Source organism: Genypterus blacodes, unplaced genomic scaffold, assembly GCF_046128005.1.
Source record: "Genypterus blacodes isolate CSIRO-AG114 ecotype Tasmania unplaced genomic scaffold, CSIRO-AGI_Gbla_v1 ptg000438l_1, whole genome shotgun sequence".
NCBI classification, from domain to species: Eukaryota; Metazoa; Chordata; class Actinopteri; order Ophidiiformes; family Ophidiidae; genus Genypterus; species Genypterus blacodes.
In genome coordinates, this window is record NW_027467208.1 from 4,165,083 (window position 1) to 4,271,170 (window position 106,088).

General features: G+C 47.1%; 2 protein-coding genes and 1 long non-coding RNA gene across 4 annotated transcripts in view; 1 reads left to right on the top strand and 2 right to left on the bottom strand.

Moving 5' to 3' along the window:
- Window positions 1–20,613, bottom strand: part of ext1b (exostosin glycosyltransferase 1b) — a 79,401-nt gene extending 58,788 nt beyond the window's left edge. Inside the window, exon 1 of the mRNA XM_076139545.1 lies at window positions 19,670–20,613. Coding sequence (XP_075995660.1) covers window positions 19,670–20,613 — 944 coding nt within the window. The remainder of the gene's footprint in view (window positions 1–19,669) is intronic.
- Window positions 20,188–21,130, top strand: LOC142989841 (uncharacterized). Its single transcript, XR_012960714.1, has 2 exons — window positions 20,188–20,274; window positions 20,401–21,130. It is a non-coding gene; the product is annotated as an uncharacterized LOC142989841 (long non-coding RNA).
- A 22,539-nt stretch (window positions 21,131–43,669) lies between these two features.
- On the bottom strand, window positions 43,670–104,836 carry samd12 (sterile alpha motif domain containing 12). 2 transcript variants are annotated; one of them, XM_076139604.1, is made up of 5 exons: window positions 104,678–104,836; window positions 93,973–94,184; window positions 88,575–88,704; window positions 78,573–78,713; window positions 43,670–46,475 (listed from the first exon to the last, which is right to left on the bottom strand). In XM_076139604.1, exons 1-5 carry the CDS (start codon window positions 104,688–104,690, stop codon window positions 46,444–46,446), a joined length of 528 nt encoding a protein of 175 aa, XP_075995719.1. In that variant the 5' UTR covers window positions 104,691–104,836; the 3' UTR covers window positions 43,670–46,443. The 2 variants fall into 2 exon arrangements, with proteins under 2 accessions (XP_075995719.1, XP_075995718.1); XM_076139603.1 differs by lacking the exon at window positions 104,678–104,836 and adding an exon at window positions 104,021–104,405.
- Between the last annotated feature and the right edge of the window lie 1,252 nt (window positions 104,837–106,088).

A 106,088-nucleotide genomic window follows, 5' to 3' on the forward strand; every position in this document is an offset into this window, starting at 1 on the left:
TAACACAGCACAGCAGCACACACACACACAGCACAGCAGTGCGCACACACACTGGTCCTCTCAACTGCCCCTACATACACAAATTGAACAGAGAAGTGAACCATTTACCCTAACATTGGTAAGTGCCATAGTTCTGATCCCCTCTACAGAGCAGAGCCTGTAAATATAGCATCCACGCATTTGTGTGTGTGTGTGTGTGTGTGTACGTGTGTGTGTTCAACAAACCACGCTGGCCCCTCGGAATATTTCCAGCACTAATCAAACCCCAAAGCGAGTGTGTGTGTGTGTGTGTGTGTGTGTGTGTGTGTGTGTGTGTGTGTGTGTGTGTGTCAAGGCACAGGGAGCTCCCACAAGGCTACACCATCTTCAAAACACCATCATTACACCACACCTCTACTCTCTCTCTCTCTCCTGCGTTTGATCCCCCCACCCCCCCCACACACACTGTCTGTCGCTTACAAGATACCAGGCGGTCTAGCGACTGCGCTCAGGCAATGGGGAATATCCTGCTGAACAAGCCCTTAAATCACAGTTTGCAGGAAGAAAAGGTGTGTTTACATATAGGTGGGGGATGAAAGGACGGAGAGGGAAGATGCAACCAGAGGGTAAGTGGGATATGTCATGGAGGAAAGAGGGCAGAATGATTGAAATCCTCAAAAACACCACAAAAATCTCTCAATATTTAAATCAGAGACAGGGTACTGGTCAGCAGAATCTTCAAGTTTTCCGGAGAGATAAACTGTGACTGTGCACTGACCAAGACCCAAAGGTGACGTTCAGCCATCTTGCCTCCATTACCCTCTTCCCCCTCGGCCATGAAAACCCAAACAGTTACTAGGCGAGAGAAAGAGGAAGCGATAGCCGGCGCTCGTTATTCGATTATCCCCAAAGATCCATTTCCTATTGTTTCTCTCCTTCCACTGCCAGATACCTTTACTTCCCCTTTTATCACTCCTCCGCTACCACCTGCCTCCATCGCCTCTTCCATCCTCCTCCTCCTCCTCCTCAACCTTCTCTCTGCCAGAGTCCCTAATGAGGCTCGGTGGGAATGCTCTCCCGTTCCCTCCCTGAAGGTACGACCTGCTCCTTTTCTGTTGTTTGCGCGGAACTGCTGGTACAGATCGTATGCCGCTCTCACCATATGGCCCCGGATCTTCATGCAACACACACTCACACAGACAGACAAGACAAGGTGCGCAATCACACACACACAAGCATGTACACTATGACATGTGTTCACACAGCCAGGTTGCCAATTTGTGAGCTTCATCTTTTGCCCCTTTATTATGGAGTGAAATCAAAACATCCAACCTGGCAACACTTGGGGGAAAATAAGGTACAAAATTCCCAAAGCGGAAACATTTGTAAATAGTCGGAAAACCGGAACCGGAAAACAGGGACAGATTGCAGAGAATTTGAGCTAAAACACGGAAGCCAGTTATGTATTTTGGAAGTAAATCTACAATGAGCAGATTGATCCCAAAACTGGAAGCAAAGAGAGGATATCACATTAATAAAATAGCAAATATAACTTAACAAGCAGCTGATACACACACTCGTCTATCACACACAGACATACACAGCCGTAAAGAAGCGGACCAACATTCTGGTGCGGGGCAGCGTCCATAACAATATCTGGCACGGGAACCCGGCACATTCCCACAACGGAGCGTCTCTCTGCTGGCACGGGCCGTAATGAGGAAACATTGGCTGGAGTGTTTCTGAATTGAATGGCAAATGTTTCGCCGCTCTCTCTCTCCCTTGAACAATATGTGGCTAATGGGATAATAAACTTTACCTTGGTGGTGGGAGGAGAGCATATTGTGGTCTTTCCCTTTTCTTTTTCCTTTTTTACAGCAGGAAAGGTCTGAGTCTGATGGGCATGAGAGGCAAAGGTGGAGGATACTGAGTGCATCATGATCGGTCAAATTGGTTCCGTTTCGCTTGACCTTCTCCGTCTAACTCGTCCGGCTTCTCACTCTCTCACGTTTTCTCTCACTCCATCCACCCTCCGCCTCTCCATATCTTTCTCTCTGAGTCACGCAGTGAGAGAGAGAGAGAGAGAGAGAGAGAGAGAGAGAGAGAGTATGTTTAGTGGGCGGCTATTTCTGGATGTCATGCTGCCGGAGAGAAAAATAAGATTAAAAACGAAGATATTTCCCTACGGTTTAAGGATCTGCGAAACTAAAACCTCAGCAAAAAAGACGTAGGGGGACACTGTCACCGTGGCTGGTTAAAAACACACACTCACATGCACATGCACACACACACACACATACATTAAAAGAAGCTTAAACACACTAATAACAAAACATTCCTCATATCCCTTCACTCGGCGGCAGGAAGTCACTGACTGCATTATAGTGAGCCTGCAGCTGCTTGCAGTTCAATCAATAACTGAACCTGATAACCATTTAACAAATTGATTTTTTGAAATGGAGCCTTAAATGGATAAAGACCGCAGACACAAGCAGATATGTATTAGAAAATGAAACCCTGCGAGCGTTTGTTTGTTTCATACTCACTGCAATCTAACCGAGCCCAGCCTCTTTCCTCTCTCTCATACTTCTATAGCGGCGCCTCCATCCCATAACGATCGCTTTGATTTATTATACATCACAGGCATCACGTATTGGAAGTTTGTAGAAAGTTTTCAGGACTTTCTCGCGGACTTTTCCCCGTTTCTGTTCTCGTTTCACTTTCTGACATTTGCAAGTTTGTTGAAACTCGCCGGCAAATGAATGGAAACTTGATGAGTCATGGCGGGAAAAAAGGACACGTCGAGGGTCTTTGCTGTTCTAGAATTGATTGATTGAGTTTTCTTTAGACGTACAATACATGCTTGTTTACAATGCTCAGGTGAGAAAAGAAGCGTGTGAACTCTATTGGTTTGTCTTTTAGAGCACAAAAACGGACATTTTTTGCTTAAGGTTTGTATTCTCTGCAGTTATTACATTGGGAAAGCAGATGTTGTGTTTTAGAACAGCGATTCTTTCACTTTAAACGTGAACTCGGTGTTCCCTCGTCGCACTTTTTGTTCCCGTTCCTTTTCTCCAGCTTTAGTAACCCAACCCCAGCTGCGTTCCCTTTGATGAATGTCATCTTCTTTGGACTTTGCAGAGGCTATGGAACCAGAAAAAAGGAGTCATCGCTTCCCTCCTGGATCATAACAAATGCTCAGTGTTATTCATTTCTCCCATTATATCACTCCTGACCAAGATATTCCACTGTCTTCTTTCTGTTCAGTCTTTTTTTCTTCCTACAGGCCACTAAATTTCCCCTTCGTCGCTGCCAAAAAAGGCCAAGGTAAGTTCAGTTCATCCCCCCTCCTTCCTCATCTACATTCACACGAACCTACCACGACAATGTCTGTGTGTGTGTGTGTGTGTGTGTGTGTGTGTGCGTGAATCATGATCTACATCCTACCAAGGGAACAGAGGAAGACGAGAGCAAAATATGAGCCGGGTTTTCTTCGGGACAAACTGCTACAGCAGCACTTTTCAGCTGCAAGCCCCAGTGGATCAACCGAAAAAAGCCCAAGACTGTGACTTCTCATACAGTACGTCTGCTGGGGTGTGCGGTGGGAGGGATGGGAGGGGAGCTTTGAGCTTTGATCCCTGACTGAAGAAGAAAGTCGGATTTTCCAGCACAGTGAGTGATGGGCCCTTCAATGGGCCGGGACTGGGAAAAGCTGGGCCGTCTCCAAGCCCGAAGGGATTGTGAGTGGGAGGGAGAACAAGAGCTGGGGGTTTAAAGAAAAAGTGCTATACAATCTAAATTTTCAACTCCAATCCCTCATTCCACCCTCCGCCCTCCCAGCCCCCCAAATTCGTTTCTTTCTTGGCAACGGCAGCCTTTCTCAATGAGAGACAGAGGGGATGTGAAGGGCCAAGACTCGTCTGTTAGTCTCTTGGGTCGCGCAGGAAGCACTGTACCACAGACGGGAGGAGATAGATTCCAGGACAAACACGCAACAATGGCAGTGACAAGGCATAACTAATCAATATGAGAGCGCTCCAAAATGGGGACGGGGGTCAGACGAGCTCTGTATCTGGCAGGCTGCTCCTTTTCTTACTCTCTTGCTCATGCCATTCCTCCACACCCTTCATTTCCTCTCTCAGCGGACATCCTTTGAAATGCTAAACAATCGGGGCAGAGTCCACACCTCGGCTTTTACTCGCGGGGCGCAAACTCTTTTTTTTTTCTCTCCCTGGCATCGCTCCGAACTCCCAGTCCATCTGTTCTCCCCCTCCCAGGAAGTCTGTGTGGATCGGCGATGGAGGGGAAAGGCGCAAGCAGCAGATTCAGACGGCTAGAAATGGAATTGTGGACTTGTTTTCATTATTATTAATTGGAGAAAACCAATCAGTGTGCCATCCCTTCATTTATCATCAGTATCACACTTTACAGTACCATACATATTCAACACTTCTTTACATATAGCTCACTCCGAACATATGGCAGAGAATTCCCTTGTTGATAACCGACCTTGCTTTGAAACGTCAAATTGCAGGACAAAGATACAAAACTGCTGCTGTTGCTTATAATCAAAACTCCTGCTGTCTATAATCAATTCCAGTCTGGAGCTCAACCTCTTCACGTTTCCCACAGGGAATAACACGGACGCATCTCCTCATTACAGATGCCCCTCGGAAATGTAAGAGTAGAAGGGAAATATGAAGCAAATTGAGGCCAGGATGTATGGGAGACCTTTTAAGATGATACAGATGGATTAATATAGCAACAATTACAGCCAGCAACACTTGATAATGGTGCTTGTGTTCCTTATAGCCTGTGTGGTTACCCACAAACCTCTACTCCTGCTGAAGGCACCGCTGCTGTTCTTCATTATCTCAAAACGGTGCTCGTATATCACGGCTCGTACACAAACAGGGGCTCATCTGAGAAATCCTTAATTAATACAAGCAGAGCAGTTAGAAAAAAACAAAGCAAACACCCCAGAGAGAGGAAGAAACGCTGGTAAATGAGGCCTGAACATGGCAGAGGTTTAGCGCTGACCACACTGGAGAGAAACAGCTGTTTGCGCTGTTATGTTGTGGTTTTAAACCAACACGGTCACACACCCATACATATACATACACACACACACGCACAACCTCTGTGTCTTGGTCAGGCTGAGACCAAAAGTCTCTGTGGTCTGGGTCGGGCTTCCGTAACACACATGCTCTGTGTTTATGTTGTTTGCAGGCCTCCTGTGGTCTGCCTCACGCTGTGACCTGACACATGCATCCTCTCTCTCTCACACACACACATATAACCCTTTCCTGACCACACGACAGACCAACTCAATGTATTTTCAACCCTTTGGATCCATTCAAACAACGCTCATCAGCTGGTTTACAAGATCACCATACTTCTATTTGTGTGTGTACTGCAATTAAAGCAAAACTGCAACGCAAGACGTATACGCAAATGTAATTAATAGTTTGCTGAATGTACATTATTCATTGCTAGATTGACTAATGAGAGGAGGAAAGCCAGGTGAGGAAATTGCACACGCGGAATGCTTACGCTGATAAATCGACTAACAATCGCAAAAGCTAAGTCTGTTACTCTGAGTAAGATGTCGATTTCAATCTGATCGTCTCATTAACAAAAAAGGTTTGATGGCGTCCAGGATGAGCCTAATGGCAGCTACGGTAGGCTAGGTATTTGTGCTAAATATGGTGGTGTTCATGGACATTAAGAGAGTTGTGTTCAGCCCAGGCCTGGAAAATGTATGTCAGTTTAAATTGACCCTCAACAGGAGTTTGCTTATGTCCAGATGATTGGTTCATGTCGCTGTGTATTTCTGTGTGTGTGTGTGTGCGTGTGTGTGTACGTGCGGTCCGCGGTGAGACTACACTCACTTTCTCACCCCGTTAATCTCTCCTGCCACAATCTCTTCGCTCTCCGTCTGCCTCCAACTCTGTCCGCTGCGTCTCATTTTGCAGTCTATTGTTGGAAGCCAGTGGGTTTAGGGGGAGCCGGTCAGCCTGAAAACACAAGCGGGGTCGGCATGGTCGCAGCCAAGCGTGACGGATACAATAACCCCTGCAGCGGAAGCACCCATGTGCTAAATTACTGCCACAAATTCTCTTCCATCAGGCCATGGCAAGACCATCAGAGCCATTCAGCTCTTACAAGCCCTGATGCGTTTTTCCTTTTCCGTTGCATAATTGCATCCTGACCAAGTCGCTCCACCAAGTCCAGGAAGGTGGGATGAGGTGAAGTACTCACGACGGGTAAAAGAAATGGAATACGGCTCCGCAATCAAATATTACGACACTGACTTTAACTACAGTTCTGTTTAATGACACCCAGACACAGTTCAGGAGTTTGAATATTGGACAAATATGGCATACAATTAAAAAATAAAAAGGGATATAATGATTGAACTGAAACAGTTCTTAGTGTATAGCAGTGGTGTGTATTGAATTACAATTGCAGACGTGCGGTGGGTCAGAGATGAACCCCTGATGGTTTTACCACATGTTAATGGTCGCGTGACAAACACCGGATTCTCTCTGTCTCTTCATTGTCATTCTGGGATGTGACGCCTTCACCTTCCTGCCTGCCAAGCTATTGTTTGCGTCAACAGGCATTTTCATACCTCTTATTCACTCCAATGCAAACGCAGGCTTTTAGCGGAGTGGAGGAAACAGAACCGCACTCAAAACACCCGGTGGCTGGACAAAAAACACGACAGCCTGAGAGCTCCACACGGATTTAGTATGACAGTTTTCTCCAGCTTGATACTGACATTGCAAGACTTTATCAGGCTGGCGTGAATATTCATGGTAAGAATCAAAATATCTTGCATCATGTGAAATTAAAACTTTCTACTGCAGATAACAACAAGGAGGGATATTACATACATGAGGAGTTTCAACAAAGCAATTAGTACAAACTCTGACTGGCTGAACGTGAAATACCAGGTGTTACACCTTGTAAGAAGACCTGATGCTAGAGTTCAAAGTAACTAAGCACCTTTATATAAGTACTAGATTGTACATTTTTGTCGTACAATACTAGGAGGTACTTGTGACAGTCTCTCAGAAGTCTCTCCACCTGAAGAAACAAGGCTGTTCATGTTGTGTGTAAGTGCATTAAGATGTAAAAGGCACCAGTTAATGCACCTATGATTGAAACCTTTGCAATTCCACTTATGGAGACAAATATAAACCTGAAAAGTAGAGTGGAATTTTTCTTAACAGGAAGGCTGACATATACAAACTGAATATTGGTCTTGTGTGCTTTTACATTGAGTATTGATTGGAGGCATTCACTTATTGCTTTATTGATCGCAATGGTTGATGTGCTACTGTCTTCAGGATTTGTCTACAGTGACGTCTGAAAACAATTCTAGACTTGAAAAGACTAACAGACCGACAGAAAGAAAGACAGAAAGCTCCATGATGCTTTAACATATTCAGATGGCTCAGTGGGTGAGTGCACACACAGACACACACAGACATACATACACACACACACCACACTCTGACACTGCGTTTTGTCATTAAAGACCTGCAGATCATCACAGCAGTAAATAAGACAGTGAATTACCATGGAGTAATGAGAAAGTCAACTGCTACTGAGACAATGAGGTCCCTGCGTCTTCGAAAGAGAATAAGGAGAAGAGAAGAGAAGAGAAGAGAAGAGAAGAGAAGAGAAGAGAAGAGGCTTGTACTTGTAGTCATGTTTTCTTTTCCCTATGTATGCACATGTGCATCCATCCATGTGGTAATGCGGTGATAAGGAGTGACAGCCCGTCACACATGGCCTTGGTGAGGTCACGCTGGGTAATGTAATCTGACAATCAGTAACTAGTTGGCCTGGTAGTTACTACATCGCTCTGACCTTTAGAGTGTCAGGATGTGATGAAAGAATCAGCAACAAAAGAGAAAGAAGACACTTTACACTGTGGAATAAATACATAAATACAAATCTGTATCTTCATACTCACACAGTGGATATTGCCTCTAACTTGGCATATTTCAGTTTTGAAGGGGAGACACTGCAGAGATCTAAGTTATGTATGTGCTGTTACAAAATGCACAGTCTGCAACAATGCAACATGACACTACAAAAATATATGATAGAGTGTAATGAAGGGGGAATGCAGCTACATAAACTATGACCGGAATATCTGCCAGCAACACAAGATGAGTGGTGATGTAAAGAGACACACAATGAGACAGGACGGGCAGGACAGAAGAGACCAATTGACAGCAAAACCAACTGATCTATGAATAATGCACGTTTTTAATGATAGTTACCAGCATTAAAAATACATTTCCTTTCCTATTACCTGTGACTTTGAATTCAGAATTAAATAGGAATAGGAATACCGTAAAAATAGCCGACTCATAGGTTAGCTAGCTGTTGTCGATCCAAAGCTAGCTAGCGAATGTCGAATGTAAAGCTAGCAAACATCTACATAAGGTCTACATAAAGTTAGCTAAAGTCTGTCTATCAAAAGCTAGCTAACAAATGAATTGAATTAACATGTATGTATGCTAATTGTTTATGTAGGTTGACTCTGGCTGTGTTTAATGAATACAGAGTAAAAATGTGACATAGGACAAATCTTTGCCACCATTATCAAGAATGGAAATGGGACTTTGATCCACTTACAGGAAATGTAAAGACATACAGTTTTAGACTACATGTGATTATGACAAAGGGAGATTTCTGGGGATTTTTCTGTCCCTGGAGATTTTCTCGTTTATTTTGGGGCACTTTAAAAGAAGAAATGCAGCACAGAACTGGCGCCGGCGATAAAGCGACAGCAAACTCAGCAACGACAGAGCTCTTAGATCTATTTGCATCAGCTGTCCCAATAGCTACAGCAACTTTTTAGAAGATGAAGTCCATATGTTCCTTTTCCCAAAAACCTCCCCTGTGTCATCCCCTAAAAAGCTTATCAGCATCCAGAGACGCCGCCGGCATTGAGGCTCATTTGGTCTCGCTTCATACCCGTACATTAAACGCAATTTATTGAATAATGAATCTCCTCTGCTCGACAGACTGTGTAAACTCAGGAAATTCATTCAACGTTCAACCAAAAAACAGCCCTGTAAGGTCAATCTCTGATCCCAGGTGACATTCAAATGAAATGTTTCCCCACCACAGAGAAAGAGACGACAAGAAGTGAGATGGCTCCATTCTGCTCAGTGAGGATACTGCAAATCCTGAAGCTGCCTGAGAGATGCCTTAGTGAGGAAGACGGGCGAGCTGCTGCATTGTACGTTTTGCATGTACGTGTGTGTGTATGTGTATGGACATGCTACTTAGGCCGAATAGCGAAAAAACATGAATAAAATCTCCTCTCGCTGATGCATTATTCATGTTTTGTAGCTTCTGGGGGTTCCACATGAGAGGACGCAGTTAGAGTTAGCACTAGGGTTCAGCCAAACAAGATGCTGCTGAGTATACGAACGGGAGATGGTGTGTGTGTGTGGCGAGAGAGAGAGAGAGAGAGAGAGAGAGAAAGAGGAAGGTGTTTTGAGGTGGATAGCCAAAATGAAAATTCACTGAGGGAAGCAGGAAAGGTAGAGGATGGGAGGACACACTCCTGATTCAGCACTACTCGACTTACTCGAAATACATGCAGGCACAGGAGCAAGCACAGCTATGCACATATGCATAAGCGAGGACACACACCATCAAACAGACACACACACACACACAGCTCAGACAGCAGTGCAAACGTAACACATACTGGTCTGAATTTCACACAGTCTACTCACTGGCCACTGTGCAAATACTCAGACAGTGGAGCAATCCTCCACTGTCTAGGCCAGAGGCAGAACACACACTCTGTAGAACCAAACGACGTGTGTTAGACAAACACAGAGGATTTATTAAGACATTAGAGATTGTGTATTAGCTCATGCCTTCCTTATGCTCCAGAAAAGTCAGCAATCCCTCCGGAATATACGTTTATGTTCATAGATAGCAAGATATGTAGCCGTGAGCAAATACTCCCAGTCACCAGATACTCTGGAATGGGCCCATCGGCAAACAGAAGCACTTCCTTTTACACACACACACACACACACACACACACACACACACACACACACACACACACACACACACACACACACACACACACACACACACACACACACACACACACACACACACACACACACACACACACACACACACACACACACACACACACACACACACACACACACACACACACACACACACACACACACACTCTGAGGAGCCTTGACTGGATTTGACCTATCACCTCAATATAGAAGCAATAGCATTAAACAAAAAAAGGCACAGATCACAGAGACAGCAGCTCTAAAGCACGTTCTGCCTCTAAACTAAATGTGCACCACTCAAGAGAGAATCACAGCACAGGGATTTGAAAAGCACACACAGGATGAAGAAAAAGGGGTAAAATATTGGACTTCAAAGGTCTTCTTTGTCTCAAATGAAGCCATCCTGCCGGGTTTCTATTAGCATTTAGAAAGGGCCGAAATTGTCAGGAAAGCAGTGGGTTAGAAAAAGTTTCTTCTTCAGACTTCAAAAACCAAGCAGTGGCCACAGAAACAAAGATAATTGGATAAGTTTACGTGGGTGAAGTTGAAATATGGTATTTTTTCATGCACTCTATAACGCAATCATTGTCTGTACTGCAATTACAGCACAAAATGTATTAGTAGGAGGTTACGTCAATGAAATCAATAGGCTTGTGTTGTTCGCAGAATATACAGTAGACAGCTTGTTGCCTAATCGGCTTATAGGGGAAAGCACTCCGTGTGAGATTTCATATGCCTATGCTTATGTGACATGTCTTACAGACTTAGAATCACACAATCTAGATATTTGTATAATCTGTTGGCATGAGCGATTTAGGCAGATTCCGATCTGATTATGCCGTAAAAACTAAATCCGTGTTCCTGGCCAAAAGATAGGTGGCAACAACTAGTGCCTTGGTACAAAGCGTTAACTGGCAAGAGTCAAACTGAGAATGCAGGCAAGGCTGACATCAAGATTTCAACAAAGATGCCAATCAAAGGCCCAGAGGCTCAACATTTGTACCATTGATATGAGTTTAGTGACTGACAGAAGCAGACATTCCTAAAAACATCTCTGCTCGCATATCCTTTACTATAGGATGTGTGAATTGCATAAACAGAAGCATCTAAACACTCTGCTCCCTCCGCTCACCTCAGAAAAAGAGAGAGACCTTTGTGTCTAGCGAGCGAGCTGCATACACTCTTTTGAAAACAAAGTGCTGTCGTGTCACAACTTTCTGGGGAAATAAACACTTCAATTCACCCCGACAAAGAACACACACCCTGTCGAGCTGCTAAACAAAGCAAGACGCTCCCTTGCTCTTTCTGCTACACGACTTCTGTCTTCTTCTTTCTCCGTCTGTCTACTTTCCTCTTTTGCCTTCACCGCCATTCCTCAGATTCTGCGCAGGATCACTGCCTCTTTCCCTGCTCGAGCTGTCCTTTCCCTTTCCCCTTCGCCCTCTTGGCTTGCTCCGATGCCTGGGATGTGGTCGCACAGACAACCAGCAGTCAGGATGCCTTGGGTTATAAATAAAGTCGCAGAAAAAGCAACACTTCCTACGGCTCAGTGACGGACGACAGAGCCGCAGAGACGACACAAGTGGGAAACATAACAGCACAGCAGGATATCTGCTTACAAGAATATGGATCTGCAGACCGCCGTCGGCTAACAAGTGGAAAAATGCCACAAAATCACAGAATTTCCCTGGAAACAGCTCAAATGAGAGGAAAAGTCCTCATTCCTATAATGTTTCCATCTATGATGTAAAAGCCCCTGTAATCTGCAAAGAAGGCCCTGGGAATAGAATCCAGGCAGCAGCAGCATCACACAAAGTATAGAGAAAAAGAGTACATCAGTGATACACAAAATGTATTATTTTTTGCTCCTCTGAGGCCAGTTTATACACCCACGCAATGAGCGTACAGAGTCTCTCCCTGGTGAGACCAGATGCCATATTCCCGTGTAACCTTCGCCTCCTCTGTTTTCTCTCTTCCTCCTCCTCTCCCCCCATTTGTCTTGGCTTAGCCATTGAACCGTGAAGTGCCGTGGAATGTGCCAAACGGCGGCCTCGCTGTCGATTGCCGAAGCTGTGTAAGCAGCTATTGTCACCATTCCACGTTCAAGCTTCAGAACTAAAGAGGAAGATGCCAGAGAAGAGGTGAGATGAAGAGTGGTACAAGATGAGGAGGGGCCTGGGGGAGTGGAGGAAAGGAGATCATATTGTGTGTGAAAGGGGGGTGATGTCAACAAGGCACAAGCGTTTCCTCTGGAAAGAGAGCAAACTTAGGCACAATAGATCCCTTTTGGAGCCCCTGGGGGCAACCCGGACTTTTAGACCCAGAGAGTGGAAGTCAGATTGAGCCACGAAGTATGATGAAGCACAGGGAGGAAAGAGTGTGCCAGCCTGCCAGATCTGCTCAACAAAACCCCCTTTCTCTGCTCAAAGCCTTGGCCCCTTAAACATTAGACCATGCACACATTCTTCAGTGACATAATGCTTTTTTAAGCTATTGCCCTCTTTAACCCCTCCTCCCCTACCAACCCCCACCTCCTCTCAGCCCAAACCCACATTTCCCCCTATTGCCAATTACTATTTGAATATGAATACCAGCGGAGGGGTTAAGTGTTTGTTTTTGCTCTCGTGGTGGTGAGAAGTGAAGGAGGGGAGGGAGGTCAGCGCGCGAGCTGACGTCAACGATCTGCTGTCCCATTGATGTGCCGCCTGTAGGTGTTTGCTGAATGGCTTCTTGGGGCTGTAAAAGCTGCCGTTTTGTGAGGCCATAAAAAAATGGCTACCTCCCTACTTCCTTCTCCCTGTGGTGCTACTGCCAAACCCCAAGGGACGCCTGGCGCTCACAAAGGGACAAGAGAAGGAGCGCTGCTGGAAAGACTCCGCTCCAAATGTTCATTCCTATACTGTGATTTCTGTATGTGGATGTGTGTAATGCGTGCGTCACTGTACAGATCTAGGCCACGGTTTCTGCCCAGTAGCCCTCGTTGACGAAATGGCTCTGGTCAGGTGCTCCAGAGCCTTTCAGGAAGAGGGTCAAATCCCTGGGACCACCAAACTCCAACACCAAGACCACTCAGATGAACATGAACGTACACACATCCTGAACTCCAAGCTGCTGCAATAACAAGATAAGATGTGTAGCTGCTCACGCCAACTAGCCGAGTCAAAGCCAAACATCAACATGGATGAATGAGAGCGACAACACATCATTAAATTAGAAGTTAGGGCCTCGTCTGAATATCGTTTATGACATTAGCGAGCCCACAGTTTCCCCCTCAGGGTTTCTTTCATTGTGCTGGGACTGTTAGGACTTGACTCAGCCTAATTCCAACACAAATGCATTCACCAGTCACCACATGAGGCGGGAAACAAACACTGGCTCTCGTATAGAAGCTGCTCCTGTGCTATAGGTGGTTCGGAAAAAAAAGAGCTCATGGCAAAACATTGGAAGGCTGGAATGATGGAGACGGGAATGTGTGCTGGGAGCAGAGTTGCCCCCTGTACCAGCACGCCCTTTGCCACACTGAGAGAGACGAGACAGACACGGAGAAGACACGGGGGGATTTTTTTTTTAATACTCTCAGCGAAAAAAGAAGACGTATGTCAGAAGTCATTGTGCTCTCCAAACCTGTAGACAGCAGCCATATCTTCCTTTCATTCCCCCTCAGCTGTGTATTTAATGAGGAGCCAATCATGTGCCTGTCGTGATCATCGCCGCCCTCCTCAGCCAGTTGCGCACCTGTCTACTTTAATTGAGTTCACAAGCACCCAATCGGCTCGCGTTTCTCTCTCTGTTCTGCACCGCCGGTACCCCACAAAGCTGCGCAACCGCTTGCTCGCCTGTCAAGACGGCAAACTTTTACATCAGTGAATCAGCGCGACTTACGGATGAGAGCTTCAAGCGTGGCAGACAGAAAAAGAGCGGAAAAGTAAGAGAGAGATTTTACGAGTTTTACTACTGCGGCACTGTCTCTTATTCCTCTCCGGCGCTCCCTGACAGTCCCAGGAAGGCAGGCATCCCATTTTGAAGCCTTGTTATTCCTTGTGCTTTCAATTACCGTTACAAAGAGCACCTTGAAAGTACGCATTGGCTTCTCTCGTCTAGTGAGCAGCTTTTAGAGCAGGAAATGATTACCGGAGTTGGACCAATGTCCATTTTAAGAGAGAGGGAGGGAGGGAGCCTCTCATCTGAACAAACAAGCAGACCAGCAGCTGGTCAGGGAGGGGACAAGAGACGGGAAAAGGGATCACTTGGGCTGAACTTTGCCTGTCTGTCCGGTCACTCTGATCCTGTGTCTGTGTGTTTGAGAGAGACTAGTTCATGTGCAGACCCCCATTCTTTTCCCATCTTGCCCCCACCGCTGTCTCTGAGGTCAGGGCCAGCTTGGCGGTGGTAGTAATCCCTCAATGAATGCAGGTCAGCGAGCGAGGCTTTGCCTTCGTCACTCAGTGAGGGCCACAGACAGCGGGGTCACGACCTCCGGGCAACCTACGTTCACATGCGGGCACACACAAATGCGAGGACAAAGGGCGGGGCACGGGGAAACGCACACACACAGACGCGGACTGACATGAATAGAAGAGCGAACTCGCATCGGCAAATTCACAAAGACAAGAAGAAGAAGAACACAAATATTGACAAAATCCCGAGGTCACACAAACAGGAAACATTTCAAGTGTAATAACAGAAGCTTCTACCCCCATTATCTACCAGCACTACACAGCACAATCCAGAGGTTAGCGACATTCTAAAAATCGAGTATTTGAGCAGTTTAGTCGGAATCCCAACACAATACTCTGTTGTTAGGCTAAGTGCTTCTTTCATTTCCTGAAAAAATTGAAACATCAACCATTTTGCCTTGTCACAGTTCAGATTTTGTAGAAAAAAACCCACTTAGTCCCTCGGATTCCTGCTTCATAAAAAGGCAACAGAGCGTTTTCAGGGGTATATTTTTCTTCACAGATATTGCAATGTGCCACAGATTGCCTGAAATACATTGTAATATAACGATAGCTGGGGATTGTGAGTTTTCCAGTGATTTGCATACTGAAAAACCAAAAGGGAATTCACTTCAAATGATGATTTTGATCTCGTCTGGATGCGGTTCAACACTAGTTGATCACTAAAGGGCTACAAGTAGACACCCAAGAAAAATAACTAAATGAAATCAAAGTTTCACACGACATGCTGAGATGAAAGTGCCACACAGGAGCCATGACAGAAACGCGGCGATGACACCACGCTGGCTTCCCCTCATGTAACAGTCACACAGCTCGGGATCATGTAAAAGGATGTCGACTCACAAAGGAGGCGATTACAATGAGAGACAAAGACGCCGATAGACAAAGTCAAAAAGGATATGAGATGGATCGACGGCACGATTAGATAAAACAACAAACAGAAGCTTTATGTTAGTTTTAGAGCTTAATTCTCTCCGTTACACACATGCACACGGCTAAATATCAAAGAGTTCTAATTAGGCCGCAGTGCATTCAAGCTAATTATCCCTCACATCATTAACATTCTCCATCACGAGCTGGTACTTTATCTAAGAGAGAGCAGGCGATCATGAAATATTCATGATTTATTAATCTGACTACAGAAAAACAAACAACAGCAACCCAGGGAGTGTGACACCCGCTCCTGCCAAACAGCAGGGTAGCAAATAAACACCGCGCCGCCGCTACTTGTTCAGCACTCCAGTCCTGCGACGGGGAGTCCAGTATCAGGCTGTGACTTTCAGGAGAGCGGTTCCTATTCCCCCCCTCCCCTCCCCACCCCCATAATAGTGTTCCACAGAGATAAGCTAGAGGGGAAGCTGGAGTGCCGCTGGGTTTCGTGGCACGGATCAGCTGCCGGCTCGGACGTCTGTGGCGCCGCGTCTAGGAAACGTCAGCCGTCGCGTCGTTGTGAAAAAATGATAGAAATTAAGGAAATGGAAACGTGGCGTCGAGCCATGTCGAGCCAAATTCCATCAGTGTTTCCATATTGCTCAGATAAAGAGGAGGGAGGGAAAGTATGACTGCAGGAAGGAGAGGAGAGAGGGAAGGAGAGGAAAGGAGAGAGGGGAAGGAGAGGAGAGAAAGCAGCAGTCTCTCTCTCATCCTTTTAACGCTTTTGAGAGGATTTTCTCAAGTGGGAAAATTCCTGCTGATGACGCAGTTGCGAAAATGAAAATGTTGCAGCGCTTGGCTGATGTTACCATCATTGGCTTCTAATGGGGAGAGCACAGAAGAAGAAGAAAAAAATCACACTTTGCCATTTCTGGACCTTCTTTCTTTCATCCTAACTCACACTCACACACACATACGCACACACAAACACACACACACACTCCCGGATCCTGCGGCCTATTATCACTCAATCTCACGCCCACTCGCTCTCCGTCTCACTTTTTCCCCCACATTCTCCGGCATGCAAAAACACAGACAGACGGACGTTGTTTTTCCTCTCCTGGCTTTCCCGTTCTCTAATCGTCTCCCTCTACCTCTCTTCCTCTCTCTCCCTCTCTCTCTCTATCTCTCAGCGTCCCCTGACCTTGAGAGGCAGCTGCCAGGGAAGTAGCTAAAGTACAAAGTCAATATGAGCCAACAAAGCTGGTTAAGTATTAAATGGGGAAGATGATGACGGTGCTGTAAGGGAGGGAGAGGCTTAACAAAGAGGAAATAAAAGCAATACGTGCCGTCCGACCGTAATGGAACACTCAGCGGTAATAACGATGTACTTTAAACGACGGGGCTTTTTGCTTCTGCGTGATAATCTCTCCTGGCCAAAGTGAACTGTACACACCTACAGTACGAGCAGATCGCCAAGCTTCACACTCCATCCCAGACACAATACCACCAAAGGGGCCGGCGACCAGATGCAATACTGATGACACAAGCGATGGAAAGCAGTGGACAACAGAGGAAGTGGGGCCGGTTAGCCATTAACTGGATACGCAATCAGAGAAACATCCTTCCGGTTATGTGCCAGCTAATGAAGATACTTGATTTCCACCAAAACTTATACCGGGAGTCTCCGAGAGCTAATGTGAAACCTCTCTATTGTCGAGCCTGTAATAGCTTTTCACTCCTCCTCTCCCAGGATCATTGTCAGCAGCCCTGAAATCTCATTGGATAATGTATCGGTGAATGGGCCCTTTCATCAGCGCTCGGCCATGGAAGTGGACTGAGTGACTCCAATTGAAAGCTATTGCAGTTAAGGAAATCAATTGGATAAATGTACAGAGCGCGGTGCATTTGAGAGTGTGTGTGTGTGTGTGTGTGTGTATGTGTGGTGTGGGGGCGGGGGGTGGAGGGGGCGCGTAGGCATTTGAGGAGAGACAGAGAGTGCGTGCGAGTGCGTGTTTGTGTGTGTGATCCTTGCGCAGAGAGATCGAGACCGGCTTCCAATCTCCCCCTCCTGCCGCATTCCTCTGGATGCAGCATTCCTTTGGAAGGCTTAAGGGTCAAAGGTCGGGAATCAAAGGAGAGCGGATGCTGCAGCAGAGATACGACTGTAGTGCTGCGCTCATGACTATATGTCAAGCGGCCTTCAAGCGGCATCCAGGTTTGTATGTATACGCAGAGCCAGAGAGTGCTGGCCTCCGTTGGCAGCGTTCCCTCCTCAACCCTTAACAGCTGCTCCAACACGTGTGTGCATTCCTGAGCCTATACCACAGCGTCCCCGCAAGGCATCGCCTCTACGCCCTCAGTGGAAAGTGAGCACCAACACCGGCAGCGTCTGGCTGGCTGTAGATCCACTTACCTGAGACAGCCATGTCAGCACCGCCCGCTCCCAAAGGGCTTTAAATTAGATTAAAACAAACGCATCAATCTAATTCAATTCAGACAGAATCTTTACGTTGCACTGCCGTATCGATGGCGAAAGCCAGATGACGAACGGAGAGGAATGTTGATGGAGTAAATCAACCGTGAAGCACATTACAGTGGAAAGAGCGGGGTGGAGAAAGGGGCGAGGATTCCTGAGCCGCCGTTGATCAGCTGTGTCAATCAGCCGATTGCGGAGCCGAGACGTTCCTGAGACGAAGATACCGCTGGGGAAAACAAGGCCGTATCCTTTGGGAAACAGACCCTGAGTGGAGCGGAACAAAGGTGGGCTGTCCAGAGACGACTGGAATGTCAGATAATGGATAACACATCTCTCCAGGTGACACCAGGCCCAAGGCATCCAGAGAGACGACGGAGGGAGTGAGAGAGAGAGGGAGAGTGAGAATGTGCATCTGTGTTAGAGAGAGGGGGGGGGGATGACGAATGGAAAGACAAGTGCATGCTTGTGGAGTTTTGTTAGTGCCGTTTCTTGCATTATCACTTGGGCTGAAGAGTTGAGAGGGTTGAGAGTTCATCTCAAGTTCAACGTGGGTCAGCTCTTCTGTGGACGACGTGCAGAAGAATTCCCTCTTATCTTCCCCCGGCTGCTCCCACTCCCTTTTCCCTGTCTGCCTGATCGATTCCATGGAGATACATTCAGGTTAACCTTACACGCATTCCACCCATCTGCCCTTTTCTTAAACCTTGTCACCATGTGAGCGCAGGTACACACACCTTCTAAGAAAACGGCAACGAACACTGTTTCCACATGCCTGGGTTTACTCAAGATTTAGACAGGCAAAGAATCCACAAGCTGATTATTGCGGGATCAAAACCAACGCCACTCACAGCGAGAGAGGAAACTTTGACAGCACACACTCCTGCACATCACCTGGAGACGTCGACCTCACAAACAACACCGCCGAGCAATCAAGAGCAGCTTTTTCATCCCGGAGAGAAAGAGAGAGTTAATTTCCACTTTGACAAAACAGAGCCCTCTCCGAAATTAGAGGTAGACGACTCTTCCCCCAGGGCCAAGTGGCAAAGAAAGCAATAACTCCTGGGAATTAAGGTGATAATTAACTCATCACAACTGATTTATTTGCACTAAATACCTCCATAAGTCAACCAAAATTGTTAGACATCACAGCCCTACATAAACCAGTTTCCCCCGGCGAGCTCCTTTAAGTGGGAAGCGGCGGTTTTGTCATGACAATGTCTTTTGAGTGCACAGTGATTACTGGACCGACCTCACACAGCTGACTTTCACTTCATTTGCACTAAGTATGGGGTGCTAATCAGAACGGGTCTGTGCAGAGCCTGTGGTGCTCACATGGAGTGTGTGTGAGAGATGTGTGTGTGTGTGTAGGTGGGGGCAGGGGGGGGTTCTGATCTTCTTATATTGCTTCATGCATCTGGGAGGAAGGGGGGGGGGGTTGTGTCTCTCAGGACTGTATGGGTGCACACACTTGACAGGATTCAACAGCAATTCTATTTTCAGTTTTTGATGGATTTCATTGTTGTTTCTCTCTCCATTGTCCCCCACCGCTTCAACACACACACACACACACACACACACACACACACACACACACACACACACACACACACACACACACACACACACACACACACACACACACACACACACACACACACACACACACACAGATGCAAATCCGCTACATAGATGCGGATATCGTGGTTGCTACTTCATTTCCACTCTGATTTAGTGCCTCACAACTTTCAATCCGCCTCTTAAATGTTCCCCAAACCCCACACACTCCCACTCACTTGTCATACTCGGCGTTGTCCTTGTCACAGCGCGCGTCTTTGTGCTTCTGCCAGTCTTTGCCGTGCTTGCAGGTGGTGAGCAGCACCACGTCCTCGGCGTTGTGGACGTGGTATAAGGCATTCCTGGTGTCCGAGCCGATCCCGGTCAGGTAGCGCTTCCCTTTGAACACCAGCATGTATTTCCTAAAAGGTGGGATGGAGTTGTACTTGAGGAAGCCCCGCTCCCCGCCAGTCCTCGGGTGCTCCTTGGAGAACAGCGGGATGGACACGTCGAAGTTGGGCCTGAAGTTCTCGGTGCTGATGCTGGCTTTGGCCAACATGGCCTGGCTGATGTCGAAGCCCAAGTCTTCCGTATAGTCCGGCCACGTCCCCGAGTACAAGTTAAATATAAGGTGGTTCCTGCCGTCGTTCCACAGAGGCAGATTCTGGACCTTGGTCTTCAGGTTGTGGACGTACTGCGGAGACAGCTGGTCCCGGTCCAGGGTGTCCAGACTCAGAACGAACAGACACGCCTGCCCGGGGTCCGAGGTGTAGAACCTGGACCCCTCGATGGTTGATAAAATATTCTGATAACTCTCTGAGATCTTCTCCCCCTTCTGCTGCGGGTAAACATAAACTTTGAATCCGTTTCTTTTACACAGAGAGAAATCAAAGCAGGAATCCATGCGGCACCTTTTGCCTTTGTAAACCCCCGTGTTGACGTCCCTCTTCTGCCTCGGTGATATGTGCAGGTTGTACTCCTCGGTGTCCGTCTGATCCCAGGGGAGGAAAAGGTGTAACGGGTCCGAAAAGTGAGGCCAGGGCTGGTCGGGCCGGTACCCATGGCGGCTGCGGTCATGCCGGCTCCTGCTCGCCGCTGGAAGTTGGACTCCACCGAGGTAGAAGAGAAGCACTAGACATGCACCGGCGGAGAGCAGGATCAGGTAGCGTTTTTTGGCCTGCATGTGTCCTGGGAACAGGGGCGAGTTGTTCAGGAATATGAAATGTAAAGTGGCCCGAAGTTAGGCGATCACCAACCCCGGCTACACCGCTCCATCCTCCGGCAGCCACCAAGGATCCCCAACCCCCCTTCTGCGTATTCGGTTCCCAAATCCAGCAAATGATCCAGTGCATGTGGGCGATTTTAAAAGTATTGTCCCTCTCTCCCTCTTCTGTAGAGTTTCACCATCGCACGGAGCCTTCGACGACTAAAAAGAAGAGCAGCGGTGCCCGGAGCGTTGTCGGACACACTCATATGCGGCTCCCCGTCCCTGCGCTCATCCACACCGGCTTTAACGGAGCGATCAAACCGGGCGAACTGTCCAAACTCTCTCTCTCTCTCTAACCCCCCGGATAAACAGCGGCGGGGGTCCCTGAGGCTCTCCCAGGCGGAAAGGTAAACCCCGGTGTGGATGTTTGGAGTCAGTCACACATTGACCGGGGAGTAGAGAAGCCGGAGTCGGTGTAGCCTCCGCGCTCAGACACCCCTCTTAAAAAAATGCCTCGGTGTTGAATTCGTCTTATTCCTCTTCTTTTCTTACTCCATGGTCCCGCGTGAGGAGAAGCGGTAGCGGGCGGAGAGCGTCGTAGCGCAGTGGAGAGTCAAGCTCAGCGGTACAACTGTAACCTGACGAATCCCTGCATTTCTCTTCTTATGTCTCACACACAACCTCCACACATCCCCTCATACGCGTCAATGAAATGGTAGAGGAGTCTAAGTTCTCCTTCGAGACGGGGGAGAAGAAACGGGGAGGCGCGGAGTGGCTGAATCGTGGAGAAAAGGTTTCAAAAAGACAGGATTCCTTGATCCTAGTGTCCAATTACCGAGTGCTCAGTTGTTCCGAGTGTTGGTCGGTAACATTCCAATCCCGACACGACGGCAGCTGACGTGACGTCCCGTTCCACGCGCAGCGGCGGCTCTCATTGGTCCGTGAGTGGGACCGGAAAGGGCGGGACTTAGGGGAATGCACCCATTCATAACCGGAGCGCGCCGCGTGAGAGGAGCAGTCAGTGCAGGGTGAATATCAGAGCGAGCAGCGTGACTGTTTCTTTACTGACTGATTTAAAAGCGTGTTGGAATTAAATTAGTATTATTATTGAATCGATGTTACGCCTTCACAACAAAATCGCTTGATTAGTTAATTTAAGAGAGCATTTAAACACCACAGTGTATCCTTAATCCCTTTATTGCAAATTGTAGTAGAATGTAGACAGAAGATCTGAACAGCTTTTCTGATCGATACACATTATTCCTCATGTTTTTCATTGTAACAATGGGCATTTTTTAACAACTTATATAATGAAAAATAAAGATTTAATTGTGTTTCTTCAGTGAGAAAATCGTTTTAGTATGGAACAATCCACAATGGCCAGACCACTTAAAGTTGAAGCTCCATATTATTGCCTGATTACATTGAATTGGACCAAATTCAATCTTTTCATAGATATTATTTATTGTGCAATGTCTCTAGATTTTACTTTTCTCAATGTGTATGTTAAGTTTAGCTGTGATTCCAACCAATGACTGAAAACCTCAACACTGAATAGTTTCTCTTTATTTTTCCTTTTATTTTATATCCCATGCAGGCAATGCTGGCCAGGACAGGGTGGAAGGAATGTTGGGTTGTGTGACTGCGGGGTGGGGTTGGGTCTTTGCGTGGGATTTCCTCTCTCAATTTTTGTTTTTTGTTTTTCTCTTTACCACAACCTATAATGTGATTAGTAGTAGCCTACATTGCTGGTTGACATCATCCTGTAAAAATTGTATCTACCCTATGAGATCCTCGCATCAACATCACTGATGCCATCCTGGACTGTGCGGTCACACACTACTGTGCCAATGATCTCCAAAATGTCCCATAACTGTATGCACACTGTCATGTAAAATGTTTGCTTCAATAAAATCAAATCGTAAAGAAAAGTTAAGAGTTAAGCTGTGATTCTATTTTTTGTGTGATTAGTTTTCCCTTGTTTGACTGCACTCTGCACAACACGGGACACAATAGTATTTCACTGTGCAATCCTTGTATTGTATCATAACAATAAAGTTGACCTTGAATAATACACACTGGAGAAACTATTCTGAGGCTCTGTTGTGTTAAATTCCGCCTCGCCTCCACTACATCTAAGAGTGAAATATTGACATTCGCACCACTATATATAGCATAGTTGATGGCTGTATTCTCATTTTACATTCATCTTAATCCCATAAAATATTGCTGTTGTCGGGTAAAGCTTGTATATCAGCCTTGTTTTAGCTGTACGGCGCAGAGCAACAACAATATCTCAAGAGGTTTAGAAAGGAAAGGAGGCCATAATTTATAGTGTACTGAGCATGTAATCCTTCAGCTGACCCAAAAGCATGAAAATGGAGATACAAACTCAAGGTTTTGTCATCCACGAGGCACATTCCTCTTTCTTTCTTTCCCTTTCTCATCTTGTGCTGACAGTAGGCCCTTCGTATTGGATTCCACGGGAACAGCATCACTATAACTCAACGATCCCCACAGTGCAAACAGACAAATATGACCAATAAAGTCAGATATGTCATCGCAATTAGCCAGACACATTGTAACACTGCCTGCATAATTGGACATCTGTTGGACATCAATGTTATGAATGATGGGAGTCGACCCCAGACAGAAGTTTTGTCCGCTAACAAAGCAAAGTGACACCACAGAGGCAACATGCATGACAAAGAAATTAATGGCAGAGGAGTGTCTCTCGCTGAGTGTCACCATGCCTCATAAGCCCACATAATCCTCCCACTGCCATTTGGTGGCACAACACTCAGCCTGGGTGAAGAGGCCATCCTCATTTTTTATCGGCCAATTAGCTTAGAAGAGGGGGCCTAATTAGCGGGGCTGACTGGGAGACAGGCCAGGATCCTGCGGTTAGCCAGCGCTCATCATAGGAATATGCCTGGAATGAAGAGGCCTGGGTGCCTTTCCAGAGGACTGCGCCACTCTTCACGGCTGTCTCGCTTAATACAACATTTAATTGTCCGTACGAGTGCTTTCTTCACTGACGATCATGAGGCGTGAGTGCTCCATTGTCACTTTCCTCATTATGCTGGACAATCAGATCCGGTTCAGCTTACACAGAGAGGTTGCCACATCACCAGAACACTCCTTTCTTGCAGTGGAGAAACACACTTTTGTTTATGCCTGGGGGATTTGCTCTTAAAAGCTTGCACCTCTAATGGGAACGATGCCCGGCACCTAAATTACACTGAAAACCAGGGTTGTGTTCAACAGAGGTGATCGTGTAATCTAAATAGTGTTCCCTTGCAGAATGCTGGTGTCTTTTAGTGGACTGTGGAGACTCCACAGTAGCTGGACTCTGATCTGAGAAGACACGTTGGTCTGGCCAGATGATGAAACCCTTAAAAACACCAGCGAGCAAGATTTTATGTAAAATACACCCTTTAATCTGTCAAAGATCATCCCCATGCCCACTATTTGAGATACTGCAGATTCACTCCTTTTCTCCTTACATCCAAATGAGATTCCCGGTGTCACTGTGGTGACGAGCACGGAATCCTGACGAAGCCTCAACTACAAAGGGAATGAAGCAAATTTAAATGTGACACTGATAAGAATCTTCTGTGATTGATGTTACATGAATGCTACATAAGGGGGAAGTATTGAAGTTCCATGTTTTTAGTTATGACACAAGTGATTTTGCCTATATAAGAGAAGAATAAAGGAAGAGTGCACCAAACATCAATGTTGATAGGTGTTACTAGGATACACATTCTGCTTAGACGTAACCATTGTAGATGAAACCATTATCGTCACTGACACAAGGATATGTAACTTAGGTTTCCAACAAAGAGAAAATCATGTTTCTGACCCACATAAACAATAATAATAGCAAACATTTTCAATCAGATGCTGTGTCCTATTTTTACAGAGGGACCTCACATAATCTGCTATTTGTTATTGATTACTTGCCTCCTGCAGAAAGAGTCACAAATAGGGGCCAGAAAATAAATACCTCTACCAAATATGACTATGTGGCAGCACTGACCTCAGTCTGAACACCATGAAAGACTGAATTAGTTATAAATGTGCTTTGTCCACCTGTTACCCTGCATGCTATGGCTGAGGAAGACACTTTTCAGCCTTTAGATAACGCATCAGTAATATCATCATAAAATGCAGTCATGGTGGTTTTATGCACTGACTAATTCAATAAACAAGCTGTAAATAGTTGATGGAGCAAAGCCATGGATTACCTGAAGACTTACACTCCCAGGGCTCCTGCAGCACAGATAAGGTGAGTGTAAAGCACTTCCTCCCAGTGACGGCAGGTAGCCACGATAAAGACTTGCAAATTCAGGCCGAGGTAAACAAATACCCACGACTGAAAGGTAATCTGTAGGTTCAGTGAGTTTCAGGCAAAGGGAAGACAAAACAGCCTTTGAGAGTTCTCCGGGCTGCTGCTGATCAGCGGGTGATAAACTCCCCGCTGGATGATGTAACAAGCTGGGCTTCTGGAACGGCTGAGCTCACAAAGGACATGTGTGTGTGTGTCTGTGTGTGTGTGTGTCTGCACCCCAGTAAGCCATGTAAGAATTATCACAGCGGTGCAGTAATGTGTTTGGGTCTGTCCACCTGTTTTGTGGTTTCATATGAATAAAGGCATTGGTGCGTGTCTGTACGTGCAGACGGGGGTGGGAATAAAGAGTTGCAAATCCAATAGAGTTTACTTTTTAAAGACTTTAAAAGAGAGCCTCATAAAGCCTGAGAAGTGAGTTGATGTACTGTGTAATCTTGCCTTCATGCTCTCTCAGGGAGTTCGCACCTCCATTCCAACAACACCGCCGTTATTTCTATGATTTGGAAAATAATACAAAGTTTCATATCCAGTCTTTACTGCTGTCGCCTGTGTTGTTATTTCCCAATATTTGTTCCTGCAAACTTTGAGACTGTCAAAAGTGGAGAGAGAGAGAGAGTCTAAGTATTTACATATTGTAATGCATGCTGATCTAAATCCTGGCCTGTCACCTCAACCTGAGGCGGCATATTAAGTCTATAAAATTTCTCAGCTCCGACTACAGCAAGCGGTGCGATGACAAACAGGCCAGGAGTTGCACACAAAAAAGAGAGCACTGTGACTGATGCAGCCGTGGCAGGAGAGTGGGAGTCAATCTGGACTTGGACGTTCTGTTTTCAGACTGCCCGTCTTATGGATGGCTCCGGGGCGTCTATGCTAAACGGTGTAGCCTTGGCTGTCCTTTCAAAGTGCTACTCGCTTCCATGTGTGGGATGTCTAGTGATCTCTCCATTTTTATATTTATTTAAAGTGACCTTTCAACTCGGGAGCCGCGATTGCTCTGGGCAAACTGAGCTGGGTTTAAATGTTGGTGGGGGTGTGGGAGGCAGGCCATCATTTGTTGCCAGGGCCACGAGCGGAAACCGCGCTGAAACTCCACCGTTTTAACCCCGAAATTCTACTGGGAAGCGCTGGCTGGCAGGCAGGAGCAAATGAAGCGTTTCAGGTTGGATGTGGTGATAGGTTTTTGTCCTCATTAAAACAGAAATCCCTGCCACTGTCTCCTCATTTGTATTCCGCCGCGATACGTTCAAGGTGGATTTTGATTTGCGGGTATTTGGATTGTACAAGGCCACTGGAGCCAGGAGAGAAGAAAAATGCATCTTTCATAAATCCCCCAAAGAGCCATTTTACATACATTTTCAAAATTACACTAACTTTCTCTCCAACTTAGTGATTAAAGACAAAACAAGACAAATGTCTCGTCTGAGTAAGAAGAAGGCATGCCTCCTTGTGAAAGGGCCATCACTGAATCCCATCAAACACCTATTCTTAAGCACACTCGCAGCTGAATGTGCCAATCACTTAAAGCATCGGCCTACTTCAGGGAGCTGAAGCGTAATGAGTGTGGGTATCATTAAATCTGCCGCGCTGATATTAAATCAGTATCATTCAAAAGGGCTCATGCTGATATCATTGCCTCGGAAAATGCTGATGTTGCTGTGGGACCCGCTGGCTACACTGCGTTAGGATTTTGCATCAAGTCAGAGATTCTCTAATTCCCTCAGGGACTCCTACTGCACAGTAATCCACTTAATTTACAATTACCCATGCAAGCCGTACTCATATGGAATGATAAATGGACTCAAGTAATCCCACTGATACAGCCGGCACACGTGGAAAACAGACCGGCTATGATATAAGCAGTGTTACGACTATTACTAGCACTATTTGTTCTCATATATTTATTGCAAAATCATTCATTGATAAAACATCTGGCTGTGCTTGTGTGTGTGTGTGTGTGTGTGTGTGTGTGTGTGTGTGTATGTCTTTGTGTGTGCTGTATAAACCGTATGCGGCCGATGATACAGGGCTAAATCCTGCCTGTGTGAGGTGAATGTTAATGCTTTCGACTCTGTTGCCAAAGATCAGAGCAGAGCCTCTGCTTGCCCCTTTGAACTCTAACCTAGTTATCGCCACGGCGGCCTCTGCTCGTCCCCCTGTCAGCTCTGCATCTGCGCTGCTGGTCAACAGGATTTTGCATGAGGATACACCGACATCACCAGGGTATAAGAGCAAAGAGAGACATATGGCATTAACGGTCTTTAACCTTGATTGTAGCCTCGTTTTCACTCACTTTTTTGTAAATACTCAACACACAAACAAAGACAAATCAATCAATAACCAAAGAATAATCACAATGATTAACGCGTCAGGCTGGTGTAGCTGTATAAGCATAAAGCATAAACATAATGGATGCTATTCTGGGACACAATGACCAACATCACACCCCAACACAATGGATATGACAGAGCTGATGGTGTTTTTATTGGCGACATTAGACATCAGCATGCTCCCTCAGAGTGAGTAACGTCACTCAAACACACACACACACACACGATTTACCAGACGGTGTGTGTTTGTGTTGTGGAATCGACAGGGCTGTCACAGTGGAGATGTCAGTGGCTGTAATTTCCATAATCCTCAATGCACTTGAAGCACAGTGTGAATGCAAGCAAGCAACTCAGCAGCTCGGCGTGTTTGGAGCTCTGAATGGTTTTGGTGTAAAATCCCTCCCTCATTTAGTCTGAGATGTTTTCTGTCTTTCTTTCTTCGCCCTATTGCACTTTTTAGTTGAAGACAAATCAATCGCTCAGCCTTTCATTCTCTGTCTCTACGTGTCCATTTGCCTCTTTTTGTCTGTGATTTGACTCTCAATCTCCTGCTGCCTGCCTCTCTTTCATTTCTCTCCATGCGTTTGATTGGCTCTTATTTCACTTTCTAATCAAAGATACACGAATCAATCTTTCTTTCACTTTTTAATCAGTCTCTCGCTCGTTTGTCTTGCATTTTCTCCGTCTTCCTCTCTGACTTCGCCTGCCCGACCCTTTGACTCAGTTAAGTCTCTCTCCTTGCGTCTTTTCTTCTCTCCGCTTTGATTCACACATTTTAATTGCCAATTTTCTCCATCTCTGGAATTAATGAAACCTTCATTCATGCAAAGATACAGAGAGATTTGAGAGGGGATTGAGAGGGGAACGCGTCCGCAGAGAGGAGGAGAAGAAAGCGGTGCTGTATAGCTTTCGTCTTCACTTATAGCAACAGGTGTTGATGGCTTCAGCCTCAGTTCCCCACAGCAGAACAGCCGAATCATTCTCCACCAACACAAAATAAATCACAGGAATTACCCTCCACCAGTAACACATTTTTCCTCCTCTGTTCTGACTATCATTTGCCCGTCCAAAGCCTTTGAGAGAGGCTCTGTGAAGGAAACACAGCAGATCAAAGCCTCCCTCACCCACTCTCGCAGCGGTCCCTCGCCAGAAAACGACAGATGCGGGCAACGACTTGACAGCAGAGAAACCAACGTAGGGAAAAGGGTTAGAACGACTTGTAAGGACATGTTATGACTGCTGCCTTGACTTGACAGTGCCGGGTTAATTATTGATGGCCTCCTCTGCTGGCGAGGGCTCACGACAGAGAACCATGGCCGCCTCCTGGCTGCGTGCATTAAGCCGTCTTATGTTTTATTACTGCAGGATGTTGCATTAGCGCAACAGAGTTTCGCTTAGGATTTGAATCAAGTCCTCCGACATGAGAAGTTAACAAGCATTTCATTGTGTTTTAAATCTTTTATGGCTGACCCAGTTTGGTCACGGTTTATAAGCAAAACAGACCCTCGGAGGACGCAGTGCCTGGAGCGACCGGCCCGAACGGAAGGGCTCCAGTATAAATAGAGAAGCAGCCATTTCCTTCCCCGCTTTATCTTTGTTCCGCGTGCTTGGCGGGTTGAGATTTTTGACGCTGCATGTTCAATGGAGCGAGGATGCCAAGCCAACTGACGCCGCTGGCACGCGGCCGGCGTCCCAGTTTGTGCCGTGTTGATTCGTCTGGTTTCTTTAAGGGTGCTGTCATCGCTTCGTCATTGAAAAGCTGCAGATTCGTACTCGTTTAATGATCAACATGCTTGATCGGGGGAACAAGCACTCAATGATTTTTTTCACACTTTATGTTAAGCCCTATAATCGTATCAAAATGAGTATTAAGTGATAAAGAGACTAAATGATGTGTTTGTTAGTTGATTTTGCTCAAGCAGGTAAATCATTTCTATCTTTCAATGGGCAGTTGTAATAATACACGTTGGAATCCTATTAATTGAATCCATTTATATGACCAACTACAACGTATAGTGTAACTGCAAACATACAAGTTGTTGGAAAATCTGTGTATTTCCTAACCGATTAAATGACAAAAGTTTCTCTAGACAGGAAAGCGTTGGATGTGTCACTACTGTCTGCAGCCTGGGAACTTATTTGCCTGCTGTGTCTGTGTTCTGGGGGCAGTTTTTGCTTTGTCATGGGGGAATGTGATGATTCATGCTAAAAGATGCCGAACATCTGGCTTCATTAATCATTTCTTTTCAAGTTTGTGTTTTCAGGGAATCATTTTTCCCCCCCTCTTTTCACCTCTCTCTCCCTCCCATATCCCCTCCATCCCACCCCCTCATCTGCGTTGGGCTTGTCATCTGCTGACGCTCCGGCATGCCTCATCACCCGTATCACTCCACCCTCCTCATTTTCTCCCTAATTTGTTTAGATGGCAGAAGAGAGAGAGGGACGGGAATGAAAGTGACTAAGATATAGAGGGAGGAAGGAGTGGAGAGGAGAGAGAGAGAGAGAGAGAGGGAGAGAGGGAGAGAGGGAGAGAGGGAGAGAGGGTAGGGTGCGGTGCTGGTGGGGGAGGTGGGGGGGTGGGGGGGTTGAAGTACAGTGGAGTTGTAAATCAAGTTTGATGAAATTGGTATGCATGCTGTTTAATAGTTAGGGAGTTCCTCATTACTCATTGAGCGAATGCAGTGACACATTTGCATTAATGCCACATGCTACACTGCCTGGGGCTAAGCAGCGGTGTGAACATTTCCTCTTCTCTGCAATGACAACCCCCCCTTTACACACACACACACATACTCACACACTCTCACATACACACACACCAACCGTCAAACATTTACTGTGATCAGAAATTACTGCTTTCAAAGGTCCCATGACTGTTGTTGTCTCAGCTGACGTACGTTAAATCTTTATTACGTTTTATGGCCTAACAAGAAGACTTAAGGGACTCATAATGGAAGCGGAAACTGACTTTAAAAAAAAAGCATAATGTCATGACACAAGATTTTTCGAAGATTATAAAATTGTCTGAGTGGAAACAATGGAAACATTATCAATGTCTGTCAACTGGCAACCTGCTTATCGTGGCTTTGAAAACTGCGTGGGCTCTAAAAAGGCAATCTAAGCACGACTCATAGGTGCCAACATTTCAGTTGAAACATAACAGTTCCGTTCTCTGAAGGCGGCATTAGGCATTTGTCTGAGATAACAGCGGCAAAGAGGAACAACAGCTGCCAGTCGCGTACAGACGCCAGCAAAAACACACACAACGCAGCAACATCCTCAAACTGCTATCAGAGTGCAATCACCGGCAATACGCATACAGAGGAGATGGAGCAAGAAACGCTGGACAAATGAATCATACTATCGCTCTTTGGTTACATCTGGAAGGCTTTACATTCACAGAGAGCCAAACGATGCTTTCAGACCACATCTGTTGGCAGGTTTGGAATATGTACGGGCAGCTGTCCACTGGGAGGCGTCCATGATGACTCCTCGTAATCGCCGGCCAACGCATACGCACGAGGCCACTTTAGAGCAACGGCAGCATGGCGTGAATATCACCAATAAAAAACTGCTCTACAAATCAAACATCCTCAGTTGGGGTCAAATCATCCGACCCAAATGTCTTTAAAAGACACAAGCGGGGATTCTGGAGTCATGAAAGTGAAGCATCCTAGGAAACGATTCAGTAGTTCTGTTTGACTACAACAATCCAATTGTGGCCGATTAAAAGCTTGATACTGACATATTGCAAGTCTGTATATGTCGAAATCATGTCTCATAAAACCTCACAAGAAGCCGAAGAACTGTGTACAGCGCCGTTTTAGGAACTAACCGCTGTTTCATGCAATAAATCTGTCATATGACATGATGAGGAGGAAATGGAAATGCAGTGTACAATCATCCTGCCTGCCGCTTGTTGTTCTTGGTTATTCAGTCACGAGAGGATGACAACAAGGGTTACACACACATTCCGTATGCGCTTTGTTTGCGTAAAACCAAAGTACATAGTGTACAGCAGACATGTTACAGCATGATGTATGGATGCGTCTTTAACACCATATGGGCTCAGCACCATTAGATCAACCACACACACACACACACACACACACACACACACACACACACACACACACACACACACAAAAGGACAAGGAGTCATGCAATTAAGTTAATTTGAGACAATGGGTTGAGTAATAACCCACATAGCAGAGAAAATGCACATGTTGAAGTCATTAGTGTCTACATTACTGCAGTGTGTTAGCCAAGTAGGCCAAGTTAACACAAACACAATATCTTTACTGCAACTTGGGCTTCAACTTTTGATCCAAGACATTTAGATTGTCACTTTGAACACATTTGCAGCCCTGGATGTTGTTTTTTAAAAGTCATCTTCGGTCGTCACACAGCGGAGTCGCCGATCCCAACAAATCAATGAAACCCAAGACAAGGATGATCTCAGCGTTCGCTCCCAGGTCTTGATTAGACTTGGACATGTAATCCAGTATGTTGGCAAGGATGAACCACCTTCAAATGCCCACACACCCAACCACCCACGCTCCTAACCACACACACGCACACGCGCACACACACACGGATGCGAGAGCAAACACACAAACACAAGGATCAAGCCCTCTCATGCCAATTTCCTGTGAACAGTTTCCAGTATGAGCTCTACTAAGACCAAACATCCCCTTTTTTCCTTCCTCCAGATGTTTCTTCCTCTTCATGGCAGAGCAAGAGGGGGGTTCCCCGCTGTAAATCACCTGGCCCGCGTCCACTGTAAACCTCTGCGAAATTGGGAATCATCCAAAGCTGAACCTTTGGCATCGGCTTTTATCGAAACGCCAGATGAAAAGCAAGCGGGAGGTGGAGGCAGAACTGAGAGATAATAAAGACGGATGAAAGAGTAGATAGAGGAGAGAGGGGAGAGGGGAGAGGAGAGAGGGGAGAGGAGAGAGGAGAGGAGAAAGGAGAAAGAAAAGAAGAGAGAGGAGAGAGGAGAGAGAGGGCAGCAGAGTTTAGAGATGAACTCTGACAAAATTTATCTCCCAGTGGTCGAGCTTGAACCGGCTGAGGCAGAGATCAGTGCACACAAGAAGAAGGGGTAACCTGACACACACACATTGAGGGAGAGAGCAAGAGACCAACCACACACACACAATGAGGGAGAGAGCGAGAGAAAGAGAAAGAGAAAGTGAAGGAGAGAGAGAGAGAGCATTCACATTTGCTTTTTTCAATTACGGTCAGGCTCGAGCAATATTTCATTTCTGCTTTCATATAAAGATTCTGATATTACATTGAAAAGGTCCAGTTGCTCAAAACAGAATTATTTCTTGCTGTATTATTAGAAATATGAAAAATTCTGTCTTGTTTCTTTTTTCGATTACATTTTCTTTTGTTGTGTTGGTTTAGATAATGATTCTTGTTAGCATTTCTTGGTTTTTGTCATTGTTTACCAACCTGAATGCACCTCACCTCATTCATCACCCACACACTGGTTGTGATACCTTGAGCACCTAATCGCATGTGTGTGTGTGTGTGTGTGTCTGAGCTACCTGTCGTTTGTGGTGGGTTTCGATCCCACAATGTTTTGGTATCGCTTTAGCACTTGCCTAGCGATGAAGGTCACAAGCCACTGGAGTGAAGAGGAAGTGGGAGATTAGCTTTGGTTTAGGGTCAAAAGAGGGTCAAAGGGTCAAAGGGTCAAGTTAAGCTTGAGAAAATAACTTACCATTAACCTGAGAACTAAGATGTCACACATATTCCTCTGTTTTGTAGGATCATGGCTGTATAGTCGTGTGTCGTGTGGCTCTAGGTACGGCCCACAACGCAGTTTGTACTTTAATGGAATTTCAATTTAATTTAATTAAATTTACACTTGGCCTATTTTGCCTCTCACATCCCAGATATTAATGGTTGAACAAAAATGGTTGGAGAAAGAATGGAAGCTTGAAAAGCGCAGATTCTGTCACATGGTTCAATAAATCAAACCTTTTCTTAATAAGATGGAGTTCTGCAGCTATTTCCACTTTTATAAATGCAAAAAAGAAATGAGAGATTCAACATTAATCAGGTTTCGTCTCGTGTGGCCCCACAGGAAAAGCAGTCGCCCACCACTGATGGTGATCTGAGCAATAGCCTGTTAAAGATTCATGTGTATTTTGGTGTGTGTGACAGACGAGGAAGATGAGCTGGGGTCTGCTCTGGGTAAACATCTGACCTCCAGGCTCACAGGACTTCAAACATTTGACTCCCTATCTACCTTCCAGATCCGATGTGTAAATACATCCACATTTGCAGATACACGTCTGATGAATTTGCTCCACCTTGTCGTCTTGTCTCCTTCGTCAAAGCCTCCCTCGCTCCCCTCCTCTCCTCCCTCCCTCCCTCCCTCCCTCTGAGATCGAGCTTGCCTGCTCATCCTGGCAAGCGTCGCCGTAATACATTCGATCCCACCTAAAGCAAACTCACATTTCAAGGGTTTCTAAAAATGATTAATCCATGACAAAAAAATACGGCCCAAATTGAAGGACTGAGAGGCGGCTTCTCCTTCTAATCTTTGTAAATTCAAGTGGTTGCATTCAAAAGAAGGGTCTTAAGGTTATTCCGCGTTTGGTGCAAAGACATTGTGAAGAGTGTGAAAAGTGGAACAAATTCTTTTTTTTTTTTACCTCCACTGAGATTAAACGGTGGAAAACAGTGGGGAAGATAAAGTGAAAGTAGCCGCAGGTGAAGGAGGAGAAATGAGGGTTAGTGGCTCCCAGGACGGTTTGGGCTGAAACAAGAGGGAAAGTGGCCGTAAAAAAAATCCTGCTTCTCACGAGTGAGTGTGTGGGCAAAGCAGCGGGGAGGGAGTGATAGAAGGAGAGACGGGGATAACAAACATGAAGATGGAGAGATACATGTGAAAAAACTGTGTGTGTGTGTGTGTGTGTAGGCTTAAGGGTCTTCAAGGGGGGGAATTCATGAAGTTTAGGCTGCGTTTGTGCTGAACGGGAGAGAAAGCAAACATATTACCTGTGGTGCTAAAAAAAGCGGCTCGGAAAGGGTTAAATTAGAGCGCAAACAGATCGGTTATTAACGTGAAAATGTGCGAATGAAATGTAAAATGTAATCAGCACAGACTGGTTCAGACAGACAGGTCGGCGTGACACGGCATTCATCAACCTCACATATCTGCAGCCAAAGCCAATGAAGTCCAGCAGATGAGACGTTTAAAGGATAAATCAGATCAGAGACGCTAATGAGGTTGTATGAAGTATCAGTGTGTTTTGGAAGTTTCTTTGTTCCAACCTAGATAAGACCAACAGCAATGCAAAAATGCCCAGTCAGCACTTTCAGACCTGTTTAGAGGACGCAAACGATCACGATCTTCAATTGCTTTTGTTGTCTTGCGTCATTTGTTAGATTGTTCTTCGCTACTTCTCCTTGAGTTCCAATAAACGTTCTAAGATTTCTTTCAGACCGGATGACCCCAAAGTCTTCACAGATCTCCATCATCCACACAAACGAGCTTCTTCTTCTTCAGAAATTGTCCAAATTCCGTGCAGCGTTTGATCTTGAAAGCTCCACCTGCCATTCCTGGAAACGATGCTACAAGAATTGAAAACTCCTTGGTGTGTTTTAAATTCAGCAGAGTTCTTCTTCCAGACTCACTCTCACTAAGGGGTCAAATGATGAAGAGGAGCAAAAAGGCGGAGATTCTGCTCTGCCTTTTCATCTACAAGGCAAAATAAAAACACACACGTCTGCATTTCTGGAGTAGGTAAATGTATTTGGGAGCTGGTCTGGCGCCAGGTGCAACATCAAGTAAACTCAAAGTTAACTTCTGCATATTTTGGGCACATCAAGGGTTTTTTTGCCACCTAATGGTTAAGTGGGTACAACCTGACCTACATGCAGTAAATAGAGCAGCTCTTTGTATCGGCAATTAATCAAAGTGAGTCCTAACAAAGTGCTGCCGTCCGGGGTAGTTAGATAAGCGGAGGCTGGGGTAATTATGATAGGCAGTGTTTGCATCCAGACGTTCTTATATATATTCCCAATGGGGGGATTTGTGTGTTTGTGTGTGTCTCTGTATGTGTGTGTAATGCGGGAGGGCTGTCACCTTTCTCTATGCATTAGAGCTCAATGGAGAAGATAAAGAGACACACGAGGAGTCAGGAGTTGTGTCCTTGGAGTGAGATTCATGAATAATTCTTCATCTCTGTGGAGGCGTCTGCCGAACCTGTCTGCTTATCTGTCCTGACCTCGTCAAGTCTGTCTGTCTGTCTGTCTGTCTGTCTGTCTGTCTGTCTGTCTGTCTGTCTGTCTGTCTGCCTGTCTGTCTGTCTGTGTCTCTCTCTCTCTCCTCGTCTATCCATCACCCCATGAGAACTTGCTCCCCATATTCGGATTGCGACTTTCCCTGGATGTCAGTTGGAAGTTCGTTAAGCTTCTAAAACTTGCCTGGAATTCTGCATGGGTGTGATCTCTTCCTGTGTGTGTGTGTGTGTTACAAAAATGCTATTTTGAATGCCGCTGTATGTCGTCAGTGCACCAGGCATAAAATGTTGATGTAACCTGGCGCCCCAGCTGTTTTCATATTCCATATTCAGGAGGATTTCATATCCAGCAACTCTGAGCTGATCTGCAAGATGTAAGAATATTAAGGTAGAATGTACTTAGCTGCCTGCTGAGGCAAAGTATTACGTGTTGTGGTGTATAAAACAGGGATCAGATGGATCAGGCAGGTGTGTAAATTCCTGTTCCCACTTCATGAACGAATCGAGTTATTTATACTTAACTTGAGTACAATTTTGGAACACTCTGTACTTTGACTCAGAGGTAATATTATGTACGTTTTATTTTCTAGTACTAGTTTAACTTCTTCCTCCCCCTCTTCCTCATCTTCCTCTATTTCATCATCTGATTCTGAACTATATTGCAGACAAGCCGGGGCCGCGAGCAAACAGTCGCTAAGTTAGTCTGATTAATGCAAAGTGATTAAAGTAAAATAAAAGTAAAGTGTAGCACGGCGAGGAACTATATTAGATCCTGAGTCTGTGTTTTCTATTTTGGACTGTTCCTTGGTAGCCCAGCCGTTTCAGGGTACGCTGACAAACGAGCCGAGTCGGACAGTCAGCATAAAAAGAAGGAAAAGAAGGAAAAAAAAAAAAGAGGCTCCAGCTCACCTCTGCGGCTCCCTGATTTACTCCCATGAACCTCCCAGGCTTCCTCGGAGGCTCACGACCATCTTTGACCTCCACATGTCCTCCTCCTCCACCACCTCCTCCTTCTGCTTCCCAAAAAAACATGTCCTCATTTTGCAGGTTCCATCTTTGATGACTCAGCAAATCAGCAAACCTGAACTAGAAAAGTGGCACCTAAGAAGACGCAACGGCTCACTTTGCTTTAAGAGATGTATCAACACTTATGTAAGCAATATGTGTTCTTCTTTGACCACCCATGCGTGTCAGGAAGGGGGAGATCAATTCAAGTCATCATCATGAAAGGGAAGTAGATGTTACTTGCAGGATTCTGGCAGATTTCCCCTGCAGCTGCACAGATGTTTTACTCCTCAATACAACTACTAAGCTTCCGTCCTGTAATCGCCTTGATCTTTCACCTCCTGCTCAATGCTCTCTCTTCTCATACTGTGTGATCATGTGTGTGTGTGTGTGTGAGTGATAGAGCTCTGTCTTTCTTCGTTGGCACCCAGATCCCAGCTGTTGCAGTGGAGAGAATGGTTGCCAAGCTGGATCCCCACAGGGCACACTGACGCCAGCGGCTGCCAGCTGGCCCACCACTGTCAACCCCCCCGACACACACACACACACTGCATATACACACACATAATCATAAACTCAACCTTCACTTCACAAACACCACACTTTTCTCCCCACAACACATACACAGACTTTGGGCACACACCCAAAACTTGGCACGTCTTGCACTATCAGAGTGACAGTATCATCCTGCTGCTACATAATCCTCCTCCTCACCGAGCACACCAGCATACACACTCTCTCACACACACACACGTCCTCGACCGATAAATCAGTCGTCTCTCTCAACACATCTTAAGTAAAAATAGTCAGGGTGGTGGCGGCGGCGGCGGCCTTGTGGGTAACGTAATAGCTGCTTGGTTAGAAGTGATGTAATCTTTAATTTTGGGGAGCTATTGTGGTAACATTAGATCATAATAGCTGAGATTAAGAGTCTGATTTAGAGATAAATGTGAGAATGTAATGTTTGAGCGAGTACGCCTAATGTAGGCCACAACACAATCAGGACATTGAGCCGCTGCAGCTGGAGAAGAACTGTGGGCGACGTTTATCCCCTCAAATGTTTATTCTCTGTTTTGTTGCCATAGATTTTAAACTGCCCGCTCATATTGAGACGGTTATTGTTCAACTGTGTTTGCACGCACGTATTATGCAAATAGGTTTCAAACCAATCTGCTGCAAACGCTCCACAGCTCCAGCTTCTTAGAAAGAGAAGAATACCTGTCATGACTGGTTAGCGTGGCGAGTAGAAAACTGAAAGTGAACTGAGAAAGCAGAAGAGGAAGAAGAAGAGAGCCAGAGATCATTATCACAGCTCGATGTGTAACAAACATTTTCCCAAAATCTGAAGCTGACTCAAAGTTAACCACATTTATTAGCCCTGTCTAGTTCAATTAATTGTTCAATAGATCATCGCCACACCTAGACAACCTCCCTGAATCTGCCTCATTGTGCGATCGATGTGTTCAGACGCGCCCGAATGATCTGCAGCAAAGGCGGGATTTGAACCGGCGCGCAACGCAACTGGATTGAACGGCGTAGGTGTGAAACCGCCCCGACTACAGAGAGGATTCCAGATCAACATCAGGTCATAACCAGCAGATTCAGGAAGTACAAATCCCTCCAATGTCAATCTGTGACTGCCAAAAACAAAACACACAAAAGAAACAACTGCTAGATACATAATAAGGTTTACACAAAGATCCCAACAGTTCCTGGCAATGATTACCCAAGAAGTTTTATCCGAAAATCTTCGAGTAACCAGAAGCCACAAACAAGGTTGCGCAACAAGGAGGGGGAGTGTTTCTGTTTGTTCTGAACACATTGTATTACCTGCAGCTGTCAGCATTATCCAACTTGGCTTAGAATTGTGGAAGTTATCAATTTCCTTTTCAAATCGGAACACAACACAACACAACACAGAAGAGGGTACTGAAAGGGAAGAAATAGACGCAGGAGGGAATATTCCTTCCATTGGGAGATTTGGAGAGGAGGATACTGACCTCACATGTTTGATTTTGATTGATCATTAATCTGTATGACTAATGTTTCCCCGTCACAAACAAAAAGCTTCTGTTTCAACATCAAGTTACGGGAAGGAGTGAGCAGGTCAGGACGCTGATGTTAATCATTATATGGGCAGTAGAGACAATCTGGCATCAAGTGTGTCCCATCCAGATAGACCTTTGAATGAATATAGACACAGAGATATGGGATTAAAGTGATGAGGTCATTGAACGGGCCTGTACTCTAAACCCCGCAGGAGACTGGCAGTTGTGAAAAACTGTGAAAAAAAAACAAAGGACGGTTTCTCACCAAAGGCAACATCTTGCATCATTTCTTCTCTTCTCTGTTTTTTTTACTTTTTGTTTTTTTTCCACACGTTGTCATCCCACAGTGAAGCTGTCAAGCTGTCCGCCCATGAAGCCGACATATCGAGGACCCGGCGGCAAAAAAACGCGTCGGCCATTTTGGCTCTGCCAGGGTCGGCGGCACGCGGAGCGACTGCTCATTAGAGGGCGAGCGCGACACCAGACCAGACGGGGTCGACATCTTCACCCAAAGAGACGGGGGAGAGAAGCAGATGGCGGGCGAAGAGGAAGAGGAAGAGGAGAAGAGAGGGAGAAGAGGAAGGAAGACTGGAGGGAGGGAGAAAACAAAGCGGGGAAAGATAAAATGAGGGAGAGACAGAGGGTGAGCGAGGGCAAGATGGAGGAAATGCGCCGGCGGACATCATTAAGGTCCGGCACTGGGCTTTTTAACGAGAGAGCGCACAGCAGCCCTCCATCCTCTGTGGCGCCTTCTGGCCGGAGGCCCCCAGGTTGTGGCTCTGCGGAACTTTGGGGGGGAGTCACGGGTGGAGATTAATTTCCTCCAACTACCTGTGGAGCAAACCTGCACGTTTGCATGTTTGAAAAAAGAGAAAGAGAAACAGTCATGTTCTCACACTCGCACACACACACACACACACACATACACACACACACACACACGTGGAGCCTGAGGAAAAAATGCTTTGCCGTGGACGTTCTGCTTTTTTTCCTCCTGCCGACAGAGGCGTAATTGACTCTGCCTGACACATAAACATGGCAGTAATAACCTTGCTTTCCCCTTGATGTGGGGCGGCAGAGAGCACAGCTGCGTGAGGTGCTGGGAAAAGTCACCGGGAGGCGGCGAGCGGCTGCCGGATCGTAGCATCAATTCTGCCCCCCCTCCCCACAACCGCCTTGGCCGTCTGACTGTGCAGAAAACAGACTGGGAAGAAAAAACATTTCTTTTTGAACCCGTCGTTTGAAAAAAGGGGGAAAGATCCGAATCACAAAATCTGGAAATCCTGCAGGGATCACTGTCACTGAACAGATATTCAAACGTGTGATATGTGAGAGGAAGAAACCATCTCATTTAGGCTCGTACCAAAGTAATGAGAGGTAGCTTTTACTGCATGTCACAGATAGAGAATTCTTCCTGATATCCACTCATCTTTGTTTGACCAATCGACCCTATTTACCTTCCTTCCTCTTTTCCTCCCAACATTCCAGTGCGTCCTTCCTTTCCTTCCCTCTGTCCATCCTTACTCCCTACCCTCAATGCTTTGTATTTCCTTCCCTGCAACCTTTCCTTACTTCCCTTATTCCCTTCCAATAGTAAACAATTCCACTGAAATAGCACCATTGAATATTCCTCACAAAGATGAAGAGAATAATGGTCCATGAACTTTACACACACTGGTTCTTATCAGCCATTCAAATGAAAAGTGCTCTTATGAAATTCTAAATAATAGCACACAGTAACACACACAATACAGACCTTAAATGCTTTGTCATGATTGTTTTCAAACCTCCCCTCCCATTGTGTCTGGGCCATTATTTCCCTCCCTACATGGCGGTCATATAACCTAAAGGACTGTTATTAATGTGCTCTACTTGTTTGACCGCAGAAAGACCCCTTACACTGCGAAAAGCCCACATTGGATCAGTGATATAGAAGTGTGTATTATCCTCTGGAGTGCTGACACTGGCTGAGGCAAAGCCCAGCAGATAAAAAAACACACACACACACATGCGAAAAAGTGTGAGTGGCGGAGAGATGAGAGCGTCGCCGGGTGAGGGAAAGCCGGGCGAGCGAGAGAGTTCAAGACTGGATGTATGTCGGTTTGATCTATACTGACTCAACACCTAGCGAAGGTTGATAAGAAGGCTTAACCTCACCGCCCGGAGGAGAGGCTCTCCAGACACACACTTTCTGGGATGATGCTGCACGTACAAAGTAAAGAAAACACATAGGCACACTGACATCTCCACTTGCAGATACTGACACATGTCGAGGTAATGATCCGCACAGAGACACACACACGCGCACACACACACGCCAACGCACTCGCAGCCCACAGAGAGCCGTGCTGATCCTTGCCAAAATACACAACATCAAACGCTCTAAAAGGTTTTTTTGCATCAGTCACATTGACGGGATCAGTGTAGGGGGATAAGAGGAGGGAGGGGATTGGATGAGAGGCGACAAAAAGAGAGAAAAAAAGCAAAGAGATCAAAAACTAAAAGGGGAAAAAGTTGAATAAAAGTTAGGAATCGCAAGAAAGGGAACGAGAAGAGGGAGCAGGATAAAGTGAAAAGCATTGCAACACAAAACTCTAGTTGAAAACAACACAGAGAGAGAGATCAAACAAGATAAGAGAGGGGTAAAGATAAGAGAGAGAGAGAGAGAGAGAGAGAGAGAGAGAGAGAGAGAGAGAGAGAGAGAGAGAGAGAGAGAGAGAGAGAGAGAGAGAGAGAGAGACTTTAGCTTAAACATAAAGCTTTAACACAGAGAAAGCGTCTTGCTGCTCTTTCACCCCGTGACAATAAAACATGAAGGAAAACAGATGTGATAACCCTCACGGCTCTGTGTGAAAGTGGCGTGTACAAAGTAAGACGTACACACACACACACACACACACACACACACACACACACACACACACACACACACACACACACACACAGATGCTGTGTGGTCAGAGCTGCCCCTCCTCACCTCAGTAGCCGCGCTCACACTGACACTCCAAAGGGGCTCAGCATGTCATCGTCTAAGATGTTTAATTCATACAGAAGCCCGTTTGTGCTCTGTGTGAATGTGACGGAGCAAGATGGGAATGCAGGGTGAGGATGATGCACAGACACAAGAGAGAGAGGGGGGCTGTGTAAACACACACACACACACACACACACACACATAGAGAGAGAGAGCGAGAGAGAGATAGATGAAGGGAGAGTGGCAATGCATGAAGAATGAAGGAGAAATAAAAGAAAGGAAAATTGCGACAGAGGGGTGACGAAGGATATGGAAAGAGACGTGGCTGTAAGCGGTGACTCAACGAAATGGAAGAGAGGGAGAGAGAGAGGGGTGTGAAAAGATGGGAGAGAGAGAGAGGGAGAGAGGTGGTCGAGACAGATCGTCAAATGGGATGAGTGATGGAGTTTGAATGATAAAACCTAAAGAGAAGAGCGGGGAAAGTGAGAAAACACACACACACACACACACACACACACACACACACACATAAAGGCTGTGCGTGGAGATGTCATGCAGGCAGGCGGTGAGGCCCGGAATGCTGAGAGTGTGTGTGTGTCTCAGGTCTCAGGAGAGGCAGGCCGGGGGACTGGATGCCACTGATTTTCTGTCATCCGGCTCTCTCTCTTCATCCCTCAGCCCTGTTATACCTCTGCTCCCTCGCCCCGCCTCACACTGCAGCACGGCCATGCCCAGAGGTACCATTTGTACACATCATGGACGGCATATTTGTGTACTCTTCTCATAGCGGTACTTTAAGAAAGGCGGAGAAACCATCAGGTAGTTAGGATGAAGTTTATCCTTTTTGTTATTCTAGGGATTTTAGAAACTAAAGTCTTAGTTTTATTGCAACTTTTTTATTGCTGCTTTTAAATACTTGTAAATACTTCTTCATTTAGTACCTTAGACAGTAAGTTACCATTATAAATAGTACTTTTAAATAATACTTCTAACCTTAAATTGTTTCTTAAAGTTCTGGCTAATGTGTGACCCAACAATTGCCTATTGAAACATTCAGCAGACACAGCAACAACATTAGCAACCCACTAGAGACATGTTTTCATTGATGATTTCAGTGTCATTTGATGGTTGTAATATCCAGTATTCATTCTCTTGAGCGCTCCAACGTTCTTTATTTCCTGGAAAAACTGCACCTTCTATTCCTAACTCTAGAAACACCTGGCTCATTATCCTCGATGTGAACGCCGCTGTGTGTACCGCGCAGCACGTGTTGCAAAAGCACATTCAGAAGAGTCGACTGTGGGCTGCAGAGGCCTGGCGGTCCAGAACAGACTGTTTACCGGCACAATACAACAGCCAGCAACATCATCCCACTCGAGCCAAACATCTGTCACACATGAGATAAATATACATGCGAACACTCCATTTGCAACCTACTGAGTCCTACATCTGCTGTGAGGAGACATTCACACACCAGTAAGGACACACAGGCTTCAGTATCTATGCAACGGGAGCAGGATGGATGCTGAAGGCTCGCGTGGGAGGATTCACAAACACGTAACATCCAATTTGGATAATTACAGACGGAGAAAAAATGACAATAAGCAAAGTATTTACACGAAGATTATTCTATTTATTATATGTACTCATTGTAATGTCAACATCATCATTAAGATCCATCATTAGGCACCGTATATGTAGTAGATAGAGGGGGAGGAGAGAGTTAGTTTGCATGCCTGTCGGGTTACAAAACACTCAGGAATGGAATCAAAACATGCTGTCAAAACGGCAGAAAGAAACCATTGCATTGTGATTTGCAGTGTTGCTTACAGGTTCACCGAAAGTGTGTTTACGGGAAATGATTGTGAAATACGCTAGATGTGACTAACTTACTTAAGAATTGTGTGTGTGTGTGTGTGCGTGTGGTTTTGTGCCCACGCACGTTGAAGCGTCTTGGGCAAAAACGCCTTGTGCGGTTCAGTCTGCAGTTTCCTTGTGTAACATTGTACTTTGTGTCAATATGGGTGATTACGTGCCAAACCTGTTACAAGCACCGGGAGACGGCGGGATTTGCCAGTTCGGACAAGCCCTCGCTTTGGCAGAGGCTAGAACACAGAGCGTGAGTGAGTTCGGTGACAGTAACAACTGTGGAAAGTTCCCCTCATGCCTGTGAACCTGTTCTCCTCTCACACACCAGGTAGGTATGGATCACACAAACACACTGCTACATTTAGAGGGTAAGATACTTTAGGTTCTGAACCCAAAACTGGAAGAAACGACGATCCAGGACTGTCTGCGTGAATAAATACGATATAATTAGAGATAAAGCAAGTTGGCAGCAGAGGGATGTGTCTCGCTACAAACCAGCTTTCAGTTCTCCTTTACAGTCACGCCGCATTGGAGAATCACATTGGAGTTTGGATCTAAAGTCGCAGTGCTTTCTTTACACGGCTGCAATCAAAAACATGATGAAATTCTGAGCAAGTGAGCAACGGCAAAGAGAGGACAGACAAGTATTCTCTGGAAATCTTTGCTTTGCCTTTGTTGTAAAGTGGGACGTTTTTAGGCATCGGTCCAAATCCGAGCGGCTAATAACAGGTTACATGGAACGTCTCCAATTTCCAGTAACATTTCAAAGGGTAAAACTAATTAAACTGTAGAGGACTTTTCCTTTTCCCACATTCTACTGATTAAACAGGATGTCACCGGAACTCCAGTTAAGATTATTTTTAACCCCTCTGGAAACCATTTCTTCCATTTCACATATTGTCTAGTTTCCGGTGTGAAATCGAGAAGCCAAGGGGCGATATTCCCAAACGAGATTCCGGTATCCACGGCTCCTCCCGTGGCCTTGACGGACGCGGACACAGCCTCTCTCCTCAACCGTGAAATAGCCACTTGTGTTTCAGGGCGGAACATCTCCATTCCTATGTGACCGTTCACATTGGCAGGACACACACACAGACACACAGAGTTCTTTCGGGGGGCCAAAGGAGGAGGAGGGGGGTAGGGGGGCATTTGTAATCCCGGAGGAACGGCCTAACGTCCTGAAGAGCTGATCAATACTATTCAATCAGCTCGCAGGGTCTTCGGCACATTAGGCTACAGCTGCTATCCAAACAATGAATGGCCGGCCACAGAAGGACTCGTGTACAAATGGAATCCCATTAAAAAGGCAATGTGACCCCCCCCACCACACACACACACACACACACCTCCCAACACACACACACCTCCCCACCCCACCCCTCCCACGGCAGCTATTTTATGTCCGTCTGATGGACAGTCGCTTGTTCCCGAACCAGGGAGAGGGTAAAAAAAAAAGGAATGATGCCGTTACCGTGACAACAGCTCATGCTACACTGCTGTGGATGTGTGAGTTAGATAAATACCTCTCTCTCTCTCTATCTAGGTGCTTTGCTTGTGGATGTTACACTGGCTACATGATTGCATAATGTATTTACACAGTCACAGAAACAGTTTCATGACACGTGTGTGTGTGTGTGTGTGTGTGCTTTTGAATACAGTTAGAACACGGGTAACATCAACAGTGAGAGGCCATTATTCACATGTGACAGCAGAGATCTGAGGTTCTCATCAGAGATAAATAGGACACGCTGCGTCTTCAGACATTTCTGCGCGGGTTCTTCGCTCCCCGCACATCGTCTTTGCAACACGTCTCCACTGGAACAGCTTCAAGCTGTGCGAGACTCCTTCTTCTTCTCCTTCTTCTTCTTCTCTCCTCATTAGCAGAAACCCAGAGTCAAAACATCCCCCTCGCTCCGCCGGCTCGCTCTTCACGCCACCTTTCTTCCCAGAGTTGCGGCGTAACTTCACCTACTAGCACAGTGCTTATATAAGGGAGGGGTGGGGGGGGGTGGGGTGGGGGGGGGGGGGGGGAGGAGGTGTGTGGGGGGGTTCCTTCTCACAGTTCGACCCTTTTTTACGGGTTTCGCTTCTTCTCCTTCAGATTGCTTTCCCCAGTTCACTTTGCAGGAGGCAGCTTATCCGTAGCGTAATGTGTTGCCAGGTTTAATGTTTATTCCCACCCTAAACGAAACTGTCTTCACAGTGACAATCCCTCTCGGAAGTAGAGCGAGAGCGGAAACATGTAAGACCGAAGACTCTCACTCCCTCACGAAGAGAGTGAGAGTGAGAGAGAGAAAACACGAAAACACATGCATTGTGTATGTGTGTGAGATATGCGTCGCTGGACTGGGAGAACGAGAGATGAGGGACAACGGAGGAGCGAACACGCCTCACAAACAGAGCGAGGAGCTGGAGTTTGAGTGAAGAGGTGGATTATGGGTATCTCTCATTAAGAGTGAGGAAGTTGTTTGAGTTCCCAAAAAGCAAATCAGCACAATGTGGAGATAAACTTTGTGTTAAATGCTTTTAGGAAACGCAGCCAAGCTCGTTTGTTTGGCGCTCGGGGGCCGAATGTTGAATTGTGGGTAGGACGCGAGGGCTCGGTTCTTGAGGGAGAGTGTGCGCAGGGATGTCAGCGGCGTGTAGGAGGGACAGGACGATGAGTCTTTGCTACAAAAGGTCATAAACAAGCTGAGACGGGACGCCGGTAATGGAAACTGCTGGTCAGATTCCAGGAAGCTGTGAGGAATTGTTTGGGCTACAAGGGAACGAGTCAGAGCGTAGGAGCGCCGACGAGGCCAGATGCTTTTCCTGCAAAAGGTCGGACACGGAGAGCTGGGGGATGAGGGTCCGGACAGAAATCTGGAGGGGTGAGGAAGGTGGGAGGGGAGGGGGGGAGAGAGGGACACACTGGTGGTCTGGGCGGGTCGCGGCGTCCTTCCCTCAGCGAGTCGTCAGCCTACGGCGAGGACGGAGTGCACTCCAGAGAGGCTGCAGAGAGAGAGAGGTGAGAGGAGGAAGGCATGTTTAGGGAGGAAGAATGATAATGGGCGGAGGGGGAGGAAGAGGGAGTGACGTAGATGAGAGGAAATTAAGAAGTTGAGATCAAACAAAAAATGAAAAAAGAGAGAGAAAGGACCTCGATAACAAGCAAGAGGCATAAAAATGGATCAGGGGGGAGGGAATTAGACAAATAGAAGGCGGGGGGGGGGGGGGGGTGATAAGAGAGACAGGATGAAAGACAGAGACAGAGAAAGAGAGAGGGAGGGGGGAGGAAGAAGAAAAAGAGGGGAGACATAATTATAAAATGGAAAGAGAAAATCAATGCAGTGGGCAGCATTGTGCTCGCAGGCGCAACACAAAGGGAGGTGGAGAGCAGCAGTGTGTCCATCAAACCCACTGACACATACTGGCATCTCTCTGTCTCTGTCTCGCTCACTGACACACGCACACACACACACGCACACACACTCCCATGCAGAGTGAAGACAAGAGGGATGAGTCAGGCAGAGAGACAGAGAGACGAGTGACATTTAGAGTTCAGTCGGAGCATGTGATGACAAGGCACCCAAGATGCATGCCAGCCTCGCCTCTGAGAGTGTGTGTGCGTGAGTGTGTGTGTCCAAGTGTGTGAGCGTGAGTGTGTGGAAGCAGATTTGCTATTGTGTATTCATTCAATCACCGAGAGCTCATAGCTCAGGGCTACTGTGGAACATAGTACTTTGATATCCATATGCGCCGACCCACACACACACACACACACACACACACACACACACACACACACAGACACACACACACACACACACAAACACACACAGAGATAGAGAGATGCAAGAACAACCATTCAAAGGCATCCACACAAAATCACCATTATTGACAAAAACTACAATGGATCAAACTATTCCCATGTAAACACCATGTCAGCCCACACACACTCAGTCACACACACACTCCATGTTATCTGTATTAGTGTAGCAGTACCACACCCAAAAGTCAAATGCATTACAGTCGTAGGAGGTCCGGACTAGCGGTAAGCGTGTGCAGAACATTCTTCAAACCCTCCTCCCCTCTTTCCTTAGAGACAGCAGAGGATACACAGCTATCTATTTCCTCTCACACACACACAGGCATATGTGCGCGCACACACGCACACACATACACACACAGACAGACAGACAGAGACACAGAAATGGCATACGTCTTGATTTCAAGGATAGTGTGCACGATGTAAACATACAGATGCACACAGACACTCAAACACACACCACTTTGTCCGGGAACCGGTTCGTGGGCAATTTGCATTGTCACACACAAACGCTCACACACATGTGCACTTCTCTAGCGACACGTGTAAACAAATTATTGGGAGGTAGCGGTGAGTGGAGAGCAGACCCAGAGGTGCAGATCAGTGACACACTCTGTATTTCCAATTTATGCCGGTGTCACTGCCACTGCGCCTCTGTGGCAAACACACACACACACACACACACGCACACGCACACGCACGCACGCTCGCACACACACACACACACACACATACACACATACACACATACACACACACACACACACACACACACACACACAGGGAACGTGAAAGCAGATTCTTTGAACAATCGAACGGCGGCGTAAGAAGAAGAAGAAGAAGAAGAGGAAGGATCCTTCTTTGGCGCCGTTTGAGTCTTGAAGGTTAAGAAAGGGCAAATGAGTCTGGAAAGTCTTTTCTTTACTGTAATTACTATAATCTGCCAAACAGAAATGAGGCAGCGCGGCGTGTGAATGGCTCCCTGACACCAACGTGCAAACGTGCCAGCACGCACCAGACACAATTACAATCCGTGCGTCTGTTTCAGCCGCTGGGTAATTGCATGTGTGTGAGAGAGAGAGAGTGTGTGTGTGTGTGTGTGTGTGTGTGTGTGTTTGTGTGTGTGTGAGAATATGAAGCAGGGGATCGCTCGGTTTGCCCCCCAGTTATTAAACTAACCAATTACAAAGCCCACTCATCACGTTTGCCTCCTAAACAAAGGGAGACTTGATCTATTATTAATGTACTGTTCCCTTACAAGTCTCACGTGGTTTGGGTCTCGTGCGCAGACACACACACACACACACACACACACACACACACACACACACACACACACACACAGTCCCAGGCTCCAGTAGCTGGATGGATGATGAATGTGATTTGCCAGCATTAACAGATGAAGCAGCTCTAAGGAACAGAAAGTCAAATGTCAGCCCCCCCCCCCCCCCTCCCTCTCTCTCTCTCTCTCTTTCTCTCTCTCTCTCTCTCTCCCCACGATCTTGACAACTAATCAAACTAAGGCACTCCAGGCATTCACACACTCACACACTCTCCTACGTGAATTACAAAGTCCCCAGTTTACTCGTTCCTGCATGAAGGGAAACCCTGCTGGGATGGAATCTGGCCGCTGTTGACGGCGACGACCACACAGCTAATCACCGCGTATGGCAAAAACAGTGTGCACGACGATGCTACACAAGGGGCAGAAAAAACGCCGAAAAGCAAATAGAAACCCAGTTGTTATGACAGGATGAAGTTAATGAATCAGTTCTGGCTGCTATGGAAACATTATGGACATGATGACTCTGCATAGAGTGCATGATGAAGGTCGTGAGGTAAAGACCTCCTGCTTCTTATTGATCCAAACATCGATACATGTCAGCTCTACTGTCCGCCTGTGACACATAATGAACTCAGGCCGGCTGCATCGCCATTCAGTTCAGCCATATGGGAGTCAAAGTTCAGATAAGACAGGAAGCTGGATGCATGACTAGTGTGTGTGTGTGTGTGTGTGGGGGTGGGTGCTTAGTAGGCTGACATTGCCTTTTTGGAGTGTGTGTTCCTAAATGGGTCATCGTATTCCGCTCCTTTTCCCGCCCTCCTCCCCACAACGTAAACAAGCGACAGAAGCGATATCCTCTTCCACTTCCTCTTCTCCTCCTTCATCTATCCCTCTTTAATGCTCCTCTTCATCATCAGCATCACCCCGGTCAGGTTAAATAAATAAGTCTGGAGGAGGAGCGGCGGCTCTCGCATTCTGTCATCCCATAACTTCTGTCAAGTCGGATTTGTTTGCTATCCACCCACCCACACACACACAGACACACACACCTATCCTGCACGCTTCAGCCTTCTTTAGTGGCTCAGTGGGGGGCTGTCACACCGGGCTGAGTACCATTCCTTTTAGTGTGCCGCTCTGTCATCCCTGATGAAGAGCCGCTGCGGCCTACTGGGTTTCAAAATGGCCAAGCAACAAGTTGTAGCGCCACCTGTTGACGGGATCTGATGTGGAGCGGATAGACACCAGCGTTCACCGTGGATTGTCAGTCACGTCTCTGAGTTCTGGGGTGGGAAAGGCAGGAGAGGAGAGCTGGGAGTCCATCAGATATTCTGTGCCATTCCGCCCACTCCCTCCCTCCTACAGACGTGCTGGCTTTAGGTTCTTATAGCTGCAGCGAGAGTCCAACCCTCGCTCCTCTGCAAGCTTCACCGTCAAACTCAAACTGACCAAAAAGCCCCGAGGTTAGATTTGACCTTTCAGAGTAAAAGTAAAACTCCCAGCGTCGTGTTTCTCTCCTCGACTTTTCCTCTCTTTTTTGGATCCCTCCCTCCCACTGCAGAGCCAAAATCGACTCGGTGTCGGGTGAACGAGTTTAGTTTGCGCGCTCTCTCTCCCTCGTGTCCGGCGTGGGTTTTCCCTCCAGGTGACTTCGGTTTCCTCCCACCTCCAGAAACAGAAATCTCTAGTATTGTTTGTGATTGAGGTGAACAGCAAAGGGAAAGAGACGGGGGAAGTAGGGAAAAGAGGCGGATGAGAAAAAGAGGCGTGAGGGGTAAAGAGATAAAGACAGAAAGTGAGAGAGGTATGAACTCCTTTCGGAAGCTGGCCGGCTCTTCCTGACACGGATAAATACCTGAGGAATGGGACACAGTTGAGAGCAGCTCAGCTACGCCATCATTAACCTTGTAAAACCTCCAGCCTGCGCCCGTGATTAACGACGGCCCATTACGTGCCGTTAAGGGGAGGAGGAACCTGTCGCCCATTTCGAAACGGGCATGAGAGAAACTTTCCGACTTCCTCTCTCTCCCTGGGACTTTAGATTTCAGGTATACGAGAGTTTTCAGAGGATCTGTTCGTAACTTCCAGGATGACCCGGCGTCTTCTTCTTCTTCAGGGGGGCTATTTTACACGACGCCCCCTTTCCCGCCTTTCTCCAAAGGCCGCTTGTTGTTTATATTATAATAAGAACTCGCCCGGAGTCCCCGCGGAGGAGTCGGAGATAAGCAATAATACAAATGTGGGAAAGGGAGCTTTTACCATATGAAAGGAGAGGAGGAGAGAGACGGATGGAGGGAATGGGAAACGGATAAAGCCAGAGGAGGAATAGAGGTGCAGGGATTGGATGTGGAAAAGCAGGGGGATAGATGTGCGTGTGTGTGTGTGTGTGACGGGGCGGTAGAGGGGAGATAAAGGCAGAGCTGTATTCCCTGATGTGCCTCCTTCTGTGTGTGTGTGTGTGTGTGTGTGTGTTGGCAGCTCATGCTCCAAGGATGACTACATTTACACTTAGCTTAAAAATAGCCCCCCGTGATAATTTATTTAGTCGGAGCGCCACATTCCCAGAGAGTCCCTATACGTTCCTTGTGATATCCGATTTTTCCTTCTTCTTCTTCTTCTCTCTGGTCACGTCCCTAAGAAAGTCAATTTACTTGCTGGTTATTTCCCTATGAGCATTCTATTACCAGCGAGGTGTTTACTTTGATACCCTGTGACTGAGCATCATGAATGTGTTTGTGGAAAATCGTTTTTTTTGGATACGAGGATGAATTTAACGTGGAAAAAGTTGATGATTCCAGTGTGAGATGAGAGATCCGTTTAAGGATTCCAGTCCAGGATATCGGCATAAACGCACACACACACAGTGGCATTTGAGAGGGGGAGGAGGCTGAGTTTGATTGGAGCGTGGAGTGAGTTTTCCCATCAACTGGCGTGTGCGCTCCGGGGGGAACAATCACAACTGCCAAATTAAAATTACATACAAAGATGATAATGAGCGGGAGGGAGCGAGCGCGGCGAACACGCCAGCACGGATTCCTTATGGAACCTGAACATGACATTCATCAAGCAGGATTAATAAAGTGAATTATCCTGATTACGGAATGTTTATCCACATCACACTGGCGTTGCGATTCCAAATTTAGAAGCGTGACGTGAAAACTTGAGCGCCGTCGCTTTAAATCTGGAGCGATTCTGGAGGACTTCTTTCACATTTAATTGGGTTACATTGGGAATTCTCCATTCGTTTAAATGTTGCCGTGGTAACAGACAGAAAATCAGCCGCACAACTGAAACAACAAGCTTCCTGATTCCAAGTCAAGCACCTCTAAGCCAATGAGCCGCACTTCAGCAAGGTCATTAGCTCGCATCCCCATTCACCCTGGGGAGACGATACGCCTGTTGAGTCCCCCTTGAAGGAAAGCGGCACCCTCCCTCCAGTCGCTCCGCCCGGACGTGTCATCCCGCCGCCGCTCCAAACGAGGCGCGTTCAAAGTCAACAGCACTTAAACGTAAGATATGAGAGGCCTTCAAAGAGCCGAGACAAAAGGCCTCCGTTGCTATTTTGGAAGAGGAAAAGTGCTTCAGTGGCGGAGGTTAAGGGGGATCATCAGTCTTTGTGGCACGGCGAATCTCATTTTCTGCAGAAATGTGATGACTCGACAACACGGGGGAGACGGCAGCGATGACGATGGCGGGCTGGAGGGGGAAGAGGAAGAGTTGGATGAGGCCTCGCAATAAGGAACTGATCGCAATGTTTTGCACTCAGCGTTTTCTCTCTTCGCCGTCTCTCGCTCCCGCCCCGTCCCCGTCTCTCACGGCAACCTTGATGAGCTGCCGGTGAATAATGATGACCTCACACACTTCTCATTTCCCGGCGTGACAGGAGTAATGGGACACCAGATCCTCCCCTGTCCCGACTCTTGAGCTCCGGTATTCGCTGCGGTGAAGCGACTCCAGATTATTTAATACGTCATAAAAAGCATAGTGAGGTCTTCACAAAGGGCCTGGGAGCTTGTAGGGTTTGTCAGCGAGAGAGTAGAGAAGAAGAGGAAGAGAGTGTCAAACAATAAGAGACGGCTGAAGCTGGACAAAGACACTGGAGACACGGTTAACAACAGGTGAGGAGGCGAATTAAAGATTTCCTGTCGGGGGAAAAACAAAGTCGTTTTCGCAGCGTCGTGACACATTCACAGGACAACAATACAGCTCGTGTAGGATTAGCATACTGCCGGAAGAGTGGAACACACACACACACACGTACACGTACACACAAAAAGCCATGACATTTCCATTGTTTTCCTCTATTTCAACTTAATCTGACTCATGCATCTATTGTGTCCCTGAAGGCACCATTGTGGCTGATGGTATCATTATCCTCTCTGGCGTTGTGAAAACTAAACACGCAGCTCTCAGCTATCTGGATCTAACCCTGGGAGTGTGTGTGTATGTGTGTGTGTGTGTTATCTGTACATCAAACCAGGTGCCAGTACAGTTAAACCTCCCCAATTTGGTTTTCACTATCAAACTTTTTTTGGAAACGCTTAAATTCCCCTCCAGTGGCTTCGGGGATTTTGAAGTTTAAACTCATTTACTCCTCTCGTAATTAAATAAGAAGTCAATTCAACAAACAATTAGTTCCGCCATCGGATGCGAGCTTGTAGTATTTGTCCGTGTGCTTGCGAGTGTGACGCTTGTGAGTATTATGTGTGTGTGTCTGTGTGTGTTTCTGAGTGTGGGGGTGTTGTGAGAAGGATCACCTTATTCCAGATTGCTTGTTTGTTTTTTTTCTATTCCTAGGAGGCAGAACAGTGGGCAAACACACACACACACGCGCCATATAATGTTATAGCCCATCTCACAATACATGCAGGCATTAGATTAGAGCGTTTCTGACAGAAAAGTGTGCAGAATCACGCAATAACGGAGAGTAAATGAGCTGCGCTGCAAATGTAAAGATGCTGTGTGTGTTTACAGGCTGCTCACACACTTCTCACACACACACACACACAGACACACGCGAGGTCTTTGACCTGAATCTGCCCCGTGAGGAGGAAACAGGAAATTATGGGGGAAAATGATGAATAGATCTTGAGATGAAGGTGCATTTGTCGTGCGGCACCAATAAAAGAAGCTGTTTATCTGTATTTTTATCAAACTTGTACATCTGCAGAGGAGCTTTGCACCTGGAATATTCATTTTCATGACTTTTGTAAGGTTATTCAATAGAAGTTGTAGTGATTTCGATGAAACTTTAGGGGGAAAATAGAAACACAGCTCAGGGAATGATGCGGATTTCTTAACATTATTACGAGAAAAAGACAGATTTGTCGCTTCATCTTCGTTTTGAAGTTGACCTTGAATCTGATTGCGCAATTCATTCCACCCGCGACCTCCAGCGCATTCCACAGGTCACTAAAACACATTTCTCACGTCCTCCCTTTCCCTCTCTCTGCTTCAACCATTCCATAGATTTCATTCCCAGAATGCATCTGAGCAACCCCTCGAGAAAAGATGTGAACTTGTTGCATCCAGCGTTGTGTAGGAGGAAAGAGCAGCAACGATAATGAGAGCAATGCAACTGCACAGGGATGGAAACCAGACAAAAGTGTTATGTCCCTTAGTTGATACACAACATGTCTCCTGGCTGCATTGCATTCTGGGCTTTTCAGGCAGCTGTTGTTGGGGAAATCTGCTCCTTAAATTCTCCCTTCGCACTCGCCGCTTCAAAGGAAATCGTCCCGGGCGCAATCATGCATTCCTTGTGCGCGCCCGCTCGTCTGCTCCCGCTGACTCCGCGAGCATCAACGCGTATTTACAAGCTGCGGGTGTGAATGCGCGACGAGGTCTGCAGGATTCCCAGCGGGGACGCCACCTGCCACCGCACCGCCCTTGGGCTCGACACCTTCACCTCTGCGACGGCACACGGTTGAATACACATAGCATCAAGCCGACCGGGCGCAAATGGGTATTATGATGGCGCCGGGGCCGTGTTGGTCTCTGCGGACCCGGAGGGGGAATCTGCAGGCGACACAGGAGCCAGAGGAGGAATATCAACCGCTGCTGGATATCTGGGGATAGGATCTGCAGGGGAAGCTTCACCTGGAGGAACCTGCTATACATTCATTAGGCATCGCCACGACTCTGCTGCTGCTCCAACATGTGTCCGTGTGTGTTACAATGATACGCCCATTACGCCTTTCCTGACCGTGACATGCCACCGCTGCTCATTAGCGCCTGCCTTCGCTCCGCATGCTCCTCTCAACATGCCGCCTTCTTCTTCTTCTTCTAACGCCGACCTGTAGGCTTGAACATACGTCTGGGGTCAGCAGCCGTCGGGAACACACATGGAGGCAAATGCGATGCAGGTCTTGGATTGTTGTTTATCAGACATCCTCGCAGCCACGGAGAGAGAGAGGCGCGACGCTAAAGAGGCGCAGCAGAAACGGATCCATTCGGAGATTATTTCCAAACATTCCGCGTACTTGAGACGCGATTGCTCGGAATTACTCGACACCTGAAAACAGGGAGCCTCTTCTAATCAGCCACTTCACAGGGGAGAGATCGCTTATTCCTCAACCTTAATTTGTGACACTGATTAAAAGCCGCGAGGTTACATAAAGCCTATACAGCTCGGGGGAAGTGTGGTACTTAATAGCAGCATGATTGATAAGTTCTGGGCCTGACACAACCGTTATTTCCTGTTTTGATAAAGAGTCTGCTCACCTGTGAATGTGATCTTCCTACGGTAGGCTCAGAACTTATCAATCAAGACTACAGGCCCCATCACCACTCATATATGAATGAAAACATAACAAACACACCTGCATAGAGGTTTTTGTATCTTTTTGGATGACATCTCTGCACTCTACTGTGGCATTTTTCTGACCAACACTTCAGGCAAGGCAGCCGTTGTGATTTGATTTGGTTTGCTCCTTTGAGACGGCGCAGTGAGGGGACAGACGCGCACAAACCATGACTAATCGCCGGAGCCGTCTTTGCGCACACCCCACAAATAAAAGCGTCACCTGTTCTCACCGCCTACTTGACACTGAGTAATCGTGCGGTCAGAGACATCTGCCGCGTTACCGTACTCCTACACTCGGCCCGGCAAAATCGGGTGGGTGTGTGCGGCTGTGGGGGGAGGGGGGGACTGGCACGGGAATCACACGGCGATTTAGGAATGACCTCACCAACACCAAGGGAATAATCAGATGTTGCCTCAGAAACAATCTGAGAAACGTTATTGTGATGATAGTGGATCTCAGCGGGGGTTTCCTTCCATATCTCGCCTTTTTGGGGTGAAGAGGTGATGGACAGGCAGCACCGGCAGAGGTCACACGCCTGCGCTCGGCTGTGTGTGTATAGGCGACGGTGAAATATGAAGTCGAAGCCTTTCGCCGCCATACAGGAGGACGCCTACGACGCCCGCAAATAACACACCGGCTGTTTGCCAAGTGAAGAGAGGGAGGGAGAGCGAAAATGTCAAAGACAAAGAAGCAGTGATAGTGACAGAAGGAAGGAAGGAAGGAAAGATGGAGAGATACAGGCCCGGGGGGGGGGAAGTGTAAGTTTGTAAGGACGGGAAGACGAAAGAAGGCGTGGAGGCAAAGTGGGAGGCGTGCAAAGTGCGAGAACAGAGCAGCAGGTTTAGGTTTTCATTCGACAGTAAATACCAGTTAGCTGAGCTTATTTATGAGCCAGATGGTTTCCATGAAATTGCGAAACTGAATGAGCAGCAAACAAGTTAAGAGAATCGGAGGCGATCTGAGTAAACAATCATTTACGAGCGCCGTGTGTAAACGGCGGTAGTGCGCCGCGTGCGAGGGGGACTGGTTGGATGCGGGCCAGCAGTCTGGTTGCACGTCTCCATTACGTGTACGTCCTTCTGTTAACCGTCCTGGTGATTACGCCGCGCCTTATGGACGAGAGGGGACGCAGAGGGGACGCAGTAGGGAACGCAGAGGGCTCAGGTGATCTTTATTTAATCAGTCAGCACGCCTGAAAGATCATGAGGCCTGAAGTTGATGTTGCTGTTATTTTTATTTTCAGTTATTTTTTATAAATTGCATCTCTTTTAATTTTTATTCTATTTAATTGATTTTTTTTTTAATTATTTGAAATGAAATGAATTAGTTTTTTAGAATTTTTTCTTTCTTTCTTGCCAGCGGTTCAGCAGCGACTCCTCCACTGTTAAACCACCGTATCTATACTGTAGCTACGCGCCGCTATAATTGCATTTCCTCGCGTGGTAAAGTGCATTTGCATAAAGTTAAAAGCTCACATATGCCTCACAACATACTGCAAGTGGGAGTAAATAAATATGAAGAAGTAAAAAAGCCTCCGAACAAAGAAAATAAAGTGTGTAAATAGAGGGGAAAAAAAAAATGTGAATTTCAATTGCAGGTTAAGACGCTACATGTGGTCTTAATAGTGACATTTATTATCATCACACTTGGAGTTTGCGTCTGTAATTACTGTGTTGCTTTTGCCTACTGTATTTATCCCCCATCTGAATGTTGGACTTAGCGTGTCGGCGTGTTTACGTGTACGCGCTGGGCATCTGTGAGCCAGGAGGAAATGCATTAGAGCTAAGAACATATGGTCGGGCGCCTCTTTAAATGAATCATCCGTCATGCTGAGAAGAGGAAGAGGCAAGAGGCACTTAAACAAAGTCTACTTGACCTGTGCTGAGCTCAGAGAGGAAGCAAAGACGCCGCTGCCACCGCCGCCACCGCCGCGCGTTAAACCCTGGGCTGATAAACGAAAAGCGTTTTATCCTTCATTACCAGCGGAGGAGAAAATGAGTTTGTCTTCATGGATCGCTGGTCGCCAACCTGCCTGACACCTCCATCAACAAGATATCAACTAATCCAAACCATCTAAATCCACACATTCAGCCTGTTAGTGAGGACAAAATAAGCTTCGCAGCCTTTCGCCATCGCCATTCGCTGTCTTTCGTGTCTTTCTACTGTTCGGGACTGCGGCTGCGGCGGGCGTGATTGACGGCTGAATGCAGGTCTTAATTTGTGGGAGACGAGAAACGGGGGGGGGGGGGGTTACAGGGGCCTGACAATCCGGGAACAAAAGGAGGAGGAGATGGTGATGGGAGACAGGGGGAGAAAGGAAGACGCGAGGGCCCATTGTTAGTCCTCATCGCAGATCGGCTGCATCACACGGTCTACAACATGGTTACGGTTAACCTCCATCAAGACCGCACAGTCCAATGATTCGGTCTAGACAAACTAAACAACAAACTACCTTGGCAACAACAAATGACGAATCGTGGACATGGTAGACAAGGTCCGAAAGAAAGAACTAATCTGATTGGATCTGTCTCAACTCTTCCTGACCTCCCTCTCTCTCTCTCCCTCTCCCTCTCTCTCCTCCACTCCCTCCTTCCCTCCCTTACAGTCGCATGGAAACGCGTGGGCTGGCAGGTAATTACTGTCGGAGCCTAACGATCTTAATCGAAGGTGCGGCTGCGATAGTGTCGTTTACGGGGCGGCCCACCTTTCCCCCCTCCGCTCCGCCGCCCCCACCGCAGACTCGAGCCGGCATGCAAATGGTGCTCAGGCGAACACTCGACCCCAAACTAGACACACCCCGAGACACGGCAAACATGCAATCCTCTCCCCTCCTCCGCTCGGCTCCAAACATGCAATTACACAAACAGCCACTTCAGGGCAATTTTTGGCAGCAGCTGTGATAAACTGGAGGCTTTGACGTCATCGAACCCAGGAGCGCTGACTTCAGGAAACTCGAGGCGTGTAAAGACAGCCGCCGTGCATCCAGCAAAAGGCTACACTGCAGAATCCAAACATTGAGAACCACTTCCTGTCACGCATGAGTCAAACATAGGTGAATACAGAATATGCAGACGTTTGTGTGGAGTCCCATAGTGATCATACCAACTTTCCTCCAAAACACTGAAGTAGTGGATTCTGAGACGTCTCTGTGTGTGTGTGTGTGTGTGTGTGTGTGATGCATGCTTACTATCTTTACTATTTTCCATCAGGATGCGTGAGCTGTCAAGCGCTGTTGTAGACTGTGGGTGGAACGGTTCGATCAGTCTGAGCCGATAAGAGTGTGTGTGTGTGTGTGTGTGTGTGTGTGTGTGTGTGCTGCGTGCAGGATGGCCACCGCTCCTCTCCCAGGAGTCAATTCACTGTAATTGCGGCTTGGCTGAAACACAAGCCCGGGCAGTGGCTCACACACATGCAGTGTTCAGCATCTCTGTCTCCCATAGAAATGGAATTAAAGTGACAGCCACAGGCCTGCAAAGCTGCGGCGTGACAAACACACAAAGAAATGGAAACAACACACACACACACACAGGCCGGGTGTGTGTGATAGAGTGGCTGTGCTTCTCCATCAGCCCAGAAATCTCATATTGGTCCGCTTCATATTGGCCTGAGCTGCAGTGATGGGGAGAGAGAGACAGAGAGAGAGAGAGAGAGAGAGAGAGAGAGAGAGAGAGAGAGAGAGAGAGAGAGAGAAAGTGGGAGGATCAATAGAAGAAGAAGGAGCGATGAGAAAAAAAAGAAAAAAAAAAACAGTGCAGCGGCAAAGGAGTGAGGATAAACAGGAGAGGAGAGGAGAGGAGAGGAGAGAAGGAGACGAAGGCAGAGCTGATGATGAGGAAGGAGTAGAGGGGGAGTGTGTGTGTGTGTGTGGACAGAGAATGATTACTTAAACTCTTTGTGGTTTGTCTCCACTTGTTAAATGCTGCGGGTTAAGGGCGAGTGTGTTAATGATCAAACATAGCACGACTTCTTCCTGCTTTACATATTCCGCAAAACCAATAAACAAAGGAAGGAATCAATAAAGTATGAAGCTTCCTGCCAGGAGCAACACACCATGAGGCCCCGGGACTCCAGATTTAAAACGTGCAGGTTTAAAGTTGAATCCACTCACACAGGAGGGATTCCCGTCTTTGTCTTTGAGATGAAAGCTCTGCGTGTGTTTACAGAAATCAATCATCAAGTCGTCACAGGTTACACCGGGTGGTTCTCAAACTGTGGTGCACGTCCCCCTGGTGGTACGCTCAACAGACACGTGCAGGAAGGAGGTTTCTACTGTGGATTTACAGGGCGTGATGGTGACGTACGTGTTTTTAAATTCCAGATAGATGCGTATTAGGCATTTGTTCTGGGCTGCAATACCCTCCTCAACCATTAGGGGTCACTACAAACAAGACTATTACCACGTTTGTTTACGCTGCAAAAGTGGTGGAAACTGGTAGAAAAACATACACAAATGCACCGTGACATGGAAGTATGTAGAGGTAACTTTGATGTTTCCCTCTTTCCTTTAAACCAGATCAGTTATTTCCTCTCTGGGGCAGAACTTCACTCGTCGTCTCCCTCTGTACACTCCAGCCTCCCATTCTCAATAATTAAACCTCGTTCAATACAGCGAGATCAATGCCCTCCTTACTCAACGGCCCGTGGCTCACTTCCTCCTCGGCCTTATCTGCGGTTAGCCACGGCGTTTCGTGATGGGGGCAGCGATAGCGAGTCGACTGTGTGAAAACGTCTCTCGTCTTTCGATGAAGGGGATGCAAATGAAGCGCGGCTATTGATATTGAACGGTTTCCCTTTGTGTGGCGGAGCAGAGGGCGTTATCGCTAACCGGCACCGCAGGGTCGCGTTAACACACAATCCGTTCAATTGCGCGCTCGTGTCTGTATGTGTTTGTGGGTGTGTGTGTGTGTGTATTCATGGCGGATTCACAGGTATTCACAGATAAGCAACGTTCTCCCCGTTGGAGTGTTTCTAAGGCACGACCGCCTCCTTGTGATTTGTGATGCTTTTTGATTTCCACATTGATTTTCGAATGCAATACAAAGAAGCAACGGATCATCAATTATTTATCACCCCGAGAATCCCTCTGGCACTTCCCACCCTCATTCCTTACTATGATCTGAGACGCCGCGAGTCAAGGTCACATGGCCGCCGGCTGCAGCTGAAGCCCCCCTTTCCTTAAATCTTCAACATCAGCTGCTAATGTATTCCCACCATTAAGCTCTGGCCCTTAATGAGCAGCAGGACACTGTTTAGCATTCGGTAAACATCGCCGCGGCACCCAAATCATGTTCCGCTCGGGCTCCGTCAGCAGAGGCGAGTGTGTGCAGGAAGCTGAAGGAGGAGCGACCGGAGCGTATTTGTATTCTGCTAATCCCGCCGTACAGTGCTGCAGAGGCTAATGGGGGTTAACGGGACTTTCCCTCCCAACACAAAGCCGGCCCTCGCTGTTTCTCCACCGAGTCCTTAGAGGGAAGGTGTGTGTCCAGATACACACACCGGCTCCAGTGGCCTGTTCGACCTGGCGCGTGTGTGTGTGTGTATGACGAACAGGAGTGGAGCTGCGGATGGAATGGAAGAGGTCGCAAACGTGACGACAAGTGACGCACACAGGCGCAGAGATTCATACTCACACACTTTTCGATTATATGTACACACACACACCGCGGCTTCATCAATTAGTTAGCGACGAGGGCGTGTGTATTATTAAAAACACACATTATTCTCCATTTTCTTTCATATGCAAAGCGTGGAAGCCATGAACTACATTTAGGCAGAGATTAAATCCGTCTTATTCCGCAGCTTTAGCGGGTCACAGTCGCATCTACGTGTGTGAATTATTGATCCGGCGTGTACAGAACATCCCTCCTTAAATCATATATTAGTCTTACATTTGCATTTTTCATTTGCGTCTCATGCGGCTGCGTTACATTATGAATTAAATGAGTGGGAACATTTTGAACCCAGGCCTGCAGCGTTGTCTCTTCATCCTATATTTAGGTTTACACACTCAAAGGTGCAGGATTGCGCAGGAGGAGTTCCATTTAAGGTGGTATAAATTGTAAAAAGATCATTACGGAGTCCCGGTTAATAAGTGGAGACGCTCAAATTTCATTGCACCCTTAAAATGATTGCAAGATAACAGCGATAAAAACCCCCCGTGTCAATAATTTCTTTAAATTTTTACGATCTCACATTAAATATTTCAGATGTGCTCCGGCTTACAGTGAGATATTCTATAATTGAATGCTAATATCAGGAGAGAAGACTATAAAAACCATAAAAGCACTTTTTTTCCCCATGTATATAAAGAATAAAGACTTTGCCGACCGGATCTTAAAGGGATTTATAGTGTTTTGGAAATCGCACTAAGAAACTGATTCTGCTGCTGAGTGATCTCATGTAAATAGAGTTCAGGGAGACGTTATTTTTGATGTCCCTTCTAGTGCAGCCAGTGGAGGACAGGGACGAGAAAGACGGGGGACATTGAGAGCCACCGTGTCGTCAACTCTCAGCGTTTTAACTTTGGGGACGCGAAGTCAAACCGGAAATTTCCCCCGATCCCGTCGCTGTCACCTGGTCACCTCTTGTCCCCGTCACTCCTGTCCCCGCTCCCCCCCCCCCTGCGTGGACACTTTCATGTCCTCTGGCTGTCACCCAGGGAAACCATGCAACCCGGCTCCCAGCTTTTAGACATCAAATAGCTGCAGAATATCTACATATATTAAATAATGAAGATGATCTGCAGCCTCATCCTTCCCCCGTCAGGGACTTTGTGACGCCGAACTGACATTTCTGCTACTTCCATCGTTTCGCCCGGGCGTTCCAGCCCCCGGAAGCGACGGGAAGCACTGAGGAATCTTAAAAAAGGAAAGGAGCTGCAGGAAAAGGCTCATTTGCACAAAAAGGTCTTCACGGTTGAGTCCCTGCTTTTGCCAATATCCATATTTTAGAGGCATTACATCATCTGGCTCGTATTAGATACCAGCATTTATGCAGTTTCACCCTGATACGACACACACACACACCACACACACACACACACACACACACACACACACACAAACTAGGGTCAGATGGAGTGATTAGAGCTCAGCAATGGTCACGGCAAATAAAGTGAGAAGTGAACCTGCGATGAAAACAAGATTGATTGAAGGAGTGTGTGTGTGTGTGCGAACAGGAAACTCTGACAGAATAAAACCAATTTAATATTGAATTTGTTGCCATATTGCATGAACCTGCGTCAGGGAAACGTCATCCTCGCCCCAAACCCCGACCTTCATCCTCCCAGACGCCGCCGACGAGACGGCGGAGGCCTCCAGTCATCTCCTCTTTGTTTACTCTCCCGAGTCGCGCGGGAGACGACACACACCCTTACACTTGTTTTCTCTTTCCGCCACGTCTGGGCGCATTGCTGCTCTTTTTCAGTAAGCCGGCCTTAATGCCATTTTTGGTATTTTTATATGGAATCACACCAGCGAGGCAGACGCGTCGGCAGAGACACAGTGAGGGGATCTGCGCTCAATATCTTTGTCAGATAGTATTGTAATTATGTGGAGGCTAAGGTGGCAGAGCGGCGCCGCGGTTTGGATATTGCCTGGTTAGATTTCCCCCGAGCCTGGCACAGTGTGAGGACTCTGTCTCTCTCTCTCTTCACCTTTGCTTCGCCGCTGTCTCGCCCGCTCCTAGAGAGAGAGAGACGGCCGGCGAGCCAGACAACAACCGGGGCTATAATGACATTTCTAATTGAACCGGTGAATTAGGCCTTGTGGTGATATGAAGGAGAGCAGAGGAGAGCAGAGGAGAGCAGATAGGAGGAGAGGAGAGGAGAGGAGAGGAGACGAGGGGAGAGGAGAGGAGAGGAGAGGAGGGGCGGCTGTGGGGGCCAAAGAGAGGAGAATTAGAGCTGCTCTGTGTTTGAACCAGACCGGATTCAATTCAGGAGCAGCAAAGTGCTTTAATCGCTCCTCTGTTTACCTCTCGGACCTCCGTCTCGCTCTATCCCCTCCGACTATTTCCTCTCATCTTGCTCATTCACACTTGGCTGGAGAGCGAGCTAACGAGAGCAAGAGAGAGGGAGAGAGAGAGAGAGAGAGAGACGGGGTCCTAATTCTCCCGGTGCAGCCGCAGACACGGGGGCCATTTCAGGAAATAGGATTAAAGGGGGGGAGGAAGTTCAAAAGTACAGGAACGACATGAGGGGGAAAGTACAGACAAGAGGATTATGAAAAAGCGATGAGATGGGATAGTGTGTGTGTGTGTGTGTGTGTGTGTGTGTGTTTGTGCGTGACACATCGCCTTGTGTTTTCTCGCTGGAGGTGAAAAATGGTGCACAGAGGCGGTGTATGTGTGTGTGTGTGTGTGTATAAGGTCTGGGCAGTAAATATGGAGGTAATGAATAAGTCAACATGTGTTGGCTGCGACTCAGGATTAAACACAGCTGCATTCCTCCATTTTGCCCAGAGGGCGCCGATATCCACAAAGGTCACACAGCGATGGACCCTGCGCTTAAATTGACAACGGCCCTGATTTACAAATGGCTGCCAGGTAGGAGAACTCAGCCAATGCATCTTTACGGCGGCTATAAAAGCTGGCAGATAAACGGTTAAGGAGTCGGGGTGCCAGTGCGCGCGGGCGAGCAGACGGCGTGCGCGCGTGAACGACTTCCTCCTGTCACAAAGTGCTGCTTTGTGATGAACTTTTGAAGCATCTGTCTGACATTTGCCCGCCGCTCCCATGCGATGACAAAACACGGATGGATCGCATCCAGAGCCCGACATAATAACAGCTGATGACTATCATCTCTCTCGCTGCGGCGTGAGAGATGTGGCTCCCATCTCTGCTATTTGTCACTATTTTTTTTCCCCCGTTTCACCCATTTCAGAGAAAAGACTCCATTTCAACAACAACAACAACAACAGGGGAGGGGAGGGGCTGTGTTTACCTGATACACACGTTTACATCATCAAATGCCGAGGGCGTCATTAAACGCATCTATTCAAGTATAAAAATAATCAAAACAAAACAGAGAGCAATCAAATCTATTACCGTCCCTTCCAAGCTTCTTTCTTTCTTTCTTTAGCCAGCATCATCATCATCATCATCACCATCACCCTCATCAGCAGTTTTTTTTTTCTCTTAGCACATCTGCTGCGGGTGAATAAACAAAACCAGCCGCTCGCTCGCGCCCATTTCAAAGCAACAAAGCGACATAATAAATCTCCTCCCGTGTCTCTGTGGTGTTATAAACAAAAGAGACTTAGTGAATGATCAGCAGCAGGGACGTCCATCTGCCACTTTGATGATTTTGGATTCTTCTAATGGGAAAAAGGAACCTCTCTCTCTCTCTCTCTCTCGCTCTCTCTCTCTCTCTCTGAGAAGCACCAAAGCCCCAGTATTTGGTGATGGGGAACTCCAGACGTGGCCCTTTTTCTTCTCCTGTGCTGATGAGCGCCCTCGCTAGGTCAGAAACGTCCACTGCAAGCTGCATCGCCACAAATCGCACCTTCGTCATTTCTCTCTGCTATTTTCAGGCCGTCTTGTTTGACAGCTATTTAGGTCGTGCAGCAGCAGCGCCGACACGGACACCAATGCAGCTGCCTGGCTTTTCGATTTTGGAGATTCTGCTGACGCTGCGTTTTTTAATTCCGAACAACGGCGCACCTGCCTTTAAAGCTTCACCTTCTAATAACCCGGCAAATTGCAACTCGGTGAATTCTAAACAGCTCCTTCCATCCGACGCCTTAATTACACATGCCTTTGCTTTTCCACCATCCCTTGTAAAAACACTCCCAGGGGACACACACTTACACACACACACACACAGCGGCAGAGGCAAGTCTGTCACGAAGGAAAAGAGCGGATCAGCTGGTACCGACTAAGAATAGCAGCTGTTTAGAATTCACCTACATCAGCAAGGAATCCTCAGATGTCGTGGGATCAAGTGGAGTGAATCAGGTTGATGTAAAGCTTTGAGACTTTCGACAAAACTGGGAAAACTTCATCTTCATCTCCCATAATCCTCTGAAAGTAGCTGGTTCCTGTCATCTTTTGGAAGCAGCGCACGCAATTCCCACGTATTCCAAAAATCCCCCTATGACATAGTGAGCGTGGTGAGCAACAAGGCGGGGGAAGTTTGATCCCGTCACCACTGTGCCTGATGGGAATCTGAATGGGAAACTGAATGGGGAATCTCGCCTTTGCTTTTGGCTAAAAAACGAAATCTGCAGTAAATTAAGACTTAATTCAAATCAGGTTTGATATCAGGAAACCAGGCCAGGAGATCCAGGATTAACTTTCTTCTGGGAACACAGCAGGAGCAGAGTCCTTCGGGTCGACGCTGCTGACTCACACACACACACACACACACACACATACACATTCACACGTACACACACACACCTACGTGGGAAATTTCTTTGGGGCTAAACGGTGATTATGCTGCATATCTTTGTCACCAAAGACAGAAAGAAACGATTATTGCGGCGGGGTGACCTTTAGCGACGCAGAGGCGAGAGCTGAGTGTTACACAAGCGTAAACAAACCAGCCAGACAAAGTGGCGAGATTTCCGTGGAGGATTGTGGCGAGCGACCGGTGCATTTCCTGAAACAATTAGCACCGATGAAACCGGCAGAGGTCAAACGCTTGTATGAGTGCGTTTTCCCGCCTCGCTCCGTTTCAAAGCGGCACCAAAACAATCCGCTCCCCGTGCTGATAATCACCACAACACACACACGCACACACACACATTCCCACAGGAAGCTAGTTAGTTATGGTAACTTAAGGATAAAAGCCCTGATCTCCTTTACTGCGATTAAAGCCGCTTTGATGATGTTGACGTTGTGCCAGTGCCAGTTTTCCTCTTTGGCACCGCTAATGTGATGCAGAAATGGGGGTGTGTGTGTGTGTGGGGAGGGGGACTGCTTAAGTAGCAATCTGTAGTGTGTCTGTCAGAGTCAAACTGACACGGTTAAGAGTTAAAGCCGCTCAAAAGTGAACTACTTTCAAGTCACTGCGGCGGTAATGAGCAAATAAAACTCCGGCGCCGTGAAAAAAAACCAAACAGGAATTCTGAAAGTTTCCAAGCTTCAGGGTGGGAATCAAACAGATGAGAAAAGTGAGCGAGAGAGAGAGCGAGAGACAGAGAGAGAGAGAGAGAGAGAGAGAGACAGAGAGAGAGAGAGAGAGAATTTCACTGGATGATTTAATGTGAATGTGTGCATAATGAAAAATAATATCTCCCCTCATAAATATCCCAGCTCTTGTGTCCTGTGGCCCCTGAGCCTGAACGCACCACGTGGTCGAGCCAGAGGGTAGTAAACGGCGAGCGGCTTCCCCGTCTCACTCACTCACTCACTCCTCCTCCTCTCATGGCTTCTTCCTCGGCTCGTTTTTATAGCGGCGACACTTAAAGCGCTGACGTGCCGTAATTCCACATTTTCCGCAGCCAAAACGCAATAACGCCGAGAGGAGAGGGCGGGAAGTCAGAAATGAGGAGCACGGACAGGGGGGATAGATGATAGTGTGTGTGTTTGTGTGTGTGTGTGTGTGTGGCGTGCGCATGTATGTTGTACATTTGTTTTACATCCAAATGCCTTTGTTATGAGTCAGTGCCTCAGGCGGAACAAATGACTATAAATGGAACTATAACAGGGACATGAAGGGTGAAAGGAGGAACTCAAATTAAAGTGTTGCTCCATGGCCACTTACTTTCTCCCCATCTGCATAATTGCATTTTGGACACAAAATATGTGTGTGTGCGTATGTGAGTGTGTGTGTGTGTGTGTGTATCTGACTGAGTATCAGAGGTCACAGACATTCCCTTTGATTTGTCAAGGTTATACACAACAACAGTGTTTCCCCCATAATCGGCATGCCGTGTTCACACACGCACACGCGCGCGCACACACACACACACACACACACACACACACACACACACACACACACACACACACACACACACACACACACACACACACACACACAGCTTTAATTGCAGAGCTGCACGGCAGATGAGCAAATGAGCAGAGCTGGAACTTCTCCACACATGGCACCGAACCCAGATTATACCGCCCAGCACCTTATTCACACACACACACACACGCTGACACATACACACACACAGTCACTGAAAGCCATGACAATACACAAGTTGGAAATTACACAAGTATACCAAATCTGTCACAGGTGGCTCATTAAAGAGTCGCCAGATTTGTAAACCTGTTTCTGTAAGTGTGTGTATAGGTCTGCAGCACGTCTGTGTGTGTGTGTGTGTGGATGGAGTAATTTTACATAAAGTTTAATGATACATCCCTAACACACACACACACACACACACACACACACACAGTAAAAGCTGCAGTGTGTGCAGCATGAACCCACAGGAGTGGAACAAACACAGACAGGAGGAAGAAGTATGCAACAGTGTGTATCGATACGAGCACATGTATGTAATATCAAATACTCATCAATTCATTCAAATTCATAAAAATTGTAATAATTGTAAAAGTCTAAAGAGAAAGAAACAATTATGATCAACAACCTGAAAACTGCTCACATGCTCCTGACTCAGAATCTCAACCTGTACATTCATGGTTGCTACATGTTGTGTTACTGCACAGCAATTCCAATTACGTGCTCCCCCCCATCAGAGCCGATGGTTTAGTCCACCACATCCTGATCCAGATTCAAATCCAGGCCAAACTACACCTACTGAGCCTGTATCAATCTTTGTATCATCCCTCGTTCTTCCCCTGGATCCAGATCGGCACCCCACACACACACCCACCCACACACTTCAATGGATCAATCAGTTCTGATCAGTATTGTCTCGCCAATACTTTAGATTTGCTGCCTACTTGTATCCCTGACTCTTCCTCAAACTCCAGGCAGAAGGCCATTAGAGACGCCGAGCGCTTATGAGCTTCCCAGTACTACCACAGTCTGATGGAGTGTGTGTTGCCATCTGTGCACCTCATCATTAAGTAACTCTGATGTACTGTGACCGTGTTTTTACATTTTGATTTTCCGAACGTGTTACATGTCGAGTTTTTAATGCCACGTCGGAGTTGCGGCGCTTCCGTGTGAGGGATTAGCCTCACCGCCTGATCCGCCGTGACGTGTAGCGTTAGCATGTCTGCAGGGGGGAAAAAGGTGCTTCAGTTGTGGAGTAAACTTATTTACGGTTTCCAAATGTACAGGAAACCAGCCCGAGGTGTGTATTCAACCAGTGGGACACACTAAGCTCCCTCATTAGCTGCAGCAGACGCGGGTGGCGGCGGTGGCGGCGGCGTCAGGGCCAGGGCCATCCCGGGGTCAGACTGGAGGATAATCAAACGCTATAATTACATCAGGATTGTCCCTCAAGCGTTGTGACTGGCAGGTGGGAGAGCGGGGAGAGGATATCAGAGATGGCGGGCAGCGGCGGACATGGAGAGAAGAAGAAGAGAGAAGAAGAGAGAGAGAGAGAGAGGAATGGGTTCTGCCAGGACGGGAATAGATGGACAGAAAAGTGAGGCGACGATGAAAGAGAGTGAGCGGTGACGTCTGAGGCGGGGGAGGGAGAGGAGGAGGAGGGGGGCGAGCGAGCGAGCGAGCGAGGGTGCAGAGGAAGATCAGTCATGTTGAATTGCAGAAAGACCTTTCAGCAAAACGGGCTTTCATCTCATGACAATGTAACAAACCGGTCCTGATGTGAAAACCGGGGGCCCCTCCGTCTCTAATAACTCCCCTCTGTGCGCCGGCTCCATCTTTAATGAAGGCCGAGTTCGGAGGCCCCGGACCGCAGTGCCGACGCCGACACAGCGCGGCGAGGAGACATGGGAAAGTTCAAGAATATGTGACCCAGCCGGGAGGAGAGCTTAAAAGGAAAGATGGAGAATGCGTCTATGTGTGTCTGTGTGTGTGGGTGTGTGTGTGTGTGTGTGTGTGTGAGACTTACTGCCGGAGCCACACGTGCCTCCTCCACCTCAGTAAACACATATACATGCAGAGAAAGGAGTGTATATCACAAACCTGTTTACAAATTAAAGCCTCATTTCTGTTGTGCTCCCTCTGGCAAAGTCTCAACTCTAAATATTTATTAAGTAATTAAAAAAAGAGCTATAAAGGCTGTGAAGCTTGAGGTTGCGGTGTTGTGGATACAAAGCTCAGCTGGGCTATACCGACTCGTCCTCCAAGTCGAGGAACCCGGGTGTTACCGTCGGGTCAGCGCGGATACCAGAAGGCACTTTACACTCGTGAATAAGAAATGAAGTAAGACGGGAGGAAAATTAAAGACAAACTGCAGAATATGAGACACAAATCTTGTGTCGCATAAGCAGCAAAACCCGAAAAAATCAGCGTTTTACTCCGACCCGATCGCATAAATCATCTATAAATCCTCTTTTTTATTGCTTTCCTGCTGTAATTCCAGTATCCCGACCCGCCTCAGGTCACAATCCTGCACTTAGCGCCCCAAATCCTAATTATCCCGCCCGGTGCGTAAGAAATGTGGAACGCAAGTCACCGGGAACAATAGTGTTATTCCTCTGTCATCTTTAATTGCATTCATCACAATGCGAATACGAGTGTGTGAGAGTGTGTGAGAGTGTGTGTGTGTGTGTTCACCTGCACTGAGGGTGTGCTTCCTTATAACGAGCACTATTTTCCCAGGACTGTCACAACCGCTTACAAACAAACAATACAACAAAAAAAAAAAAACGAAAAAAAGTTTGAATTTTTTTTCCTTAAGTCTCCAAATTGGCATTGAGACAAGCAGACAATGACTTTTAATTACTGACACTTTGGGAAATATGTGACAAGTAGGGAAATAGATCGGCTGACATTTTGGCAGGAAATCAAGCATAAAGAGACTAATGGCACCAATTACTACAGACGGGAGGTGGGCTGATCACTGCTCCTCGCGTCGCATTCTCATGTTTTATTTCTCTCCGCCGTGTCACAGTCGCTGTCTCCGCACTCGCTGGGGAGGTTAGAGAGTGCGAGGTAGACTATCTGGCAGAGCGATGAAGTCACGCAAAACTTCGTTGTCGCCCGTTCGCAGAGACTTCAAGCGTTGTCGCCGTGACTCGACTGTTTATAGGCTCAATCAAGTGGAGGTTTTGGAGCCAATTACCACCTTTGAGGAAAACAGAACATCTAAGCAACCACACACACACACACACACACACTCCAAGAAAAGTGTGTGTGTGCTGGAGTTCAACAGAACGCGATCATGGTTGAATTCTGCTGAAATTTTCACGGATTTCAATTGGATTCGATTCTCCGGAGAAACTTCCAAGTCATCTATTGTAGCGCCACCGAAGTACCACCGCCGGCCCACGCGGCACAGTTTGAGACCCGCCGGCCTCAGCAAGGAGACGCAGAACAGATAATTGGGTGAGGGTGAAAAAAAAGGTAACGCGTTTTGAGAAGTAATCACTTGACAAACGACTGTGTGCGTTAACGTGCGATTACAGGCTCCGCCTCTTTAAAGACTGCGCCACAATTATAGTCTAATCATCATTTCCTAACAAAGTCATTAGCCGCTCGCCATCAATCACGCCTGCCCTCGATGCAAGAGAGACGCCACAATAATAACGGACGATCAGGTGGGGCGAAGCCAAGACCGCCGCCATAAATCCTCCTCACACACTGATGCGGCGCCGCAGTAACATACATCATTTCCTTTTATGCGCCTACTCGTTGCACCTCATTTCCCTCAAAATGTCCTTGGTTGGTATCCTTCTCCCGTCTTAGCGGCCATCTTCCCCTCCCGTGTCTTCATGTTGGTCCGTATGCATCCTTGCCTCTGTGTGTTCTGAGCCGATTCGGTGGATAAACTCGCTTTTTAACGCTCCACAGAAGGCCACATAATGGAATAAATGGATTATTGGAGCTAAATTTTGATTAAAAATGCATTCTTTCAGCTAAGAATGGTTACTGAAGAGTTCAACGGAGACCTTGTTAGATATGACAAATACATAGAGTCCTAAACAGATCAACCTCATGTGTTTATGTCCATTAAGATCAAAGTGTCTCATCGGCTCGTATCAGCAAAAAGGGGGAATTGGTTTCTATCAATTTCCACTGAGAAATACCTGGATTTCTTCAAGGAATAAATCAGACTAAATCAGATTTTCATTCAGATCTTATTACCTTGGGCGGCCCCCGAAAAAAGTTGCTGAGTCTCTGTTCAGAAAGTGTTTACCAGAAGTTTACAGAGAATGGGGTCATAACATAACTGTGAGATGACGATTGGCTCAAAGTGAGTGAAAGCAGCGAGCGGAGGAGCTGCAGAGCGTCTGTGTGTGTGTGTGTCTCCTGATCCCATTTCAAATGCTAATCGCCCCACAATTGTGCACGTGGGATCGCTCATGTGTAATTTAAAGGGTTAACACGTGGAGTCGTCTGAGTGATAAGGCATTAAATCTTAAGCTCTTTCCACCGCAGGACCTCAAAACAGCAGTGGGGTCGCCCTGACATTGAACAGTGAGGCCAAACAACTCCTAAGTACCATTTTTCCTCTTCTCTATTACACACACACACACACACACACATACACACGCACTACAGTAGATCTGGAGCCAGCGCCGGCGTAGGTTTATGGGGTAATGGCCAGTCTCAGAGTACAGTAAGTGTCCTATGACTATTGATCCAGGTTGGTAAGATCACGAGCGGGTTGCTGGGAAGCTGAAGGCGTGTGTGTGTGTGTGTATGTGTGTGTGTGTGTGTGTGTGTGTGTGTGTGTGTGTGTGTGTGTGTGTGTGTGTGTGTGTGTGTGTGTGTGTGTATGTGTGTGTGTGTGTGTCTGGTCTGTCCGGAGCGTCTGGGCTCCTGGATGTCCGGAGGTGGTCAGGCGAGGAGTGAGGCAGCGGCAGACTGAGTGGAACCAGCCGTACAGCCAGCAGCCGTGCAATGACTATTTAATGGCGTCTCGTTTTGCTATAAACTGATGAATGTGGCTGCGCCCGCGCGGTGAAACCCAAAACCGCGGGCTTCTGGTTTCAAAAAGGCATAAAAGACAGAAACTATCGAGCGCTCGGCTTTCATCGAGCGGCGGGGTCGTATTTGTTATAGAGTTCAGGTTGTGAATTCGCACCGACGTGCCGTTTGTAGAGTCGACTTCTGAAAGATGCATGAACTCCATTAATTTTTATATTACCCACAGCTTTCGGACTCCGCAGAGACGCGGCCTTTGCGCCACCAGATCGCGGCTATACAACTCCTGTCAATAGCCGAGCTCTCCCTTTACAGGCCGGCGACTATTATAGGGGACTGGAAACCCTGCTGGACATCTGGCTGCCAAGGACTCTCTGGAGACTCTGGAGAAAGAGGCGGAACACATTGTGCGAAGTCAGCGGCGGCTCCAGACCGATCCGCTCCGCTTCGCCACACAGGTCGCGCCACGTATGACTCCGGCGCCCGTGTTGGTGTGTTGCGCCTCCAGCTATTCCACCTGTTCACCCGTGCGAGTCTATCACTTCCCTCCTCCTTCTCTGTGTGTGTGTGTGTGTGTGTGTGTGTATCCCTCTCGACCGTCGCTTCCCACTCCTCTCCATCTTTCCCTCTAACGCTTCACTTCTAGCAGAGCATCGACTTCATTAAGAGATCTGCACATGTTCACGCTCAGCTGCGTCTCGCTCCGGCGTCCTTGAGACGGAGAGAGAGAGATAGAGAGAGAGAGAGAGAGAGAGAGAGAGAGAGTTGTTGTATTCCTTGTATTCCCTGCGTCTCTCTTGTTAAAACTAGATGAAATGTGCTTAGCCTAACCTTGACGTTGCTCAAATCCCTCTCTGCTCTTTTTCGCACGGCAAGAAGAAGAAGAAGAAGAAGAAGAAAGGGAAGCAGAGGAAGAGGAGGAAAATGACCGACCAGCAGTGTGAAGTGTTTGGAGGGAGGCAGAAGTCTGTAATTGGGGCCCCGAGCAGGGAGCCTTCACTGTCAAGGAGAATTAGAGCTTGAGGTAATAAAAAGCATTTAAGTGCGGGAGGGGGGGAGCAAGAGGAGGAAGAGGAGGGAGAGGAGGGTGGACTCTTTTCATATATGACTCATCAGTTCAGCTCTCTCTTCCTCTACCCTCCCTCGTTCCGTCATCTACCTTTTGATTATCAAGGCCGGTGTCTATTCACGTCCTAATAAACGGAGCCTCAGTTATGCACGACGGGGGAACGCCATCATCCTCCTCCTCCTCCTCCTCCTCCTCCTCTTCGCTTCTGAACATTAGCACCGCTCTGCCGTGTTTGTCTGTGCTGCAAATGTCAGATTTTTCAGGCTTGGAGACGCTCGGAGACTCACGCAGCCAAGCCATCTGCAGGAGTGTGTGCGTGTGTGTGTGTGTGTGTGTGTGTATGATGTATTGTATTCAGATTTAAAGAAACCTGAAGGTGAAATTCAGGGGAGATGTAATTAAGTGGCACATTACCGAGCGATGTGGTTTCTATATCTATAAGAGAAAAGGAAGAAGAATTCACTTTGTTAGACACGGACTCACTTTGTCGCCACCTTAATCACATCTTTCGGGGGAACTGAGCCATTGAGGAGAGTCTCTCAGCGGAATGAAGCCGACAGGAAATTATGGAAAAGAATTAATTTGACCTTCCCCTCCAGGAAGAAACAGAGCGAGGCAGAGAGAGAGAGAGAGAGAGAGAGAGAGAGAGAGAGAGAGAGGTGAAGAGATAGAGATGGAGTCAATGGAGGTTTAAGGAGCCGCCGCCGCCTCCACAGAGGGTCAGGATCCTGGAGGGGGAGAACATGGATAATGGCGGCGCTCGGCTTAACCCACACAGGAGCAAACACGCCATTCAATCAAAAAGCCCAAAGCGGGGGACAGCAGTCACCCGGAGCCAACAGATTCAATAAAGACAGGAGGAATGAAGTGGCTCCACCGCTCCCTCCAAAACGGCCAACAGGACACATTTGATCTCATTTGCTCGCCAGTGTTCCCGTCACTTAGGGTCCTTTCGAGTCGAGGCTTCAACGCCGGCGGTGACACGGACTCCTAACGGCGACGCAGAGCGGCGTGTTTGCTCCGGCCCGGCACAGATCAGATGAGTAACGCGGGGAAGAAAAACCAATATGGAATCTGCGCTGTGTGTCACGTTCGTCAAGTTCATGCCGGCACTCCTGGGCGTCTCACATTTTTCTAGCACATTTGCGGCGTTGTGGGAATATCGCCCGTTTCACATTACTGTCATCCACTTTTTACTTCATCCGACATTCTGTTCTCAATTCCTGCCAGCAGCAGCTGCGAGGGCACACACTCCCATCGCCCGTTACTGCATTTGAATACGGCGCGAATGTGTCCCAAATACGGTCTCGCCGGCTTACTCTCAATTCTGGCATTTTTCCGAATCTCCATAATAGTCCGTTTATTCATGCCGGGACCTCAAAATTGTCAAATTTGAAGGGATGGCGAGGAAACTTAGCGCAAACCTACCACCTGTACGCCAGTGTGACTTGGTGTAACACCTGTGCGGGCGTCCCACGGGTGTCAACTGATCATGGGAAAGGTACACAGACTGCAGTTTGACGACTCGCTGTGTCTTCTTGCTGATGAAGAGCAGGAGAAGTGGTATTGCCTCAATCGTCTGGCACTAAAAGTAGCAATTTCTTACTCTGCAGCTTGATATTTACTCGGTTCTTGACCTCAATGCAAATAGTGATGCGTTATGCAGGCTGTCATGAGCATCAACACAAGATATGACTGACAAATGGCGACAACACAACATTAAGTGCGAGGATCTGACCTGTAACTGCAACCTGAACATGGAAGAGATCTGCAAATAAACTTGGATTACATCATAGTTCTTGCTTTTTAAGTTTGCGTGTAAACCTAAAGTATCATTTACTTCCTCCACCGCTGTGCTGCAGCTGGCTGGGTGAAGACTCTGCACTGCAATCGCTCAGGAGCTTCATCTCATCAGCAAACTTCTACATGATGAACTGGTTGAACAAAGAGACTGGAGGATGCTCTGGTGTGGTTTCCGCTCGGAATGCCAGCGGAAACGAAGCGCGATCATTCATTACGGCGCCTGAGGGAGGGCAAAGAAACCAAGGCCTACACACACACACACACACACACACACACACACACGCGCGCGCACAACAGCAAAGCTTCATTTTCTAGAGGTTTGCCACCCTGGGACCCAAATGAGAAACTCCAGATTACAGCTCTTGTCATTTGGGATTCAATCTTAACAACGCCAAGTAAGCACTCGCAGCACATTAAGCCAAAGCAAACAACAGGGAACAAATAACAGTAAGACAAGTTTCCCCCAAACTTGTGCACTCACTGGTGTTTGCGTTCCGTCGCTGTGTCGGACATTAACAAGCGGCAGGCGTAAAGAAAAGCGGGACTGTGCGGCGTCTCCGTCTAATGTCCTCCAAAGTTGTCTTCATTTTCTCTTCTAAACGAGCCTCTGTTACAGTAAATGAAGCAGAAAGTGCAATTCTGTGTCTACATTCAGGAATTAGCACCGTGCACCGAGTGAGAAAAAAAAACGCCGGCTTTTATCGGGCTCTGTCAGCTGTGTAATTCAAGTTTCTTTAAGAGCGATGATTTCACGAGGCGCCGTAATGGCATATTTACTGTCACTGGGCTGTTATTGAAAACTCTGGAATGGTTATAAGCATGAAATTGAACAGAGAAGAGGGGGAAGAAGCTAAAATGAGGTTCTCTCCTCGTGCGGGGGGGAGGGGGGGAGCGATGCGGAGGCTTAACTTTGCGCCGTGGTTAATTGGGAGAGATTGAGAGCGATGGCAGCGGCGCAGGAAGCGGAGAGTTTCACGCCAGATCCGGAATATAATCTCATTAATCCTCAACATTCTCATTTTTCCGATTTTCTACAGAGTTTCTTTGCCGGCTGATGGGTTAATATGAAGCCATAACTCAAGCCCCATACACATTCTCTCAACTTGTTTAAAGACATGCTTTTTGTTTCCATGGATACAGATAATAAGGATAAATATAAACTCTCTCTCTCTCTCTCTCTCCCTCTCTCTCTCTCTCTCCCTCTCTCACATTTTCAAAATCTAATTTTAAAAGCCAATTTTGGAGTTTTATTGGCTTTCTTTTATCTCACGTTCTTTCATTAAACATCCTTCCTTTTCCTCTATTGACTCTTTTTTTCCTTTTAAGTGCACCGCTATACAAGACAAGTTCCCTAAATAGTATTGCCATTAAGTTTACATACTGAGGACGCCGCAAATTCATGCTTGTGAGGAAGAAGAGAATGTTAACGATTAGAACGATTCTCGATCAGTTGGATGAAGTCGTGTCGGCACAAAGTTCAGGCACAAAGCTGTTTTCACTTTTGCTTCAAGGACGGAAACACAATTTATTCTAACTATTTCTCATTCCAAGTTGGAGAAAACACATCTTTGCCTGATAAGAACGAGGAGTGGAATTGAGTCCATGTTGTCTTAGATGTGAATTTACTGGATGGGCAAGGAAAGGAAGAGGACGCCGCCTAACGTCTCTGTCCTTATATAACCTGCACTCATGTGTCTCTAATGAGCCTCACCCCTACCATGTGACCCAGACAGTCACCTGACCTGAGGTGTGAAGGTATGAAGGAACGTATCACACTGCCGATAATAACAAACATCAGTGAAGTTAATGGACATTTAATATCAGCTTTCTGTCCGTGTACTTCAATCAATTGTCCCCAGACCAGAGTCCCCGAGTGATGTCCCAGGCACTCGGAGCCTCTTCTTGTTGTTGTTGTTGTTGTTTGGGTCTCGCTTTCTATCTGGAGTGCTTAAGTCTGCCTCTGTCGACTGTAAGGGATAAGCCGCGAGCCTCCACTTTGTGCCGTCGCCGTGGCACAGGCGGGGGAAATCTAATTATTTCCTCCTCCCGTGGCCTGGCGAGCCTTAAAGGTTAATCACTGTCCGTCTAGCTAATTCTGTCTGGGTACACTGCAGTAATTACAACGGCTCCGTCTCTCTTTTGTGCACCTTGCTCGCTCGTTTTGCTCCTGCTAACTCCTCTCTCTCTCCCTCTCTCTCCCTCTCTCTCTCTCCGCTTCCCACTGTTTACCGCTGCATTTCCCTCTAGCTACAGCTCGAGGAAGTGCGCTCCGGGCCTAGAAAGGCGCCGTCGTCTCTTCTCTTTCCAATTTCTCGCCGCCTGCCAACAGCACCTCCACAAGCGACGGCACAGGAGACTGAAAATACTTCTTTCTTTCATTCTTTCTCTTTCTTTCCTTCCTGCCCTTCTATCATTTCCTCTGTGTTTCATACGTTCCTTCCTCCAGCCAGGAAAAACAATCTGCACTCATGCCAAGCACACCGTCGCCAAGTGCCTCCATCATGTGTCACATCCGTCTAGTTAGTAAATACAGTAGTACTTAATAGTTGTTTGTCGCTGAATAGGTTTTTACTCCCCTTTCCCCCTGGGGGTTTCAATCCCTCTGCCTCAACCGCTCATCTGTTCTCTCCCCGTTTGCCACTCGTTTGAGTATCCCTCTGTACTTTCTCTCTCCGAAGCCCTGGCAGAATCCTCTGACAGGCTGCTTCCTGCTGAGGCTGGAGGCCCCAATCGCTGCTGACGCTGGTGGGCTGTCACTTCCCATATCATCAAGGCCGAGGAGAGGAGAGGAGAGGAGAGGAGAAGGGAGGAAGAGAAGGGGAAAACGAGAGCGGAGAACAAGAAAAGGAAGGAAAGGGACGGGATGCTAAAAGTAGCCCTCAGCAAAGTGTCACCGCCTGAGCTAAACTCAGTTGCCGGGCTAACAGAGGGGAGAGAAGCTGCTTTATTTCGCTCCAAGAACTTTGCCGACTGAGAAAGAACCTCGGAAGATTTGTTGGGCGGGGCGGGCGGGCGGGCGGGGGCGACGGAGGAAGTGGCGACACGGACTTCTGCTTGAAGCATTTTCACGGGAGAGAGAGCAGCTGCTAGAAACGCTGAGGGAGCCGAGAATCACAGGGTGAGAGAGAGGAGAGGACGGTAAACAACGGCGCTCGGCTCGTATAAAGAAACAGGCTGAGGCTGATTACAGGAGGTGTGAAACATTATATTATAAGGTGTTGAAATAAAACCCTAAGGAATAAAAGGAATTGCTGTGCAGAAACATGTAACATCCATGAAAGTAGAGCTGCAGAAATTGTAGAATTATTACAGTTGTTTCTTTCTTATTAACTTTAGTCTTTGCTCGTTCAGCCTTGACGGAGGTATGGTCTCTGTGTGTGTGTGTGTGTGTGTGTGTACCTTGTGTGAGTAGCTGAAGGGTCCGGACTTCCTCACGCACGCGGAGCTGCAGGACCTGCTGCAGGATGTGCTGCCTCTGGGCCTCCTGCATGATGCCCATACGCTCAAGCTTCCTGTCCGTCAATCTCATCAGAGCCCGCCCTGAACGGAGGGGGAGAGAGAGAGGGAGGGAGAGGGAGGGAGAAACACTTCCAGTCAATACTTCACTTGACACAGTAGGAGTCTCTAGTCTGACTGTAGCCTTCATACGTGATGCAAAGCTGATTCTTCAATAAGACAGCACGCGTTTCATACAGCGTCAAGCTCCTGAGTGAAAACGCCTCATTGCTCATGTTCTATTTTCCAATCCTTTGATGAAAAAAATAATCCATAATTTAATCATCCCATCAATTTCCATGAGGAGGGATTGGAGCTGCTGCTGAGAAGCGAGCGCTATGTGACGTGTGGGACGATGAGCAGAAAGGCTGATGATTCACGCTCATTACTGCCCATTACGCTGCAACCCCGGCAGCTCCCTTAGCTCCCGATTGGGGTTGGTGGAGGTTCTAAGTTGTAGGATCTCCTGCATTGACCTATCAGGTGTTTCTTCTCCTCCTTCTTCTTCTTTACTCACTCCCCGTTTCTCTCTTCGCCGTCTCGTTTCGCTCTCCCACTGCAGAAACATTAACATTTGAATACCTGCTCTTATTCAACACAAACAGAAAGAGCGGTTGACTTCTTAATTTCACGCCTCTTGACTCGTTTTGAACAATCGTCGGGGTGCGCCGGGGCCCCCACTCTGCCTCCTCGCCGCCGCCGCACAAAATAGGACAGTTTGGAAAACCTAAGTACCCTTAAGTGTTGGAGGTGTATTGTTGACTGTGTGAGAGCCATTTTCTCTTGCCTCCACGTTAAGAAGCTCTTTGCTCGGGCACCAGATGGGAGAGAACATGTTACACAGTTAAGACGCCTCAATGCAAAATGGCTTTGAGAGTGGCCATTACATAAACACTGGGGAGCTAAGAGAATATTAGAGTGGGAAGATGGAGAGATTAGTGAGGTGGAAAGAGGAAGTGGATTTACATAGAGGAGAGGGAATGAGGGCGTTAGGGAAGTTGAGGGGAGAGAGAGAGAGAGAGAGAGAGAGAGAGAGAGAGAGAGAGAGAGAGAGGACCGGGCGAACTGATGGAGAACGCAGCAGACGTACATGCGTGAAAAGTAGCGCTAAAGCTCCATAACTACTGACCAACCATCACTCGGCACCTCTTCATGTAACCAAAGATAGATCGGCATGGCAACAGAGGCTCCTTTTCTCCCTGCTTGTTTCGTGTCGATGGTAAATAACAGCAGTTGCCAGAGATACAGAGCAGCACTCTAATCGGGATGTAAACACATTTGGCCGCATGTTTACTCGTCTTTATGTCACAAATACACCTGTGTTATACAAGTAAATATTCCAGGTTTAAAGTAGAAGTGGGATATAGAAGCACTTGAATCATCTAAGTGACAACAATGTTTTTTCAATCAACATTTTATTTAAGAAAAATAAAAGGCAATATAACAAAAATCCAAAAGTACTTTATTCCCTGTAGGAGTTAATTTGCCCCCACAGTCGTCTTCTCAGGCAGAATCCAGACTCAACCAAGCAATCATTCTTCATTTAACATTAACTACAATTTGCTTTTTATTTAGGAAAATCTGTTACAAAAGCTTGGATTTTGTTTTTCCGTGTGGGCAGGTGGAGTGCTGCGAATGCCCGGAAGATATGACATCACTCGCCGCCGCCGCCAGCCGCAGATGATGGACAAGCTGCCAGTTCTCTATCGCGGTTGCCAAAGCTCTGCTCCTTCCGGTCGGCGGGTGAAGCGGCATCAGCAGCAGCGGGAACGCTTCAATAAAAGGAGCGCGCGCTTCCGCTTTCTCTCGCCCCGCCGTAGTTCTGAGTAATTGACTTTAACAATCCTGCCGAGCCTCAGCTGGGAATCTTTCAAAACCGCAATTAATACACTGAGCGGAATAGCATATAGCCGCGAGGAAGAGGAGGGGGAGGAGGAAGAGGAAGAGGAGGACAGGACAAAGGCGGAAATTGGTGGAGAGAAAAAATAAATGAGAGAGAAGCGAGGGAGGGAGACGCTAGAAGAAACGTTGAATGTCTGGAAAACAGAGGTAGAGGGAATAGCGGGTCGCTGGTGGAGGGAATCGTCGGAGAAATAATAGGATGGAAAATGGAAAAGTGCTGATGGAGGAGATAATCCCACAAGGATACGGCAGCAGGATACACACACCAGCCTCTGCTCGTCTGGCAGGTCAGCACATACACAATGGCAGAAAATCACTCATCTCCTGACCCGAAACAGCGACTGCACTGACCCACTGTGCCGGGACGGGAAAGTGACATTCCGAGCTCTTTATCATGAAACGTTTGCAGAACTGCAGGCGGGAAAGTGCCACCGTTAAAGGAGAGAACAGCAGCCGGGGTCAATTCACGACAGAAAGCGTGTAGACGGATGATAAATGACACCTTCAGGGTAGAAACACCGTCGGAAGGTTCGGAAATCTTCCCCCCGCTGTCCATCAAACTCCTCCGTAAGCTGATTTTCGCAAGAGTACGTGCAACTTTCAGAGCTTTGCAAGGTTGAAGATGCAGTGATTGGAGACTGAGTGAAAGAAATGGCATTTTTTTATCTCCTGGAAACCTATTAAAGCAGAATAGTCACCCAGCCTGTTCTTACATCATTTCCCCCCCCCCCCCACGTGCGTTCCATTGTTACCACCAACGTTACGTTAAAAACTGATGTTCGCGTGAGCAGACTACATTTCAGAGCCACTTTGAAGTCTATGGGGGGAGAGAGTGTCTGTGTTTGTGCGTGTGCGTGTGTGTGTGTGTGTGTGTGGCGGGGGGGTGTTTGATACTTAAAAGCTGGAGTGTAGCTTTAAGGCAGGCACCAAGTTCTGAACATTGGTGTAATCGTTTCATCTCCTCTAGGCGGCCCGGTGTTTGATGGTAATAAAGCCTCTCTCTCTCTCTCTCTCGCTCGCTCTTTGCTCCCCTCCGCCATTTATCTTTGACCCCAGAGCTGCGGCTTCTTCACTTGAAGCGCATTGATTTAAATTTCAATTACTCAGAGTCGCCGTATCTCTGACATCTCTTTGATAATTCTTCAACATTTTATTTTTGGGTGCAGTTTAATTAGTTTTGATTTTTTTTTTCTTTTCTTATGGCAAATAACTTATAGCTCTCATGTTTATATTTGGGTTAATAGAAGACAAAGTCCCTCCAGATTAAAGCTCCTCATTCCGCAACAGACATGGGGAAAAAAAGAAAACCAGACACACAGACATTTATTTATTTCTGTAAGAACTAGAGACCATAAAAACGTCAACTTTGAATATTACTTCCTGTACTTTGTTTGGTAGTAAATATACTTCTGAGCTTCATGGGCCCTCAGACTCACACAGCAGCCAACAAACTATCATAACAATACCTATAAATTGTGTGCGATGTATACACACACACACACACGCAAAGACACACACACACACACTCACAAATGTCTGTGTGAATTAGATTAATGAGTGGTGGGTGGGCAGATGAAGCTACGGCTGCGTCCCGGCACAGTGAGGCGCGGCTGTGATGAATGGGAGCTCACACACCGACACGTAAGGAAGAACCGCAAACTGGGTAATACTGACCACATATATGGAATATTCACCATATTCCCCTGCAGCTCCGCAAATGTAATATTCATTTTAAAGAAAAGCCGTGATGCGTTCAGGCAGATGTGCTGGAGTCTGTGAGGAGAGGATGAATTCCTCAGGTAGATCTTCCTCACAGCTGTGTGTCCTGTGGGGATGAGTGTCAGTGAGCTGCATCTGTCCAGCGCAGAATAACAAGCGATGCAGGCTTTAAACACAGGCTATACTATATTCTTTAGGTCTTACGCAAACAGATCTCCCTCTAGAATAACCTGCTCCATAAGTGAGATAATAATATTAGAATATAAAGAGAGTTATGTGTGAAAGTAGCCGCAGCAGCAGCAGCAGCAGCAGCAGCAGACTATGGAAATACTCCGGTCCTGCCTTCAGATTTACCACACTGTTACTCCAGGGAGGGAAATAAATAACTTTGGCAGTAAAATATACTCATGAATTAGAGAAAAGTACTATAAAAATGGAAGTTTGAGGGTGTTCAATTATTAAATCTAAGTTTCAACCGTGGAAGGAAATATAGCAATAGGAAAGAAGGAAGGAGGAAGAAAGAAGAAGTAACATTAAATGGATGTTATGAAGCAAGAAAGAATGATGTCATGGTAAAATTCTCCCATTCAATGACTCAAATAATTGAATAAAGCCAAATAAAACCTCTTAACTACTATTCATTATTACTTTCCACTGCTGACGACAACACAAATGCATCCATACGAGGCCTTCACAGTGCAAAGAGCTGGGGTCTCTTCCTCCCACCTTCGCCGTGTAACCGCTCAGGAATTCACAGTGACATCAGCATGGCGGGACGACGTTTAAAAGAAGCAATTCGGTCGGCGGGCTGCAGCTGAAGGGCGACGGCAGCCGCTGAGCACCTGCGATTGCACACTAATGTTACTCCTGACTGAAGGAGGAGAACTTACGATCCTAAAGGGAACAGGCTATATTATAAATAATAAAGCCGCAGAGAGATATAGGGGACACACACACACGCGCACACAATAAGGCTCCTCCACTTGGCTCAGCAGCAGTCGCCACATGCTGATTCCATCACCATTCCAGTTCACTGATCATTACACCGCACCTCTGTTGGTTAGTCACCACTAACAACCTGCGGACAGCTCGGCCAGACTCTGACACTTGGTGGAGCTGTGAATTCGCTATGGCGATCACAGCCAGGGTTCCTACAGAGATAACTAGCAGTCTTAAGTTGGAGCGCGGTGGATTTCCGTGGTCGTTATGTAAAGATTAGGGGCTACGACTTCAGATAAGCGCCTGTCACAAGGGGCCAAAACTGCAATCGGTCAATATTTGTGTTGGCAGAAGGACTGAAATCCTTTAGTTCAGCTCCCACAGTGCTTAGAATGTCTAGGTACGCATTGAGATATACAAAGAATTGAAGTTCGAAATGTTTCTCCATTGATCAGACAGTGTTTGACAGCGTTACTGAGAAGGTATCAGAAATCAATAATAGTGGATTTAGCTGCTGTGTATCAATCGATGAGAAAATGATCGCTGGTTCCAATCCTGTGTTTTCTACCTTTGATGGAGGAGTCATGGATTGTACCCTAAAGTACGCAGACTCAAGTACTCAATCTGAAGAATGGACGACACAACGCCACTAATAAATTACACTGAGTGTAAATAAAGTACTTCCATTGAAATCTACTTAGTTACTCGTGGTTTTTGTGTGGCGGGATTAAAGAGGCTGCCTTTGCGCCCGGTGGTCGTTTTGGAACTGAATCTAATTTCCTTGCATGGCTGCTACGGCCTCATCGGGGACATTAGCGGTAATGAGTTGAATCTCAGGTGTCCGTTTTTCTCCTCCGGTCGGGGGTTTTTCCCTCTAAAAGCTTCACGTCTTCCTCGCCAGACTTCAAAGTCAGACAAAAACGGAGGATGATATTCATTTCCCAGCTCAAGATTTGGAAAATGGGAAGAAAACTAATTTGTATTTCATATTATGTGTTGTTGCACTGAACATGTAGCGTTCAGGGGACATTTGTTGCGTCTCATGTACTCGAATTTTGACTTGAATTGAGTTGATGTGACGCAATCGTCTTCACCTTCTCCATCCTCGCCATCATCTCATGCGCAGCGATCTGTCTGGGTGTTCTCGTCTGGATTAAAAATAGCGTTCTTACACCTTTCATCCCTTTCTGTGACTCATCAAATATTAATTTTTCGAGCCCAGTGTGAGACGTAGAGGGGGGACGGAGGGACGTGGAGATCATAACTGCACCACCCTCGACCGCGGCTTATTCTCATTGCGGAAAAAAAAAAGATGACAGATCTGGCAACGCAGAGGGAGCTTAAAGTGGCATAGCGGCGGCGAGGTGCCGGATAAAGGCCGCCCTTCATTAAAGCACTAATTCTACAGGCCATTAATTATTCAGAACAAGTTCCTACGACAGCAGGATGCATCAGTGGAGACGAGGCGTCTGCTCATCCCCGCATCCGTGTGTTTGAAGAGCAGAAACATGGCTTAAGCGGCTCTCGGGCCTCCGTTTGTCTCCTGCCGCAGCCTCTGTTTTTATTAAGTCTACAGTATTTCCCCAAATTAACAGAGCGGCTACATTGCTGTCATGCTGAACAGCCGAATAACCTCTGCAGCTGCGTCTAATTCACTTCCTTCCACGCCTGTGGGGGGAGCTTTTGAATCCCCGCCCTCTGTCACCTGGCCGTCACTCACTCTCTCCGGCTTTGATCGCATACGTCTCCACACCTTCACGCGCAGCGTGCCGTCGCATCTATTCTATCGGAAAAATGTGTGTTTAACTCCTCATTTACTCTCCGGGCGATATCCCCTCGCAGAGTATTGTCCTTGTAATTACGCCGGATTAGGAACTAATATCTTATTATGCCTTAATATGGTTTAATGCATTTTTAATGACGGCTGGGTGTTAAAGTCAAATTCGAGGCTGTCTCTGCTGGGAGCTGGGAGCTGAGGATTGGGGAGGGGATGGAGGGAGGGGGGGGAGGGAAGGGAGCGAGGCTGCAGGGAGGATAGGAGACATTGATTTCTTTGGCTGAGGTTACAGCATCCTGGCAGGGAGGCAGCCGCTGCATACTGAAATCATTCAACGTTAAAATGTTGCCCTGGTATGCAGTAAAACGTATTTCCCTCGCCGCTGTTTTATGTCAAAGAAGGGAGGACACAAATGCCTGTTTGAATTATGATCTGGAATAGAGACTGTTTATTGATTTGCTACTTTATGAAGGGATGACTACGCTGGAGCCGCAGACAAGTGAGATTGAGTGCCGCTGGCAGGCCCAAAGAGGCCCGAGTGGTGTGTTTGGGATGGAACGGACAGAAAAATATGGCGAAGAAACGCAATCTGAGGGATCCATCCAAGTGCTCGGCCAGCCTAAAACTATAGGCAATACAGAGAACACACACAGACACAGACACACACACACAAACGCATATACTATTCAATTTTCAGGGTCATAGCTATTGTCTGACAAGCCGAGTGAATAAATAGATCTTCAGTGATGCGTGTCTGTTTGTTTGTCTATGCATGATTGTCTCCCGCAACAATATTCCATTCATCATTTGTTTCATCTTGTTTATTCTAATAGAGTGTCGGAGCAGGAACAAAAAAAAAATATCTGCATAATATTTCAAAGATTGATTGGGATGCAAATTGCCTCGTGAGCCCGATTGGTGTGGCTTGGCCCCGTTTTAATTGGCTTCCGTTAATTAATGCTTGATGTGAAGACAAACTGAATTACTTGGATGTTTTGCGCATTCCATTATCTCCTAATTGTGCTTGCTGGAAGGTGTGTGTGTGTGTGTGTGTGCGCGTGTGTGCGTGTGTATATATGGGTAACCCTTTCCTCATTCGGATTATTCAGCAGTAATCATTACACCTTCAAAACAAACACAGGTCATTAAGTTAATACATCATTAGGACGATAGCTGCCTAAGGTTCAATCAATGGACGGCTAATAAGCAAAAATATTATTTATTTACGACCTGGACTGGACGCGTTAGGCTCCTAGGTGTTAAATACTGTAGTAACGTTGGATTCATTTGCCTTGATTGCACACACACCTCATGAGAAACTTTACCAAATGAAATGATTGGATGACTGCACTTAACATGATTTGTCTTTCAGGCAGTAATAAACATTTCACAGATGCGACTCCGGGGGCTTTTAGTGAGACCCTCTGTCCTGTTCTGTCAATGAGAAAGAGATTTGATCTGCAGCAGCGCCGCACATGATTTAATTGTCGAATCTGCTACAGAAACCAAATGAGCGTCGTCTGACGGGAAAATGTTTCTACGCCGTCGGAAAAGAGAAGAAAATTAAATTTGCCTAAACTGTCTCTACTCGGATGGGGTCGGGAATGCAGCAGCAGCAGCAGCAGTTGGGGGCGAGGGAGCAATGACACGTGGCTTCTCATGGATCTCGGAGCGTCTGGTGAAAGATGTGAGCGACAAAATGACCCGTAAAGCATCCAGATCCATCTTACCAGACCATTGAGCAGCCTCCACTCTCAACACCTCCCCGTGCAAAAGAGGCAGGATGCATCATGGGGTAAAACGAGACGGAGAGGGAGAGAGAGAGGGAGCGAGAGGGAGCTAGAGACAGAGAGAGAGAGAGAGAGAGAGAGAGAGAGAGAGAGACAGGGAGAGCGAGAGACCGAGAGAGAGAGAGAGAGAGACAGGGAGAGCGAGAGACCGAGAGAGCCAGAGAGAGAGAGAGAGGGAAAAAGAGCCAGAGAGAGAGGGAGCGAGAGAGAGGGAGTGAGAGAGAGGGAGAGAGAGCCAGAGAGAGAGAGAGAGAGAGAGAGAGAGAGACAGAGAGAGGGAGCGAGAGACAGAGAGAGGGCGAGAGAGAGAGGGAGAGCTGGAGAGAGAGAGAGAGAGAGAGAGAGACAGGGAGAGAGAGGGAGTGAGAGACAGGGAGCGAGAGAGAGAGCGAGAGACAGAGAGCAAGAGAGATAGAGCCAGAAAGAGAGAGATAGAGAGAGGGAGGGAGAGCGGGAGAGCAAGAGAGAGAGGGAGAGCGGGAGAGCAAGAGAGAGACAGACAGGGAGAGCGAGAGCGAGAGAGAGAGTCAGTACGCCACTCGTTCTCCCTGCCAGAGAGTCAGTGAGTCGCGGAGGTCCTCGACAGCAACAAATAAACATATTAATGTGATCAGTCACGCGTCTGAGAGCGAGAGTGCACGGCAATTAACAGTCGTCTGTTGCTATGCGGCCCGACGTGTCGTTAAGAGCCGGGGTGACCTTGAGGGGCCTCGTTAGCGTGAATGATTGACGTGGAGACAGTTGTCAGCGGTGACGCCGACTGCGGCGAGAGGCGGGGGGGGGGAGCGGACAGACGGGCGTGCCGGGTGGCAGAGGGCTGCAGGTGGCCGACAGAGGGTGCAGGGGGGCTGCAGGGGGGAGAAGAGGGGGGGAGGGAGGAAGAAGTGGGGAGGGGGAGGGGCTCCACCTGGGATGTTATGAATGAGCTCAGGCCGACATGAGAGGAGAGGCAGTCTTCACACGCAGAGACAAGCTGTGCGGCATCAAGGCGTCACCGTGGGCCTGATCTGAATATGGACGTCCAGCCGGCTGTGCTTTAGTCCCGCCCACGCCACCACGCCATCCCGCCGTCCTCACGCAGCGGCAGATTCAAACCTAATGTAGATTCTTCCCTAATCTGAGCCATATTGTGGATGAGTCTGATGACTGCGTGTACACTGTGATCGAGTCTGCCTGAGGCCTTTTGTCTGGATGTCAATCTCGTCTCTCTCTCTCGCCCCGTGTTTGCTGTCGCTCTCTCTCCATTGTCCTATAGAAATGAGTCTGAAAAGAAATTGAAATAGTGCCATGTTGACCGTCACTCAAGATAATTATTCTGGCAGGGACTCCAACCTCTAATATCCCAAAACTCAAATGCAAAAAGAAGCTTTTGATGCCTCGGCTCGCAGCAAATGTTCCGCCTGCGTCAGTGTTTTAGAGTCGCTTCCACCGGCCCATGTTCTATTATCCTGCAGTCTGTACGCTCAAACGCCAGGTCACCGTCCAGCCAAGCCAATCAAGGTGATGGAAAGGTCCGGCTAGCCAGGCCTCCTGAGGGGAAGCAGCACAAAGCCCCCCCCCCCCCCCTGAACGCACCTCCATTACCAGCCTGGGAGCCCGGCGAAACCTATGAGAGGAAGAGAAGGCCAAGTACCAAGACTCATGGTTTCCTTGGCAAGTCCCCCCATCAGTAAACCTCTTAAGAGTCCATCTCTGATTAAACCTGGAGACGGGTGCCAATCAAAGAAATGGAGTTCTCCTAAGTTCCCCGGAGGCACAAGCGGAGGCTGAAACTCCTACCTGTGATGTCGTGCTGTTTGAAGGAGTCGCTGTAGATCTGGTGCTGATTGGGGCAGTGCTTCCTCAGCCATTTGCACACGTCCTGTTGGGTCCACAGCGCCACCGGTTTGGACAGCTTCACATAGCCCGGCTGTTTGGGAGAAAACGGGAGAGAGAGACGTGAAACGACCACAACAAAGACTTTAATCTGAAGACGCACAATCAGAATACTCCTTTATTTATCGTTTAAACCTGAAGCCTTTGTCGTGTCTTGTGTCCTGGCCGCTGAATCCAACACTTTCTATCAATTAACGGATAAGAAAAGACGACATGAGGAGAGCCTTTTTGTAGTAATTGACATTAACAATGCTGTACAAATATGTGTGCTTTAATCTAACCTAAACCACAACACTCACTGAACTGACTGCATAATCATTCATGTCAAACACACACACGCACACGCACACGCACACACACACACACTTTTCAGCACTGTACTCTGGTTGCAAGATGCCATTCTCCTTTAATTCCGAGGCAGCATCCTGCCAGAAAGGATCCCTCTTGAAAGTGCTGGCAATGCTTTTCATTTTGATTGAGGGGCTACTAAAATTACAAACAGAGAGCGAGCGAGCGAGAGAGAGAGCGAGAGGTGATTAAAATTTCACATCCACTCCCCTCCACTTCAGCCTTTCTGCTCCGGCTGCCGTGTGGTGCGGCATAGCAATGGAACGCCACCTCCACCCGGGGAGAGCAGAATAACAGGGAGAGATGCGGCGTGTCCTCCTCCTCCTCCATCTCTCATCTCTCGCTCTATTCAATCTCACAGAGGCCCCGTCACATCTATCACATTGTCTTCCCGGCTTCCTCTCGCCATATATTCTACCTCTCATCTCTCCTCCCCTCTCTCTCTCTCCCTCACCTGTTTCTTATTATACGCTACTGCTCTCTCGTCTCCCTTCCTCTCTGCTGTTCCTTCCCCGCTCTGCTCTATATCTAGTATCCTAGTGAGGAAGCGAAATTAGGGGAGATGTACACGCCGGTACTGGCATATGGTCGGCGTTCCCCTGCAGGTAGGCGATGTGCCAGGAAAGGCAAGGTAAAGCCCCATGGCACGACTGCGACGCCTCGGCAGCCTGCATAGGTTGCGGAATCTGCGGGGAGGGGGCGGCGCTATAGCGGGAGGAGAGAGCGCATTAACCATTAAACAAAGCTCAACTCAATGCTAATTAACCCCGACGAGTAGCCCGGGCGACAAAGAGGGAGGGAGGCCAAGAGAGGAGGAGAGGGAGTGAGGCACGGAGTGTAAAGAAGCGAGGGAGTGTGCGAGTCGAATGCATGGAATATGAGAGTTTGGATGAGTGCAACCAGCGGGTGGATGAAGGAGAGAAGTGCTTGAGAGTGGACTCATGCTCTCTCTCTCTCTCTCTGTTTCCACAAACCCATTTGTGAGTCAATGGCCATTTGTGTTTCACATTCTGTACTGATTTAGCCCATGGCCGGCACAATAGGTGAGCCCAGTGCCTGTCTGTCTGTCTGCCTGCCTGCCTGCCTGCCTGCCAGCCGCAAAATCAAACGGAAAAGAAAGAAATAGCAGCGGAGAGGAGAAAACACAGCTACAATCACACTCAAAAGAGCTGCGTTCAAGAGACTCAGGGCCAATTAGAGCTTTGACTGACAGCACAGGGGTGAGAGGAAGAAGCCTGCTTATTTCTAAGTCAAACACAGCCCACCTACACACACACACCCAAACACACACGTTTGTGAATGTAATACACACATACTTAAATATACAAAACATATTGAGCACAGAAGCACACACACACACACACACACACACACACACACACAGATGCTGCACAATAACACAACGGCATTGTCATGTGCGCCGACATGCGTCCGCTCTTGCCCCGTCCTTGGCTTTTATTGATAACTGAAAGCGTGGAACTCTTCCCGCTATTCTTCATGTTACCTTAGCAACAGAACATGGACAAGCGCAAAAAAATTAAAAGATGACTGACAAAGCCTCGAGGAGAGCAGGGACGTGAACTGCAGCCCTGGAATAAACATCCAGACATTAAAGGAGCACGGCGGGAAAACAATTACATACATAATGAAGCGTGTAATTGTACTAACACTGATAAGCATTTAAAGATCCAATATGAATGCAGGGGGGCTAAATTAATCAAGAGGCCATCACATGCCCCCTGTGTGAGGATGCCGCCGAAAGCCCAGGCTCACGAGCACTGGAGCGTTTCGGCATAAACACACAAGCGACTCGGAGAGCAAATTTGGCCGCTGTAAAGTAAACCGAAGGAGACGGACAGGCGCGTTGGTTTCTGCCATGTTCGACACTCTTTTTATCCATAATTTATGTTCGCATCAGCCAAACAAAGATCCTTTTAATGACAAATAGATTCCCACTTTGCAGAGCTTTTGTTTACTTCAAAGGTGGACACATATTTCCCCCCAGACAAAGACGCGGGCGGAGTTCATTTATTGAGCCAAATGCGGACAAGGACGAAACACAAATACTCAATAAGCTGGAGAGAATAATTGCTTGTTTCAAAACTGTCGTGTGTGTGTGTGTGTGTGGCCACGGCAACAAGAGGACTTTAGTGGTTGCGAAACACCACAAAAGGAAGACACCATCAGAACAACGCCGTTTCTCTACCCGATCTAGGGCGCCCTGAGCCACAAGATGACAGACAGACAGACAGACGCGCCAGGAATAGAACCTGCAGACACACCAGACAGACAGTGTCATCATTATTTCATGAGGCAATCTGCTCATTGAGCTTGGGTACATTTTTTCGGCCTTCTTTTTTTTTTTTTTTTTTTTACAATTTTGATTATTTCAAACAAAACATTAGCAAGTTTTGATGAGGTTTCATGTTTGCATTGTAATCATCATTTTTGCTCAGTCTAGACTTCAGAGGAAAGTATTGGAGAAACTTCCACTAAATCTTCATCAAATATTACAAAATGAGCGTTTTTTGCTCATTTTTTTGTACATTCTCGCTTGATAAGGTTGACTAAAGCAGTAATACTTTAATTTAAGGACTTTGTCATAATCACCTCTGCCAATAAGAGGCTATCTTAAGCACCAGCTTGCAGCAGAACAGAAGGTCCCACTTGTGCTCATCCCTGTCACAATAAAGACGATTAGTCCAGCAGTTGTTACAAAAATAATCACTTTCTCATAGATAGATTGTGCAGTTGAGTCACATAAGTCCCTTATCCTTGTAAAGACACTTTTAACTCACTTCTGTCTTTATTAGACCAGCGTTTCCCAAAGTGTGGTCCGCGGCCCTCTGGTGGGCTGTGAAGGTACTGCCGGTGTGCCGCGAGAGGTCATTTACAATAAATAAATAAAACATTTAACTTCCAATTTTGTAAGTTTGAAATTCCTAAAAAATATCTGTGGTTAAATATTAACATTTTAAAAAGAAATCAGAAATAATAAAACAAAGACATGGAATTAAAATAACGTGTTATTTTTCTTTTATATGTTAATCAGAGTTGTGTTTAGACCGCAGAACACTTTCAGATTTCAAATTGGGCGGCAGCATTCTAAGTTTGGGAATGACTATTCAGACAGTGATCTCATAGTAGACTGTACTATCATACCAACAGTACATGAATGGGATTCACTGTTACATACTGCCATCTAGTGTTCATTTATATACACTGCACCCGTCCTGCCCCTTTTCCTGAGTGTGACTGGACCGGCAAAGTGCTGGCAGCGGGGCCACTGCCATTAGTGTCACGTTGACTGAGTGAATGGCTGATGGAGACCTGGAGAGCTGCGTCGTCTGTCCCATCTCTGTTCTCTCTCTCTCTCTCTCCCTCCCCCTCTCTCTCTCTCTCCCCTACGCCTCGCCCTGTTTCCCCTCAACCCAGGCTGGCAGCAGATGAAAATTCCCTGTATTAATTAATCTGTTACATATGGGGGATAGGGCTGAAAATGGTGTGTGTGTGTGTGTGTGTGTGTGTGTGTGTGTGTGTGTGTGTGTGTGTGTGTGTGTGTGTGTGTGTGTGTGTGTGTGTGTGTGTGTGTGTGTGTGTGTGTGTGTGTGTGTGTGTGTGTGTGTGTATATAAAGTGTTTGCACCATGTAAAGCAGCGTCAAGGGAGTTGCGGATGGTTGACGGAGGACAACAACACTTTGGTGGAGAAATTAATTAGGCTTCACAAAAGACGTTTCGAAATTGGATTTAACAGCTGGCGCTAAAGTTAACTCGCTGCACATCAAAGAGCCTCTTCATCTCCTGACCTTGGGATTTGAAAAGGGGTCCGGCACAGCGAAAGCAAGGAACCCTGCCAATACAAATATTGACCTTGTGCTCCATATTGATTATCAGCGAGATGAGCTGATTTGCTATGGACGCTGGCCAAATAGCTTCATGCCTGGCGTTTAAATCAATGATGAAGCCCCTGTTTCGCCCGGCGCAGGATTCATTTTTAATTTAATATCTTAAATTAACACTGCTGATGCGATGAACTCAAATGACCCCACAAAGGCCCCTGAGGTCTGGATTTATTAAGCCTTCATGAATGGATTATTATACGCAGGATGTGAACATGAAATGAAGTTTCCCAGAGGGCAGAAAGCGAATCCACCGACCCGGCGATGAGCTTTTCCACGGGAGGCTCGCCGCAGTCGTGTCAGATTATTTCCTACCTCATCTCACTGGCCACAAATATCACAGTAAAACATAATGACAGGCGCCTCCAAGGTGCCGTAGATAAATCTGTCCGAGGTGAATAAATCTGTTCTTGTCTCTCTGCAGAGGCTTTGACAGCCTCGACCAATATGGGTGCAAGCAGATACAGCGGGCGGTGCTAAATACACTAGTGAAAACACAAGACTCAAATAAATGCTAGAAGGACTTTATTGGATCATTTATATTGATCCGTAACTGTCTTCCAAATATGAGACTGTGGTATAGATATCAACCACAGGAACCACATGGCACAGGACAACTAGTGTGTGTGAGTGAGTGAGTGAGTGAGTGAGCGTGTACTAATCGAACCCAGGTCGTCTTGATCCATTGAGTTTAGACAGAGGCTATATTGTCTTTGTTTGACTGACAGCCGAGTGTGTGTTTGTGTGCGTGTGTCCTCACTGTCCCAATCACAGTTTACTTGTAAGATTGAACTGAAGGATTAAATGATTCCAGCTGGTGACATACAGACTTTGCCAGTCAAGTAAAATGTTGATTTATCTTCTTTAATCTCCGAAAACCCTGTGTCCTCATATGTGCATATTAGATTTTTCATCATTGTGCTCAATTTAAACCCATATCCCCCCCCCCCCCCTTCCTCAGTGCTATAAATACCACACAGCAGACAGGAAGAGATGTGTTATACTCTAGTTGGTCATATTACGGCTGTATCTCTGGGTGAGGGTTGAGTCTTACCCTTGACAGCTCGGACTCGGACACTGAGCGGCGAGGCGGCGAGCGGTGGTCAAACACGGCCGGGGGGCTGACGTCCTGGTAGCCCAGGCTGTCGTCGTCCAGCAGCACGGGTCCGGCATCCACAGACTCCTCGTCTTCCTCCAGGTGCGACCTCAAGTCTTCCGGGCACATCTGGTGGTCGATACCATTTTGGCTCAGGTTACAGTGAACAGCTGGAGGGGCAGAGGGAGATAAAGGTTACACACACATTCCACTAGATGGCGCCAAAGGATTGTGGAAAAACAGCCACAGAGCCATCTACAGTATATAAAATCCACAACACACACGCACAGACAACAAGTAAGTTTGTATCGATTTCTTACGTGTTTGACTTTCATGAGGTCAAAAATTCAGACAATTTCGATAAGCCCTCAAAGCTCCATCTGCTGAGCTGTCAGATTCTGCACTTTTCAAACCTTGCCTGCAAATTTAGGGGGCAACATGAGACGATAGAAAATGATGACGCACTAAAAGAGTCAAACAGGAAAATTATTGGCACTTCTATGTCGGGGCAGGACTATCAAAAACAGCGCCGGTGCTAAAGAGAAGATCGATGATGGTGAGGAGCCACACTGTTTCAGAGATTTGGGACCCCAGAGAGCAAACACACACTCGCCTTTGGTCGGATTTTCTGACAGAGGGACTATTAGGAGAGCTTTGTTAGAGGATCTAAGATTGATTATGCGTTCCTACGGGCATTAAAGTTCACAAACTTGGAGCCAGACCGCAGGCTGCTTTAGAAGTAATGAGTGAATTGTTAAGTTCCGAAATCGATTGGATTTAGAAGCGAGGCTGAGAATGAGGCTCATTTGTTCTGATTAGAAGTCCGACTGCGACGTTCTGCGATTGAGGGAATAAACAGGGGTTTGCGTAATTAAAACCAAAATGAGGTTCTGCTCTGTTTTGTTGGAAGGAACAGGCGGGGCAGATGAAGCTCATTTCCTCCGTCGTGCGATTGTCTTAAATCTTAAGGTGTGTGAGGCTCCGTCGCTATTTCTTTCTCATCAAGAGGCACCGAGTTGTGAGATGTAACTGAAATAGGACATTTGTCTTCATACATTCTGCCCGCCGCCTGTCAAAACACTGTCAGCTCATTTATGTGGAACGAAAAGCTCAGATCCTTTGATCGTACTTGAAGGCAGCTCCAGCCTCTTGCTTGCTGCTGCTGCGGCACTTTAGAGGTCAAAGTGAGGGTTTTGAGAGACGAAGAGTAAACAGAATTTCTCCAGCTTGACGTGGTAGAAATGCAAACTCGGAAGAATATACGTATGGAATGTCAAATTCTTTTAATATCCCCAATGAAGCGAAAACAGATGACAGATTCATATATCAGGCACACACAAAAAAAAAGAAAGACTGGCAGTCCGGCCAGCGAGCCAGAAAGCTTTCGAAAAACAGCCAAGTGAAGCGTTATTACAGCCCACTGGCAACCGAGCAATTACATCCAGCAGCCGGTCATTTCACCCCATTCAGGGCCAAATGAATCAACAATAACACAGACATAACAAACTGCAGGAAAGAATGTAAAAGAGTGTTGTTGGTGTCACGTACAAAGTGCTCTGTGTGGAGGCGCTCTGCTCTTTATGCCCTGACAGAAAGGATATAAAAGTGAGAGGAAGCCGGCGCGCGGATATCTCACCTCCCCATCTCGCCCTCGTCTCATATTATGCACTGAAAAAGCTTCCGATTACTTCTCGACACCTTTCGCTGACTATTCCAGGAGCGCTTAGCGGCTGTTATACTTGTTGACAGTCGGCCTGGCTCACTGTGTATGCGTCTGTTTGTTCCTCGAAATGTCAGCGATGAACTGTAGGAAGCCTGCAACAACAACGCTTCTCACTGTGAGTTGGAAGTCAAACAGAGGAGAAATGGAGAGTGGTTTCATTTTCCACAGCGAGGAGTATTGCAGATGTGGCGGACGTGTTTCGATCCCCTGATAAGAAGCAGCAGAGGCCTGGAGATGGGGAATGTACACATGAGCGAGCCATGATTTAAACAAAGGCGACTTAGGATGCGCGGCACGAAGCGCTGCCTCCCTTCCTCCCTGCCTCTCTCCCTCTCTCCTCCTCCTCGACTCAATTCATGACTGGTTCTCGGGCCACTTTGATGGAGGAATGAATTATACATCCTTTGTGCGGCGCGACGGGACAATGGCGAGCGACAAGACTAAGGGGATGAGAGGGATCCATGACGAGATGATGAGAGGGGTTAGAGACGTGTCAAGAGACAGAGAGAGAGGAAGGAAGGACAACTGCATTGCTCACTTTTCTGCAGGGGATGAAGGGAGGAAGGCCAGGGGGGCTGCGAGAAGATAGAGAAATGCCTCTTCTTTTTTTTACGCCAACGGTTACTATAAATAGAACCATTGCACTCTTCCCCCGTTTCCTCCCTGACATGCGCCGTGCGAGCATCGCATGGAAGAGAGGAGAGGGAGGATGTCTGCCTCTCCCTCCTCTGTTTGTCTCCCTCTCAGTAAATCAAGGGGGAAATGAGGAGAGAATGTGAATGGAGCACACACACACACACACACACACACACACACACACACACACACACACACACACACACACACACACACACACACACACACACACACACACACACACACACACACACACACACACACACACACACACACACACACACACACACACACACACACACACACACGATAAATAAACGCTGCCGCCTTGGAGCCGCAGACTGATTCCCACTACAGAGAGGATTATTAATAAAGGCCGGATTAGCCGTGCATAACTCTCTTAATTGCGAGGCTTCAAACGAGCAGCCATTACCAACGCCTCCAAACTCCAGCGTCATCCTTCCCGACCTATATTCTCACACCGCCACTCTCAATCTGATTGTGCTACATTACAAAACAGGACGAGCGAGTATAATCAGTAGTGAAGTTCGCAGAGGAGCAGGATGGATCGTTTTCGCACAGAATCGACCGTGTGACCCAGAAAGGAAGCGTGAGGAAGAAAGGAAGGAAGGATAGGCTAGGGAGTGTGGAGCGGTTGCAGCAAATCCTGCACTGTCGTTGTTGAGACCTCTGCGAGTCGCCAATCACGCACCAGACACAAGCAAACACTGGGAAAGGGCCGAGACGTGGGGGCGCGTTCGTTCCTAAACGGTCCCAACTGTGCCGGCATTTGGCTGTTTTGAGGAGGCAGCAGGATATCAGTCGAACAAACGACATGTCGCCGTTATCCATGCAGCTGTTACTCATTTTATGTTAGCAGGGGGCTTGGAACTGCATCAGAAATTACGAGAAAATGACACAAACACACAAACACACACTGGCTGTACGGAGCAACATAATCTAAGCAATGGAATCGAGCGCTTCACTTATCGGCTCTTGAAGATCAAGTCCAACACCTCCATTCATGTGACTCCATCGACTCTCACATGACGTCTGCGAGAACCCGACAGACCCTCACACACATCAAGACTTAACAAGCCGAGCTTCCTCCAACGCAAAAAAAAGTTAACAAATCTGACAGATCTGCACGACAGGGGGTGAGATGAACTCATCCCCTCGCTTTCCAAATTAAGCACGAGTGTGAGAGAAGTGTTTCTGCTCAGCTGTCTACCCCCGAGGACTGAGCAGAGAGCTCCGTCTCTGTACAGTTGAGGACAGAAAGACACCGTCTGATCCTTGTTACCGGCTCACTGAAGTACTTCTTGAAGGGTAGACAGAGACGGAGAGAAAAGGACATCGCCTGCTGTCTAAGGATGTCTTGGCCAAGAGCCCATAAGAGAAAAGCTTCACAGGCAGCGAGACTCCATGAGGATGCTTAAAACCTGGAGAAAGATCCGCAGATACTCTTGTTTTACTACAATAACATTTACAACTAAAGAGGAAACGCTGCACCTGCTCAAGGGCACCTCAGCAGTAGTCATTGGGAGGGAATAAAAGCCCTATAGTACTTCCTAAATCATACTTTCCATAGCTGCAATTAGGAAGTTAATGTCCTGTCCTTGTGTTAAAGTGTAAAAGCATTCAGCGGTGAGTCACCTTAGCGTTTAGCAGACATGATTTTACTCCAAAGTAACCTCGGCGTGATCTCACCTTGAAAACAGCGATGACAGAAACATTAATGTAACTAATAACTAAACACCCTCACTGCCGCTTCCTCTTTAACACTGTGTCTTATATAACATTTACAGTATGTGCCCATTTAACTGTGTCTTCTTTGCGAGCTCGGCACATTAAGTGCAACAAGAATTCAATTCCAGCCTGTTGTATAAGCTTAACTTTGTAATACGCGTGAAATGACCCGTTACTAATAAGACAAGATGTGTTTAGGAATTTATGCCATGGTCCTTTTGGCCTTTCTGGCTGTTAGCGAATTCATTAGTGCCTCGCACAGAGCTCACACACGAGACGCCCACTGCAGTCTGAACCGAGCGGGAGCTGATGCTTTTACTCTAAAATAGATTAAAACAATGAGGAAAGATTCAAGGAAGAGTCTTGGCTTTGGGTTGTTCATGTAGCTGCATATTCTATTCCTTATCTTTTATTTATATGCCTGCGATGTTAGGTTGACAACATGGCGAGAGGTTGCAGTGACGTAACTTGTTTCGCCCCAGACCCTACGTCCTCATATGTGGACGTTACAGTCTCGCCTGCTGGATTGACTGCGAGGCTGTAATTCATCATGACAAGCGATCAAAAGTTAACAGCGCTCAAAGTTCAGACCGCCCCCTGAACGTCTCGGGGGCTTGATCAGCTGTGATTAGTCGAGCTTGTGTTTCTCGGCTTCAGAGAGAAAAGACGGATGACAAAGAGAAGGAGCAGGGTGAGAGATGGCGCGAGAGGTAATAGGGAGAAGGAAAAGGACAAAATGACCTACTTTACAGCACAAAGACGCTAAATATAACCGCTGTTCACTTTGGCCTGCCGAGGAGCCTGTGTGCCAGGCAGGAAGATGTTAACCGGCGCTGCTCTGAAAGGCACCGTGCAAAAAAGGACTATACAGAAGTCTAGCCTTCATTTGGACATTTGAGTAACATCTATAAATATTTGAAAAGGCACACAAACACGTCCTATTTGTGGATCTAAAGTAGCGGCGTACTGTGTGATGTAACATCCAGCGGCGGTGTGTGTAGCTACATAACACCTGCAGACCAGGCAGGATTTCACACACCGAGTGCTACATTACGCTAAAATTGAGTTTCGCCTGATGAGACAATCACAACACGGCACAAACGTTACATTCATGTTTTTGGCTGGGGGTTCTCAAACTGTGGCATGTGTCCCTCCAGTGGTACATGAAGTATTTATCTTTGGTGAGGAATCTGCAAAGACAATAGAATTTATAGAAACCACGAACAACCTGATATTTCGGGAACAGTCTGGTATATATTTTAAGATCTGAACAGCTGCTTGTCTTGTAAAGTTTGCTACTTTTGCTCTGAGCTCGTTTCTTCAAGCGCCTGATTAAATCTGTGCTGCTGTAATTAGCTCATGTTAGAAGCGTTACAGTGAACCGTTTTGGCTGTTTCTGGTCTCCAACTTAAATTAATTTCAGACTACAGACAGAGCTGCTAACCATCTGTTTTCAGCCCAGCGCCGCGGTAAGTGGGCGACACGTGTTACGACAAAACTTCCTTGAGTTATTGTCGGGCTCTGACACGTCCCCCCAGCTGGGACGACGCATCTTCGAACAAAATCTTAACAAACGAGAACTGTCTGGACCGAACTTCAAGTAAAAGCAGCCGGTGAAGCGCAGCGAACACGTGACGGCTTTCATCCGACATCGGCGTCCATCTGCGCCCACTGTACACCCAAACCATCTCAGATCAGCCGGCGGAATGGAACCCGGTGAACTTCATGGTCATCTTGGTGGGATGGCAGCGATTCAACAATGCAGAATATTCACAAAAGAGCACAAAGGTCATCATTTGTGGGAGTGAAGAAGGACGTTACAATGAACGAATGAAGGATAAAAAGGGCCGGAACATCCAACCGCAGCTCTTCCCCCCCCTTGAGACGGATTTGCCAGATGCTCATGCTGCACTTTACGGAGGTCAACAAATCGAGTAGGTTTTACACTTTGCTACAAGTGACCGACACTGTCAGCCAGCTTCACATCGCACTTCGCCGAAACTATAAGAAATTTGCTTGGAACGGAGACAACAGAGAGCTACAGACAGCTTTGCCTCATCTCAACTGCATATTCATCGGATCTAAATATAGGAAATCTGTACAAACACACACACTTTCATCACTTTCACACTGCCCCGGTGTATCCAGTGTGCCAAGTGCAGAAAAAAATAACGGAACATAGCTTGCACTTCAAAATGACTGAGCAGGAACAGAGAGCGCTACAGGCAGATCACGCTCAGCCTTCAACGCGCTGACTGACAGATCCTGCCGGCAGATACGGCATGAATATGGAAATGGCTACAATTGAGAATAAATTACACATCTCCCTGAAGGTTAGGCACTACATCAACACATTCTGCTACAGTCATTGTCCTCTGGGCTGTACCGGAGCACTCACACTTCTGGGTTGCGCTCAGGTGAGGTAACACCTTTACAGATAGCAGATATTAGAGTTTTACACGGACTTGTCACAGCAAACAATGAAACCAGACTTGTCTAACAGCATCCGAGATCAACATCTTGAAGAATTTCGTCTATGCATGACTCAGGATGATGTCATGGCTCCCTGGCCTTTACTGGGCCCTAACTGGACTTGAAATAAGGACATTTGTGTTTGTTGCCCTGTCGAATGGGGCCAGTTCGGAATTCAATCAACCCACTGGAGTTATGGCACAACAATGTACTGAGCATTGATACAACCCAGTGCTCAGTACATTGCTGTGCAGTGGAGCAGGCTGGTGAGGAGAATAACACAAAACTTGGGAAAATAGTTCTCTCTCATGACAGAATCCATCAGGAAGTAACATCACTCACAAAACTGGAAATAGACAGTTAGACTGGAACCAAAAGTTTTCCTCAAACCTACAGCTTTATATAAATACAGTGTCTATACTCCTATATAAGAGGGCTGCGCTCATTGTTCAAGCTCTGATGTCTCTCTTCCAAAAACAAATTTCCTCCTGCTGTGATTATGCTGATCAGAGCTGACAGGCTGTCTGCTGGGATCCATAACAGAAATTGACACACGGACCGCCCCAAGATCCAAGCCGACGTCACAGGACCCACTGCATGGCTGATTAGATAATAAGTCAAATTATATGGTTGAGAAATGTATCTTGCAAGGGGCCGGCGCTATTTTTAATTCCTATCTCAGCCCTCAGTGTACATTCTGGGCGCCAGGACATCAAAGATGGCTGCGGGTCGACCCCAGGCACGACAATAATAGCGGGAGAACATTGCTCTCCTGAGGCATGTGCTCCCAGCTACTCCCACCCCTGTTATCTTAATCCCATTTGGGAAGATGCTGCATCACTGGATGGATCACAAATTGGCCTTACTAAGATGCAACTCCATTCCCGGTTGACTAAAATAAAACATGCTTATTCAACCCGTTCTATTCCTGGGTCAGGTCCCGGGGACGGATTTGAGATGAGTTTTTTCCGAGTGGATGCGCCGACAGGCAGATCAGCGGAGGACGAATCAAGGAGGCAGAACGCACAGAGGCAACGACGAGGGAGACTAACGAACAGCCACAGGGGTAAACAGTGCTGCAGAGGGACATGGTGTCCATTTCTCTTTCTCTCTGTCGATCACAGTGTGCCAGGTTGTAAACATGTACATGCCAATGTCACATGTTCCCCCCCCCCAAGCATGCTCACACACAGCTTTTTCTCCCTAAAGTTATACAAGAGAAGATATAAGCAGTGATGAAATGTCTCAGGACAGGAAGTCATTCTGATGTCATAGCTCTCACAGCAGGACATTAAGTCATGATTGTGTGTCCGTCTCAGTTTGCATGAGTCATGACTAAATGTGACAACGGTGCACAGCAGATATTAAGTGTTGACAGCAGGCGCCACTGGCAACATTATCAAGAGCTATTATCTTATTGAGGTATCAGAGGTGTCTAAGTACGGTGCTGATGTTGACTCATGCCTCCCAGACCGTCTGCCTGGAGACACTCATTTGCTGACTCTGCAATACAGCAGTTACTCAGATCACTTCTAGACTTTCACGCAAGCCCATAATATGCAGATTTACAAAATAATGCTTACACAGGGGCACCAGTTCTCTTTCTTTATCAGTAATCCAGCTACAGAGCGTAAATCTATACTTTTATCAATGTAGAGTCATGCAATATATGGAATTCTTTGTCTTCTTACAGGCGGACCGAATTAGTGGAAGGAGACGGCGCTGGTTTCTCAAGGAGATTAATGTTTCCTCATGTGTTATAGATTATTAATACTTGACCTATATTCTCGGTCTTAAGGGGGCCGCTGGAGGGAAACGGTGACAATGCAGGATTGGCATTTCTGCTCAAATCCCATATCTTAGTTTTAGTTGCAGTTGGGAGCTGTTTTCCACACACACACACACACACACACACACACACACACACACACACACACACACACACACACACACACACACACACACACACACACACACACACACACACACACACACACACACACACACACACACACACACACACACACTCTAGAGGGAGGGCTTCATGTGGAGGGAAACAAACAAAAGCCATTCTAATTAGATCCATTCATATATAGAAAGCGGGCGTTTTAGTCCACAGTGGCATGTTTACAGTAATAGCACTCTCTCCCGCTGACACAAACAAGGAGGTATTTATGATGTCGGATTGGAAGAGGAGAGCAACACAAGTGGATAATGTTCAAATCCTCCACGACAGCATCACCATTAGCAATTTTGGGCGTTTTCTCTCAGGACAATATCATTATCGCCTTCAAGGGGAAAGAAAGAACCAGACAGGATCACATTCCAGCCGCGGCGCATTACAAGATCCGTCCGGCTGCTCTGGCAAAATCCGATCTGACCTTGCGGATTTAGAAGTGCAATTTTTTCCTTCTTCTTTTTTTTTTTTTTACACTGGCCCTCTGTCCGTGTCTGACAGGCGTAATAGTTATTGCAGCTTCAGACTTTTATCATTCATCTCCATTAAATGACACCAGCCAGTGATTCACAATGGAAAGCAGCGAGCGGCTCTGGATCTGAACCAACCACTCCTCCACTACAAGAGACAGAGAATCCCATTTATTTAGTTTTCAATCATTTTTAGCTTATTGTTTAAATGGCATTGAAGTGCAACACTAAGCAGTACCGTGCAGGAAATTATGATCTTAAAATTGATATAAAGTGACATCAGGGGAATTTAAATACTTGTGTAGAGATGAAGCATCGCTCTTCTTCAGCAAAACACACAACTGTTATATCCCACAGCCAAATACTGTTAAAATACTGATACATTAGTCCAGGAAATTCACTTCAACAACGCATACATGCACGAATCTGCACTTGGGTGGATGCCGGACAGATAGATAGTGTTGACCTTTTAAATGAATTACATCACCAGGTCAGCAGTCAGCATCAGGGGGCTGAAAGGAGGATGGAGGGGGACAAAGATGAGGATGATTTAGGACGCCCTTAAGGAGTTCATTCTTACATTACAGAACATGTTGCCTGATGAGATAACACACCGTCATGACAACTGTGATGAAAGATTTCAACAGCAGCCCCATTAGTGAGGTGCTTCATAGATTCTTCTGCCTTCACACAGCTATTTATGGAATCTATAGGCACAGAGAGTCAAGCTCTTAATCTGTGAGGCAACGTCGCTGTGCATTAATGTTTTGCTTTCAAAAAGCACATGACTGTACCCCAACAAACAGAAGAACAGGTGACGCTGGTTTAGGTCAGAGCCAACACACACGTGGATGACATGCACGGGTAATGGACAGTAATGGCTGTTAGAGATCTGCACCTGAGGCAAATATGCAGAGTGTCATACCTAACATACCGTGCGTAAACACTCACACAAAGCATTAAGGAACAACCTCCACCCCCCTTATAACATCAACATACCTCTCATTGGATTCTGGATCCACAAGATCCCTCCGATGAGGTGAGGAGATTGACCCAGCATCCCGAGATCGGCAGCGGTAGCCACGCACTTGTTCCCGTCACCTCAGATTACCGGGACTAGAACCTTACAAAACACTACCGGGGAGACTAATCCGCATGTTCCAACACCTGCTGCCAGATGAGCAGCATCAACCTCTGACTGGTCTGAACGCTCTCTCTCTCTCTCTCTCTCTCTCTCACACACACACGGCGCGCTGTTGCATCACTAGACAGATGGGGGAAATGGTCGCGATTTTAAGGAAAGACTTCACATGTCTCACAGCGCTCAGCCGGGATCCGAACAGGTGGACACACAAGACGCGCGAAACAGCCGAGGACACCGGGCGCAGACCTGTTAACCAGCGTCCTCTTTCCACACACACACACACATTAACAACACACAGCTGGTTGCCGATTAAGTCTGATTATTACAGTGTGCGATTACGCAACGAGACACATTGCTGAGCGGGGTGCGTGTAGGTGTGTGTGTTTGTGTGTGTGTAATGCGGAGAGACCTGACCAGACACACACACGCCGAGCTCAATCTTCTTTTTGATCACGGTTCATTCTCTTGTATCAAAGACAAAGCCAAAGCGGGGCAGAGCGGACTCATCTTACCTTCGACCGCCATCGCGCTACTCCACACACTCGGGCATCATTCGCAGGGGAGCGGACGAGCTGTTAAAGTCAGCGAGCCTTCATTCTACCTTGTTTGGCATGTTATCATCACTTTGCTGCGGGCAAGCGGGAGCGCACAGCTGCCGCCGCCTCGCTAAGCATGCTGGGAAATGTAGGCTGAGCACTAAGTGAACGAGGGCCTCTCTCTCTCTCTCTCTCTCTCTCTCTCTCTCTCTCTCTCTCTCTCTCTCTCTCTCTCTCTCTCTCTCTATCTAAATGTAGTATAATAAGACATTGCTGCAGAGCCGGCCCTGGCATTTAGGGGGCCCTAAGCAGCAGGGGGGCCCTTCAACCCCCCCCCCCCAGACACACACACACACACTCACATCACCATCCCCCCTGTGACCACCTTTAACACATATGAGCAGACAAAATAGTTAATAATTCATTACAAAAACAATCACTGCTCACAAATGTTACACCAATATTACAGTTCAGTGTTTAGTCAGAGCAGCAGGTACTGCAGGTGGTTAGCAAACAAACCCATCTGTTAACCTGATGCTCTGCTTTGTGCCCCTGCTCTGACTCACTTGTGGTGTCTTGGTAACATAAAAGGTTTATTGCTGGTATGACGAAGGCAGTGTGTCCTCAGTGTGTGTGTGACTTAAGTTTAGTCAGGTGTGGTAGCTGGTATGCACGTTGGAATGTTGATCAATGCTCTTCCTTGTTTCTTGTTTGGTTCTGAAGTCTGTTCAGCCTGTTTGATGACTTCTAATGTTTCCTGCTCAAGTGTGTGTGTGTGTGTGTGTGTGTCTGCCTAGGCTGTGCGTTTAGTGTGTATGCCTGCCACGAGTTATCATGAAGAAGAAAGAATGGCTAAGCTGTTCTTGCACGCCCCCTGCTGGTTGTATTAAAGCAGCATTGTAAAGCTTTCCTGTATTATTAATCTGTATAACTCTTTATGAACACAGAAACACAGCAAAGGTCACAATTGCTCACCATGAGAGTCCATGTGTTGGTAAAAATCCACCCATTTTTCAATAAAAGAACCTGACATTTTTGTACTTTTATATCAATAACTTTTGCATTTGTTTTTCCAATGCTCCTGTCCGAATCGTTACCAAATTCTAGCCACCTGGGGCCAGTGGAACATATTTAACTGCTGGTTTGACTTAAGTGGGGTCATTTTCTGTGAGTTGGTGGTGTGTATACTATTCAGGAGTCATATATTTACCTCTTAACTTTATTTATAAGTTACTTTTTATGTTAGAACCTTGTCTGCTCCTTGACCTAATTTACACAGGCTGCACAGGTTGCTTAGAAGCTCTTCTATTGGATGAAACATCTGTCAATCAAATTGGTGTAGGTGGGATAGAGCAATAGTCACACAAATTGATTGGTCAGTTTTACT

Bases quoted from the DNA above. Each gene is read 5' to 3' on its own strand.
- samd12 (XM_076139603.1), bottom strand. From the start codon at position 104,081: ATGCTGGGTCAATCTCCTCACCTCATCGGAGGGATCTTGTGGATCCAG. The intron at 94,185-104,020 runs GTATGTTGATGT...CTGCCCCTCCAG, and splicing joins GATCCAGAATCCAATGAGAG to CTGTTCACTGTAACCTGAGC. The intron at 88,705-93,972 runs GTAAGACTCAAC...TCTCCCAAACAG, and splicing joins CCGAGTCCGAGCTGTCAAGG to CCGGGCTATGTGAAGCTGTC.